We start from the raw sequence: 144179 nt of genomic DNA on the forward strand, positions 1-144179 counted from the left end.
CCGTGGACCTATCTGGACTTCGTACTAGCTATCAGGTCTCACGGACCTAGCTGAATTTTAGCCTGGTGTCAAATCCTTCAGACCAGTCAACTCCTGCACACTTGGTAGAAGAGTTAGACAAACAATATGTTGGAACCCCAAGGTTGTTTTGATGTGATTAACCAAGTTAGGTTAGGTCCTATGGTGTTTTAATCTTGTATCTAAGTGTGCAGGAGCTTAGAAACACAAGAAGTCGAGCAAAAGATGCAGCTAGCAAGAAGGACAGCATGAGAGAGAGCCGACGGGCTCGATGCGTCCGAAGGACGAGGTGCTGCGGAAAAGTACGTGGGCGGACGAGATCAGAAGGAAGCACGCGACATTTCCGAGAGACGAGAAGTCGGAGCGAAAGGTTGCTCGAGAATGTCAAAATTGGGTTCGGGTGAGCCTTATTTCGGTTGGCTGAAATCACCCAAGCGAGCGGAGCCGGAGCGGAAGACCCGGATCGAGGCGAGCGGCACCGAAGCAGAGGGTCTGGACCAAAAGTCAACTAAGTTGACTTTAGTGGTCCGGGCGCCCGGAGCGATTCCGGGCACTTGGAACCGAAGCAAAGGGCCCGAACCAAAAGTCAACTAAGTTGACTTTATCCCCTTCCCAGGTCCTTGGAACCCTCCAAGCACCCCGACTAAGGCTATAAATACAGCCTTGGTTCAGAAGTTTTTCAATTCAACAAGCAATTGCATATTCTACACTCACTAGGACTTTTCATCACCTAGCTTCATTACTAGGATTTCCATCTACCTAGCTTCACTCACTAGGGCTTTTCACCTGGCTTCACTCACGATGACTTTCATTTGCCTAGCTTCACTCACTAAAGATTTTCACCTGGCTTCACTCACCAAAAATTTTCAACTACCTAGCTTCACTCACTAGGGTTTTTTACCTGGCTTCGCTCACTAGGATTTTTCATCTGCCTAACTTTACTCACTGGGATTTTTCAACTGTCCAACTTCACTCAACAAAACTTTCACACCAAGTGTCCAGTCAACATTGATCCATTTGGATTTTCTTCTTCTGTCAACCTTCCCGTTGGTCTTGCCCTTGCCTAGCCTCTAATTAGGACTTCCCAGTCACGTATTCGGTCAATCTTGACCTAGTGACTCTTCTTTACATCAAACTAGTTAAACCTTGACTAGAGGGGAATTAAACCAATAATCTACCCAAATGGATAATTACACTACAATCTCTATATATTGTCAAATATCAAAACTTAAACATCAAGACTCAAACTTGAGCCGACTCAAACTTAGTTAAACTGGTCAATCTTGACCTAGGAAAATTGCACCAATAGGAAGACGATGTATCAAAATGAGCTTGAAAGCTTATGAAAAATTGGTGTCAAGAGCTGTGGTCGAATCCCCCCCCCCCCCTTATACTGCATTGAAGGCACCTCCAATGATCCAGGGTGCCTCCATCAACTCTAATCTGATCCCAAGTATTCAACATTTATCCATTTGGTAGTGACTCCAAAGCTTTGATGTTATCAGCTCCGAGCCACCTCCAATTGACCTAGAGCACCTCCAATGCTCTTCATCCTCGAAGTTTATCTCCTTTGGGGTGCTTTCATCCATCCAAGATGACTCCAATCAGCTGAGGCTCCTCGAGTATTGTTCATCCAAATTTTATTTTTTTGCTTAGGTTCCTATAAAACATGTTAGTCCACATAATAAAATTATAAATTAGATCATGTCTGACATAACCAGGATCTAGTCTTAATCTCAACTTAGATATCTAAAATAGATCTTAGTTTGACCTATAAGTACTCTGTGGTAGTTTTGATATGATCAACCAAGTCAAGTTAGGTCTTTTTATCTTTTGATACCTTATGTCAAAGTGTGTAGGAACTTAGGAGTACAGGAAGTTGAGCGAAAGACGTAGCTAGCGAGAAGGATGGCATGGGAGAGAGTCGACTGGCTTGGTGCATCCGAGGGACGAGACACTGCAAAAGAGTACGCTGGCAAATGAGAAGAGAGTGCGCGACATTTTTGAGGGACGTGAAGCTGGATCATAAAATTGCTTGAAAAAGTCAGAAGATGGGTTCAGGTGAACCCAATTTTGGATGTCGAAATCACCCAAGCGATCGAAGAAGGAGCCAAACCAGTCAGCTGAAGCTAACTAATCCGGGCGTCTGGACATTCCGGGCGCCCGAACCCCCAGGGCGGCCTAGAGGCACCTCGACTCGGCGATGTTGCGGATAAAAGTCAACAAGGGTCCAGGTGCCCAGAGTTGTTCCAGGTGCCTAGACCAGAGATGTTTTATCCAGGTTAAGCTGTTGTGATCCGTTGCAACGTAGATAAAGTTTTATCCATGCTCAAGTGCCCAGAAAGCTTCCAAGCACATGGACCAAGGCTATAAATACAACTCTGGTCTCAGTATTTCAACACAACACTTGTAAACAAATTCTCTTTCTATTCTATTACTTTGTTTGTGAGCTGTCAATGTTGTAAGAAGCTACTTCGCCTAAAGGAGATTTTAGTAAACTTCATTTACCTTGGATTAGCAATCCTCTGATTATAAATCAAATAAAAAGATTTGCCTCTTCCTTTCTTGTTAATTAGTTTATTATTAAATAAGTGTATCTTAATTTAGTTTGAAAAGTGGAGAAAGGTTTATTTTTAATTTTAGGCAATTCACCACCCCCCCCTCTTGTCAGTCGCAAGGGACCAACAAGTGGTATCATAGCCCAACCGCTTCAGAAGGACTAACCGTCGACCGAAACACAGAAGATGATAGCTAGACCAAACATCTATCTGCCTAAGTTCTAGGGGGAGTTCGCGATTTGAAAAAAGAAGATGAAGGTATTCTTCAAAACTGACTTTGAATTATTAATAATAATGAAGTATGGTTTTATAGCACCGAAGGATCAGCAAGGGAATGACAAAGAAGAACATCAATGGATGAAAAAGGAGCAAGCCGACTTCGCGGCAAACGATAAGGTAGAATTTCATCTGCTGAGTATTTTGCTGCCACAAGAATTCAACCGAATCGGAGCCTACAAGTCAGCCAAAGAGCTCTAGGATAAATACCTCAGAGGCAAAACTCATGAGACGACACCTGCTCTAGAACCAGATCAGTAACCTCCGGTTAGAAGAAGGCGAAACAGTCACACCTTCACTCGAGAATCAAAGAACTCATCACCGAACTCACAAATCTCAAAGAAAATGTAACCAATCGAGATTCACTAAGGTATGCTCTTAACGCTTTTCCTAGGACTCCTGAATGGGCAACCCTAGTAGATGCATATTTCATCTCTAGGGACTTAGAGGTAAGAAATTTAGAGGAATTGTTCTCTACTTTTGAAATTCATGAGTCAAGATATGTAGATCTAAAGGAGTCAAAGCACAACATTGCCTTAAAGGCAAAAATGGATAAACTAGATTCTGAGGCATCCCTTGACAATGACAAAACAACGTTTCTAGTAAGGAAGTTCAAAAAAAAAATTTAAAGCTAATAATTTCAATCAAGTGAAGGCCAAGAAAAGGAGAAGAAAAGTAAGATGTTATCAATGCAATGAAGAAGGGTATGTCAAAGACTATTATCCAAAATTAAAGGAGAAGGACAAGAAGCTGACCCAGATAAAGCACAGAAACCTAAAGGCGACGTGGGACAAAACGTCGTCAGAGTCGGAGATCGAAGCCCAGCCAGACTTGTGCTGATGGCAAGTCACCAAGAAGACGATGAAGCAAGTTCATTAAAGGTTACCATCGAGAGCATCAATGAAGGGGGAGTAACGTCAGAAGAAAATAGCTCTATAAGGAGAGCATCAGATAATGAGATCGACAAAGTAAATCAGGTACGATCTCTACCACCTGATAAGTTATTTAAATTTATAAAAATATTGTTGAAAAATTCTTGTAAATTATAAATTGGAACTATAAAATTTAAAAAGGATAATGATGAATTAAAAATAATCTTATCAACATCTTGTCGACTAGAAGATTTCGACAAGATTAAAATTAAAAATGAAAAATTGAAAGTAGAAATAGAACATTTTAAGAATTATGCATGCTCATATGTTCAACAAATTAAAAATTATTCAGGATTTAATTGGTAGTTTAGATATCATAAGGGTCAAATTAGAAAATTATCATCAAAATATATCTCTAGAAAGTTTTTTATTAATCCGGTTGGAAGGAACCTATATTGGATTCCAAAATCGTGCTTAAATTAAATTTTTATACATGCCATACATTTAAACTGATTTAATTTTTGTTGTTTGCTTAGAATTATCTAAGTAAATATTTTCATATAATTTCTTTTGGAAATTAATTAGATATTAATTTAAAATAATAATAATTCCATTTCTTAAATGTAGGAAAATTTTCAACATTTTTTATACTGTTGTTTTAATTTTTGTCAAAATTTATCATATTTTCTATCCAAGAAAATATTTTTAATCATTATTGAATTTCTATGAATTATTTATCTAAATACTAATTTTTAATATTAAAAATTTTTGAAATTGAATTTTAAAAAATTTATTTTTTCTGTAAAAATACTTTCTCTATTACATTCTCAAAAAAATTCATAATTTTTTGAGTTAAGAAACTATTTTTAAGCAATTTTTAAAGAAAATATATCTTTATGTAGAAAATAATTTATTATTTCTTAAATTAAATTCAATTTTTTATAAAAAATTTATCTCTAGTTTTGATATATCTATTAATCATCATAAAAAAATTTCAAAATTTTTCCATGATTAAAAATATTTTTGAAATTATTTTTTACAAAAATGGTTTATAAATAATAAAAATCTAGATTTTTGAAATTTAAAGTTCATGATTTTTTTGGATGATAGTCGTTATATTTTTATCCCTTAGACTCTATTTTGAATTTACTTCAAGTTATTTTTACAGCAACCCCTATTTTTAATATGATCAAAGGAAGAGAATTAGAGGTTAAGTCTAGAGGGAGGGTACATCTTGATTTTTGCATATTTTTTTTAATTACAAAATTTATACTTGTTACCTTACTGTTATTTGTTTTTATTTTACCCTAACTTAACTTAGATTGCTCCCATCAAAAAGGAAAAAATTATAAATACCTCGTGATAGTTTTGATATGATCAACCAAGTCAAGTTAGGTCCTGTTGTCTTTTGATACCTTATGTCTAAGCGTGCAGGAACTTAGTAGCATAGAAAGTCGAGCAAAAGACGTAGCTAGCGAGAAGGACAGCACGGGAGAGAGTCGACGAGTTCGGTGCGTCCGAGGGATGGGTGTTGCGGAAGAGTACACTAGCGGATAAAAAGGAAGCGCAGTGTTTCCAAGGGACGCAAAGCCAGAGCGAAAGATTGCTCGAAAAGGCCGAAAAATGGGTTCGGATGAGCCCAATTCTGGATGTCCGGAATCACCCAAGCGATCGAAAAAGGAGCCGGAATAGTCAGTTAAAGCTGACTGATCCGAGCACCCGGACCGTTCGAGCGCCCGAACATGGTCTAGGTACCCGGACATAGTCTAGGCGCCCAGACCCCCGGGACAACCCTAGGGTAGACCCGACCCCGGGCCGGGTCTGGCCCGGACCCGGCCCGGGCCCGTAACCGGGTCAACGGGCCAGTTGCCCATTGACCCGGTTCGCCGGGTCGAACCGGAACCGGCCCGGCAAGTTGCCGGGCCGGTTCCGGTTCATTGGATGTAAAACCGGCGGGTTGAACCGGCGGTTCAGCCGCAATTTTTTTTTTTTTTTTAAACGGCTTGAACCGTCAGTTAACCGTCGGTTCTTAGCCGTTGGGAGGATTTTTTAGGTATTTTTTTTCAACGGGTAGGATCATTTGACCTGTTTTTGATCAATGGCTATGATTCAGTGGCCGTTACTATCAAAACTCTATAAATAGAGAGCTTATTTCATCATTTTCACACACATCTTCTCTACTCTTAATCTCATTTTCGTATTCTCTAATCCCTACACGCTTTCGTTTTCAATTACAATGGAAGGAGGCCGCGGAGGTGCATCATCTCGAGCTCGGAAGGAAAGCAAATAATGAATCGCGGGAGGAGGACCCCAACATTCAATCCACCGATGATGAGATCGAGCATCTTCGAATCCGACACCCGACACACAAGGAAGTACCGATGTAATTACTTCTAAGGTTCGGGAACTTCCTCCTCTAAAATCTTCTATTTTTACTAAACATTTGAGAAGGTCACTCTTCCGTCGGGAGAAATGCGTGCAAAATGTAAGCACTGCAATGCTTCCTACAAATTCCAAGCCGGCGGCGGCTATGGGTCGTTGAAACGACATGTAGAAACGAAGCACCCGACGGAATATGGACTCGACCGTTCTCAAACACAATTACCAAGATTTTCTTCAACTAAGCGGTAGTACCGATTCCGGTTTATTTTATATTCGGATAATAAATTAAGAGAATCATTAGCTAAATTTGTTTCGTAGAACATCTTTCTTTTAGTTTTGGATCTAAATGCACATTTGAAGATTTTGTAAAGAATCTCTTAATCCATGTGCTAAACGTGTTCCTAGGACTACACTTACTCGTACAATTAAAAATTAGTAAAACAAGGAAAAAGAATTTAATTGATGAATTTAGTAAATTAGATAATAAAGTTTCTTTATGTTCCGATATTTGGAGTGATCATTGGCAAACACATTCGTATATGGGTGTGACTTGCCATTGGATCGATAACTCTTGGAATCTCCAAAAAGATTATTAGCTTATAGAGTTTTTGATGAATCACATAATGCTCATAATATCGCACAATTATTATGTTTAATTTTAGAAGAATATGGTTTAACTCATAAAATATTTTCAATATCATTAGATAATGCTAGTTCTAATACCGCTTGTATAGATGATCTAAAATTTGTTTGTCAACCTATTATTGGAGGTTTATTTTTCATATTCGTTGTGTATGCCATGTTTTAAATTTATGTGTTCAAGATGGTTTAAAATTTTAGAAAGTTATATTAAACCAATTAGAATTGCAATTTCTTATTTATGGTCTCATCCATCTATAATGAAACAATGGGGTAGGTTTTGTAAAATTAATGGAATGAGACCTAAAAATTTCCACGTGATGTACCAACACGTTGGAATTCAACATACCAATTATTACAAGATTCATTTCAATATAAAGAATTATTATGTTCATTTTTGCACAAAACACTAATGCTAATATATATTATTTTCACAACAATGGAATATTTGTAGTAGTATTTGTGAAATTTTAAAAGTATTTAATGATGCAACCGAACAACTTTCCGGTGTTTATTATCCTTTGCTCAATTAGTTTTAGAAAATTTTTCTAATATATTATTAGTTTTAAATGAACATATTAATAATGAATCTTTATCTCCTTGCATCTTAGCTATGAAAACTAAATGGGAAAAATATTTTTATTTAATTCCTGAAATTTATTTAATTGCATTTGCTTTAGATCCTAGATTTAAATTAGAAGTTTTACAAGAAATGTTAACTTTATATTATGATGCTTTAATTCCAATTAAAGATTCTTCTTCCCTGATCCATTAATATTATATATAATGTTAGAATTTATTTATATGATATTTATAATCAATATTATGCAAAATATGGAACACAAATTAATATTTCGAAATTCAACAAACTACTAGTAGTAATTTAAAACTTACAAAAGCACAACTCTTATTAAAAGAACGGACAAAAGCGTCACGGGGATCCTCAAGTTCCACACAGGAACTTGAGTATTTTACGACTTCTTTTGATTTTAATGAAGCGGATAGCGAAAACTTGATATCTTAAAGTGGTGGTCACGAAGGCTCAAAGCTTTCCGTTCTCTCGTGATCGCAAAAGAAATTTTAGCTTGTCCGGTGTCAATTGTTGCTATGGAGACGCAGTGCCTGTGGCAACATATTAGATGAGCGACGATCAACTTTGTCTCGACTCATTGGAAGCCCAAGCATTCTTGGACGATTGGACGGAGCGGAGAAAAGAATCCAAGGAATGCAACTTTCGGATAACGAAGTTGAAGATTTTGATCTTGAAGGAACAAATACGACAGGAAATGGAAGTGAATGAAAATGTAAAAGGATAAAAATGTAAAAGAACTACGTGGGCTTTGATTCCCCTAAAGGGATACGTAGGCAACTTAAATAAGTGCAAGCCCTTTTTTTAATAAATTTTAATTTCTAATTTTTAATGTTTAATGTTTAATTTTTAATTTTTAATTTTTATTAACATATTAATCTTGAACCGTGAACCGGCGGTTCTGAACCGTGAACCGTAACCGTCTTGGGCGGTTAAGGTTAAGGGTCGACCTGCCTGGAACCGTCGAACCGGCGGTTCCGAACCGTCGAACCGTCGGTTCCGAACCGTGGTCAGGTCTACCCTAGGGCACCTCGACTCAGCGATGCTGAGGATAAAAGTCAACAAGGATCCGGACGCCCAGAGCTGTTCCAGACGCCCAGTGTAACGACCCAATTTTCCCTATTTCGAGTTCTAAATGTCTTCAAAAACATTTAGAAATACTTTTAAAATATTCTAGAGATTTTTAGGAATTTTTAAAGTATTTTTACGTAATTTTTGGAGGTCGTTTAGTATGTTTACAAAAAGAAAGAAGTTTTGACCAAAATTGTGGAGGTTGAGACTCGAACCCAAGACCTCCGGCCGAACCCGACCTAACCAAACACAGTCAACCAACTGGGCTGCGCGTGATTTGTTAACCAAGTATGTAGCGAGATGTATTTAAGTTATAGTAAAGGGCAGAAATAAAACCTAGGTTATAAAGGGTTAATTTCTTTCCCGAACCCTAATTCCTTTCTCTTCTCCTCACGCGTGCGTCGGTGCTTCTGGACTCGCGTAGCAAAGCTAGGGCTTTGTTCTCTGGCGCCAGCGAAGCCCTTTTCCGGCCAGTCTTCACCCGTGGGTGGTCATCCCGACGAAGGGAGCTCGGAAGCACAAAGGAGCCGCCGAGTTTCAAGCTCCACCCGGAACCCTAGTCGCCTCTCCCTCTCAGTTGTAAGTCCAAGCAATCAAGGGGTAAGTACTACTCACCTGTGGTAGGAGTTGCTCCGATCTTTCGGTTTTGATTCCTTGTTTCCTGAGTTTCTTGAATCCGAAGCATGCCATAAGATTGGGGGTTTTGATGTTACTGCCATGAGTTGAGGATTTGGATTTAGATTTCTGATTTCTTCTTGGATAAGTGTAGATATTATTTATACTATCTTAGTTTAGATTATTCCATCCGAATCTTCCACTTTGAACCTTGGTTTAGATTTCTACAGAATTGGGATTTAAGCTGTAAGATTTGTTCTTGAAGCTTGCTGCCGTGAGGTTGTTCTGTTGCCATGCAGTGCTATTTAGTTAGATTCTTCCTTGCTGAAACAAATAAGAACAGCCTTTGAGGTTTGCTATGTATTAGAATTGGTACAGCTCCTGTTCACTCCTTTAGATAGGCAGTTTTAAATCCTTTGTGGTCGAGTAAACAAAAATGAACAGCTAGGAGTGCTTGTTGGATAAGTATAATTGCTTGGTTTCAGTTTGGTTTAAAGCATGCTAAAAGGTTTCCTTTACTCTATAATAACTTAAGCTATGAATAAGTTTGTATAGGCCTTTTTGTGCTTTGCATTGGGCAAGAACAGCCCTATAATCAGCATTCCTGTTAGACCCTTCTTTTGTGCTAAGTAGTGGGCACGAACAGCCTTAGATCTAGGAACATGGTGTTAGCTTTCTTGATATTTAATAAACATGATCAGTCTTGTTTAGTAGCATTGGAAATTTAGTTTTCTTGCTATTAGAATATCATGTGCAGAATTTTAGTGTAGTTGGATCTCTTTGTATGCAGAATTTTTCATTGTAGCTTAGTTCATCTTTGCTAATTCCATGCACATGATTAGTTTTAAGTTTAGTATCTTAGCCTTGGATTTCCATGTTTCTGAACATGAATAACCTTTGTTATTTAAGCATGCAGTTAGCATTTTCCTTGCTACTCAAAAAGGCAAGAACAACCTTTATTTAAGTATGTAGTGTTAGCTTCTTGGTTTTCTTGATCATGAGGTTTTAAGTGTTGTACCATGTTATTTTTAGGCACTTCAGTTTAGTATGGCATGCAGATTTCTTATAGCTTAAATGCAGATTTTTATTAGTTATGTGTGCAGATTTTTATTAGTCATATGTGCAGATTTGATAAGTATAGTATGCAGACTTTAATAAGCATATTTTTATAAGTATAGCATGCAGATTTTTATAAGTATAGTATGCAGATTTTTAATAAGCAGATTTTCATAAGTATTGCTTGCAGATTTTGATATGTATTGCATGCAGAACTCTAATCTTAGAACAGATTTTTATTAAGCTTAATATGCAGAATTTTGTTAGCATAGTAGGCAGAATTTTGGTTTAAGTATTTCAAAGTTAGAATTTGCTTAAATATTTCAGTTTCCTTTAAAAGAAGTATTCTTTTAGAAGTATTAACAAGTATAAGAAAGATAAAGGAAAAGCTAAAATATGAAAGGAAGGCGACAAGGTGGTGGTGATGAAGGTGTGTGATGACTGGACTATGGAGAGATCCAGAGTTTGCTGGCAAATTGTCAAGACTTTTCTGTTTAGAGTTCTTTTAGTTTTCTTTAAATGTTATTATGTGTTGAGATTGTAATTAAGTTTATTCCGCACTTGTAGTTGGGTCCTATTGATGGAGTGATATAGTCGTTTGCTATTGCTAGAGTAGTTTCCTTCTTTTTATTGTGTTATTATACTGCGTGGTTGTGAAAATATATGTTCCAGCCGCCTGTGGCTGAGTATAGATTGTTTGTATTGTTGATTTGGTCACCGGTACAGGGGAGATTTTGCTGAAATTTTTTGGTAGGAATTCCTCTAGGGCCGTGATAAATCTAAGTGTTGCTAATAATAGCATAAGTGACACTAGTAAGTAGAGTAGTAGTAAGGTAACGGTCGCCCTTAGAGAGTAGTAGTAAGAAGGGTGGTTGTTACACCCAGACCAGAGAGGTTTTATCCAGATCGAGCTGTTGCGATATGGATAAAGTTTTATTCACACTCAGGCTCCAAGAAAGCTTTCCAAGCACCCGGAGCAGAGATATAAACACAGTTCTGGTCTCAGTAGTTCAACACAACACTTGTAAACGAATTCTCTTTCTGTTCTACTACTTTGTTTGTAAGATGTCAATGTTGTAAGAGGCTAGTCCGGCCAAAGGAGATTTTAATGAGCTAGATTTGCCTTAGATTAACAATCCTCTGATTGCAAACCAAGTAAAAAAGATTTGCCTCTTCCTTTCTTGTTAATTAGTTTATTATTAAACAAGTGTGTCTTTTTGGTTTGAAAAGTGAAGAAAGGTTTTTTTTTTAATTTCAGGCAATTCACCCCCTCTTGCCGGAGCCGCAAGGGACTAACGGGACCAACTCCTACAGTCCCACTAAACTCGTTCCTCACTGGATGTCTCTTCTCTAGCTGCTTATCAACTTACCATTTGTAAAATCACTTGACTCAATGTCTGACCCACTAGATCTTCCTGCCAAATACCCCTTCAACCAGTTGTTAGGTCATGTTAACTCAACTACACTTTCTACTAGATATCATGTCCTCTCTAACCTATCTGAATTTCCTGTCAGTTATCTAGTCCTCCTGACCTAATTAGACTTCAATCTAGTATTTATGTAACGCCCGCCCCTCCTGCTAGTAGGGTGCGGGGTTACGTACTTAACCATTTCTATTTGCGGAAGCATATATGCATATTAAAATTTCTTTCGAAAATAAAACACTTAAGAATATCTTGAAGTCATACGGACAATAACATAACACACTAGTCCATGTTAACATAACCAAATAACTTAAGCAGGTCTTCATTTGCCTTAGCCGAGCCGCCACCACACACATCTCCTTGCCTCTCCTGCAGCTCCCTCAAGTCATCCATTCTTTGCCCTTATCTGTGGTACAAGGAAAGTAAGCTATAAGCACACAGGCTTAGTAAGATCCTTTCCTACTCACAAAATCCATATATCAATGTATAAACACATAAGCATACAACCATAAAAAAATATGATCATCTAACATCATAAGGGCATAGCATGTCATATCATAAATCATAAGGAACATCATGCTACATCATATCATAAATCAAAATATCATAAGAGCATAGCATGTCATCTTTTAAATCATATCATATCAACTCATAAATAACATCATGCTATATCATATCATAAATCCAAATATCATAAGAGCATAGCATGTCATCTTGTAAATCATATCATATTAGCTCATAAATAGCATCATGTTATATCATATCATAAATCCAAATATCATAAGAGCATAGCATGTCATATCGTAAATCATATCATATCAGCTCATAAATAACATCATGTTATATCATATCATAAATCCAAATATCATAAGAGCATAGCATGTCATATTGTAAATCATATCATATCAGCTCATAAATAACATCATGCTATATCATATCATAAATCATCATGTCCTATAAATCATAAATCGTATCATGCAAGATGTCTTTTAAAACATATGTCATGTCATATGCAAGATGTTTTAAAACATAGCATATAGTACTTGAACATAATATCATCATGAGGGCCCGGCTTGTACCACATACATACATGAATGCGCGCAATCCCTAGGACAGGGTAGCTAGCCCCGAACCTACTCGGGATCTAGGTCCGTTCATAGTCCGTCGACCTAGGGGCGTACTAAGGAGTCCATCCCTTTACTAGACCCGTTCATAGTCCGTCGGCCTAGGGGCGCTTATGGAGTCCACCCTTGGTACAAGTCATACAAAGTAAAATATCATATCATGGTTCATATCATAACATAACACATCTTATCTTATCATATCATGAGGAGTAAAGCATGCATATTTGGGCACACAGCACATGCATGGATCATAAACATACATAATGAGCATGTCATTTGCCATATCATAAATCATGCATATTTGGGCACACAGTGTTGGTTGCTACTCGGAAAACCTAGAGGTTTCACTGTACAAAAATTTTGTACAAAGGTCTGAACCTTTTCCTAGCTACCATGTGTTCTTTTAAATTAAATTTTAGATCGCCTGCGGAACTTAACACGTTTGATCCAAAACTTAATCTATTTGTTCTTTAAGGTTTAGACTTGGATCTCCTGCGGAACTTAACACGTTTGATCCAAATCACCTAAGTTATTAATTCCATTAAATATTAATTTCCATAATTGGTTCCCAGTACTGACGTGGCGAGGCACATGGCCTTCTTGGATATGGGAACAACCACCACCGACTAGACAAAACCTTTTATGGAAAGCTAATAATTAATTTCCTAAAATAACTTTAGGTCAACCAAAAAGAACAATCAAATCACAAGGAAAAGAAAAATAAAAGAACACAACTTCGAAAAACATATTCGAAATACTAGAATCGTAAGCCTCTTGTATTTGGTATTATTTCCATAAATAACTAGCATGATGCGGAAAGGAAAAATTACTAGTTATACCTTCTAAAAAGACCTCTTGATCTTCTACCGTATTCCTCTTCTAACCTCGGACGTTGTGTGGGCAACGATCTTCCGAGATGAGAACCACCAAGCACCTTCTTCTTCCTTGCAAGTTTCGGCCACCACAATTCTCCAAGAGAAGTAGAGGTCCGGCCACCACCACCAAGCTCCAAGGGATGCAAGAAACAAAACCACCTTTCTCTCCTTCTTCTCCTAGCTAGAACCGTCCTCCATCAAGAGCTCCAAGAGAGGTTGCCGCCGGCCATAAGAAGAAGAGAAGAGGAAGAAGCTAGGGTCGGCCACCAAGGAGGAAAAGAGAGGAGAAGAATAATAGAGTTGATCACCCGTGAAGGCACCTCTACCCCCTCTTTTATAATCCTTGGTCTTGACAAATAAGGAAATTTTAATAAAAAATTCCTTAATTCTTTTGTCATAAAAAAGAAAAATTATTTTAATTAAAAAATAATTTTCTTCTTTTAATAATAATGGCCGGCCACTTCTAATTCCACAAAACAAGGAAAATTTAATTCACACAAGAATTAAAACTTCGTAATTTGTTTCTAGAAATTTATAAAATTTCTCCAATAATTTTTATCCCTTCATGATTGGTTAATAAAAAGGAAATTTTATAAATTAAAATTCTTCTTCTAAACATGTGGATAATTTCCAAAAGGAAAGTTATCTCTAAAAATTAAAATCTCTTTTCAATCTACAAATAAGGAAAGATATCAAATCTTTTCTTAATCTTTTGTAGAAACTAATAAAAGAGAATATTTAATTTTTAAACTTCTCTTTTAAATTATTATCATGATCAAAAAGGAAAGTTTTTCTTAAAAATAAAATCTCCTTTCAATCTAAAAATAAGGAAAGATTTCAAATCTTTTCTTAATCTTTTGTAGAAAGCTTTAAAAGGAAAGATTTAATTTTTAAACTCTCTTTTAAAACTATGATATCCACATAAGAAATAATTTTAATAAAAAATCCATTTTAATATGATGTGGTCGGCCACCTAAACTTGGGCTCCAAGCTATTGGCCGGCCACCTTAAGGCCAACCTTTAGGCTTGGCCGGCCCTAAGCTTGAGCTTCAAGCTTAGCTTGGCCGGCCCCTATTGGTTGGGTAAGAAGGTGGGTATGTGGTGGGTATAAATCTCTATATACAAGAGGCTACGATAGGGACCGAGAGGAGGAATTGGTTTTGGTCTCCCGATGAAATTAAGCTTCCCGTGTTCGCCCCGAACACACAACTTAATTCCATCAATAATAATTCATTCCACTAAAGAACTATTATTGAACTACCGCACCAATCCCAAATTACATTTTGGGCTCCTTCTTATTATGAGTGTGTTAGTCTCCCTGTGTTTAAGATGTCAAATGTCCACTAATTAAGCGAGTTACTGACAATTCATTTAATTAATATCTTAGTCCAAGAGTAGTACCACTCAACCTTATCGTCATGTCGGACTAAGTCCACCTGCAGGGTTTAACATGACAATCCTTATGAGCTCCTTTTGAGGACATTCTCAACCTAGATCACTAGGACACAGTTTCCTTCTATAATCAACAATACACACTATAAGTGATATCATTTCCCAACTTATCGAGCTTATTGATTCATCGAACTAAATCTCACCCATTGATAAATTAAAGAAATAAATATCAAATATATGTGCTTGTTATTATATTAGGATTAAGAGCACACACTTCCATAATAACTGAGGTCTTTGTTTCTTTATAAAGTCAGTATAAAAGAAACGACCTCTAATGGTCCTACTCAATACACTCTAAGTGTACTAGTGTAATTATATAGTTAAGATAAACTAATACCTAATTACACTATGATCTTCCAATGGTTTGTTCCTTTCCATTATGGTCGTGAGTTACTGTTTATAATTTATAAGGTACTGATAACATGATCCTCTGTGTGTGACACCACACACCATGTTATCTACAATATAAATTAATTGAACAACTACATTTATCATAAATGTAGACATTTGACCAATGTGATTCTTATTTCTAGATAAATGTTTATACCAAAAGCTAGGCTTTTAGTATACACTCTAACACACAGCGCATGCATAGATCATAAGCATACATAATGAACATGTCATTTATCATATCATAAAACATGCATATTTGGGCACACAGCACATGCATGGATCATAAGCATACATAATGAACATGTCATCTATCATATCATAAAACATGCATATTTGGGCACACAGCACATGCATGAATCATAAGCATATATAATGAACATGTCATCTATCATATCATAAAACATGCATCCTTGGGCACATAGCACATCATAAAAAAAAAAGTACAATCATGCATAGCATCAGTAAATAACATTTCCTAATTCATAACGCATCATGTGAGGCATATCTAAGCTTTTAAACTCATAATGGCCGAACCACTCATAAAGAGAAAATCAAGCTATAGGCAACATGCAAGTGTGAACACCTAGCTAAATTCATATCATATTATCAAGAGGTACATGAGCATGCTAGGTTAACTTTTTAGCTTCTCTAAACCCTAATTTGGTTCTTGGCCGAAACATACATGAAGGGAAAACTAACTTTAAACCAACATATAAGCATGAGCACCTAACCACATTCATATCACATTATCAAAAGATACATGAGCATGCTAGGTTAACTTTTTAGCTTCTCTAGGCCTTAGTTTTGTTCTTGGCCGAAACATACATGAAGGGAAAGCTAACTTTAAACCAACATATAAGCATGAGCACCTAACCACATTCATATCACATTATCAAGAGATACATGAGCATGCTAGGTTAACTTTTTAGCTTCTTTAAGCCTTAGTTTTGTTCTTGGCCGAAACATACATGAAGGGAAAGCTAACTTTTAAACAACATATAAGCATGAACACCTAACTACATTCATATCACATTATCAAGAGATACATGAGCATGCTAGGTTAACTTTTTAGCTTCTTTAAGCCTTAGTTTTGTTCTTGGCCGAAACACACATGAAGGGAAAACTAGGTTTTAAATCAACATATAAGCATAATTACCTAGCTAATTTCATATCATATTATTAAGAGATACATGAGCATGTTAGGTTAACTTTTTAGCTTCTCTAAGCCCTAGTTTTGTTCTTGGCCGAAACATACATGAAGGAAAAAAGCTAACTTTAAGCAACATTCAAGCATAAGAAAAACCAACCCAATCCCTTAACATAGCATACATATCATAAGGATGTAGTAAACATGGTTAGTTTAGGTCTTAAGCTTTCATAGGTCCTTCATCTATACTTGGCCGAAAGTTCATGTTTAAAAATCTTGGTTTTAAGTCAACATACAACATGAGAACATTAACTAGCTTCTTATACTAGGGTACTTATCATAAGAACATAATGAACATGCTTTATTTAGATCTTGATCTACCCAAATCTTTCTTTTGTTTATTTTATACTTGGCCGAAAGTTCCCACTTGTGACCCAAGGCTTTAAGCATTCTACTCCTATGTAAAAACAAGAGCAACTTGTACCACAGGTGAGGGGATACTTACATCCTTTCGCTTGTGGTTTTCCTTAAAGAAAGGTACTCTAGGTGAAGAGGAAGAAGAGAGCTTCTTCTTCTAGCACTCCCTTTGATTTCTCTTGCTTGGAAGGGGTAGACCTTGAAGGCTCCTTCTTGTAAATTAGTTTTCTTGGAGAGGAACCTTAGCTTAGCTTTTGGAAATGAGGAGGGGGAGAGCTTTTGGTTTCGATGGAGAATGAAGAAGGAGAGGGAAAGGAGGAAGAAGAAGAAAGGATTAATCACTTGTCTTTTCTTCTTTCCATCCTATTTATTTCCTATGTAATGAACATACCTTCATTCATCCCCCTTATCCCTCCTATTTTATTTTCTCTTTTAATTCCACGAAAATAGAGAGAAGGAGGGAAGCAAGCAACTTGTCTTTTGCTTGCTTCTTCTCTTAACCAAGAGGAAGAGAAAGTAAGCTACTTGGTTTTCTCTTGTTCCTTTACTTAACCATCCTCTCACCTTTAACTAATATTTTTATTCTTTCCTATTTACATATCATTCATTACTCTAGTGGTTCTATGCACCAATTTAACTCTATCATTTGTGGGAGGTTCAAGGTTCAATCCTTGACCTCACCTCTTTTTATTTTGGTTTCTATTTTTCACTTTCTTTCTTTTATTCTTCCATTTTAAAGAAAAATACTCCTAGTTACAGCTTAGCATTTCATGGGTGTTACAGCACCCCATACCTCATAGAAAGTTCGTCCTCGAACTTAAAATAGCTCCGGATACTTCCATTTCATATCGTCTTCTCGTTCCCAAGTGGCTTCTTCGAACCGTTGATTTTGCCACAGGACCTTTACTAAGGGTTCTTCTTTGTTCCTCAGTCTTTTGACATCCCGATCTAATATTTGAACCGGTCGACTCTCATAGGTTAGATCCTCCTGCACTTGTACTGTTTGTGGTTCGATTACTTGGTCCGTGCTTGGAATACATTTCTTGAGCATTGAAACGTGGAACACGTTGTGGATGGCTGACATCTCCTGAGGTAACTCTATTTCATAAGCGACCTTGCCAATTCTTTTCAGAATTTGATATGGTCCCACATAGCGCGGGCTTAACTTTCTCTTTTTACCAAACCTCATTACTCCTTTCATATGCGCTACTTTGAGAAATACTGAGTCTCCGATACTGAATTCCAATGGTCTTCGTCGCTTATCCGCGTAATTTTTCTGTCGACTCTGCGCAGTTTCTATTCTTTGGCGGATATTCTGTATAGCACGGGTGGTGTTATCGATGAATTTTGTTTGGAATCCCATCTCTTTCTTTTCACCGCCTTCGTACCAACATATAGGAGATCTACATTTCCTCCCGTACAGAGCCTCGTAGGGCGCCATTCCAATAGTAGCTTGGTGACTATTATTGTAGGTGAATTCTGCTAAGCATAAATATCGGCACCAGCTCCCTTTGAAGTCTAAGGCGCAAGCCCGTAACATGTCTTCTAGTACTTGGTTCACCCTTTCTGTTTGTCCGTCGGTCTGAGGGTGGAAGGCAGTACTGAACAAAAACTTTGTACCTAAAGCCTTCTGAACACATTCCCAAAAATGTGAAATAAAGCGACCATCTCTGTCAGAAATTATGGTCTTAGGAATCTCATGTAATCTAACAATTTCCTTGACGTATAACTGAGCCAGTTGCTCAATTGAATAAGTCATCTTGATTGCTAAAAAGTGGGCGGATTTAGTTAATCTCTCCACGATTACCCATATAGTGTCATAGCCATTTGTTGTCTTAGGTAGTCCTGAAATAAAGTCCATAGAGATATCTTCCCATTTCCATTCTAGAATTTGGACAGACTGCAGTAATCCTCCAGGCCTCTGGTGTTCTGCTTTGACCCTCTGACAGGTCAGGCAGGTACTGACGTACTGAGACACATCTCTTTTCATACCGGACCACCAGAATTTCTTTCTCAAATCTTGGTACATTTTGGTAGATCTCGGATGCATTGCATAGGGTGTTGCGTGGGCTTCTTCTAGTATCTTCTTCTGCAACTCTGGGTCATTGGGAACACATAATCGATCCTTGAGGTATAATATCTCACTGTCAGCGATACGGAATTCGTCATTCTTTCCCTCTAACACTTCTTGCTTAATCCGCTGGATACTCAAGTCACGAGTCTGCTTTTCTAATACATCATCGAACAATGTCGGTGCTATAGTCAAGGTAGAGAGTTGTCCGGTCACATCTTCAGCCCCATAGCACTGATTTTCCCTAGGTTCCCCTATGAACTCGAATATCGGTTCCGCTTTAGGTCGGAAGATAACTTTTCTTTGACGACACTCGATGGAAGCGCCGTACTTGCTCAGAAAATCCTGCCAGGTTTACCAGGATTCATAAACTCTAATACTTAAGCCTGGAGGTTTATAGTTTGAATCCTGAGGGAGGCAAAAATCCCCTACCAGGGGTGGAAAGTCCTAGTGAGTAACGGCACGACCGACGGTCGACGACCCGAGGGTCGCCAAATGGGCCGCCAAATGGGTCGGGTTGTTACAATAAAAAGGCGCCTTTTTATTATAACGACCCGACCCTCGTGGCCCATTTGGCGTCCCTCGGGTTGTCGACCGTCGGTTGTGCCGTTACTCAGTAGGACTTTCCACCCCTGGCCAGTGGATTTTTGCCTCCCCCAAGATTTGAACTCTAGACCTCCATGCTTAAGTACTAGAGTTTATGAATCCTGGTAACCAAGTGAGATTTTTTTTATTGTAATGACCCGGCCCTCTTGGCCCATTTGGCGGCCCATTTAGCGACCCTCGGGTCGTCGACCGTCGGCCCTTATGTCGTCGGCCCATTTGGCGACCTCTCATGTCGTCGACCGACGACCCTTGGTCGTGTCGTTACTCACTAGGACTTTCCACCCCTAGCAGTGGATTTTTGCCTCCCCCAGGATTCGAACTCTAAACCTCCAGGTTTAAGTATTAGAGTTTATGAATCCTGGTAACCAAGTGTATTCGAACTCTAAACCTCTAGATCTCACTTGGTTACCAGGATTCATAAACTCTAATACTTAAGCCTGGAGGTTTAGAGTTCGAATCCTGGGGGAGGCCAAATTGTTAGCTAGAGCCCTAGAGGTCGTCAAATGGGCCAACGACATAAGGGCCGACGGTCGACGACCCGAGGGTCGCCAAATGGGCCAAGAGGGTCGGGTCATTACAATATGAGGGCTCCAAGTAAGACTTTCTGTACTTACTCTATGTATGATAGGAAATGTTTTAGTATCCATGAACCTAGGTATGACTGATATGGATTTTCTTCATGTATGATAAGCAATGTTTAATGTGTACGAATATAAGTAGGGATGACTCTAGACTTATGCTAGCCTCATTGTTATTTATGAAAATAGATATGGCTAGAAGACGCGGTAACCGGGCTGATGAGACAGTGACCCCAGCGGATCTGACCCAGGTAGTCACCGATCTTCAGCGTCAGATCACGAAACAACAACAAGTAATCACTGCTCTGATGAATCAGCAAGGAAACCCTGTCACCCCACCAGCAAATCAGAATGCAGCGCCTGTCATACCAATAGCTGCACCAGTACCGCCGGTAGCCCCTGCCCCAGTGGTCCGACAGGAGACTTCTCGGGTACTTGTGAGCCATGGGACGCTCAAGCCTGGTTCAAGACAGTAGAAAGCATTATGGAATTGCTGGACTGGCCTGTATCGGAAAAGATCAAATGTGTGTCATCCTGTTTTTCCGGAGACGCAAGAATGTGGTGGGAAAGAGTTAAGGCTAAGAGACAAATTAATCTGATGAACTGGACGGACTTCGAGACAGAGTTCTTCGAAGAATTCTTCCATATGCAAGTGACGAACCAACATTACGACGACTTCACCGAGTTCCGGCAAGGTGACTTATCAGTAAACGAAGCAGTAAAGCGCTTCAATCGTCTTGCACGCCTCTGCCCAGAGTTAGTCAGCACGGAAAGAGAAAGGGTTAGACTGATGCTGAAGATGCTCCGACCCGAGATAGCACTAAATGTGGCCGGTGGAATTAATAGACCGCAGACTACAGAAGAACTGGTCAGTAGTGCCCTGATCACCGAGCATTATCAGAGTGGTGCAACGGAAGTGTGGTGGGCCCATAACCCATAGGTCTGAGGATCGAAACCTCGCTCTGATACCAACTTGTAACGCCCGCCCCTCCTGCTAGTAGGGTGCGCCTTTTTATTGTAACGACCTGACCCATTTGGCGGCCCATTTGGCGATCCTCGGGTCGTCGACCGTCGACCGTCGGTCGTGCCATTACTCACTAGGACTTTCCACCCCTGGCCAGTGGATTTTTGCCTCCCCCAAGATTTGAACTCTAGACCTCCAGGCTAAAGTACTAGAGTTTATGAATCCTGGTAACCAAGTGAGATCTCACTTGGTTACTAGGATTCATAAACTCTATTACTTAAACCTGGAGGTCTAGAGTTCAAATCTTGGGGGAGGAAAAAATCCACTGGCAAGGGGTGGAAAGTCAAAGGTTACAATAAATATGTTGACCAAATGGGTTCATGAAAGTTAACCTAGCATGCTCATGTATCTCTTGATAATGTGATATGAATGTAGTTAGGTGTTTATGCTTATATGTTGTTTTAAAGTTAACTTTCCCTTCATGTATGTTTCGGCCAAGAACCAAATTAGGTTTTAGAGAAGCTAAAAAGTTAACCTAGCATGCTCATATACCTCTTGATAATATGATATGAATTTAGCTAGGTGTTCACACTTGCATGTTGCCTATAGCTTGATTTTCTCCTTATGAGTGGTTCGGCCATTATGAGTTTACTCATTATGTATGCTTATGATCCATGCATGTGCTGTGTGCCCAAATATGTATGTTTTATGATATGATAAACGACATGTTCATTATGTATGCTTATGATCCAAGCATGCGCTGTGTGCCCAAATATGCATGCTTTATGATATGGCAAATGACATGCTCATTATGTATGTTTATGATCCATGCATGTGCTGTGTGCCCAAATATGCATGATTTACTCCTCATGATATGATAAGATAAGATGTGTTATGTTATGATATGAACCATGATATGATATTTTACTTTGTATGGCTTGTACCAAGGGTGGGCTCCATAAGCGCCCCTAGGCCGACGGACTATGAACGGGTCTAGTAAAGGGATGGGCTCCTTAGTACGCCCCTAGGTCGATGAACTATGAACGGACCTAGATCCCTAGTAGGTTCGGGGCTAGCAACCCTGTCCTAGGGATTGCGCGCATTTATGTATGTATGTGGTACAAGTCGGTCCCTCATGATGATATTATGTTCAAGTACTATATGCTATGTTTTAAAACATCTTGCATATGACATGACATATGTTTTAAAAGACATCTTGCATGATACAATTTATGATTTATAGGACATGATGATTTATGATATGATATAGCATGATGTTATTTATGAGCTGATATGATATGATTTACGATACGACATGCTATGCTCTTATGATATTTGGATTTATGATATGATATAGCATGATGTTATTTATGAGCTGATATGATATGATTTACGATATGACATGCTATGCTCTTATGATATTTAGATTTATGATATGATATAGCATGATGTTATTTATGAGCTGATATGATATGATTTACAAGATGACATGCTATGCTCTTATGATATTTGGATTTATGATATGATATAGCATGATGTTATTTATGAGTTGATATGATATGATTTACAAGATGACATGCTATGCTCTTATGATATTTTGATTTATGATATGATGTAGCATGATGTTCCTTATGATTTATGATATGACATGTTATGCCCTTATGATGTTAGATGATCATATTTTTTTTATGGTTGTATGCTTATGTGTTTATACATTGATATATGGATTTTGTGAGTAGGAAAGGATCTTACTAAGCCTGTGTGCTTATAGCTTATTTCCTTATACCACAGATAAGGGCAAAGAATGGATGACCTGAGGGAGCTGCAAGAGAGGCAAGGAGATGTGTGTGGTGGTGGCTCGGCTAAGGCAAATGAAGACCTTCTTAAGTTATTTGGTTTTGTTAACATGGACTAGTGTGTTATGTTATTGTCCGTATGACTTCAAGATATTCTTAAGTGTTTTATTTTCGAAAGAAATTTTAATATGCATATATGCTTCCGCAAATACAAATGGTTAAGTACGTAACCCCGCACCCTACTAGCAGGAGGGGCGGGCGTTACAAGTTGCTATCAGAGCCAGGTTTAGCCTTTCCGCTACACACACATCAAGCCTCCATCCTACCGCTCCAAGTAAGACTTTCTGTACTTACTCTATGTATGATAGGAAATGTTTTAGTATCCATGAACCTAGGTATGACTGATATGGATTTTCTTCATGTATGATAAGCAATGTTTAATGTGTACAAATATAAGTAGGGATGACTCTAGACTTATGCTAGCCTTATTGTTATTTATGAAAATAGATATGGCTAGAAGACGCAGTAACCGGGCTGATGAGACAGTGACCCCACCAGATCTGACCCAGGTAATCACCGATCTCCTGCGTCAGATCCCGGAACAACAACAAGTAATCACTGCTCTGATGAATCAGCAAGGAAACCCTGTCACCCCACCAGCAAATCAGAATGCAGCGCCCGTCATACCACTAGTTGCACCAGTACCACCGGTAGCCCCTGCCCCAGTGGTCCGACAGGAGACTTACTTGATACAGTGGCTAAGGCTGAAGCCGGAGAACTTCTCGGGTACTTGTGAGCCATGGGACGCTCAAGACTGGGTTAAGACAGTAGAAAGCATTGTGGAATTGCTGGACTGGCCTGTATCAGAAAAGATCAAATGTGTGTCATTCTGTTTTTCTGGAGACGCAAGAATTTGGTGGGAAAGAGTTAAGGCTAAGAGACAAATTAATCTGATGAACTAGACGAACTTCGAGATAGAGTTCTTCGAAGAATTCTTCCATATGCAAGTGACGAACCGGAATTACGACGAGTTCACCGAGTTCCGGCAAGGTGACTTATCAGTAAACGAAGCAGTAAAGCGCTTCAATCGTCTTGCACGCCTCTGCCCAGAGTTAGTCAGCACGGAAAGAGAAAGGGTTAGACTGATGCTGAAGATGCTCCGACCCGAGATAGCACTAAATGTGGTCGGCGGAATTAATAGACCGCAGACTACAGAAGAACTGGTCAGCAGTGCCCTGATCACCGAGCATTATCAGAAGTCGATGAACGAGAATAAGAATCAGGCACAGACGCAAGGGCAGAAATCTCAGAGTACCAAACCCAGCTGGAAAGGAAACTCTAATGGAAAAAGGAAACAATGGGACAACACCAAAGGAGGACCAGCAAATAAGCAACCTAAGTACCCTCAGTATACCATTTGTGGACAGCAGCATTCCGGAGTATGTCGCAAGGGTACGAGAAAATGTTACAATTGCGGACGGGAGGGACACCTGGCCAGAGACTGCCCTACCCAGTCCCAGACACCGTTCCAGCAGAATGACCAGAATAAAAGTGCTCCCTCACAGCTACACTATATGCAAGCTGCCATTGAAGGGACTCCGATTAGCCAAGGGAGATTGGAAGTCCGCCGACTACGACGAACGCTAGGGTTTTCTCTCTCACCAAAGATGATGTGGTGAGTGTCTCTACAGTTGTCACAGGTCAGCTACCTATTTTCAGTCAATATACTAATGTGTTATTTGATACTGTGGCAACACATTCGTTTGTCTCTACACCCTTCATGGAGAAGTTAGAGATATCACCACAAGCTTTAAATGGCAAATTCTTGACAACCCTACCGTCGGGAGAAGTAATGTCATCTACTCATATGCTGCGAGTCGCACCCATCAGAATTGCAGAGAGAGAACTCTACTGTGATCTGATAGTGCTTGACATGCAAGATTATGACAGTATATTGGGCATGGATTTTCTGAGCAAGTACGGCGCTTCCATCGAGTGTCTTCAAAGAAAAGTGGTCTTCCGACCTAAAGCGGAACCGATATTCGAGTTCATAGGGGAACCCAGGGAAAATCAGTGCTATGGGGCTGAAGATGTGACCGGACAACTCTCTACCCTGACTATAGCACCGACATTGTTCGATGATGTATTAGAAAAGCAGACTCGTGACTTGAGTATCCAGCGGATTAAGCAAGAAGTGTTAGAGGGAAAGAATGACGAATTCCGTATCGCTGACAGTGAGATATTATACCTCAAGGATCGATTATGTGTTCCCGATGACCCAGAGTTGCGGAAGAAGATACTAGAAGAAGCCCACGCAACACCCTATGCAATGCATCTGGGATCTACCAAAATGTACCAAGATTTGAGAAAGAAATTCTGGTGGTCCGGTATGAAAAGAGATGTGGCTCAGTACGTCAGTACCTGCCTGACCTGTCAGAGAGTCAAAGCAGACCACTAGAGGCCTGGAGGATTACTGCAGTCTGTCCAAATTCCAGAATGGAAATGGGAAGATATCTCTATGGACTTTATTTCAGGACTACCTAAGACAACAAATGGCTATGACACTATATGGGTAATCGTGGATAGATTAACTAAATCCGCCCACTTTTTAGCAATCAAGATGACTTATTCAATTGAGCAACTGGCTCAGTTATACGTCAAGGAAATTGTTAGATTACATGGGATTCCTAAGACCATCATTTCTGACAGAGATGGTCGCTTTATTTCACATTTTTGGTAATGTGTTCAGAAGGCTTTAGGTACAAAGTTATTGTTCAGTACTGCCTTCCACCCTCAGACCGACGGACAAACAGAAAGGGTGAACCAAGTACTAGAAGACATGTTACGGGCTTGCGCCTTAGACTTCAAAGGGAGCTGGTGCCGATATTTATGCTTAGCGGAATTCGCCTACAATAATAGTCACCAAGCTACTATTGGAACGGCGCCCTACGAGGCTCTGTACGGGAGGAAATGTAGATCTCCTATATGTTGGTACGAAGGCGGTGAAAAGAAAGAGATGGGATTCCAAACAGAATTCATCGATAGCACCACCCGTGCTATACAGAACATCCGCCAAAGAATAGAAACTGCGCAGAGTCGACAGAAAAATTACGCGGATAAGTGACGAAGACCATTGGAATTCAGTATCGGAGACTCAGAATTCCTCAAAGTAGCACCTATGAAAGGAGTAATGAGGTTTGGTAAAAAGGGAAAGTTAAGCCCGCGCTATGTGGGACCATATCAAATTCTGAAAAGAATTGGCAAGGTCGCTTATGAAATAGAGTTACCTCAGGAGATGTCAGCCATCCACAACGTGTTCCACGTTTCAATGCTCAAGAAATGTATTCTGAGCACGGACCAAGTAATCGAACCACGAACAGTACAAGTGCAGGAGGATCTAACCTATGAGAGCCGACCAGTTCAAATATTAGATCGTGATGTCAAAAGACTGAGGAACAAAGAAGTACCCTTAGTAAAGGTCCTGCGGCAAAATCAACGGTTCAAAGAAACCACTTGGGAACGAGAAGACGATATGAAACGGAAGTATCCGGAGCTATTTTAAGTTCGAGGACGAACTTTCTATGAGGTATGGGGTACTGTAACACCCACGAAATGCTAAGCTATACCTAGGAGTATTTTTCTTTAAAATAGAAGAATAAAAGAAAGAAAGAGAAAAATAGAAACCAAAATAAAAAGAGGTGAGGTCAAGGATTGAACCTTGAACCTCCTACAAATGATAGAGTTAAATTGGTGCATAGAACAACTAAAGTAATGAATGATATGTAAATAGGAAAGAATAGAAATATTAGTTAAAGGTGAGAGGATGGTTATGTTAGAGTGTATACTGAAAGTCTAAGCTTTTGTAAACATTTATTATGAATAAAGAATCACATTTGGTCAAATTATCTACATTTGTTTGTAGTTGTTCAATTAATTTATATTGTAGATAACATAGTATGTGGTGTCACATACAGAAGATGATATTATCAGTACCTTATAAATTATAAACAGTAGCTCACGACCAAAATGGAAAGGAACAAACCATTGGAAGGTCGTAGTGTAATTAAGGATTAGTTTATCTTAACTATATAGTTACACTAGTACACTTAGAGTGTATTGAGTAGGACCATTAGAGGTCGTTTCTTTTATACTGACTTTATAAAGGAACAAAGACCTCAGTTATTATGGAAGTGTGTGCTCTTAATCCTAATATAATAACAAGCACATATATTTGATATTTATTTCTTTAATTTATCAATAAGTGAGATTTAGTTCGATAAATCAATAAGCCTGATATGTTGGGAAATGATATCATTTATAGTGTGTGTTGTTGATTATAGAAGGAAACTGTGTCCTAGTGATCTAGGATGATAATGTCCCCAAGAAGAGCTCATAAGGATTGTCATGTTAAACCCTGTAGGTGGACTCAGTCCGACATGACAATAAGGTTGAGTGGTACTATTCTTGGACTAAGATATTAATTAAATGAGTTGTCAGTAACTCACTTAATTAGTGGACATTTGACATCTTAAACACAGGGAGACTAACACACTCATAATAAGAAGGAGCCCAAAAATGTAATTTGGGATTGGTGCGATAGTTCAATAATTGTTCTCTAGTGGAATGAATTATTATTGATAAAATTAAGTTGTGTGTTCGGGGCGAACACGGGATGCTTAATTTTATCGGGAGACTAAAATCAATTCCTCCTCTCGGTCCCTATCGTAGCCTCTTATTTATAGAGTACTATACCCACCTATACCCACCTTCATACCCATGATATAGGGGTCGGCCAAGCTAGCTTGTGGATCAAGCTAGGGCCGGCCAAACCATTGGTTCATGGGTGGCCGGCCCTAGCTTGAACCCAAGCTAAGGTGGCCGGCCCTAGTAAATTTAAAAAGAATTTTAATTTTAAATTTTTCTTATGTGAAAGATATAATTTATTGGAGAGATTAAAAATTAAAATATCTCTTTTATAAGTTTCTACAAAAGATTAAAGAGAGAGATTAAATCTCTTTCCTTATTTGTAGATTGGAAAGATATTTTATTTTTCTTCTTTGTAAATTATTCACATGTTGAAAAATTAAAATTATAGAAATTTCTTTTTATCAACCATGAAGGGATTTTAAAGGGAAATTTTATTTTTTTAAATTTCGGAAGACAAATAAGGAATTTTTAATTGTTGATTGAAAATTACCTTGTTTGCTCTCCATGAGGTGGTCGGCCATGATATAATTAATTAGGAAATTTTATTAAATTTTTCTTAATTAATTCATGTCAAGGAAAGTTAAGGAAATTTTATTGTAATTAAATTTCTTTATTTGCCAAAGCTAAGGATTATAAAAGAGGGGATTTTGGGAGCCTTCAAGGTGAACAACCTCTATTATTTTCTCCCTCTTTTCTTCCTTGGTGTGGCCGGCCTCCTTCCTTTCTCTTCTTTCCATCTTGTGGCCGAACCTTTCTTCTTCCTTGGAGATCAAGTGGTGGCCGGATTCTAGCTTGGAGAAGGAGAGAAAGCTTTCATCCCTTGGAGCTTGGTTGGTGGTTTCTCTTCATCCTTGGAGGTGCACTGATTTGGCCGAACCTTACAAGGAGGAGAAGAAGGTGCTTTGGTGGTTTCTCATCTCAGAAAATCGTTGCCTACACAACGTCCGAGGTTAGAAGAGGAATACGGTAGAAGACCTAGAGGTTTTTGCTTACAAAAGAAAAGGTATACTAGTATTTAATTTCCGCATCATACTAGTTTTATCTTCATGTAAAAATACCAAATACAAGAGGCATTCGATTCTAGTATTTCGAATTTGTTTTCGATGTTGTGTTCTTTTGTTTTTATTTTCCTTGTGATTTGATTATTCTTTTCGGTTGACCTAAAGTTATTTAAGGAAATTAAATATTAGCTTTCCTTAAAAGGCTTTGTCTAGGCGGTGGTGGTTGTTCCCATATCCAAGAAGGCCATGTGCCTCGCCATGCAATCCTGGAAGCCAATTTTGAAAATTAATATTTAATGGAATTAATAACCTAGGTGATTTGGATCGAACGTGTTCAGTTCCACAGGAGATCCAAGTCTAAACCTAAAAGAACGAATAGATTAAACTTTGGATCAAACGTGTTAAGTTACGCAGGCGATCCAAGTTTAATTTAAAAGAACACATGGTAGCTAGAAAAAGGTTCAGACCTTTGTACAAAATTTTTGTACAGTGGAACCATTAGGCTTTCCGAGTAGCAACCAACAATTGGTATCAGAGCTAGGGTTTTGCCTCTGTGTATTTGGTATTAGTTTAATTATGCACATGTCGTACATAATTTAGGCAGGTTAATAGTAGGATGTGCTAACTTTGTGGATGCAGGATCTAACTATTATGGCTTATAGTTATTATGTGTGTGATTGGACCCTCGGACATGTCAAGGGCATTTATTGTGTGTGCAAGATTGTATTATAAAATACAGCAGGAGCTGTATTTAGTTTTATTAGGATTTTATTTTTGATCTAGATACATGTACATTCCTTTTATGGAATATAGGATCGATGGATGTAAATTTTATTTTATGTTCGATCTAGTTTACATGTACATTCCTTTGAGGAATATAGGATCGAAAATGTAAAATTCTATTTATGTCGCGGATCGAATCTTGCAAGGCGTGGAACCTTTTGAGGACCAGAGGCGCAGCGGAACTTGGAGCAAGATGGATGCGACAACTAGACCCGGTGGCAGTGGCCAAAGATGGCAGCAGCTAGGGATGACGACACACGGAGAACAACAATAGATAAAAGCCATAATAGTTGAAAATTAGTTTTTCTATTTATTGCTTTTATATTGTGCTGTGTGTGCATGTTAGTATACATGTTTAGTGGACTAGCATAGTGAAAATTCCTCATTTTAAATAACTAAGTGGGAGAGGGATTTTAAATAAATTCCACGGTCTCCATTACTGGTTTGTAAGTGATACAAACAAGCTTGCGCGTTGACTCTGAGTGCCTTCCTTCATATCGGATGAGCTTGTTTGTGGATCACTAGAACAAACTTCTATTTTGGATGACTATAGGAAATTAATTAAGAGCGTGTGATCTTCCCCATCGGAAGGGGCACAATCTTATTAATGGACTTAGTGTCAAGTAATGGTATACACTTAGGCATGTCTAATAGTATCCTCCCCATCGGAGTCACTGTTATTATTCGTGTGACCAAAGGAAACCAACTATTAATTTTATTTGTCAAAAAGTTAGGTTGACAAGATAATAAAATTAATGGGTTAAACCCTCCTTTTACAAATGTTGAATTTATATACGTCCACACTATCGTGGCATACAAAATTCACGGTGTTTTGAGGTGTTGGTTAATTTAAAATAGTATTGTTTGAGAAATCAATATTATTCTAAATTTAGAGTTCTGACCAAAAGTTATTTGTGATTCGTAGGATGACTTTCAACCCACTGGCCATCATACTAAAAGAGAACAGACTTACTGGTCCTAACTACATAGATTGGAAAAGGAACCTGGACATTGTTCTTACTGCTGAAAGCTATAAGTTTGTACTGACTGAACCTTGCCCTGATACACTCAATGGTGAATCTACCCAAGAGGAGATTGAGTATCATAGGAAATGGGTAAAAGCAGATGAGATGGCGCGGTGTTACATTTTGGCATCAATGTCAAATGTATTACAACATCAGCATCAAGATTTACCAACAGCCTATGATATTATGAATAATCTCAAGGAACTCTTTGGTCACCAGGATCGGGCCTCTAGGCAAGAAGTCATGAGAAAGATAATGACAGTCACTATGCAAGAGGGTACTCCCGTGAGGGATCATATCCTAAAGATGATGGCTTATCTAAATGAAATACAAATCCTTGGAGGAGAAATTGATGGGGAAACCCAGATCGATATGATCCTCTAAACACTACCTAGAAGTTTTGAGCAATTCCGCCTGAATTACAATATGAACAAAAGGGTATATTCATTGGCGGAACTACTGACAGAACTTCAGGCAACAGAAGGTTTGTTTCGTCACAATTCTCATATTCACTATGCTGAGAATGGTTCTACTTCTAAACCGAAAGGAAAGAAGAAGAAGAAACAAGTTGGTTCAGCAAAGAAAGTGAATAAATCTCAGAGTACAGGACCTAAAACTGGAATGAAGAAGCCGAAGGGCAAGTGCTTCATCTGCAAGCAATAAGGGCATTGGAAAGCGGACTGTCCTCATAGGAATCAAAACAACAAAGGTATATCTCATGCTCTAGTTGTTGAAACATGTTTAGCGGTGTTATCTACCAGCACCTGGTGTGTAGATACAGGAGCCACTGATCATGTCTGCAATTCCTTGCAGGGGTTCCAGGAAACCCGACGACTAACTGAAGGATAGATTACCGTCTACATGGGCAATGCTACTAAGGTGGCAGCTGTTGCAGTGGGAGACGTCTACTTATCTTTTAATAGAAATAGAAATTTGGTTTTAAGAAATTATCTTTATGTACCCAGTTTTAGAAAGAATTTAATTTCAGTTTCTAAACTATTTTTGGATGGATATTCAGTTTCCTTTAGTAACGATGTGGTTATTAAGAGAAATAAAGTGATTATCTGTTCTGATGCATTGGTTGGCAATTTATATACTTTAAATCCAATTTCTCCCACAAAGCAAAACATGAAAATTAATAACACATCTTCTAACTCAAATAAGAGAAAAGAACCTTCGAAAATGAACCAAGCATATCTTTGGCATCTAAGGCTTGGTCATATTAACTTAAGTAGGATTCAAAGGCTTATAGCCGATGGACTCTTGGGTTCATTAGAGTTGGAAAATTTTCCAACTTGTGAATCTTGCTTGGAAGGTAAAATGACCAAGAGGCCTTTTAAGGCCAAGGGTATAGAGCCAAAGAAGTGTTAGAATTGGTTCATTCTGATTTGTGTGGTCCTATGTCTATCCAGGCGAGAGGTGGTTTTGAATATTTTATCTCTTTTATAAACGATTATTCAAGATACGGATACATTTACCTAATGCGCTACAAGTCCGAGTGCTTTGATAAGTTCAAAGAGTACAAGGCTGATGTGGAGAAACGACTAGGTAAAAGTATCAGGATACTACGGTCTGATCATGGTGGCGAATACCTCTTAGGAGAGTTTAGGAATTACTTATCAGAGGTCGGGATACAATCCCAACTGTCCACACCTGGTACACCCCAACAGAATGGTGTGGCAGAACGAAGGAATAGGACTCTTATGGAGATGGTTAGATCGATGATGAGTTATTCAGAAATACCAAATTCATTTTGGGGATACGCTCTGGAAACGACAGTGTACATTCTGAACTTAGTACCTTCTAAATCAGTTTCTTCTACTCCCACAGAATTGTGGAATTGGCGAAAACCCAGTCTAAGACATATTCAGATTTGGGGTAGTCTAGCACATGTGCTGAAACCAGATGCTGATAAGTTAGAATCTCGTACAGAAGTTCGTGTGTTTGTAGGTTATCCCAGAGGAACGAAAGGTGGTTTATTTTATAGTCCTAAAGACCAGAAGGTCATTGTTAGCACCAATGCCCAGTTTTTAGAAGAAGACTATATAATGGATCACAATCCTAGTAGCAAAGTTGTTCTAGAAGAACTTAGACAGGATACGTCTACTTTAGTACCAACAGTACAAGATGAAGTACCACAAGAGACTGCAACACGTGTCACACACGATACACAACCACAGACGGTGCCTCATCGTAGTGGGAGAGTTGTGAGGGAACTTGAGAGATTCATGTTTTTGGGAGAGTCTTCGGACTTGATCCCGGGTAAACATGAACCTGATCCCCGAACATATGACGAAGCACTCTAAGATATAGATGCAGTATCTTCGCAAAAAGCAATGAATTCCGAAATAGAGTCTATGTACTCTAATAAGGTCTGGGAGCTTGTAGAACCACCTGATGGTGTAAAAGTCGTTGGATGCAAGTGGATCTACAAAAGGAAAAGAGGGGCAGACGGGAAGGTAGAAACCTTCAAAGCTAGGCTTGTTGTGAAAGGGTACACTCAGAAAGAGGGAATTGATTATGAGGGGACCTTTTCACCGGTAGTCATGCTTAAGTCTATCTGGATACTCTTATCCATTGCTGCTCATATGGATTATGAGATTTGACAAATGGATGTCAAGACAGCTTTCCTTAATGGAAGTCTTGAAGAGAACATCCATATGAAGCAACCAGAAGGGTTCATTGAAAAAGGCAAGGAGCATCTAGTGTGCAAGCTCAATCAGTCCATTTATGGACTGAAGCAAGCTTCAAGGTCTTGGAACATCTGGTTTAATGAAGTAATCCAGTCATATGGATTTATTCAGTGTCCGGATGAGTCTTGTGTATACAAGAAGTGTAACGAAAACGTGGTGATATTTCTTGTATTATACGTAGATGATATTTTATTAATTGGCAACAATGTCAAGGTATTATCGGACGTAAGGGTATGGTTGTCCAAATAATTTGATATGAAGGACTTAGGAGATTGTGCACACATTCTTGGGATCAAAGTTATAAGGGATCGTAAGAAAAGAATGTTGTGTCTGTCCCAAGCTTCATATATAGATACAATCCTTGCTCGTTTGAGCATGCAAGATTCCAAGAAAGGTTTCTTACCTTTTAGGAATGGAGTATCTCTATCTAAAGAGATGTCTCCGAAGATATCAAAAGAGATAGAGGACATGAAAGCAGTTCCTTATGCATCGGCTGTAGGAAGCCTTATGTATGCAATGCTGTGTACGAGACCTGATATCTGTTTTGCTGTGGGCATGGTTAGCAGATATCATAGTAACCCTGGATAAGGACATTGGACTGCAGTAAAGCATATATTAAAGTACCTGAGAAGGACTAGAGATTATATGCTAGTTTACCAAGCAGACGATTTGCTCCCTGTGGGTTACACGGATTCAGATTTCCAATCAGATAGGGACAACAGTAAGTCTACATCAGGCTATGTGTTTACTTTAGGAGGTGGAGTCATTGCATGGAGAAGTGTTAGGCAGAAATGCGCTTCAGACTCAACCATGGAAGCTGAGTATGTAGCAGCCTCTGAGACAGCTAAAGAAGCAGTATGGCTCGGGAACTTTCTAATGGACTTAAATGTGATTCCTGGTTTTCCCAAAATCATCACAATTTATTGTGATAATAGCGGTGCAGTTGCAAACTCGAAGGAACCACGAGCCCATAAGGCAAGTAAACATATAGAGCGCAAGTACCACCTGATACGAGATATCGTGAAGCGAGGAGAAGTTCTCATCGCCAAGATTGCATCAGCAGATAACCTGGCAGATCCTTTCATTAAGGCCCTTCCGGCAAAAGCTTTTGATCGGCATGTGGAGGGAATGGGAATCAGATGTATGGAAGAAGATATTGCAGCTTAGTCATTAGTATAAGTGGGAAATTGTTAGAGTGTATACTGAAAGCCTAAGCTTTTGTAAACATTTATTATGAATAAAGAATCACATTTGGTCAAATTATCTACATTTATTTATAGTTGTTCAATTAATTTATATTGTAGATAACATAGTATGTGGTGTCACATACAGAAGATGATGTTATCAGTACCTTATAAATTATAAACAGCAGCTCACGACCAAAATGGAAAGGAATAAACCATTGGAAGGTCGTAGTGTAATTAGGGATTAGTTTATCTTAACTATATAATTACACTAGTACAATTAGAGTGTATTGAGTAGGACCATTAGAGGTCGTTTCTTTTATACTGACTTTATAAAGGAACAAAGACCTCAATTATTATGGAAGTGTGTGCTCTTAATCCTAATATAATAACAAGCACATATATTTGATATTTATTTCTTTAATTTATCAATAGGTGAGATTTAGATCGATAAATCAATAAGCCTGATAAGTTGGGAAATGATATCACTTATAGTGTGTGTTGTTGATTATAGAAGGAAACTATGTCCTAGTGATCTAGGATGATAATGTCCCCAAGAAGAGCTCATAATGATTATCATGTTAAACCATGTAGGTGGACTCAGTCCGACATGACAATAAAGTTGAGTGGTACTATTCTTGGACTAAGATATTAATTAAATGAGTTGTCAGTAACTCACTTAATTAGTGGACATTCGACATCTTAAACACAGGGAGACTAACACACTCATAATAAGAAGGAGCCCAAAAATGTAATTTGGGATTGGTACGGTAGTTCAATAATAGTTCTCTAGTGGAATAAATTATTATTGATAAAATTAAGTTGTGTGTTCGGGGCGAACACGGGATACTTAATTTTATCGGGAGACCAAAACTAATTCCTCCTCTCGGTCCCTATCGTAGCCTCTTATTTATAGAGTACTATACCCACCTATACCCACCTTTATACCCATGATATAGGGGCCGGCCAAGCTAGCTTGTGGATCAAGCTAGGGCCGGCCAAACCATTGGTTCATGGGTGGCTGGCCCTAGCTTGAACCCAAGCTAAGGTGGTCGGCCCTAGTAAATTAAAAAAGAATTTTAATTTTAATTTTTTCTTATGTGAAAGATATAATTTATTGGAGAGATTAAAAATTAAAATATCTCTTTTATAAGTTTCTACAAAAGATTAAAGAGAGAGATTAAATCTCTTTCCTTATTTGTAGATTGGAAAGATATTTTATTTTTCTTCTTTGTAAATTATTCACATGTTGAAAAATTAAAATTATAGAAATTTATTTTTATCAACCATGAAGGGTTTTTAAAGGGAAATTTTAATTTTTAAAATTTCCGAAGACAAATGAGGTGGCCGGCCATGATATAATTAATTAGGAAATTTTATTTAATTTTTCTTAATTAATTCATGTCAAAGAAAGTTAAGGAAATTTTATTGTAATTAAATTTCCTTATTTGCCAAAGCTAAGGATTATAAAAGAGGGGGTTTTGGGAGCCTTCAAGGTGAACAACCTCTATTATTTTCTCCCTCTTTTCTTCCTTGGTGTGGCCGGCCTCCTTCCTTTCTCTTCTTTCCATCTTGTGGCCGAACCTTTCTTCTTCCTTGGAGATCAAGTGGTGGCCGGATTCTAGCTTGGAGAAGAAGGAGAGAAAGCTTTCATCCCTTGGAGCTTGGTTGGTGGTTTCTCTTCATCCTTGGAGGTGCACTGATTTGGCCGAACCTTACAAGGAGGAGAAGAAGGTGCTTTGGTGGTTTCTCATCTCAGAAGATCATTGCCCACACAACGTCCGAGGTTAGAAGAGGAATACGGTAGAAGACCTAGAGGTTTTTGCTTGCAAAAGAAAAGGTATACTAGTATTTAATTTCTGCATCATACTAGTTTTATCTTCATGTAAAAATACCAAATACAAGAGGCATTCGATTCTAGTATTTCGAATTTGTTTTTGATATTGTGTTCTTTTGTTTTTCTTTTCCTTGTGATTTGATTGTTTTTTTCGGTTGACCTAAAGTTATTTAAGGAAATTAAATATTAGCTTTCCTTAAAAGATTTTGTCTAGGCGGTGGTGGTTGTTCCCATATCCAAGAAGGTCATGTGCCTCACCTTGCAGTCCTAGAAGTCAATTTTGGAAATTAATATTTAATGGAATTAATAACCTAGGTGATTTGGATCGAACGTGTTAAGTTCCGCAGGAGATCCAAGTCTAAACCTAAAAGAACAAATAGATTAAACTTTGGATCAAACGTGTTAAGTTCCGCAGGCGATCCAAGTTTAATTTAAAAGAACACATGGTAGCTAGGAAAAGGTTCAGACCTTTGTACAAAATTTTTGTACAGTGGAACCATTAGGCTTTCCGAGTAGCAACCAACAGGTTAAATAAAGGAACAAGAGAAAACCAAGTAGCTAACTTTCTCTTGCTCTTGGTTAAGAGAAGAAGCAAGCAAAAGATAAGTTGCTTGCTTCCCTCCTTCTCTCTATTTTCGTGGAATTAAAAGAGTGAAGAAAATAGGAGGGCTAAGGGGGATGAATGAAGGTATGTTCATTACATAGGAAATAAATAGGATGGAAAGAAGAAAAGACAAGTGATTAATCCCTTCTTCTTCCTCCTTTCCCTCTCCTTCTTCATTTTCCACCGAAACCAAAAGCTCTCCCCCTCCTCATTTCCAAAAGCTAAGCTAAGGTTCCTCTCCAAGAAAACTAATTTACAAGAAGGAGCCTTCAAGGTCTACCCCTTCCAAGCAAGAGAAATCAAAGGGAGTGCTAGAAGAAGAAGCTCTCTTCTTCCTCTTCACCTAAAGTACCTTTCTTTAAGAAAAACCACAAGCGAAAGGATGTAATTATCCCCTCACCCGTGGTACAAGTTGCTCTTGTTTTTACATAGGAGTAGAATGCTTAAAACCTAGGGTCACAAGTGGGAACTTTTGGCCAAGTATAAAATAAAAAGAAAGATTTGGGTAGATCAAGATCTAAATAAAGCATGTTCATTATGTTCTTATGATATGTACCCTAGTATAAGAAGCTAGTTAATGTTCTCATGTTGTATGTTGACTTAAAACCTAGATTTTTAAACATGAACTTTCGGCCAAGTATAGATGAAGGACCTAGTAAAGCTTAAGACCTAAACTAACCGTGTTTACTACATCCTTATGATATGTATGCTATGTTAAGGGATTGGGTTGATTTTTCATATGCTTGAATGTTGCTTAAAGTTAGCTTTTTCCTTCATGTATGTTTCGGCCAAGAACAAAACTAGGGCTTAGAGAAGCTAAAAAGTTAACCTAACATGCTCATGTATCTCTTAATAATATGATATGAAATTAGCTAGGTGATTATGCTTATATGTTGATTTAAAACCTAGTTTTTCCTTCATGTATGTTTCAGCCAAGAACAAAACTAGGGCTTAGAGAAGCTAAAAAGTTAACCTAACATGCTCATGTATCTCTTAATAATATGATATGAAATTAGCTAGGTGATTATGCTTATATGTTGATTTAAAACCTAGTTTTCTCTTCATGTGTGTTTTGGCCAAGAACAAAACTAAGGCTTAAAGAAGCTAAAAAGTTAACCTAGCATGCTCATGTATCTCTTGATAATGTGCTATGAATGTAGTTAGGTGTTTATGCTTATATGTTGTTTTAAAGTTAGCTTTCCCTTCATGTATGTTTCGGCCAAGAACAAAACTAAGGCTTAGAGAAGCTAAAAAGTTAACCTAGCATGCTCATGTATCTCTTAATAATGTGATATGAATGTGGTTAGGTGCTCATGCTTATTTGTTGGTTTAAAGTTAGCTTTCCCTTCATGTATGTTTCGGCCAAAAACCAAATTAGGGTTTAGAGAAGCTAAAAAGTTAACCTAGCATGCTCATGTACCTCTTGATAATATGATATGAATTTAGCTAGGTATTCACACTTGCATGTTGCCTATAGCTTGATTTTCTCCTTATGAGTGGTTCGGCCATTATGAGTTTAAAAGCTTAGAAATGCCTCACATGATACGTTATGAATTAGGAAATGTTATTTACTGATGCTATGCATGGTTGTACTTTTTTTTTTATGATGTGTTATGTGCCCAAGGATGCATGTTTTATGATATGATAGATGACATGTTCATTATGTATGCTTATGATCCATGCATGTGCTGTGTGCCCAAATATGCCTGTTTTAAAGATATGATAGATGACATGCTCATTATGTATGCTTATGATCCATGCATGTGTTGTGTGCCCAAATATGCATGCTTTATGATATGGCAAATGGCATGCTCATTATGTATATTTATGATCCATGCATGTGCTGTGTGCCCAAATATGCATGCTTTACTCCTCATGATATGATAAGATAAGATGTGTTATGTTATGATATAAACCATGATATGATATTTTACTTTGTATGGCTTGTACCAAGAGAGGGCTCCATAAGCGCCCCTAGGCCGACGGACTATGAACGGGTCTAGTAAAGGGATGGGCTCCTTAGTACGCCCCTAGGTCGACGGACTATGAACGGACCTAGATCTCTAGTAGGTTCGGGGCTAGCTACCCTATCCTAGAGATTGCGCGCATTCATGTATGTATGTGGTACAAGCCGGGCCCTCATGATGATATTATGTTCAAGTACTATATGCTATGTTTTAAAACATCTTGCATATGACATGACATATGTTTTAAAAGACATCTTGCATGATACAATTTATGATTTATAGGACATGATGATTTATGATATGATATAGCATGATTTTGTTTATGAGCTGATATGATATGATTTACGATATTACATGTTATGCTCTTATGATATTTGGATTTATGATATGATATAGCATGATGTTATTTATGAGCTGATATGATATGATTTACGATATGACATGTTATGCTCTTATAATATTTGGATTTATGATATGATATAGCATGATATTATTTATGAGCTGATATGATATGATTTACAAGATGACATGCTATGCTCTTATGATATTTGGATTTATGATATGATATAGCATGATGTTATTTATGAGCTGATATGATATGATTTACAAGATGACATGCTATGCTCTTATGATATTTTGATTTATGATATGATGTAGCATGATGTTCTTTATGATTTATGATATGACATGCTATGCCCTTATGATGTTAGATGATCATATTTTTTTTATGGTTGTATGCTTATGTGTTTATACATTGATATATGGATTTTGTGAGTAGGAAAGAATCTTACTAAGCCTGTGTGCTTATAGCTTACTTTCCTTGTACCACAGATAAGGGCAAAGAATGGATGACCTGAGGGAGCTGCAGGAGAGGCAAGGAGATGTGTGTGGTGGTGGCTCGGCTAAGGCAAATGAAGACTTGCTTAAGTTATTTAGTTATGTTAACATGGACTAGTGTGTTATGTTATTGTCCGTATGACTTCAAGATATTCTTAAGTGTTTTATTTTCGAAAGAAATTTTAATATGCATATATGCTTCCGCAAATAGAAATGGTTAAGTACGTAACCCCGCACCCTACTAGCAGGAGGGGCGGGCGTTACAAGTTCCTAATTCATAACACATCATGTGAGGCATATCTAAGTTTATAAACTCATAATGGCCGAACCACTCATAAGGAGAAAATCAAGCTATAGGCAACATGCAAGTGTGAACACCTAGCTAAATTCATATCATATTATCAAGAGGTACATGAGCATGCTAGGTTAACTTTTTAGCTTCTCTAAACCCTAATTTGGTTCTTGGCCGAAACATACATGAAGGGAAAGCTAACTTTAAACCAACTTATAAGCATGAGCACCTAACCACTTTCATATCACATTATCAAGAGATACATGAGTATGCTAGATTAACTTTTTAGCTTCTCTAAGCCTTAGTTTTGTTCTTGGCCGAAACATACATGAAGGGAAAGCTAACTTTTAAACAACATATAAGCAAGAACACCTAACTACATTCATATCACATTATCAAGAGATACATGAGTATATGTCATTTGCCATATCATAAAGCATACATATTTGGGCACACAACGCATGCATATATCATAAGCATACATAATGAACATGTCATTTATCATATCATAAAACATGCATATTTGGGCACACAGCACATGCATGGATCATAAGCATACATAATGAACATGTCATCTATCATATCATAAAACATGCATATTTGGGCACACAGCACATGCATGGATCATAAGCATACATAATGAACATGTCATCTATCATATCATAAAACATGCATCCTTGGGCACATAGCACATCATAAAAAAAATACAATCATGCATGGCATCAGTAAATAACATTTCCTAATTCATAACGCATCATGTGAGACATATCTAAGCTTTTAAACTCATAATGGCCGAACCACTCATAAGGAGAAAATCAAGCTATAGGCAACATGCAAGTGTGAACACCTAGCTAAATTCATATCATATTATCAAGAGGCTCTAAACCCTAATTTGGTTCTTGGCCGAAACATACATGAAGAGAAAGCTAACTTTAAACCAACATATAAGCATGAGCATCTAACCACATTCATATCACATTATCAAGAGATACATGAGCATGCTAGGTTAATTTTTTAGCTTCTCTAAGCCTTAGTTTTGTTCTTGGCCGAAACATACATGAAGGGAAAGCTAACTTTTAAACAACATATAAGCATGAACACCTAACTACATTCATATCACATTATCAAAAGATACATGAGCATGGTAGGTTAACTTTTTAGCTTCTTTGAGCCTTAGTTTTGTTCTTGGCTGAAACACACATGAAGGGAAAACTAGGTTTTAAATCAACATATAAGTATAATCACCTAGCTAATTTTATATCATATTATTAAGAGATACATGAGCATGTTAGGTTAACTTTTTAGCTTCTCTAAGCCCTAGTTTTGTTCTTGGCTGAAACATACATGAAGGAAAAAATCTAACTTTAAGCAACATTCAAGCATAAGAAAAACCAACCCAATCCCTTAACATAGCATACATATCATAAGGATGTAGTAAACATGGTTAGTTTAGGTCTTAAGCTTTACTAGGTCCTTCATCTATACTTGGTCGAAAGTTCATGTTTAAAAATCTTGGTTTTAAGTCAACATACAACATGAGAACATTAACTAGCTTCTTATACTAGGGTACTTATCATAAGAACATAATGAACATGCTTTATTTAGATCTTGATCTACCCAAATCTTTCTTTTTATTTTATACTTGGCCGAAAGTTCCCACTTGTGACCCTAGGTTTTAAGCATTCTACTCCTATGTAAAAACAAGAGCAACTTGTACCATAGGTGAGGGGATACTTACATCCATTTGCTTGTGGTTTTCCTTAAAAAAAGGTACTCTAGGTGAAGAGGAAGAAGAGAGCTTCTTCTTCTAGCACTCCCTTTGATTTCTCTTGCTTGGAAGGGGTAGACCTTGAAGGCTCCTTCTTGTAAATTAGTTTTCTTGGAAAGGAAGCTTAGCTTAGCTTTTGGAAATGAGGAGGGAGAGAGCTTTTGGTTTCGGTGGAGAATGAAGAAGGAGAGGGAAAGGAGGAAGAAGAAGAAAGGATTAATCACTTGTCTTTTCTTCTTTCCATCCTATTTATTTCCTATGTAATGAACATACCTTCATTCATCCCCCTTAGCCCTCCTATTTTCTTCACTCTTTTAATTCCACGAAAATAGAGAGAAGGAGGGAAGCAAGCAACTTGTCTTTTGCTTGCTTCTTCTCTTAACCAAGAGGAAGAGAAAGTAAGCTACTTGGTTTTCTCTTGTTCCTTTACTTAACCATCCTCTCACCTTTAACTAATATTTCTATTCTTTCCTATTTACATATCATTCATTACTCTAGTGGTTCTATGCACCAATTTAACTCTATCAATTGTGGGAGGTTCAAGGTTCAATCCTTGACCTCACCTCTTTTTATTTTGGTTTCTATTTTTCTCTTTCTTTCTTTTATTCTTCCATTTTAAAGAAAAATACTCCTAGTTATAGCTTAGCATTTCGTGGGTGTTACAGTACCACATACCTCATAGAAAGTTCGTCCTCGAACTTAAAATAGCTCCGGATACTTTCGTTTCATATTGTCTTCTCGTTCCCAAGTGGCTTCTTCGAACCGTTGATTTTGCCACAGGACCTTTACTAAGGGTACTTCTTTGTTCCTCAGTCTTTTGACATCCCGATCTAATATTTGAATCGGTCGGCTCTCATAGATTAGATCCTCCTGCACTTGTACTGTTCGTGGTTCGATTACTTGGTCCGTGCTCGGAATACATTTCTTGAGCATTGAAACGTGGAACACGTTGTGGATGGCTGACATCTCCTGAGGTAACTCTATTTCATAAGCGACATTGCCAATTCTTTTCAGAATTTGATATGGTCCCACATAGCGCGGGCTTAACTTTCCCTTTTTACCAAACCTCATTACTCCTTTCATAGGCGCTACTTTGAGGAATACTGAGTCTCCGATACTGAATTCCAATGGTCTTCGTCGCTTATCCGCGTAATTTTTCTGTCGACTCTGCGTAGTTTCTATTCTTTGGTGGATGTTCTGTATAGCACGGGTGGTGTTATCGATGAATTCTGTTTGGAATCCCATCTCTTTCTTTTCACCGCCTTCGTACAAACATATAGGAGATCTACATTTTCTCCCGTACAGAGCCTCGTAGGGCGCCATTCCAATAGTAGCTTGGTGACTATTATTGTAGACGAATTTCGCTAAGCATAAATATCGGCACCAGCTCCCTTTGAAGTCTAAGGCGCAAGCTCGTAACATGTCTTCTAGTACTTGGTTCACCCTTTCTGTTTGTCCGTCGGTCTGAGGGTGGAAGGCAGTACTGAACAATAACTTTGTATCTAAAGCCTTCTGAACACATTCCCAAAAATGTGAAATAAATCGACCATCTCTGTCAGAAATGATGGTCTTAGGAATCCCATGTAATCTAACAATTTCCTTGACGTATAACTGAGCCAGTTGCTCAATTTAATAAGTCATCCTGATTGCTAAAAAGTGGGCGAATTTGGTTAATCTATCCACGATTACCCATATAACGTCATAGCCATTTGTTGTCTTAGGTAGTCCTGAAATAAAGTCCATAGAGATATCTTCCCATTTCCATTCTGGAATTTGGACATACTGCAGTAATCCTCCAGACCTCTGGTGTTCTGCTTTGACCCTCTGACAGGTCAGGCAGGTACTGATGTACTGAGCCACATCTCTTTTCATACCGGACCACCAGAATTTCTTTCTCAAATCTTGGTACATTTTGGTAGATCCCGGATGCATTGCATAGGGTGTTGCGTGGGCTTCTTCTAGTATCTTCTTCCGCAACTCTGGGTCATCGGAAACACATAATCGATCCTTGAGGTATAATATTTCACTGTCAGCGATACGGAATTCGTCATTCTTTCCCTCTAACACTTCTTGCTTAATCCGCTGGATACTCAAGTCACGAGTCTGCTTTTCTAATACATCATCGAACAATGTCGGTGCTATAGTCAGGGTAGAGAGTTGTCCGGTCACATCTTCAGCCCCATAGCACTGATTTTCCCTGGGTTCCCCTATGAACTCGAATATTGGCTCCGCTTCAGGTCAGAAGACCACTTTTCTTTGACGACACTCGATGGAAGCACCGTACTTGCTCAGAAAATTCATGCCCAATATATTGTCATAATCTTGCATGTCAAGCACTATCAGATCACAGTAGAGTTCTCTGTCTGCGATTCTGATGGGTGCGATTCGCAGCATATGAGTAGATGGCATTACTTCTCCCGACGGTAGGGTTGTCAAGAATTTGTCATTTAAAGCTTGTGGTGATATCTCTAACTTCTCCATGAAGGGTGTAGAGACAAACGAATGTGTTGCCCCAGTATCAAATAACACATTAGCATTTTGACTGAAAATAGGTAGCTGACCTGTGACAATTGTAGAGGCACTCGTCACATCATCTTTGGTGAGAGAGAAAACCCTAGCGTTCGTCGTAGTCGGCGGGGCTTCCAATCTCCCTTAGCTAATCGGAGTCCCTTCAATGGTAGCTTGCATATAGTCTAGCTGTGAGGGAGCACTTCTGTTCTGGTCATTCTGCTGGAACGGTGTCTGGGACTGGGTAGGGCAGTCTTTGGCCAGGTGTCCCTCCCGTCCACAACTGTAACATTTTCTCGTACCCTTGCGACATACTCCGGAATGCTGCTTTCCACAAATGGTACACTGAGGGTACTTAGGTTGCTTATTTGCTGGTCCTCCTTTGGTGTTGTCCCATTATTTCCTTTTTCTATTAGAGTTTTCTTTCCAGCTGGGTTTGGTACTCTGAGATTTCTGCCCTTGCGTCTGTGCCTGATTCTTATTCTCGTTCATCGCCTTCTGATAATGCTCGGTGATCAGGGCACTGCTGACCAGTTCTTCTGTAGTCTGCGGTCTATTAATTCCGCCGGCCACATTCAGTGCTATCTCGGGTCGGAGCATCTTCAGCATCAGTCTAACCCTTTCTCTTTCCGTGCTAACTAACTCTGGGCAGAGGCGTGCAAGACGATTGAAGCGCTTTACTGCTTCGTTTACTGATAAGTCACCTTGCCGGAACTCGGTGAAGTCGTCGTAATGTTGGTTCGTCACTTGCATATGGAAGAATTCTTCGAAGAACTCTGTCTCGAAGTCCGTCCAGTTCATCAGATTAATTTGTCTCTTAGCCTTAACTCTTTCCCACCACATTCTTGCGTCTCCGAAAAAATAGAATGACACACATTTGATCTTTCCCGATATAGGCCAATCCAGCAATTCCACAATGCTTTCTATTGTCTTGAACCAGGCTTGAGCGTGTCATGGCTCACAAGTACCCGAGAAGTTCTCCGGCTTCAGCCTTAGCCACTGTATCAAGTAAGTCTCCTGTCGGACCACTGGGGCTGGGGCTACCGGTGGTACTGGTGCAACTAGTGGTATGACGGGCGCTGCATTCTGATTTGCTGGTGGGGTGACAGGGTTTCCTTGCTGATTCATCAGAGCAGTGATTACTTGTTGTTGTTCCGTGATCTGACGCTGGAGATCGGTGACTACCTGGGTCAGATCTGGTGGAGTCACTGTCTCATCAGCCCGGTTACCTCATCTTCTAGCCATATCTATTTTCATAAATAACAATGAGGCTAGCATAAGTCTAGAGTCATCCCTACTTATATTCGTACACATTAAACATTGCTTATCATACATGAAGAAAATCCATATCAGTCATACCTAGGTTCATGGATACTAAAACATTTTCTATCATACATAGAGTAAGTACAGAAAGTCTTACTTGGAGCGGCAGGATGGAGGCTTGATGTGTGTGTAGCGGAAAGGCTAAACTTGGCTCTGATACCAACTTGTAAAATTGCAGAAGACACCAAATGGCTATGTTCCAGCTGGATCATAAATCTTACTATTTCTCTATCGGGGGCTAACCTTGGTATGTAACTATCCGAAAGTATTTCCAGATGAATTACCAGGGTTAGCCCCCGACAGAGAAATAGAATTCGAGATCGAATTGATTCCCGGTACTAAGCCGATCTCTAAAGCACCTTATCGGATGGCGCCTGCTGAGTTAAAGGAACTTCAGGGACAGCTACTAGAGTTGTTGGACAAGGGATTTATTCGCCCAAGTCACTCTCCATGGGGAGCTCCGGTACTGTTCGTGAAAAAGAAGGATGGGTCTATGCGAATGTGTATAGACTACCGAGCGTTGAATAATGTGACAATCAAGAACAGGTACCCCCTTCCGCGGATCGATGACATGTTCGACCAATTGAGGGGTGCAACCGTCTTTTCTAAGATTGACCTGAGGTCCGGCTATCATCAAGTGAAAGTGAAACAGGATGATATACCGAAGACGGCATTTTGAACAAGATACGGACACTACGAGTTCATAGTCATGCCCTTCGGAGTGACAAATGCTCCTGCTATATTTATGGATCTGATGAATCGGGTGTTTACGGCATACCTCGATAAATTTGTGATTGTTTTCATTGACGATATTCTCATCTATTCGAGGACCCAAGAAGAACATGTTGAACACCTGAATACGGTACTACAGATTCTTCAAGAGAAACAACTATATGCAAAGTTTTCTAAATACGAGTTTTGGCTTGATCGAGTATCATTCTTGGGTCATGTCATCTCCAAGGACGGAGTAATGGTAGATCCAAACAAGATCGAAGCTGTAAGTAACTGGAATAGGCTAAAGAATGTCAGTGAAATCAGAAGTTTTCTCGAGCTGGCAGGTTACTACAGAAAGTTTGTAGAGGACTTCTCTAAAATTGCAGCCCCTATGACAGCCCTCACCAAGAAGAACAAAAAGTATGAATGGACGGATGACTGCGAGAAAAGTTTCACGGAATTAAAAAGGAGACTGACCAGTGCTCTAATCCTTACTCTTCCGGAAGGTAACAAAAGTTTCGATATGTACAGCGACGCTTCTAAATTAGGATTGGGAGCGGTACTCATGCAAGATGGCAAGGTCATTGCCTACGCCTCTAGACAACTCAAAGAGCATGAAAAGAATTACCCCACTCATGATCTAGAACTAGCAGCCGTGGTGTTTGCTCTCAAAACCTGGAGACACTATTTGTATGGTGTTCAGTGTAAGATTTATACCGACCACCAGAGTCTGAAATATTTCTTCACTCAAAAGGATCTGAACATGAGACAATGTAGATGGCTCGAGCTAGTCAAGGACTATGACTGCGAGATCTTTTATCATCCAGGAAAGGCGAACAAAGTGGCCGATGCACTTAACAGAAAGTCCAGTGCCACCTGACGTAGCTATTTTAAGTTTAAGGATGAACTTTCTATGAGATATGGGGTACTGTAACACCCACGAAATTCTAAGCTATACCTAGGAGTATTTTTCTTTAAAATAGAAGAATAAAAGAAAGAAAGAGAAAAATAGAAACCAAAACAAAAAGATGTAAGGTTAAGGATTGAACCTTGAACCTCCCACAAATGATAGAGTTAAATTGGTGCATAGAACCACTAGAGTAATGAATGATATGTAAATAGGAAAGAATAGAAATATTAGTTAAAGGTGAGAGGATGGTTAAGTAAAGGAACAAGAGAAAACCAAGTAGCTTACTTTCTCTTCCTCTTGGTTAAGAGAAGAAGCAAGCAAAAGACAAGTTGCTTGCTTCCCTCCTTCTCTCTATTTTCGTGGAATTAAAAGAGTGAAGAAAATAGGAGGGCTAAGGGGGTTGAATGAAGGTATGTTCATTACATAGGAAATAAATAGGATGGAGAGAAGAAAAGATAAGTTATTAATCCTTTCTTCTTCTTCCTCCTTTCCCTCTCCTTCTTCATTCTCCACTGAAACCAAAAGCTCTCCCCCTCCTCATTTCCAAAAGCTAAGCTAAGGTTCCTCTCCAAGAAAACTAATTTACAAGAAGGAGCCTTCAAGGTCTACCCCTTCCAAGCAAGAGAAATCAAAGAGAGTGCTAGAAGAAGAAGCTCTCTTCTTCCTCTTCACCTAGAGTACCTTTCTTTAAGAAAAACCACAAGCGAAAGGATGTAAGTATCCCCTCACCTGTGGTACAAGTTGCTCTTGTTTTTACATAGGAGTAGAATGCTTAAAACCTAGGGTCACAAGTGGGAACTTTCGGCCAAGTATAAAATAAAAAGAAATATTTGGGTAGATCAAGATCTAAATAAAGCATGTTCATTATGTTCTTATGATAAGTACCCTAGTAGAAGAAGCTAGTTAATGTTCTCATGTTGTATGTTGACTTAAAACCTAGATTTTTAAACATGAACTTTCGGCCAAGTATAGATGAAGGACCTAGGAAAGCTTAAGACCTAAACTAACCATGTTTACTACATCCTTATGATATGTATGCTATGTTAAGGGATTGGGTTGGTTTTTCTTATGCTTGAATGTTGCTTAAAGTTAGCTTTTTCCTTCATGTATGTTTCGGCCAAGAACAAAACTAGGGCTTAGAGAAGCTAAAAAGTTAACCTAACATACTCATGTATCTCTTAATAATATGATATGAAATTAGCTAGGTGATTATGCTTATATGTTGATTTAAAACCTAGGTTTCCCTTCATGTGTGTTTCGGCCAAGAACAAAACTAAGGCTTAAAGAAGCTAAAAAGTTAACCTAGCATGCTCATGTATCTCTTGATAATGTGATATGAATGTAGTTAGGTGTTTATGCTTATATGTTGTTTAAAAGTTAGCTTTCCCTTCATGTATGTTTCGGCCAAGAACAAAACTAAGGCTTAGAGAAGCTAAAAAGTTAACCTAGCATGCTCATGTATCTCTTGATAATGTGATATGAATGTGGTTAGGTGCTCATGCTTATATGTTGGTTTAAAGTTAGCTTTCCCTTCATGTATGTTTCGGCCAAGAACAAAACTAAGGCTTAGAGAAGCTAAAAAAGTTAACCTAGCATGCTCATGTATCTCTTGATAATGTGATATGAATGTGGTTAGGTGCTCATGCTTATATGTTGGTTTAAAGTTAGCTTTCCCTTCATGTATGTTTCGGCCAAGAACCAAATTAGGGTTTAGAGAAGCTAAAAAGTTAACCTAGCATGCTCATGTACCTCTTGATAATATGATATGAATTTAGCTAGGTGTTCACACTTGCATGTTGCCTATAGCTTGATTTTCTCCTTATGAGTGGTTCGGCCATTATGAGTTTAAAAGCTTAGATATGCCTCACATGATGCGTTATGAATTAGGAAATGTTATTTACTGATGCCATGCATGATTGTACTTTTTTTATGACGTGTTATGTGCCCAAGGATGCATGTTTTATGATATGATAGATGACATGTTCATTATGTATGCTTATGATCCATGCATGTGTTGTGTGCCCAAATATGCATGTTTTATGATATGATAGATGACATATTCATTATGTATGCTTATGATCCATGCATGTGCTATGTGCCCAAATATGCATGTTTTATGATATGATAAATGACATGTTCATTATGTATGCTTATGATCCATGCATGCGTTGTGTGCCCAAATATGCATGCTTTATGATATGGCAAATGACATGCTCATTATGTATGTTTATGATCCATGCATGTGCTGTGTGCCCAAATATGCATGCTTTACTCCTCATGATATGATAAGATAAGATGTGTTATGTTATGATATGAACCATGATATGATATTTTACTTTGTATGGCTTGTACCAAGGGTGGGCTCCATAAGCACCCCTAGGCCGACGGACTATGAACGGGTCTAGTAAAGGGATGGGCTCCTTAGTACGCCCCTAGGTCGACGGACTATGAACGGACCTAGATCCCTAGTAGGTTCGGGGCTAGCTACCCTATCCTAGAGATTGCGCGCATTCATGTATGTATGTGGTACAAGCTGGACCCTCATGATGATATTATGTTCAAGTACTATATGCTATGTTTTAAAACATCTTGCATATGACATGACATATATTTTAAAAGACTTCTTGCATGATACGATTTATTATTTATAGGACATGATGATTTATGATATGATATAGCATGATGTTGTTTATGAGCTGATATGATATGATTTACGATATGACATGCTATGCTCTTATGATATTTGGATTTATGATATGATATAGCATGATGTTATTTATGAGCTGATATGATATGATTTACGATATGACATGCTATGTTCTTATGATATTTGGATTTATGATATGATGTAGCATGATGTTATTTATGAGCTGATATGATATGATTTACAAGATGACATGCTATGCTCTTATGATATTTGGATTTATGATATGATATAGCATGATGTTATTTATGAGCTGATATGATATGATTTACAAGATGACATGCTATGCACTTATGATATTTTAATTTATGATATGATGTAGCATGATGTTCTTTATTATTTATGATATGACATGCTATGCCCTTATGATGTTAGATGATCATATTTTTTTATGGTTGTATGCTTATGTGTTTATACATTGATATATGGATTTTGTGAATAGGAAAGGATCTTACTAAGCCTGTGTGCTTATAGCTTACTTTCCTTGTACCACAGATAAGGGCAAAGAATGGATGACCTGAGGGAGCTGCAGGAGAGGCAAGGAGATGTGTGTGGTGGTGGCTCGGCTAAGGCAAATGAAGACCTGCTTAAGTTATTTGGTTATGTTAACATGGACTAGTGTGTTATGTTATTGTCCGTATGACTTCAAGATATTCTTAAGTGTTTTATTTTCGAAAGAAATTTTAATATGCATATATGCTTCCGCAATAGAAATGGTTAAGTACGTAACCCCGCACCCTACTAGCAGGAGGGGCGGGCGTTACAAGTTGGTATCATCTCACTTGGTTACCAGGATTCATAAACTCTAGTACTTAAGTCTGGAGGTCTAGAGTTCAAATCTTGGGGGAGGCAAAAATCCACTGGCCAGGGGTGAAAAGTCCTAGTGAGTAACGGCACGACCGACGGTCGACGGTCGACGACCCAAGGATCACCAAATGGCCCGCCAAATGGGTCAGGTCGTTACAATTTTGTCCTCTAGACCTATCAAGTACTTCATTCTTCACACTTGGTCCAAGTATTACAAAACACATGATCTAACTTTAATCTTTTGTTATGTATCAAAACTTGAGCTTGATTATTAGTGTTAACTGCACTGTCTGCACCAACACTCCGAAGATAATTCATTGTCTTGCATTTCATTGTTAGATAATTTATTTAAATAAAGATCGCTTTTTGTTACCTTTGAAGCGTATAGATTTGCTTGTGAATTTTTATCAACTTATCCCAAAGTTTTTTATCATTGTTGAAGATTCTGACTCGGTTCAATTCTTCACCCGTCAATCCACACTAGAGGGAAGCGTATAGATTTGCTTGTGAATTTTTATCAACTTATCCCAAAGTTTTTTATCATTGTTGAAGATTCTGACTCGGTTCAATTCTTCACCCGTCAATCCACACTAGAGGATGTATGTAGCTCAAGCGTTGATTTGAGCCTTATTCTTGATGTCGATAGTCCACCTTTCCACTTCTAGCAGTTCTCTAACTTTGTTGACTAGCATGATGAATCCTTTCTTGATGATGATCCATATAGCAATGTCTATCTTCAACAATTGCTACATCTGTCCTTTCCAAAATTGAAAATTTTTGTCGTCGAAGAGCAATAGGTGAGAAGTGTTGTATCCTTCCATTTGATTCTTGTAAAGAAGAATTTAAAAAGAAATCCAAGACTTTTTACGGTCTTGGATAAGTAGTACAACAGGAAAAAAAAGAATATTCCAAAAAGAAAGAGAAAGACAATTTTAGAAATTTTTATAAAGAAAGAAAAGAGATTTTAAAAGTTTATTTTACAAAAAAAAAAAAAAGTTTTTCAAAAACTCATAAAAAGTTGTTAAACCTTGTACAAGAAAGAAATGAGGTGGATAGAACTCTACTATAATTTGTAATAAATGTAAGTAATAAAATTTATATAGACGATAAGTAGTAGAAAATTAAGCGTGAGTTGTCGGAGAGCTTCTCGGTGTCGTAGTATAAGTACTTGCATGATTCGAGCAACAAAAAAAGAATAAGTCATAGAAAGAGTTGATCTTCAGCCTCAAATCTCAAGGCTCTTTTTATAAGTTTTTTATCCGGTTGACTAAACCTTTTTCGGTCGACTAAACCTTTTTCAGTCGACTAAACCTTTTTCGATCGACCAATCTCTAGAATCTGGTTAGCTTCGCATCTCGGTTCAAGATTTGCCCATATCATATCTTCCACGAAATCAACCTTTATCGGTCGACTAACTCCCTATTCGACTAACTGAACTACTGAATTTCCTTTTGTCGCTCGATCCGATCGTATCTGATCTTCGCTTACTATATGTATTCGATCGACTAAGTCTTATCATTTCCTTTGTTATTTGATCTTATCTACTTTTTTGTTATCAAATAGGATCGGTCGATTGATCATGCTTTTGGTCGACCAAACCACTATTTCCTTCTTTGATTGGATGCAAATATGATCTTATCTCATGGGATTGGTCGACTGTACCACTTTGTTTGATCGACCGAACCTTTCGATTACCCCAAACTTTTTTTTTTTTGCAAAACAAAGTTAGCACATCAAGAGTAATAACAAAAGTCTTGCAAAGCAAAATTAGAACAATATAATTATGTATGAATATGTCTGACAATTATGACTATTTGATCTCAACTTATAAACTTCCATTGATTTCTTTAGTCAGATCAATGCCTATGGTTGTCCTAACTGGGACACATTTTTACTATCTCCCAGAATGGAAGACCTCTCCATAACTTACCTTATTTAACTGCCAAATATCTAGTCTGACTAACTTGTTTGGGCTTCTACTTTTGCTCAGTATCTGATTGACCCACCAAGAGTTGTCTTACTTGATATCTCCAACTGACCCATCAAGTGCACTGCCAGATCAGCTCATCTGGTATTATGCCTGATGTCTGGTCCTTCTGATCCACTAAGACTCATTGTCTAGTGTTTAATCGTCTTAACCCATCAAATATTTCCGATGCCTAATGTTCTTCCTGACCCATTAGGACTTTTCATGTTACGTGGCTTGCATACTTAACTCACATATTAAATACATAATATCTAATTTTAAATCTTTTGTTTTGGATTATCGATGCTAACTGTAATAACAACCAAGACCAAGTTTGGTCTGCTCTCAAATTAGGTCCAATGTGATCCTGATATCTAGGAGACCAAGCCCAAATGTTCTAGCTGAAGATTTTTTTTCTCCTTGACACTACTAAAAACGCCTAAGAATAATAAAGAAAGATACATTTGGACTCCTTAGCACTTTAAAAACTCACAAAACTTAGAATAGATGTAATCGAAACTTTCTATATCGATCAATGAATTTTAATCGAAATTTATTGATATACTTAGACTATTTAAATTTTTGTAAATTTGTAAATACATGACAGAGTATAGTTTATAGAAAATAGATTTAATGTCAAATAATTATTCTAATTTTAGTAGTTAAATTAAAAAAAATAGAATTGTATAAATGAGAAAAATGAAGAGATTTATTTTCCACGAGTAAAGAAAGAGTAAGAGATGTTAAACTTGTGGCATGCATTTGAATCATCGAAACTATTTTATAATTTAAACGTTTTAAATGTAGCTTGGATGCATTAAAAAATAATATGTGAAAAATTAATATTGATGGGAGGGACAAAACTAAAATACTCATCCAAATCAATATGTACTTTGACATGATAAAAAAAATTCTCTTATCCTTAATAAATTTAAGGATTTGTTATAAATTAATCTTATGATTTATGTATTTTCACATAATTTACGGAGATATGATAAGAGCCATCTGAATGACATAATCATTTATTACTTACAGTAATTTAAGAATTTTTCCAATCGACATGCACCATTCTTAATAAATTGGGCAATTTATCAAGGACGCATCTAAAAATTTAAATTTATCAAAAGATATACATTACTTTAATATTTACCAAAAAATGTACTTTTTTAAGTGCATTTCCTATTTTACCCTCCTGACAATTTGATTTTTTTATCGTTTTTTTTTCACTATATTTCTCTCTCTTCTCTCTCCTCTTTTTTGATCGGCAGAACATACTAACATTAGTTAATTTTTTCATAACATTTTAATACATTTGAAGAAGCAAAAATAAACAATAAATAACATATTTGAACTCCTTGCAATTTTAGAAATCCACTGGAACTAAAATGAGTGTAATCAGAGCTCTCTAGGTCGATCAATGGGTTTTGATCAAAACCCACTGATGGACCTAGAGAACTCTGATTATACCCATTTCAGTTTCTATGGATTTCTGAAATTGCAAGGAGCTCAAACATGGTGTCCATTATTTATTTCGACTTTTCATAGCTGTTAACATGCAAAATCAAAGAATCGATAAAAAAACTCCACGTTGGGCTTGATATGAATTCTCAGGCCCAACGTGGACCTGATATGATTCCATATCAGACCCACGTTGGGCTTGATATGGACTCATATCAGGCCCAACGTGAGATTTTTTTTGCCGATTCTTTGATTTTGCATGTTAACAGCTTGAAAAGTCAAAATAAATAATGGACACTATATTTGAACTCCTTCCAACATCAGAAATCCATAGGAACTGAAATGGGTGCAATCGGATCTCTCTAGGTCTATCAGTGGATTTTGACCGAAACTCACTGATGGACCTAGGGAGTTTCGATTGAACCCATTTCAGTTCCTATGGATTTCTGATGTTACAAGGAGTTCAAATATGGTGTCCATTATTTATTTTGGCTTTTCATAGTTGTAACATATAAAATCAAAGAATAGGTAAAAAAACTCCACGTTGGACCTGATATGACCTCATATCAGGCCCAACTTCCATATCTGAATGATCAGTAAACTATTTCTATTGCTATTACAGGAATTACCACAGTACTCAATTCCAGAACATCAGTGCTTGCTGCTGCTAATCCTCCATCTGGACGGTATGATGATCTCAAAGTAAGTTAGTTGAACTTTTAAAATTTGGCAAGGGCTTAGTTATTTTAGTTAATTACTCGGTATAAAAAAATTTCAGTTGCTCAGATGATTTCTTTTTTTTTTCAGAGTACACATGATAATATTGATTTGCAGACAACCATTCTCTCTAGATTTGATCTTATCTTCATCGTGAAAGATGTCAGATTGTATGAGCAAGATAAGGTGCATATTAATTTAAGATTTGTGCTAGAATTATTTGTTGTTTTTCAGATTGACTTAACTTTAGGTATCATACAAAAAATTGCAAGTCATATTATCAAAGTGCACGCAAGTGGTGCTATAACCACTAAAAGTACTGATGTTGTAGAAGAGGAAAATTGGCTCAAGCGGTATTTATTTTTCTCATAATCAATCTTTTTATTATTTTTCATATACACAAAGCATGTATAAACTCTAAACTCAATCTGTAAAAGGTATATTGACTATTGCCCGGTCACATGTGAATCACGACGACTGAATTTTTGCAACATGGAAGTTGGGCCTGATATGAGTCCATATTAGGCCCAACGTTGAGTTTTTTGTCGATTCTTTGATTTTACATGTTAACATCTATGAAAAGTCGAAATAAATAATGGACATCATATTTGAACTCCTTATAACATCAGAAATTCATAGGAACTGAAATGGGTTCAATCGTAACTCTCTAGGTCCATTAGTGGGTTTTGACCGAAATACACTAATCGACCTAGAGAGCTCCAATTACACTCATTTTAGTTCCAGTGGATTTCTAAAATTGCAAGGAGCTCAAATATGTTATTGTTTATTTTTACTTCTTCAAATATATTAAAATTTCATGAAAAAATTAACTAATATTAATATTTCTGTCGAAAGAAGAGAGAAAAAAATAATAAAAAAAGTCAAATTATATAGGGATAAAATAAGAAATATATTTAAAAAATATATTCTTTAATAAATATCAAAATAATTTACATTTTTTTGATTAATTTAAATATCTAGATAGTAAATTATCGTAATAAATTACCATTTTAACTTACCATGCAAATTGTACTGGCACGAGACAGGCTGTTTTCCACCGATCTATTAAATGTTCAATAAAAGCAAAAAAACAAGGGCCCCACATGGAAGACCAAAATCTAATGCCATCCCTCACCAAGGTCTAGATTTTGACTCGCTACACTACATGTGACATTTTATTCTCCTCCTATTCAAAACATTGAACATAAAATATTCACCGATCGGTGTCTTCTACTTGATAAAATCTCACCTAATTAATCAACCGCAGCATGAAACCGATGGGAGTCTTATCTCATCACCATTCGGTCCGTGCTGCGTGTTCATCGGATGCAGCGAAAGATCATCAAGCTGCAGAGCATGACAGTTCCTTGCTTTTAGACGCAGAGCAGGACAGAAGTCTTGGCTTCTTCCAGGAGCAATCAAGCTGGTGACTTTATTGCGCTTTTGTTTTGTTTTGTTTTTGTTTTTGTTTTTTTTTCCTGATCGGAATCGGAGGGATGGATTCACGGGTGCAGAATGCGAAATGGATGATTCAGTTTATGGTTGTGGTTGTTTGGTAGCTAATGGTGGCGTAATTTGCGTTGCTTTCAGGTTTTCGAGGAATAAAAAAGCAATCTTTTGGTCGCTTGTTGCGACGATGAGGAAGCGAATCGCCTCGGCGGCTTCCTCAATGCTGAGCGGAGGGAGTCCGGAGCCGGCGATCTAGGCGGCGTGGACTTGGATTTTGCGGATCTGTGTTGTTGCTTTACCCGGTGCCGGGATAGATGAGCTGTTTTCCCTGTCTCAGCCCTCGCCGGAGAGAAGCGAGGTGCAGAATCGAAGACAGCGGTCGTTCCCGCCCCCGTTCGCGTTTCGCCGCCGATCCTCCTGGTGGCCGCCATCTCTAAACCCTAAAATCTCTTCTTTTGGTCGGCTCAATTCGATCTCTCTTCAAAACACGATTTTTTTTCCCTTTTCGCCAGAGAATGAGAAGCCGGCTCCATCCGACGGCGGCGAGAGGAACAAATCCGCGAGAAAATTCACCTTCAGAGATCTCGCCGCGGCCACTCACAACTTTAGGGAGTCCAATCTGATCGGAGAAGGCGGCTTCGGGAGAGTCTACAAAGGGCGACTCGATTCAGACCAGGCAAGTTGCTCACTCCTCCTCCCCTCCTCCTTGCTTCTGCCATCTTGCGGCTTCGTCTGAACACCGGAACTCGGAAACCAGATTGTGGCCATCAAGCAGCTTAAGCAGGATGGTTATCAGGGGAGCAACGAGTTCCTGGTGGAAGTCCTAATGCTCACTGTGCTGCGGCATCCCAATCTTGTGAACCTGATCGGCTACTGCGCCGAGGGAGATGAGAGGCTGCTAGTTTACGAGTACATGTGCAAAGGAACCTTGGAAGACCACCTATTTGGTAACTTCTCTGCTACTTGTTTAACACTTGTGGTGGAGCTGGAGGAATCCAAGGCCAACAATATTCTTTTAGTCATTTGTTAAATCTTTGGGTTTATGCAGATCTGACTCCTGGCAAGGCGCCGATCGATTGGAACACACGAATGAAGATTGCTCTCGGTGCTGCAAAGGGGCTCACGTACTTGCACGACGTTGCAAACCCTCCTGTAATTTACAGGGATATGAAGGCGGCAAACGTGTTGTTGGATGAAAACTTCAACCCCAAGCTGTCTGATTTTGGACTTGCTAAACTTGGGCCTGTCGGCGACAAAACGCATGTTTCGACGAGGGTGATGGGAACCCATGGTTACTGTGCTCCTGATTATGCCATGACTGGTAAGCTCACTGTGAAGTCTGACATTTATAGCTTCGGTGTGCTGCTGCTGGAGATGATCACTGGACGGCGAGCTTTCGATTGCTCGAAAACTCGCGCGGAGCAGAACTTAATAGCTTGGGTAAGAAAGAGCATTGGCCTTGGACACTTTGGCACGAGATTAGTAGATGAGGTTCATGACTTGGCTTCTTGTTTTTGAATTTTTGTCTGTTGTATTGGTGATTCAGTCACGGCCGTTCTTGAACGATCGAAGGAAGTTCGGGCGGTTGGCTGATCCATCTCTCGAAGGTTGCTATCCTCCACGGGCCTTCCATCAGTTGGTCGTGATAACCTCAATGTGTCTCCAAGAGCAAGCTCATGTTCGACCAATTATAGCTGATGTCGTCGTTGCCCTTGACCATGTGGCATCCCAGCCGTACGTCGGAGAGCCGGACTCCAACAAGGTCATGAACTTCTCCGCTCAGTCCTCGCCTATTGGGAAGATGGCTACTTCAGCATCTAAAGGATGCAAACTTAGAAAAGGTATTGATATCCCATAAATCTCCTCCTAAATGGCCTAGAGAAGAATTTGATGCAGGTGTTGATCAGATTGTGGATCGGAGTTCTCATAACTATGCATCACTGCTGTTTAAAGATCACACCGAAGATCTTGTAGCATCAAATCAGTTGAGGATACAGAATGTATGAGTGTTGTGTGGTAACCTGTGTATATGCTTAATTGTGAGTTCATTTTGAGAGGGTAGTGTAGGAGGTGAGTCGACACTTGTGAACATCATGGTCCGTCCTGTCTCCAGCTGAGTCTTTATGTGAATTAGTAATGTTGTGTTTGGAAGTACTTATAAATTGCACAGTAAAGTAAATTCATTGTAAACTAGAGTGAACAAAGATCAAAAGAATCATGAAGTAGTCAATCTCAAGTTTGGTGAAGATACGTGAAATTGATGCATGTCAAAGACAATTCTCTATGCTGACATAGCATACTAATCCTTTTACAATGTTAATGAGTTTATACAACGGTTAATTATAATAAAAATTTTACAACAACACCACCTACTTGAATGATTGCTTTTACGATGGAATTTTCAATCGACTGTTCAAGACTTTCTTGCTGGCTCCAATTGGGGCACATGAAACATCAACATGTAGCAAGAGAGCAATTGGGTCAACATCCCCACTAAATGGTTAGTCCAATTGACTAACCCATTTACATCATGCACTAGCATAAATTGTATTTGCATCCACAAATTAGAGACCAAAATTGATATATATACAAATTGCTATTTTCGTATGAACAATAATCAGTAAAGGAAAATGAGGTGTCACTTTAGTGTCTCCTCAAGCCTCTGAAAAAGCTAATCGTCTTCTCCATAAAACTTGGATATACATCATGATAACGCAAAAGATAAGACCTTCCATGTAAAGCTTCCCAAACTTGATCAGATGTTAGTTATCTACTTTTCAAATTCACAGCCTAATTCTCATTCAAGTAAACTACAGACATCTTCTGTACTCTCAGATCAGACTGAGGACAAGTGAGCCAAACTCTGGTGAAATTAAATTAGCAGCTTCTACAACGCATTTGCGATATGAGAAATCTTCCAATGTACCATCCAACCTTAGAAGAATAAAACATCTGGTACCTGGATGCAAAGTACTATGCCCAACCTGAAAGAGAAGATTGTTTAGTTGCCCAAACAAAATGTCCACAATGGCACCCACAAGCCACAAGGAGAAGGTGATTTGACAAGGAATATAGAAGTACATCTAACAAACATTAGAAAAGAGTGTACCATTGACAAATTCCATGTAACAACCAATTAGAAAAAAGATCTCAAGAGGTGGATTCAATGTATGACAACATTGTGGGAACATAATAGAGTTGAGGTTTACATATTTACATGTACATGCATATTAAACTGAAGGGCATACATCCTACAAGGTTCATATAGATATGAGTCACTGTGAGGTAAAAGAAGCATGTTGTTTGCAATTTTAATTGGGATGTAATGAAATCACAACCATTAGATTGTTATATCCATAAACAATATTGCAATGTGCAAGCATCAATACAACAAGAGCATAGATAGACAAAGTAACATCAATACCAATTTGGAGATAGTTCTGGTGTGGAAACATTCACTATATAGACATGAAAAAGTTCACAAAAACAATTTATATAGATGAGAAATTCCACAGTTCAGGATGGCAGTCTAACCACTAGATCAACAATGTCTACATACTCAACAGAAATCAACAATAGTACTGAAGTTTACTTGAGAATTTATCCATTAGGCATATATTTATTAAAAAGCATAAACAACTATTCTTAAAAACTCTTTAGTTTCATGAGTAAACACCAATCAGTATTAAAGAGGGACCCATTAGCTAAGGATGTTTTATAATACCAACCATTTCTAGATGTTCACACTTGTATTATCAAAATATAACAATAAGCAACGTCCCCTTGTAGTAAACCAAAAAATACCTTGATTTCTCTTATTCCACTTCCTATTTTTTCAGCACTTTTGGGATGATATTGCAAAGCTTCCATTAATGATGATTTATCTTTCTCATCTAGATATCCATCAATTGGGTACCTTCAAGAACAAACACTTGTTTAAGATAATAAATAAATAAAATAGTTGATATAAATATAGATACACAGCAAACAAATGTGACAAAATAATTTGAATGAAACATCAGTGTTCCAGGCAAGAAATTAACTATTAGTCAACTTTTACCTGATAGAGACAGCTATATGAGAAGCTGTTTCTAACCACAGAAGTTATTGTTTTACCAGATAGAGCCACTCATATGATGATCTAACTTAATGGGAGCAATTCAATTTTATTGGCAATCTGAATTCATCAACTGAATTAAGAGAGTGATTCAAAAAATATAAAGACTATCAGTGTGGATAAAAACAACTATATAAAAAAAATCATCAATACATTACCCTGTCTAGTTTAAATTTGTTTACAATTTATGAAATCCTAGCAATTATCCAATGACAGCATTCTTGATTTTATACAGCAAGCATTGTTTGTTGAAATAATAGTTGGTCAAAGGAAAAAAATTCAACTTGAAGACATACATCACATAAGATCGCTGCTAAAATTAAAGTAGTTTGCAACAAAGGGAGAAAACTTAAATTCATTTTACTCGTACAATAATCCAACTTACTTGTGTAGTATCTCTCTTAATGAAGTTCCCATGTCCACAACATAGGTCCATGAAACAGAACAATCTGAAGGCTTATATAGAAACCCTAAATTTTGGGTGCCTTTCAGATAACCATTGGTTGACTTTTCTAGCCACCTATAGTGAACTTTCCAGTTATTACTTGCAGTTCTATCTAGAAACCTTTTCTCTATGTAGTCTTCATCTGAAGCTGATAGGTCAGTTGAATCTATGGTACCACGGAATGTGCTAGACTGCTTAAGCTGCAACTTCCACTGGGAAGGTGTGGATTCATTACACTCCATGTCAATTTTACAGCCACCCCACTGCAGTTCAGGTTTGAGGTTATGCAGCTTTTCATATATATTTTGTCTTCCATATATGTTAGGAACCTGGAAAAAAAATGTGATTAAAAAAAAAAACACTAAGAAAATGGGAACAGAAAGAAATATGCATCTCCCTCACTTTATGCATAGCTTGATGTGAAATCACAAGGCAATTAGATAAAATTTGTTAAATGTACATTGATGAGTAATCATAAACAAGGGCAATTGATGTGCTGAATTCTAATTCCATGCTCGCCTGGGTTTAGGCAACATGAACAAAATTCTTTTTAGACATCAGGAACGAAGTTATATTGATGGAATTAAACCATGATGAAAATTAGCTTGAGAATATGTTGAAATATTTTTGAAAAAGAACGTCTAAAACCAGTAGAACAATGAAATAAAGGCAAAATTCATTGTAGAAGTCGAAGCCATCTCCAGCAAGAATATCATCAATAATATTTTAGATAGGTCAGATATTTTAATATTTAACCTGAGAAAAAGGTGATATAAAGAGTTTGCTTGCTGCACATAAAAATTGTGTGGGACACCATATTTATGTTACTTTTATCCTTCAATATTCATTCATTCATTCTATTATAGTTGTAACATCAATATACCTGATTCAATCAGATGAGAGGAATCGTGCAAAATTAGATAAGAGTTAATTGGCATCAGTGAGAGGTGAGAAGGGATACACCTAAATGTTAAGAAAGCAATGCTCCCAAGTAGTCGGGTTCGAGAAGCTTGTTTTGATGTGTAGCTAAGGATTCAAGTTAGCTTTCTCTTTGTTTTTGACATATGCATCAAACATGAAACAATTTGGAATAGTGCAATAGGAGCTTGGTGACTCAACATAGTCGAGTTGGTACTTGGTACAATGGAAGACTTGACAGAGTCAAGTTAATGGTTCGATGGATGACTCAATATAGTTGAGCTGAGTGCGTTAAGTGAGGGGAGAAGGATGGCACATGAAGCAAGCTTGGAGAGTTTGGTGCATAGAAACTGAGGGTCTGACACCAGGTGGACACTAGAAGGTGATGAAAGAAGGATGACAAGCACTTGGGGAGCATAGTGCATCAAAGGTACCGAGAACCAAATGTGAGGTGTCCTCTACGGTGGTCCAAAATGAGGTGGATTAGTCAACGAAGGATGAATGATGGTGAATGATCAAGCTTGCAAAACTTGGTGCATCCAAGGGACCGAGGGTATGACATGAGATAAGCTTGAGGGAAAGAGAGTATCCACAAGATTGAAAGATGTGAGATACTACAAATGATGCATAATCTTGGACTTTGCTTTTGGCCAGCATTATTAAAGATGATGCTTGTAGCTAGATAGAGGTAGGCTACCTAACAACTTGGTTAAAACTGACAACTGAGAGGCAATAGATCCCGAGATGTACTCTGCGGACTGCGGGTTATCTCTATCTCAAGACTTTGCCTAGATTTACAAGAATGGAGGAATCATAGACCCGATGCAGTAGAAAAGAGATACATCTTGGTCGGATGAACAGTTCAGTCCTGGAGTCTACTGTAAAAGTTCAATGAATAAAATATTTGCATTTGAGCAACTATTGACTGGAAGTTCAATCCAATCGACTGGATGGAACTTTGAGTCAACTGGCAATTAACCTTTTAAGCTTGCACCTGTGTAAATTCATTCGTTTTATTATTTTTAGATTATGTTATTAAGTAATCCAATTAATTTTATTATGAAATCTGATTTAGAAAGTGATCTATTCTATATTATTGTTTTTCAAAAAGAATACAGAGATTGCAGATAAAAATTAGGATGTTATAATTTTGGCAACAAGTATGGATTCCTTTTGCTGGAAAATGGTTGGCAAATTTCAACAGATTACCTTTCCAGAGTATATGCAATCAAAAGGTCCACCAGTTCCAACAGGGACCTCCTTACCCCAAGCCATCGCATCCAGAGTACCATGTAAACCATCAGCAGAGCCTTGCTTAGCAGCATTCACAAAGAAACTTACAGGTTTCTGAAAATACACCCCCAACATTTTATCTTAAATGCTAGGAAAAAATGTAGGAACAAATTACAAATGCTAAGAATATTACTCACAGATAAGCATGCTTGACTAAAAGGAGATGAGATTAACATGTCATCCCTTTGCCGTTTGAGTCCTCTGGTATTTAGTCCATGGAACTCTCCAGTCACTGATAGACAATCAGCAGTAATAATTAAGTGTTCCTTGAGTATATTCCTTCCTATCTCAGTTGTTATTGACGTCAAGGACTGCAAGTATCATAATAATTCATAGCCTATCAATACTTAAAACTGAGTAAAAGAAACTATCAGTAAAGAAAAATTAGCATGAGGTTCGCACTTTTACAAAGTATTGCCATGCAGCGTCTATTCCATATGTGCTAAAAACGTTGAAAGTATCATCAGGATAACTGCGTTCCCAATCAATCAGGTCCATTATTGGTACACAGGCACTCTGAAGGGTACTCCAGAAAGTTCCAGGTGAAGATCTTTTTGACATTGTTACTTTCAGAAAGAGTTCAGCACCAAAACCAGGAAAAGAATCACACAAAATTTCAACCTTCTCAGAAGCAGAAAACCCTGTCAATATATTAAATGTATTAATTTTAATTTTATTGCAAAGGGGATATCAAAACCATATTATAAAATATGCAAGAGAAACAGATGTTTGGGACAAGAATATCATGATTTATGAGCTTTAAAGTAAAATCTGGATCTATTTATTACATGACAACAATTTCATTTCATTTACCATGATATATGAGCTTAATGTAGATAAAATAAAAGAAACACAGTCTGCTAAGCAGAACATTCAATAGCACACCGGCAAGAAAACAAAAGCAGTTAACTTGATGAAAACAATGAAGTATGTGCCCAGCACGCATATCTTACACAACTTGGACTGAAAAATACACAATCCTTTATTTTCATAAGTCAGGCAATGCAGAAATACTAGGGCAGTTGAGTTGGGCCAAACCAAACAGGCAAATCATAGAGTTTTGGATTAATACATTGTTAATCTGGCCAGGGACTAACTGTGTCCAAATCTTTATTGATTCCAAGTTTAGACCATTGATTAAAGTTTAAATCTTACATCCAAGTAAGAAACTGTTCTGCTATGATACCTGAGGCAAATTCTTTTCTAAGAATGTTATTGGACATGGTCATGGTTTTTCATACTTAAGAAAAATTAACCTCATAACGCTGATGCAAAATATAATCACCACCTTTAACGAGTGTTGCAAGAAGAAATGGAACCACTCCATCTCTTACTGTATCCACCTCTATTTGTGACCCTGAAGTTTCAACACCAACTGTAATACAAAAAGTTGCATCATGTTCCTTTTGCTTATTTACTGCTGTACAATTCCTGCATAGGTATGTACGTTTCAAATTTACAAAAAAAGGTTTAGTGCTTGCATTTGTCAATTGAAGTGCATAATGTTAGATAACAAACAAAATAAATGTTGAGAACAAAATGTATTCAAACCAAACCAAAGCACAATAAAAAAATGGTAATGACTTTCCGGAAATTATATCATAACATGTACATAAGCTCACATATGCTGACATGAGACTTTTACAGACACATGAGAAAACACAATCACAGCATTTATAGATAGACCACACAGAAATTAATTCATTTAGAGCTGCAAAAGAACCAAATAAATCACAAACCATTCAGTAATTGGCTCAATAAAAATTATGTTCAAGTGACTTGCTCAGATTCTCTTTTGAGTTGCTTCATCTATCCTTTACATACCCATGTTCAACAGATATAATCTAAGTGGACACTCAACATTCCCATTGATGCCACGTACACTTTGAATCTACACCCACTTTGTTTAGTAATTACAGCAAAGCCTCAATAACATAGCTAACCTCAATTGTCAAATGTACAAGGCATGGGCATACAGAGTTCAAGTTGTTTAAGCACATAGGGAATCTTGTTCAGGTCACTAATTAACATGCTTTTATGAAATCCAAGCTTAGGTACACTTTTTGGTTGCATAGGTCAGCCAAAAGGTTTAATTTGTAGATTTTTGTATTTAAGCTCAAACCCATTTAGCTATGTAAACCTCATTTAGAAAGATAACCAAGTTGAAATTCAAGTAAATCATGGACTTGTAAAACTTCAGAATGAAAATCAAGATCAGGATCAAATAGTTATTTTTCAAACCAAAAAAATTTAAGTTCAATGCAGCCCTGCATGTTTACACTTCACAATTCTATCCTCTGAATTTTTGATAATTTCCAAATTATTAGGTACAACTGATTAATAGTTACTCGTCCAAAAACAACCCTTACACAAAATTGCTTGATTATACTATGCTAAAAGTTTGACGTGCTAACTTGAGGTTGTAAAATATATATGTAATCTTAGTCTTGGTGCATCTTGATCATGATGTATACCTAGGGATGGCAATGGGAGGGGACGGGTTTGCCATCCTCATCTCCGCCCTGAATTACATCCCCGCTCCCATTCACGGTTCCATTTAATCGGGGAATCCCCGTCCCCATCCCACTTCCCAACTCCAAGAACACATCTAAAAGGATACTCATCCCCGCTTCCCATCTAACATTTACCGAACTAATTGGCGAATTCCCATCCCCATGCCCCATCGTGTCGTATCGAGATGGGTTCGGGGATGGGGATACCATCCCCATACCTACCCCCGTTCAAATGTGGGGATTTGAAAAATCTCCGAACCTGAACCCATACCCGAAAATACTCCCCGAACCCACCCCCATTTTGGGTTTTCCGCACGGGCACTACACCCGTGAGAAAAATTGTCATCCCTATGTATACCCTAAGATCTTATAATATTATGTGCAATTATCCAAACTTTAAATGGTTACATTTGAGCCACTATATTTCAACTATGATCTGGAAGCCATACTAGTATTACCTTAAATTCAATGAAATAAATCTAGAAGATTAAATAGCAACATGCAATTTGGCTATATGTCATTTGACTGTTTTTACTTCTAAAATCAATAGCAAAAGGTCATACAAAATATACCTTAATAAGTTTTTATGGTGCCAATATGAAAGGTGAACATTCCCACTAAATAATTAAACTACTCGACTATCACATAAATGATGTCATATATATATATATATATAAGCCAAATTTATGCTGAGTTATGGAAGTGATAAATCATTCTATTAGTAACTAGTATCTATAAGACTATTGTCTATGCATTGAAATAACCCTAGTAGCCCTCTATGTAAATCTTCCCAAAATGTGATTCACTTTGACCTGTGTGTCAAGCATGAAGCAAACCTAACATGAAGATTTGTTGTTTGCAGGAATTTCTACAAGCATCAAAATCATTTATGAATGCTAGCCATCAGCCACATGAAAATACAGGACATAAAAAAGAGAACTGACTTGCTTAGAAAATGTAATCTTGGAAGTGTAATGTCTATCCTTTTCTTTTCTGAGTCATAACACTTTCTAAGCTCCTTACTGACAGACTGCAAACTTATACTTTTCCTTGTCATCTTATCCTGTCAGGAAAAAGAAACTAATGGCTACCAATCTCATACAGCCATAAGCACATAGATGAAGAACACAGGTTCATGAAAGATTATAAAAATCAAGTACCTTGCTCAAATGAAAATGCACAATCCATGGACTGAGATTTGTTCCTTGAACATCATGGCCATTATAACTGAAAAAAAAACAATTAAAGATAAGGAAATCAAATAAGAAAAAACATATCAAAGGCATTAAATGGTACCAAACTAAATACTAACTATATCATGACAGTGTCAACCAAATCATAAAAGAAAACTCTCTCCAAATGATTCTTTACTTCTATGGCACCATATTCAAAACCATATCTCCAGTCTTGTAGTCGCTTTGAAAGAAAAAGTAAGGCAACTTGTTTGACAGATGAATTAGTCTTGTTGCATTCCAACACTCTCTGCAATATCAGACATTCATATTTTAGCAACATTATTCAAGTCCTTGGAAATAATGTTATCTAATTCTTAAAGATGACTGTAACCATAGAAGCCTAAAAGTTAAATTGTGCCTTTTAGGTCAACTAATGCAACTAGCAACTAGCAACTATATGGATTAGTTGTATCATGTAAAGTTAAGCTATAAACCCCACGAATGAATCACATTTTCATAATATAATCATATAAAAGTTCCAATATATTCTACTTGCCAAATATACTTGATTATGATTGTGATGGTGGTAAATCAAAGAAAATTTTAAGTAGGTTTTGCCACAGAACAGAATGTATAAAAGTGGTTCAGACAAATTATGAAATGAAATTGACCAAACACCATGAAGTCTTGCATGGAATAAATGACAACATAACATCCATTTAGATGATCCCAAAATGTTGGGATAAATACAACTTGACAACAATGATAGTGAAAACAAAACTAAAACATCTGTGAATTCAAAATTGTAATTACAGATTGACTACAAGATTTTGAGTTCCAAGAAATAATTAAAGAACACAACTCTTCTTTTGCCAGAAACTTCTACAACAAAATCATTAGATCTTCTGTCTACCTTTCTCAAAAACAAATGTTAGCATTTCCAAGCATGGAGAGAACAGATTTATCCACGTATACAACTCTTAACTATCTATAATAGCTTACTGATATTACAGTCCCAGATTCCTAGAACAAAGATCATGATCAAGAAAATAAATAGCACTCCATATGTTATAAAAACTTTAATAATTTGGTTAAGATTCAAGTTCAGCTGAGAACACAACCTTTCACAGTTAAAATAAACAAATAAATATTTCAAAAGGTGAAATGTTAGGCAAAAAAATGACACTCGAGTAGGCAAAGTTGATGTTGATTCACAACAAGAATTTATAGGTTCATATCTTATATTCTCATTCCATTGAAATTGAGTGTAACAATTATTATCTTCCAATCAGACAACAATATTCATGTGGTGAATGGAGATTAAAGAAAAGCATGGTTGGAAATATCAAGCTCTACTTATAGATCTCACTTAGACACTGAGGTAACCATATCATAGAAGCAGATGAATAGCAGTCCAATAAGATTTCATTGTTGGAAATGGCACTGGTAAATCAAATCATGACAGACAAATGATAAAAGGATTATGAAATTAATAAAAACTCATATCCACACTATTTCTATACATCTAAATGAATCAAAGTAGAAACACAATAGAATATATCTGAAAAAAGAACAAAAGTTGCACTAATAGAAAACACAGCAGTCAACAACATCCTTGAATAACTGGCATATATATAAAGAAAAATTAGATGCCAACATGACCTTAAATTTCAAAAGTGTAGAATTTTCAATGCTATTCGTTGGAACGTCAAGGGCTCCATATGCAGCCTCAGAAATAGTGCAAGCAACCCATGATCCAATAGGGTGACCGCCTAGTCCAGGACATTCAACATCTTTTTTCTCACATGTACCATTAAAAATATTGCCTTCAATTGAACCCTGTGATGTGTCGTATGAGAACTCAACAATTTGCTGACCATATGGATTTCTAACTGTTCCATCATAAGCAACATAAAGGTCGCGCATGTAAAACATAAGCTTTCTAGTCAAAGTTCCTGGAATTTCTGCATTCTCAGAAAAGAGATTAGCACGGCCAGATATCGCATGCATCAAAGATTCCAATGGGTTTAAACCATCAAGAAAAGAAGTACCAACAACAGCATAAAAACTTTGCTGGCACGAAATTTCGACTGCATTTGACACTGCAGAATCATCTGACTTTTGCATGTTCCACAAATCACAGTTAAGTTTACGAGGAACTCTAAAAGGCAGTGGGCACGGAGAAAGTTGAAGTCCCAGACATGCACCCTGTTGAATTAATTTTGGCAAGCTTCCCTTGCTTCCAGCATCTACCATTGCCAACATTGAGTTATCCTTGCTGATAAATTGACGGATTGCACTTAGAAGCTCTTGGTAGACATCCTTAAAAGCAGAAACAGAAGTCTGTCTAGCACATCTTTTGGAAGCAAGTTTGTATTGACTCATAGAACCTAATGAATCTTCATTGTTATTATGACACCGTAGTGCCTCATTCATCTTTGGTTCCATAATTAGCTGTTTAATCCAGCAAGCATCTTCAGCTTCTTCTAATCCAAATGACACCTCATCCATCATTTTCCTTCGTGAGGATAAATCTGAAGACAGGTAAATATCACTTAAGGAAACACTTAAGCCTCTTCTTGTCAAATATTCACAGAGAAGTTGATCAGCATCATAGAGGTAATCAAGGGCTTTTTTACCATAAAGTTTGAACAAGATTGTAATCAAACCAGATGTACTATTCTTCAGCCAAAAAGATAATCCACAACAGGACATGACCTCACCCTTACTTATCATAATATTTTTGTTACAAAAATCCATAGTTGGAGGAAGAAGCATGCCAAATAATTGTTCTCCAGTCCAGAGAGAAGTCAGAAATTCTGGAGCCTTGACAATTGCAGGAGGTGGCACTGGAAAAGAACAAAGCATTGCTAACTGCTGCATATCAAATTTGGTAAAAAATTCCTGTTTTGTTGTCAGCAAATATGCAGCAGTGAGGCTATCATGTGTCAAGGAAAGTAAGCTTCTTCCATCCTGTGCATTAAATAACTGGTGGTCTAAGCTAAGCAGTTCCTTAAGTTCTGTTCTGCAGCCAATGGATTGTGGTACATAACCATGTAAACAATCCCCATCAAAATCCCCTAATAGTGGAGAACAACACAGTGGGTTTATTGAAACAACAGATTCAATAGGAAGAATCCGCACTGACAAAGCAATAAGAGAATGTTGATGAACCGAAGGGGGTCTGTTGACAAGTACAATGTCCCCATTGTCCAAAGGTCTATATAGCATATCACCAACCTGAAGTTGGTTGGTTTTTTTTATAGAAGTTAATTTCCCTTTGCTTTTGACTAAAAATCCTTCCCCTGGAAGTGTGTAGCACATATATGCAAGTAGACGAAGATTGCAAACCATGTTCAGCTTTTCAATATTGTAAGCATTTACATGCTCAGGAACAGTTAACTTTCTGGACATACAATGTGGAATGCCAATTTCGTTTGTGCTTATCTTAGGATCACCAACCATAGTTAGACGGAATGCATTATCTGATCTTTTGCTTAGAACAACATCTTTCATCCATCTTAATCCAGATGTACTTTTAGAATCTTCATTTGAAGGATTAGGAGCACGGAACTATAAAAAAGCATGTTATGTGTGAGCATAAGGAATTTAGTGAAAGAACATATTGGCACATACAATTCATTTATAACAAACACATACCATTAGCAACTCAGAGAATTCTATGATACCTCAAAAATCCAAAAGTTATATTATCTTGTGATCTATGTCAACTGCAGATAATTGGCTATTTTGATACAGACTGTGTAGACTCCTACAGATAGACAATCTACATCCATTATCTAGTTATTGTATTATCTTAGAAGGTAATCTTATTTCCTAGAAAAGTAAGAAACAAATTGTGGCGGCAGCATATAAGAGCATGGCATTAGCAACATGTGAGCTTATTTAGGTTAGGGATTTGATGACCAAGCTAGGATACACCTCTACAGGGTCAATGAAGCTTTAATATGATAATCAAACTGCACTGCAATGTATATAGTATCAAATCATGTATTTTATGAAAAAAAAAATAGAAACCACTTATAGTCACTTCATCAAAAGAAAAGACAATTGAATAAGATCATCATTTTCTTTCTATAACAAATTGACTTTATAATATTTTGGAGCCAGCTTGAGAGGAGTGTTATGGATAAGTGTGTAACTATGACAGGTGTTTCTATAAAAATCCTTAGGGGCTGCTTGTTTGGGAGGTTTGGAACGAGAATGGAATGAAACTTGGTGTTTGGTTTGGGGAAATGATGGTGGGACCCACGGATTCATTCTTCTAAATATAGGAATGGACCATTACTGAGTAATATGGGGGGTATGGGAATCATTCCTATTCTCATCCCCATTCCCTTACCCGAACCAAGCGCCCCCTTAGTCAATTAATAACAATATATATAGGTAGAGGGGGCAATGTTGGATTAATATTCTCCCTAATGTGTGACAACAACAAATATATTTTCACCTATTTATTTAAATCAGCATAATTCTAATTCTATGACTTACCTATAGTTTCATTTAAGATATAAGCTAGCACAAGAATGAGATGTCCTGACAAAAAAACATAAATTCAAAATTTAAATAAAAAAAGATGGATAATGTACAACAATAGTAGAAGAATCTTGTTGCTTAGAGAACCAACAAAAAAACATAATATAGCCTTCATCAGCATCATCAAATCATGTTAGTCCCTCCACTTTCAACTACATGAATTTTATCCCTACATTTAATATTATGCACACTAGTGATATTGCAAGTAATATCTACTATCTAGATAGTTTAAATTAACTAGATTTTTGGAGGTTTTTCACATTATGTCTTCAACTCTAGATTCAACTTGTTTGATTATAAAGTTTATTGGTCATTGCTCAACAAATCCCTAACATTTTAACATATTTTTACTCATTTATCATTATTAAAGTTGAAGGGGAGCCTTGGCGCAACGGTAAAGTTGTTGCCATGTGACCAAAAAGGTCACGGGAAACAGCTTCTTGCAAAAAGCAGAGTAAGGCTGCTTACAATGAATCCTTCCCCAGGACCCCGCATGGCGGGAGCTTCGTGCACCAAGCTGCCCTTTATCATTATTAAAGCTGAATTGTGTCACTTGTGAAATTTATAAATATAATTAGTGATACACAAGGCTATATGACTAGTAATATTCAAATTAATTTGTAACCACAATGACTAAAAACCTGTTTGAAATCCCACTACCCTTTATTCCCTCCACTTTAACATAATCTATTCACAATCTACTACTTTCAACATATCTATACATCTCAACTTACCTTTTCTCAGAACTACACCTAACTGTTGCAAGATAAAATAATTTTTATATGAAATGTGAATTAGGTAGTTACGTTTTAAAGGTTTTAAGTTCGATAAAAGTTTATTTTGTCAGATCTTTTTATTTAGGAGAATTAATTATTTAACATGATTTTTAAATTGATAGTTGTGTGGAAAGTTTGGGTATAAGTTTAGTTTAATTAATTTTTTTTGCTGCTTTATAATTTGATTTATTTCTTACTTGGGTTGAATATTTTAGGTATAGAGTTATTTCATTAAATGTTTTTAGTTTACTCCTATATCTTTTTTAGTAACCCTTCCATGCATCAATTTAAGCATTTTTTTAGATTAGTTTTTTGAAATGATCTAAAAAATGTCCTTTCCCATCAACCAACTCATCTATACATATCCATAAAGTAAGACCCACCCTAAAGTAGTCTTCCAAAAGATAATTTTAGCCTAGACTTAGGAACACAAGAGGACCACATACAATAAGACTCAAGAAAATCCTCTCTATTTCTATTGTTCCCTATTTATCATACAAATGATATCTCCATCAATGTCTTCTTGTTGAAATTATAAAAGGACAACCCCGTGCATAAAGCACCTGCCAATACGAGTCCCAAAGGACCACATTGGATCTATTGTATATATCTTTACCTTGCATTTTAGGAGGTTATTTCCGCAACTCGAACCCATAACCTCAAGGTCACATGATAGTAAACTGTTATGCCAAGGCTCCCCTTCTTGTTGAAATTATAGAATAAGTAAAATCATTACTTATAAATCTCGTGTCCTAATTGTTCTTGCTATTTTTGTATTATGGAAACAAAGGTTTAAAATTTCAAACCATATTGGAGTTTTGATTTTTATCAGAACGATAAAGTTTCAATCTCATATTGTGTCATGCTGATATAGTTTTATAATAATTTAGACTTATAATATATTAAAATTTTTGCTTTCATTATTAAGGATGTATTTTTTTTTGGATAAATGAACGTATACTTATATCACATTATGTAATTATGTTTGAAAATTATTCATTAGCATTTACTAAAAAAATTGTGCATTAAATAACAATTTTATATTTTGTTTAATAAAACCCAAAAAAGGTAAAATAATTTTAAATCCTATCATTTGGTTTTATTTTTTCACATACTACAATTATTGAATGAAAAATAATTTAAGCTAATTTTTTTATATTTTGGATATAAAATTAAATGAACTAAAAATAGTCAAAGAAAATAAATAAATTACTTTTAATTTAAACCTAATTAAATAAAATATTATTAAATCATTAATGATTTAGCTCATCTTATTGAACCTTAATTTTTCCATCATATTTGTTTTATTGCTTGCTGGTACGATCTTTCAAATTTTATCTTATTCAATTTTTTATATTTTTATATTTTTATACTACTAATTAAGCTAAATTAATATTTTTAATTTTCCATAGAGTAGATATGGTGATTCGGATGGAGTAGGTTCAAATCAAGCTAAATTTGGATTTATAGTAACCAATTTAAAATTAAACCAAATATATATGATAGTTTGGTAGAGTCATATTCACTGGAATAATTGTATTTTTAAAAGTTATGGAATTATTCAATTACTCTTGTTTGCTCATTCCCACTGATTCCTCCCCATCGCACAAAGCTACCCAAGATTCTTCCCTAATCGCGCAGAGCGCCTCGGTCGCACGCTGTTGTGCATCACCACAATTGTTAACGCTCGCCCTTGCTTACCATCCGATATTTCTCTTCTCCTCCACTATTCTTTCTTCTCTTCCTTTTCTTTTCTTTGTTTCTTGTTATTGTTACACATCTTTTTTTCTTCCTCTTCTCCTTTCTCTCCTTCAATTTTTTCTCATTTTTGTTTCCACATTGTTGTGCCATTGTGACACCACGCCAAAGGGTTTTGCATGTCGATCGGCAAGTAGAACAATAAATTTTGCTCATGCCAACTGGCATGGCTCGAAACCATGATTGGAACTATATTTTGTACTTAATTAAAAATTTTCATCACAATTGAATTTAAAGTTTATGTTATCATAAATTAGTATAAAATCATCTGAAATAACATACACCAAGAAAGTTTAACATAAAAAAGGCCTAAAGCTTTATGTCATTTACTATGATGAACTACATATATATTTATTACTTGCCCCATTAAAACTTAGCTAACATATATAATAATATGGTGCAACAAAATGTGTTATGATTGTTTAAATGTGGCATCCTACGATTTAATGGCATGGTAAAACAAAGCATGACGTATTTACATCAAAAAACGCTTTGAGGAAATTTGTATCGTACCTTAGACACATTCCAGCAGTCAAGAACGCGGCTTGCCGTGTATGAAGCAGCAATATGTCCAAACTGCTCAAGTTTCCTGAAGTCAACAACTTTCTTGCTTAAATCAACCAATTTTTTATAAGCCTTGGTGCGTTCATCCTGCATTCATACAATATCACATAAAGGTAATTGAAACAATGTGGGAAATAAATATAACAAGGACGTCCATATTGTACTTAACCTACACAGATAAAAATATATTCAAATAGAAAAAGAAAACTTACAAAATATAATTTCGGATCATCAGCAGAGCTATGTGATGCTTCCACCACTCTATGACAATTAGGAGTAATCGGAATATAGGAGAGAAATAATAGCTCCCGCCTTGAAACAAACTGGTGAACAAATTCTGGATCAAGTGTCTTCAGCAAGCAAAATGTCTGAAAACTAAACAATTAGCAACGAAGATACACAAAATGATGACAGAATAAAGTAATCAAAAGATCAGTTGTGTGCACAGGAATTTCAACACTTGACAAACCACAGGAGTGTTATCAAGATACTAGCAACTTTCTATGGTTTAAAATGACTGGAGACTAGTTTGACTTCACAACGGACTTAGAACAGAAATTAGAGAATTTCAAGTTATTTTCCCCTCAATCACTAGAAGATGCAAACCGGAAGACCTTAGAACTTGGCCTTTTCAAGTTCTCTGTGTATCGACAAACTCCTTCAGCCAGAACCACCCCATGCTATAGTGCATCTTAAGTCAGAAACCCTATTTACTCATCATGTATTGAATCTGTCATCCGACATGTAGAAGCTAATCTGCAAAGCAGTAAAAGATAGAATGTCCTAGTCCTGATCCTAGCCCGAACCAAAATATGCAGTGTTATAACAGCCATGACAAAGGTCACGTGGCATCAAAATGCCAACATAAAGTACAATCCACAGAACCCAAACATAATCCTGAACATATAGAAACATTGTCTTCCAAATCTAGAAAGTAATGAAGAGGTTGAGCTGAGGGATGATACCCAAGAACCCAAATGACGTAAAGCAATTGTATATTTGTAGGGCTTTATGTAGTGCATCTCATCCAATACACACCCTCAACTGATTATTCATGGAAATGTATTAGCATTTTTTCATACTTATGTAAAGTGTAAAATTAAAACATGAAAGATTACTATAGATAAACGAAAGTTGAATAAATGTAGTTTCAACACAAACATTTTTTAGAATTCAACTCATCATAGCCTCACCAAAATCCATGCATGTCACTCGGTAGGGAGAGCAGTAAATGTTATCAGTGCCAATCGGTATGACTCAATACTTCAATCACTAGATGAGACTACAAAATTAGTTATGCCTAGGGTCCAAGCTTCAAAATTTCGTTCCGTGCCGGGTGGAACGGGCGAAACTTACCGTTCCGCCGGCGCACCAAAATCGGCACCAACCTAGGGAAGATTTCGTCGGCATCATGAGTCGCTCGTCGTCGCACGGCAGCATGGACAGTGTTGCCAGAATCTTCCCGTGCCTCCGGAAGCATCGCGGGGCGCTAAAAAGGTCGGGGGCTACGGAGGCATCGGGACGCGACGTTTTTGGCAGCGCCGAAAGTGTCACAGGACGCTTTCGGCGCCTCCGGCGCCGTCGGAGGCGTCCGTGGGGCGTCAGATGGGTCGCGGCGTCGCGGTTGAGTCGCGGCGTCACGGGTGAGTCGTGGCTTCGACGAAGCCACGGGTTATTGTGCAAAATTTAATTTTGCAACTTAAATAAATAAAACAATTCTCATTCCCACTTAATTGTGATATGTTAAAGAGGCTTTCACAAATCCTAATTAAATTATCCTAATAAAATATAAAAAAATATATTTAAAATTTTTTAAAAAATAATAAATTTCATTAAATAATATTCTAAAATTATTTTTATTATTTTAAAATTTCTAAAAAAATCTTTAAAATTCTAAAATAAATTTTACAAATTTTATAAAAATTCTAATAAATCAAATTTTTATTCTTATATATTTTTTAATTATTTTATATTTTTTACTGTTTTGATATTTAATTGATATTCTAATTTTTTTACTATTTTAAATATATATTATTTAAACTATTAATTAATTAAATAAACAAATAGTTAATTTATATGATTATTATATATAAAATAGAATTTTATATTAATTTATATAATTATGATTATTTAATCCGGACATTGGAGAACTATAAAAATTATCTAAGTAAAATATTACAAGAATCATTGCTTCCATTTAACATATTATATTATGATGCACCAATTTTAATTAGAGTTATTTATGCATCAATTGTTTTTTTAAAAAAAACTATATTTAATTATTTTTTATAACAATATTAAGTTGTTTAATAATGAAGAACTTATATAAAATCAATATATAACTTATTTTTAAATTATACACAATAAATATATTTATCTAATAATTACTATATATATATATATAAATAAAAAAATGCCAAAACTGTATCTGCACGGCACGATACGATACCGAAACCGTATCGTTCCTGTCTAGGACCAAAACCTCGGCACGGGTCGAAATTTTAAACCTTGCTAGGGTCAATACATGAGTTATAATCTCATTATTCTTAACTTAGTAGAATGAATTCATGCAACAACAAAAAATGAAGAAAGGAAATCTGTGTATTAACATTCTAGGAAGTGCTAAAATTCATGATAAGCTAGTTTCGAAAATGGCATATGGCATAACATAACCAATATGGAAAACTGTAAATTTAGTGAATAAAATAACCATGTTCTATTGTTACCTGATATGGTGTAAGATCAATCTTGCTTGGCTTCGACCCTTGCTGCAAAGAAATATTTGGAATGAAATTCCAAAAGTCTTCTGGAAGAATTTCATTGAGACTACGACCATGAAACTTATTTGGCAGCTTTTCATTAACTTCTGCTACTATTGAAAGACTTTTCCTACCTAGTATGTCCTTTGATGAGATCTTAAACTTCACAGACGGATACCATCCATCTTCATTCCGCTGTTAAAACGCATGAATAAAATCTCCAAGCAGTTAAGAAAATGCAGATTGTAAAACAGAATCTTTCAGTACTTACAGTACAGTATTTGCAAACCACTGGAGCATCTTTTGCTGACCAATTCTTCATTTGTACAGTACATGCATCATATAAGAAAATCCCTTCTAAGATTCAGGAAAATGCAAAGCAAGACAAAATAAATCACTAAACAAAGGAATGACAAAATCCAAGTAAAAATTTAATCATGCAAGGAAAATGTACTAAGTAAATAAAAATTCTCAGTTGCATCAAAAAATTTTGTCCTTTGACATTAACCACAAAGTTCAGGCTTCAACAGATAGAAAACACTTAAGGAAACATTGAAAGATCAAACATACAATTTTCTAACTAGAATCATATATCAAACTGCTAAATTAGAAGTTGTAAAATTTATTTTTCATTATGCAGATCAAGAAACTCAGAGTTCTATAGACGAACTAGTCATAAATCATAACAAATACAAAACCCGACATACATAAACAGAGTTAATCACAAACTTTCCTAAATACATCCTAGTTTCTATGCTGATAAGATACCTTGTTAAGCTTAGAACACTTCAATTTAATGAAACCAACTTTGGAATTATTTACAGTCTTCAGCAACTTCCTCTGAAGGGCAGTAAGATTCTTATTGAATGCCTCTAGGAAGTAAATGCCTGCTTTTATGTCTTCCTCAGTAGCTTCTAAGATAAAAGATCCCTGAAATAAACACTCACTAGATTAGATCACATACTCAGAGATCCTTAAAAGTTGAAATATTATAATCAAGGAAGACAGTCTGCAATTATGCAATTACAATACAAGAATCTAATTGTATTCACCAACATCATCATGCACAATACTGTTAAACAAAATGCAAACTATCACATAATACAACTTGCAATGAAGCGTGATAGAATTATCAGTTAGGAGTTATTAGAGTAAGTACTTATATGCATTACAAACTTAATCCTCCTCTGGGTATTGTGTTTGAATCCTAAAAATACGATAAAATATCTCTCTTTTAGAATAAGAACATAACAGATTATCCCTTTTAACTCATTTTCTTCATCATGCATATAGAAATGTACACTAACCAGCAGTTGCATTATAGCTATATTTGTAGCTTAATGTAACTTCTGAGTTCAAGCATACTATTGTATAATATAACATGAGCATATAATAGTTTATTGTTGTTGGATTAAATAGTTTGTCAGAAATTAGTCAATGAAAGAAAATGATTTTTTTTAATTAGAATGTTATTAGTGATGCCTTGGCTCAATCAAGGCATAAGTTTCATATAGCTAACCCCAAATAGCTGGAACAAACACTTTATGATCATGATGAGTCTCACATGGTTTTCTTATTTATTTAGTATTTATTGTGTTTAGGTTTTCTACATCTGTAATTTTGTTAATTCTAATTGATTCAATTACATCATTCCTCCCAACAAGGTGTTGGAGCAAGGCTAGAATTTTCCTCTCTTTCCATACTGTCAAGCATCTGTAAGATATTGTAAAGCAACAACATCTTTGGCGTACAGGGGTCGAGTCCTAGGAACTCGCGACCTACTATTCATCCCACCATGCGCCTCCCGCCAATGTACCTGCATTTACCTCCCTTTATATCCGTGGGGCCGGCTTTAGGGGGGGCGTTAAGGTAGTGGTTCTACCCTTTTTTTTTGTAAAGCAACAACAAGCATACTGGTGGCTGCTTCTTCCAAAGGCTTTTCATTTGTTTTCTCTCTCTGAGCCTCTGTTCATCATCTTCCTAAGGCTAATGAGGTAAATCTACATACCTTCAGCCTAGCTTACTCCTTTTCATCTTCTTCTTGGCAAACATCTCTTCAACTCCAATTTGTTTTCTGATAAGCATGAAAAGGGGATAATGATCAAAGCCTTCCCTCCAATTTATCCTTTAACTGAATCATCCAAGAGAATATCTACAATCTACAATAAATCCTTTAACAAATTTCATTATTCTGAGAGAACCCCAAACAGTTCGGGTCTCCAAATTCCAAAGAGTTTGGAGGAGCAAAAAAATAGCACATGAGAGAGAGAAAAATTTCCAAAAGCCAACATGAGATACAAGAAATTGTGATTTATCATGTAGTATTGACGATAGACAAGTATAAAAGTATAAAACAGTAGAATAACTTCTAGAGACAACCCAAATAGAAATTAACACTGTAACAAGAACAAAAATTCAGCTCACATAGATACCTGACCTTCATTTGTAGATCTTTTTTAACACACTTGCATCCAGGACAGATATGATTCAAAATATGAACAACTTCAGTCACGAAATAGGGATGATAAATCACTTTTGGTAATTTCAAAAAGCCAGAATGTCCTGTAAAAGAAATGAAACAATATGTCTAAACACAAATAGAAAAATTCAACCCAACATCAATAAACTGTATTGTCAGCTAGGTTAGCTCACCATCACAGTCCCTGATGTATCTGGAACCACATGTTTCACACTGAGAGGATGCATTTGGCAAGCCTAACTTTGAGCTAGTCACATCATTAACCTCCATAATGCCAACATTACATAGCTTCTCCTATTCAAGCAAGATCAAAAGGAAGTTAAGCGATGAAAAATGTGAAAGTAGACAATATGTAAGTCAGGAAAAACAAGAAGGAACTTCTTTGACACCAAAATTTTAACAAATTTAGTACCCATCTCACAGATTACCAGTATTAAAAGGAACACTACAATTCTGTACAATTAATATTGCACACCGTAAAGAAAAGGAGGGCTTCCACGTAGTAACATGAGTTTGGCTAACTATGTATAATGCACGTGTCATTTATATTTTATTTTCAAAGGTCATGTTTACTGGGGATCTCATTTCAAGACAGTTTTGGTAGTTGACTGGAACAAAACAGTTTGGGTACTATGTTGGAGTGTCAACGCATGATAAGACAGGTTTGGTAGTTGACTGGAACAAAGTGGTTTTGGTCCTGTGTTGGAGTGTCAACGCAAGATGTTAGTAACAAATTAGAAGTGCAAGAAGGAAGGAGGATCAAGAAGAAAAAGGAAAGCGAAGATAGTTACATAAGACAAACTATCATTCCATATCGAAATTTTAGTCCCGGGTTGTAATGGTTAGCTATGGCACCGTGTTTTACTAACATTTGACACACTTTATTCATCAAAACATACCATGATGAAATTAGAATAGTTTTATTCCTTCAATATCTTCCAGCAACATAATTATTTAGGTAAGATACATAATTTTATCCTTATGTTGCACGCTACAAAATGAAACTTCACTAGTAATAATTTAATCAGGTAAAATGTTTTTTAGAACATTAATTAATTTTTGTCTCTCTACCACTATCCCTTCAACTTTAATCAATTCAACTCTTCCAATTATAATATTTATTGGTTTCTTAGTTCATACCATCTCACCCTATTATCCATCATTTTATCATCTAGTGTAACTACATCTAACTTATTAGATATTAATTTTTTATCTTTTCCTTTCTAATAACTCAAGGCATCTATCATAGCCAGTGTTCTAAATAGTAGTTAAGGCAGCCGCCTAGGCGTGAGGTGGACCTCAACCGCACGACCTTGAACCGCACCGCCTTGTGTTTAGGCGGCGGCAAAGCATTTCCGATTCGAATTCGGGCGACAAGTCTGGATGCATCGCCAAGCTTGGGCTACGCATCCGGGCATGCACGACGGGTCCAGACTCATCGCCAGGCTTAGGCAACGCGTCTAACACCGAAACGCCGAAGCCGATCATAGAATAGAATAGCGTTTTTAAAAAAAAAATTTAGGATTTAATCGGAACTTTAGATTAAAATTTTAATCAAGATTGGGATAATTTAAATAGGCTTAAGTAAAGCCCAATAAAAGTATCCTATTAATTTTATATATATATATATATATAATTTTTTAAAAATATATTTAGATTAACTTTCTTATTTTTAGTTAATATATTTTATAGTAATTTTTTAATTTTTGATCATTTATTTAATTTTTTATCTTTTAGTTAATATATCAGTTAATTATGTATAAAAATAGTAAAAAAAAAAAATCAACTGCCTAGGGCCGAGGCACTGACTGCACCGCCACCACCATTTACAACACTAATCATAGTATTCCCAACCACCAATGCAGCTCCAAACCAATGTGGTCCTAAGTCCAAATGAAGAGAAAAAATTACGGGTTGGGTTTAGGGCTAAGCAGACAGCATTAAAATTGTCTAATCCAATGGAGACAGAAGAATATACATAAATTCGTGTTTGAGAATAATCAATTGCTCCACCATTATGCTTAAGAATAGATTCAAAAAGCTTTAACATTGAAATACTTACTATTTCACCATTTGTCATCAAGTCAAAGACAATGCGATTTAAATGACCTGAAGGAGTTGCCTGCTCTGCAATAAGATCTGCATCCATCTGGAAATTTTGTCAGCCATAAAAGGGATCATTAGTTGCCACATACAGGAGATTAGAGCATGCAACGTGGAGCATAATGAATCAACCTTGAGCAACGACGGCAGCGGACAGAGAGGATGTGACTCACGAACGAGCGCGAGACAAGACCAAGGTGAGAGGTCGGCACCGCTCGTCGCTATTGAAGCGCGGTGCGCGCGAGGCGAAGCGTGGGCAAGCCCAGGAAGCGGGCGAGAGGCGGGCGGGCGAGCGCGGTGCCGCGATCTCGTCGGGTCGGTGCGCAAGCGTCGGAGGCGAGCGGGGTAGAGGGTTCCCGGGAGGTTCCGGAGAGAAAAGAGAGGGAGAGTCGTTTTGGGGGGAGGCGAAACGGTTTATAATGCAACCCAACCCTAACTCAACCTGCCACGCCGATCCATATATAAATCGGGCTACCATAAGTCCGGTGGACCATGCCTTCTAATTTCTGCAATTTGATATTCTTTATTTTTTTATATATTATTTAATTTATTAATATTATTTTAAAATAATTTCTAACCTGAGTTTATGCCAACGAGGGGCACAGGTTAACCAAGCCCACCTCTTGACCGTCGCAAGCCAAAAATAGCGCTGAAATTGATTACAAATTGACACCGATCAAATCAAAAAAGGTCCATCTGAACAAATTGATAGGGTCCATATACAACAATTGGTATTACATTATTTTTTTTCAGAGGGCCTTACTATCTGCACTCTATGTGTGAAGAAAATATACATAACATGTGAAGGACCTATAACCAAAAAAAACAAAAAAGACATGAACATGAATCATGCAACTTCAACGAAGCTTATTCTGGGCCACTGCCTGACAGAGCTCATCCTCACAGAAGAGAACCCTTGTAGAAGATACAGGCTCGAGAACAGGCTTTGGCAAGCCTGGTGACGCTATGTTTGGTTGAGGTAATGTGGACTCTGGGAATAGAACAGCTGCAATCTGCTTTATGTCCAGCAGGTGAAGGCGAGATCGTGGGCCGCCATGTTTTGGAGCTTTTGGTGTATGTGGGATGGATCCCCAAATTCTTTTCCCTTCAGCCTTGCTGCAAATGCACAGGGTAGGGTTAAAATGACGAGCATGTTGAATGGTAGAACTGCGAGATGTGCGTTCAAAAAGAAGTACTTTGCGAAGGGCCAATGTTCAGTTGGCACTGGAGTCTTGGCGTTAAGCATTTCCTGCCGTGACCTGTCTGGAGTTGTGTAGTTGAAGTGATACTGTCTGGCTGCAATAACCTGGTGAACGGAGCACAAATAACGCGAAAGAGATGAATAAATGATGATTAGAAACTTTTGGTCAATGACCTTGGCTCCAGTTTTGAGAGTTAAGAACCAGTAGCATAGTGAAGTTAAATTTATGGACATTGATAAACAATTAAGGCATGTAATGTAACTCATTAATAGTTTCTTCTCTAGGACACATCTCAATATTTGGTCAATTTGATACGATATAGATATAAGTCTAACTACATATTTCAGAAGTTATAAAAATTAACACAAAAAACATAAAAACTTTAGGTAAAGAGCAAGACAGTCGGCCTACATGTATATTGAATGGGATCACTGAAGAAATGTGAATATGGCGATTAACTACTTCCGAAGTTAAAATCTTGCTCATTCATAAAAAATACGCAGGTATATTGTGGTGAAATCACATAGAAAAAGGCTCATGGTTAAGAATTAAGTTCTCAAAAAAAAAAACAAATGCTATTTATTACTTGCCACAAGAATCAAGCATAAGAAGCTTCATAACACGTGAATAAATCATTATTACCTAAAGACTAAAGTAATGTACAGCTCCTACATCAAATGGGACTACTCAACATGAATATTTAATATTTGTCTCTCAATTGTCACTCTGTGGCAGCCAATGAGAACAAAATTTAAAAAATAACAATAGCACACTTACCGCAGCTCGAATTCGACGGGAAACATGGAAAACAGCTCTTAGTTGATCATGATGCAAGTGGCAAAGGATTTTGATCTTCATCGGAAAAAAAAGGGAAAAGGGTGTTTAAAAAAATGTGGTTACTAATGAAATCAAAAACATAAACTTCTGCATCAAAGTATAACAAGTGATAGAAAAAAACACTCTCACTGGCCACATACCAGGATATCCATAGGAAGAGATTCAAGCCTTGATTTGCTTTCAAATTCAACACTTTGTGGTGTTTTAGGTGTTGCTGGAAGTTTTCGCAGTTTAACTTCAGTTACCATTGACTCAGATAGAACTCTGTTTGGAGAGGTCATTAGCGCATCACTTTGAATAACATCAACCCGAGTAAGTAGATTAATCTTCGCCATCTCTGTCTCCAGTACAATCCTCTTCTTTCCTATGTCAGTACACAACTTGTTTGACATCTTGTTGGAACGCATTTGTGCAAGTGCACCAGGTTTTAGGTACTTGTTTTTGTTTGTCTTCACTTTCACTTTCTGTTTTTGCTTGAACGCCATGGCTTACAAGTGATAGAATGCAAATCTAACTTAGAAATACAAGTATGCTTCACCACTGATTCCAGTGATTCCTATAGATTTGGAAGAGGATAGTATTAAAACGAGTACATAGAAGCAAATAGAATGATCACAAATGATAAGCAAGTAGCTCTATAACGAATTTATAATATAGAAGATTATAGTAAGAATTTGGAATAGGTACAAATATCAACAAAAGAATAAAGTCAACCATGATTTATGTCTATTCGTGGCAGCAACACAAACTTACAGTGGTTAAAACTAAAATCAAGCAGAATAACTGAACAAACTAAAATTACTACATTACCAAATGAAGACAAGGCAGTAGGTATAACCTTCCTATATAACCAATGCTTCAGCATCAGTTGCTTAATCAGGATCAACTGGTGAATATGTTCTAAAACATAATCTAATACCAGTCCATTTATCAAAAATGGATAATTATCAAAATCATTGCTCTTAAGAGAATTTGTGAGATTATCTTCACATACACAGCGTGGGATTTAGGAGGTTGGCGGGAGGGATAGGTAGGGATGTAAACGAATCGAATCGAGCCAAATATGTAGAAAAATTTAAGGCTCGAATTCAGCTCAAATTAGGTATATTCGAGTTCGAGTTCGATTCGAAGCTCGAAAAATTCAAAATGTTTGGTTCGAATTCGGTTCGAATTTAGGCTCAGGTTTGAGTTCGGCTCAAAATATTCGAACATGTTCACAAACTATTCGAATTATTGGTCGAAAATAGATTAGAAAGGCTCGAAATTTATTTATTTAATATATATTCAACTTATATTAATAAATATTAAGGCTCACGAGCAGCTCGAACAATATAATTTGAGCTCGAGTTCGGCTCGAAAAAAAGTTCGAACATGTTCGAATTCGGCTCGAATTCGATAAATTCGAATACGAATCGAATATTTTTCGAGCCGGCTCGAAAAGCACGCGAGCCGACTCGATTCGTTTGCAGCCCTAGGGATAGGAAGGAAATAGCACTGTTTTTTGTGCTCTTTTTGGTAGTTTTAAAACTAAGGTATTTCTTTTGATAAATAAGGAAACATGGCCGCTCCTTTTGGTAAAAAGTTGTAGTATGTTAGAAGGCATTTAATGTTTTTGATAATATATTGTAATATTAGCCTAAAGGTATATTATAATATGTTCTAATGTTTTATCTGAATATGTATATCTTATTTGCAATTTCTCTTCATTTGCAAGCTTCTTCTGTTATTATTTAATGGTTTGAACTTCTCTGAATGGAGTGAGCAGGTCAATTTTCATTTAGGTGTATTGGATCTTGACTTGGCACTACTAAAGGAAAAAAAACCCAAATGCTATTACTGATTCAAGCAGCGAAGAAGAAAAGTCCAAATATAAAGCACGGGAACGGTCTAACAGATTAAGCCTTATGTTTATATGAATGACTATCGCAAACAATATTAAATATTAAGACTACCATTCCACAAATAGAAGATGCAAAAGAATATTTGAAGTTTGTGGAAGAACCTTTTTGTTCGGCTAATAAGTCACTCGCTAATACATTAATGGCACAACTCACGACCATAAAGTTTCATGGGTCGTGTAATATGTAAGAGCATACCATTGAGATGACTAATATTGCAGCAAAATTAAAAACTTTAGGAATGGTTGTGGATGACTGCTTGGTTCAATTTATTCTGAACTCATTGCCTCCTGAATATGGTGCTTTTCAAATTAACTATGACACTATTAAGGAAAAGTGGAATGTTAATAAATTGATAAGCAAACTTATTCAAAGGAAAACAAACTTAAGAATTTAGGAAGTCATTCCATCAATTTCACTATTCAAGGAGCTAGTAAAGCATTAAAAATAAAAGCCAAAAGTTTTAAGAAAAAGAAAAGGCATATTAAAACTCCTCAGGCTAGTAAGAAGGAACATAATAATGATAAATGTCATTTCTATAAGAAAGAACACTATTAGAAAGATTGCCCTAAATGCAAGGCTTGGTTCAAAAAGAAAAGTATATTAAAAATTGATGTTTGTTTCGAATCTAACTTGATTGATGTTCCTCATAATACTTGGTGGCCTGATTTTGGTGCTACTACTCATGTCTCTAATATAATACAAGGATTCCTTACAATCCAAACTATAAACCAAACTGAGAATTTCCTATATATGAGAAATCGTATGAAGGCTCCAATTGAAGGCATAGGGATTTATTGTTTGGTCTTAGATACTGGCTATCATTTAGACCTATTACAAACTCTTTATGTGTCTTCAATTTCAAGGAACCTTATTTCTCTTTCAAAACTTGATGTTTGTGGTTTTGGTTTTAATTTTAGAAAAGCTTGTTTTAATTTATATAAGAATTCAAGACTTATTAGAAAGATTGGTAAAAAAATGATATTCTACAAAATTTAGATTTTATTGATCTTGGTTTGTGTAGATTGTATTAAGGGAAAACAAACCAGACATAATAAGAAATGAGCCACAAGAAGCACTCAGCTTCTTGAAATAATACACACTAATGTATGTGGACCTTTTGATACTTCATCTTTTGCTAGAGAAAAGTATTTTATCACCTTTATCAATGATTTTTCATGTTATGGATATATCTATTTGCTTAAATAAAAATCTCAACCAGTAGATGCTTTTGAAATCTACATTAATGAGGTTGAAAGGCAATTAGATAAGAAAGTAAAAATTATAAGATTGAATAAAGGGGGTGAACACTATGGGAAGTATGATGAAACAGGACAACATCCCAGTCCATTTGCAAAACTTCTTGAAAAACATGGCATATGTGCACAATACACAATATACTATGCCATACACACCTCAACAAAATAGTGTAGCAGAAAGACGTAACCGCACATTAATGGATATAATTAGAAGTAATGAGTAATTCATCATTACCCAAATCATTGTAGATGTATGCTTTAAAAACATCAATGTACTTGCATAATAGGGTTCCTAGTAAGGCAATTTTAAAGACTCCTTTTGAGTTATGGACAAATAGAAAACCTAGCTTAAGACACTTGCATGTTTGGGGTTGTCCGGCAGAAGCAAAAGTTTATAATCCACATGCAAGAAAGTTAGATTCTCGACAGTTAGTGGTTACTTTATTGGTTACCCATAGAAATCTAAAGGGTATATATTTTACTGTCCTAACCATAACCCAAGAATAATAGAAACTAATAATACAAAATTCCTTGAGAATGGTGAAGTTAGTAGGAGCGACGAACAACAAAATGTGAATATAAAGGAAGTTAAGATAAATAGTTCTTTATCTAAAAGTATTCCTTCATCCAGTATTGTTCCAAAAGTTGTCCCAATTATCAACATTAAACAACATAATGAAATATCCCTTGAAGAAACTAATTCACAAAGATCTTATGCAATGAGTCACAAGAAATAGCATTGAGAAAATCTCAAAGAATAAGAAAAAAAGCTATTTCAAATGATTATGAAACTTATTTACAAGAATTAGATTATGGAATTTATGAAGATCTAGTTTCATTTTCACAAGCCATAGAACGTACAAAGTCAGATAAATGGATCAATGCAATGAAAGAAGAATTGCAATCCATGTATGAAAATGATGTTTGGAATATCATTGAATTGCTAGAAGGTTCCAGACGAGTTGGATGCAAATGGGTCTTTAAGACCAAGCGCGACTCAAATGGTAATATTGAACAATATAAAACTAGACTTATTGCTAAAGGATACACTTAACAAGATGGCATTAATTATAAAGAGTCATTTTCACCTGTCTCAAAGAAAGACTCATTATGTATTATCATGGCACTGGTGGCTCATTATGATTTAAAGTTACACCAGATAGATGTGAAAATAGCCTTTCTAAATGGAAATCTTGAAGAAGTATATATGGACTAACCTGAAGATTTTATAATTGAAGGAAAAGGTCATCTAATGTGTAAACTTAAGAAATCAATATATGAACTTAAACAAGCTTCCAAACAATGGTATATTAAGTTTAATAATACCATTACATCTTTTGGTTTCGAAGAAAACGTTGTTGATCAATGCATATACCGAAAGATCAATGGGAGCAAAATTATATTTTTAATCCTATATGTTGATGATATTTTGCTTGCTACTAATGATTTGGACATGTTGCATAAGACAAGACTTTCTCTCTAAGAATTTTGAAATGAAAGATACGGGCAAAGCATCCTGTGTGATCGGAATTGAAATATTTCGTGATAGATCACAAGGACTGTTAGGATTATCTCAAAAGCTTATATTGAAAGAATTCTAGAGAGATTTAATATGGAAAAATATTCGGCTGGAATTTCTCCAATTTAGAAAGGGGACAAAGTTAGTTTTATGCAATGTCCAAAGAATGATATAGAATGAAACAATTAGATTCAATTACATATGCTTTTGTTGTAGGAAGTCTAATATATGTAGAAACCTGTACAAGACTAGATATTAGTTTTGCGGTCGGAATGCTCAGAAGATATCAAATTAATCCTAGAATTAATTATTGGAAAATTGTTAAGAGAGTTTTAAGGTATCTTCAAGGCACTAAGAATTACATGCTCGTGTACGAAAAAAACTAATCACTTGGAAGTGGTTGGTTACTCAAATTCAAATTTTGACATATGCTTCAACAGTAGAAAGTCCACTTTTGGTTATTTGTTTCTTCTTGGAGAAGGAGTGGTATCATGGAAAAGTGCTAAACAATTTGTCATTGCCTTATCCACAATAGAAGCAAAGTTTGTGGCATATTTTGAAGTCACAATCCATGCATTATGATTGCGGAATTTTATTTCAAGACTTGGAATTGTCGACAATATTGTCAAGCCACTGAAAATTTATTATGATAATTCTACAGCAATATTCTTCTCAAAAAATGATAGATACTCAAGAGGTGTCAATTAAATGGAATTAAAATATTTTGTCATTAAAGAAGAAGTTCAGAAACAAAAAGTGTCTATTGATTATACTAGGACGGATCTCATGATTGCAGATCTATTAACTAAAGGTTTACAACCAAAAATATTTAAGGAACATGTACATCGAATGGGTCTTAGTTGTTCTTTGAATGATTTATTAAGTTGACACTCTAAGCTCATTTATGTGTTTCTGATATATAGTTTCTAGTTATAATGTGCATAATACTATGTTATAACATGAATTGCCTAGAAACATTATTGTGGACCATTATGAAATTATATGTTCATTTACAAGCCTAATATGATAGAATGCTGATGTTTGTGGTATATAGAAGGAAGTATGTTGTATAATGTACAACCGTTATAAACCGCATTTAGTGTTCTATTATTCTAAGGTGATTATGATGTTTTAAAAGGATAAGTTTTTTTGGATACTTAAAGTTATAATGCATCATATTAATGCTTTAAGTTTTAATTTATCCTATTTTTAGGCCAAGTGGGAGAATATTAGATAATTATTGTTATCTAACAAATGATTTGCCTTAAAATCAAAAGAAAATAAATTACAACTAAAGTAACTTCATGCAATTGAAGTTACTAATCAAATATAACTCTTATATATAATTATTATTATTATTTGTAATAGATGTAAATAATAATAATTTATTATAACTGATGCATGATGGATGCATGGAAACAATAGATGTTATACATATATGGGTCCTCTCTTTGCCTATAAATAAGAAAACATAATAATGTTCCATCACATCATTGCTTTCATAAAGAAAGGAAAGAAAAGAGAAATCAATATAGGCAAAATAATTACATTACAATGGCTTCTTCATCAAGCTCAGGTATGTAAATATGTAGATTTCAAGATCCGTTTCATAAAGTAAATATAATGATCACGTAAATCAACACAACACTGCATCAAAGATGGCCATATTCGGGCAGAGAGAAACATATTGAATTAATCCTCAGTTAGCTTACAATTAAAGATAGTTATTTAACACAACAAACTTAGTAGATTGCACTAGAAAAACATTGCCAAATCTAAGTACTACATGCTTTGTTTATTGGTAAGTTTTAAAAACTTAAAAGAGGATATGAATTTTATATTCGTATGAATATTACTTTATACGAATTATTTTGTAAATAATAACACCATATGCATCCGCCTATATGTTCTACATACAATCAATACCAATCCGTCTATCTGTTCTATATGCAAATCATTTGCCAGTATATACAGATCAATACCAATCCGGCAATGCATGAAACTGCACCTAACTAACTAACATCAAACATAATATGCAGAAAATTCAATACAATTAAATAAGACTGAGAGCCATTTTCCTATTAGACAGCAAGTACTCCAATTTTATGGACCACCAAATACTTGAATCGAACAAACAGAGACAAATAATAACAGTAGTGCAACTGTTTAAGATGTGATCTTAAAGAGAGAAATCATTGAGAGGATTACAATAAGAAAGAGCGTTAGTGCAAACCCAGTCTGCCTCACCTGCGACCAAGGATCAAAAGCTCGAAACTACCTGTTAAAGCTGACATTTATCGACAAAGAAATCGAAAGGGGGGCATGGAATAAAGCGAAGAAACGTAGCGGAGATACCACTCACCAGTGCTATACGAGAAATCAAATCCTGAGATCCAAAAATCCGAACGCACGCCGCAAAGGAGGAGCGAGCCGAAGGTGTCAATTGGCTGCCACGGAGAAGGCAAAGAAAGATCGAGCGCGATAAGTTTTTATCCTTCCATTTTCGAATTCGTCGATGCGCGCCAATATTTTGGGTACAGCCGCGCGGGTTGCGAGCCAGAGCGAAAACAGAACCCTAACGGACCTGAGGTCCACGATTGTGGAACCGCACGTGGCAAACGCCCATTGACGAGATAGAGGTTAGTGGAAGTGGTGGGGTTATGCCGTTAACAATAGCCACCAGATCGGACGTCCGAACTCCGAACGGCCCAAAACCTTTAAAAAAATAAAAATAAAATACTCGTCCGTTTATTTTCTAAAAATAACTATAAGTACACATCCTCTAACTTTACGCTTTTTGCACCCTCAGGGCTCAGACACTCTCCTCTAGGGCTGCAAATGAGCCGAGCCGAGCTCGAGCCTGGGTCGGCTCGAGCTCGAGCTCGAGAAAATTGAAGAGGCTCGGCTCGAGCTCGAGCGAGTTTCAGAATTTAAGCTCGAGCTCGGCTCGACCATTTAATGATCGGCTCGAGCTCGGCTCGAAAATGGATTGTAATGTAAAAATAAGTTGCGGAAGTTGGGATTTGAACCTTCAACCTCTAACAACCCAATAAAACACTCTAACCACCAGCACCCCTTAACTTATTAGATTATTTGAAAGTAATAATTGTTTTAAACATTAGAATATTGAATTTTAGCCTGGCTCGAATAGGCTCGACGAGCCCTCGAGCCTATGTTAAATAAGCTCAAGCTCGGCTCGAACGTTAAACGAGCCGGCTCGAGCTCGGCTCGAGCTCAGTCAAATTCGAGCTCGAGTCGAGCTTTGACCGAGCCGCTCGCGAGCGGCTCACGAGCGGCTCGGCTCATTTGCACCCCTACTCTCCTCCCCTCCTTTACGTTTATACCTTTTATGTTTTTTTTAGTTTTATTTTTTTATTAATTTTATTTTTTTAACCTCTTTTTTATTTTTTTTATCAATTTTATTTTTTTTATCAATTTTATTCTTTTTTAATAATATTTTTTTTTATTATATGTGTGTAATTTTTTGTTTAAATCCTAGATTTTAGGAATTATTATTTATAAAAATTTAAAAAATATAAAAATATGGATCAAAATAAAATTATATATATATAAAATTGATAAAAATATTAATAATTAATAATAAACTCATTTATAACTTACGAACAAATACAAATATTTTTTTCATATAAAAAGTATATGTAATAATACAAAAAAAAATACATGAAAATATATAAAAAATAGAAGTTTTAATCAATATTACCTCCAAATTCTGCTCCCAACACATTTGATGGTGTACATATTACTTCATACTACAAATGAATACGTGTTCTATAACGAGTGACTCATTCTTTAACTTCGTACGATGAATGTTGTCACCACCACATTGGAATGGGTGGTACATGGTAATAAGGATGTAAGAAAACTTGCACGAAGTGATTATCAACATGGGCAATAGTTATTTCTCGACACTCTTGGTTTAGAAATGGAGGAGTTCTTAATGACAAATGAGTAAAATAACTCCCAACATTCTCACCAAATGTATGTAGTACAAGATTGTACCTTGATGCAATGACAATTCCCAAAGGCATAGAGTTCATCCAATCGCCTACGACTCAAACCAATTCAATGAGAATAATAGATTGGCTACCAAATTTTGATCTGGATAAAGTTGATCATATATATCCTTATTTTGTTGAATCTCTTCTATAAGCTCGAATCGTACTTGAAACTAACCTTTTTCACCATATCGAATTAGTGCAGCTATTGCTCTGAATCCACAATGATTGTCAGGTTGAACGTCAATAGTATGAGAAATATAACATTGCAAAGGCACAGGTAATTTCTCAATATAAGTATCATGGATGGGTGGAACCGGAGAGTGATCATGGGTCGTTTGAGTATTGCGAACCTTCGACCTCCTTCCATGTCTTCCTCTCCCTTAAGATGTTGTAGTCGGTTGAGAGACCCTAGATCTTGAAGTGGATGCATCTGCAAAAGAAGATATGAGAAGTCTACTTTGCTCATCTCTGCCTATAGGTCGACCTCTATGTTATGTGTTGTACGAAGGGACTCGAATTGTACTTTGAGATTGATCTATCATATAAAAAAACTTGTCTATCATAAGATCTCACATATGTGGATTCATTCCATCTAATATCTCAACAACGTGGGATGTCCTGTTGGGTCATGCTCCATCATCATTAAATCAATGTACTTGCATAGACAGTCTCCTCCAATGAGCATTGATATTTTGTAGTAGAATTGGAATGAAAAAGTAATGGTAGTGTGCAACATCGTGCTCGCATGACAATCCATATACAATTTTGATAGAACAGTTGCATCTGTCGGCTAACTGGTGAGATGCTTCCTTAATGTATTTTAGTCGATCAGAAATTAACTCCATTGCCTCTAATGAAATCCGACGCCTTATTTGACTAAAAATGTCATCATAATAATGTTGATAGCGTGGAATGTTGGGAGATCTCTCGAACGACTTGTTAATATCCCCGAACTGAATTCTCAACATTTTATGTATTTTTTTAAAAGATGTTTGTAGGGATGATATGGTATCTCTCAAATATAACTTTAATCTTGCATGTGCAGACTTTGCCCTGTAATAAAAAAATACATTGTGTTTTAATAATGAAAAAATTGAAATAGTATAATAATGAACAAAATTGAAATAATAAAGCTATAAAGTGGTTGATCATGTTCGCGCGCTGAGTCGATGGATGTTGGGGGCGTGGTGCTCTCCGCTGTCTTCGACTGGTGATGTGGACCTCCGGCGAACCTGCAAAGAAGCCGAGCCGGGAGGGGTTTCCCGGTGACGACCCTCCGACGCTCAAGTCAGGCAACGAAGAAGGACAACAAGGCAACGTTATTGTGGCTACAGTGATGAGGATTGCATGTCTTCGTCGAAGTCTGGGGGTCCTTATATAGGACCCCGAGAAGGCGCGGGCATGCTTCTCGATGTGTGTACGCTTCCCCAAACATACCTCAGTAGGTTGTGTCAGAAAAGCATGTCTGACATCATTCCGTAATCGTCCGAGCATATCCCGGATGTGACGGTGGAAGCTTCCACCGTGTTCCACCGTACGATACTCTGTCCGCTCCGGTCGCCGACCATGCTGTTTGTCTGCGGCAGGTGTCTCGAGGACGAAGTTACTGTAGGACCGTTAGATTCGATAGAGGGGGGTGAATATCGATTCGAAAAAGACGAGTATAAACGCAGCGGAAAAGATAAAGTAGACACAGATATTTTTACTTCGTTCGGAGCCTGTGACGACTCCTACTCGAAGGCCCGTGGTCCTTGACCACTTTCGTTGGGCAATCACTAGCAAGTCAAAATATGATTACAGAAAAAGTACAGGAGATGCTAGTAATAATAAAGCAATACCGACAAAGAGAAAATTAAGCAAAAACCGGAAGAGCACTTTTGTCGGAGCGTTGTTGACGTTGCACTTGAACGTCGAGCAGCAAGATCAGCAGAAGAGTTCTCAGTCAAAGTTAATTCTGAAGCTCCTGTCTGGGGCTTCTTTTATATGCTGTTCCGGGCGCCTGGATCCCTTCCGGGCGCCCGGACCACCTTGTTCCAGAAAGACTCCTTTTTCCTGCAAAACAAGGTTAGTCCGAGGCAAATATATATCCTGTTAAACAAATGGTTAGCACAGTTAAAGTTCAACAGATAGATAAAGAGAGTATGACTTAGATTCCGTCTTTCCGAGACCGGAATCTAGTCACGATCTCGACTTAGACATCCGAAATGGATCTAAGCCGAATCGACGCCTAATGTCCCCTTCCCGGGAACGCGTCCTCACAGTCACTCCCCTCCAGTGACTTACCTCACTTACCTGCCAGACGTCCGGTCAGTCCGTCGACCCGTCTGGACTTCTCGCCAAACGTCCGGTCAGCCCGTCGACCCGCTTGGACTTCTCGCCAGCTATCCGGTCAGCCCGTCGACCTAGCTGGACTTCTTGCCAAGCGTCCGGTCAGCCCGTCGACCCGCTTGGACTTCTCGCCAGCTACCCGGTCAGCCCGTCGACCTAGCTGGACTTTTCCTGCACACTTGATCAAAGTGTCAGACAACAACACAACTAACTTAACCTATTTGTCATTCATCAAAACCTGGGTTAGACCGTTAGTGCTACCCGCACCAACAATCTCTCCCTTTTTGATGGAATGACAACCTGGTTAAGTTAGTGAAAGCATATGTACGAAACAACATGCATTTGTGTGGTTTTAAAGTTAGTTTGTGTTTTCAAATTGGTTTATGTATGGTTTTAAAGTTAGTTTGTGTTTTCAAATTGGTTTAGCTAACTTAACCACCTAACCCTCCTCCCCCTTTGGCATTCATCAAAAAAAACAAGGGAAACAATCATAGTGTAGAGTTACTGAAAACAATAACACTTAATGTTAAAAAAAATAACTGAGTTTGGTTCAGAATTCAAGGAAAAAAGTACAATTTTTAAATCCAAGAAAAGATCAAGTTGACTTGGGGGAGTATAAAGTTTTGAAAACTTGTATAAAGCATTAGCTTTTAGAAAAATTGCTAAGTTTTAATTTTCAAACATAAGTGTATAAGGTCTAAATTTCAAGATTAAATATTCAAAACAAGTTTCAACTTTGAAACGCTTTTCAAACATAAGTTTTCAAAACCAAAATTCCAAGACTAAGTTTGAAAAAATCTATTTTTCAAAACTAATTGAAATTTATTTTACAACACTAAGTTTGTAAAAGATTCAATTTTCAAAATCAAGGAAAATGAGTTTGAGAAGCTTAGTTTGTAAACTAATTTTTTTTTTTTTTGTAAATTTAACCTTCAAATCAAAATGTCAAAATTAAGTAAAATTAAATTTTAAGAACTAGATTTAGGACAATTTTCAAAGTAAAGTTAAATTAAATTTAAATCTTTACTTTTAGTTTTCAAAAGAGTTTGGTAAAAGTAAGATTATATTTTTAGAATGTTTTTGTAAAATTTGTTTTTCAAAAATCAAATTTTCAAAGTTTAAAAGTATTAGATTCAAAACCTTTCAAACTTTCAAATTTTTGTAAAAAATTTCACAATTTTAAACAAGTTGTTTTTAAACTTTGATTTTCAAAATTAAGTTTAAAATTCAATTTGGACAACTAAAGTAGTTTTATTTCTCCCCCTGAATTTGATACTTAACTTTAACCAGTTGTCTAACCAATTAGGTACTAACTAACTATCAAAAGATAGTAGCTTTCACTTGGTTAGTCAGATTAAGTTAATTATAATCAGTCAGTGTTTGACTTGACTGATGAACTTTAATCTGATTAATATCTGAATTGTATTTAACGTCCAGACTTATGCTGATGCACTGAAATAAGCATCTTAAGTCCAGACAGTTGGCCTATGCATCTCACCCCTGTTGGTTGCTACTCGGAAAACCTATAGGTTCCACTGTACAAAAATTTTGTACAAAGGTCTGAACCTTTTCCTAGCTATCATGTGTTCTTTTAAATTAAATTTTGGATCGCCTGCGGAACTTAACTCGTTTGATCCAAAACTTAATCTATTTGTTCTTTTAGGTTTTGACTTGGATCTCCTGCGGAACTTAACACGTTCGACCCAAGTCTCCTTAAGTTATTAATTCCATTAAATATTAATTTCCATAAAAGGTTCCCAGTACTGACGTGGCGAGGCACATGACCTTCTTGGATATGGGAGCAACCACCACCGACTAGACAAAACCTTTAATAGAAAGCTAATATTTAATTTTCTAAAATAACTTTAGGTTAACCAAAGAGAACAATCAAATCACAAGGAAAAGAAAGAAACAAAAGAACACAACTTCGAAAAAACATATTCGAAATTCTAGAACGTAAGCCTCTTGTATTTGGTATTATTTCCATAAATAACTAGCATGATGCGGAAATAAAATTTACTAGTTATACCTTGTAGAAAAACCTCTTGATCTTCTACCGTATTCCTCTTCTAACCTCGGACGTTGTGTGGGCAACGATCTTCCGAGATGAGAAACCACCAAGCACCTTCTTCTTCTCCTAGCTAGGTTCGGCCAATCACAAAGAAGCTTCACCAAGGACGAAGAACAAAACATCAACCAAACTCCAAGGGATACAAGCTTTCTCTCCTTCTTCTTCTTCTTCTCCAAGTAGTATCCGGCCACCACAAGAACTCCAAGCAAGAGATAAGTTTCGGCCACCACAAAAGAGGAAGAAAGGTAGAGGATGGCCGGCACCACACCAAGGAAAAGAGGAGGAAAAATAATAGAGGTTGTTCCCATGAAGGCACCCTCACCTCTTCTTTTATATTCCTTGGCCTAGGCAAATTAGGAAATTTAATTACAAAATTTCCTTAATTCTTTTGCCATGTAAAGAAAAATTATTTTAATTAAAACAATTTTCTTCTTTTAAATACAATGGCCGCCACTTTAAAAAACAAAACAAGGAGAGTTTTAATTAATTAAAACTTCCTAATTTGTCTCCAGAAATTTTATAAAAAATTTCTTCAATAATTTTTATCCCTTTTATGATTGGTTTATAAAAAGAAATTTCTATAATTTTAATTTTTCAACATGTGAATAATTTATAAAGAAGAGAAATAAAATATCCTTTCTAATCTACAAATAAGGAAAGAGATTTAATCTCTTTCTTTAATCTTTTGTAGAGACTTATAAAAGAGATATTTTAATTTTTAATCTCTTCAATAAATTATATCTTTCACATAAGAAAATTTTAAAATTAAAATTCTTTTTAAATTAAATAGGGCCGGCCACCTAAGCTTGGGTTCAAGCTAGGGCCGGCCACCCATGAACCAATGGTTTGGCCGGCCCTAGCTTGATCCTCAAGCTAGCTTGGCCGACCCCTATAACATGGGTATGAAGGTGGGTATAGGTGGGTATAGTACTCTATAAATAAGAGGCTACGATAGGGACCGAGAGGAGGAATTGGTTTTGGTCTCCCGATAAAATTAAGCATCCCGTGTTCGCCCCGAACACACAACTTAATTTTATCAATAATAATTCATTCCACTAGAGAACTATTATTGAACTACCGCACCAATCCCAAATTATATTTTTGGGCTCCTTCTTATTATGAGCGTGTTAGTCTCCCTATGTTTAAGATATCGAATGTCCACTAATTAAGTGAGTTACTGACAACTCATTTAATTAATATCTAAGTCCAAGAGTAGTACCACTCATCCTTATTATCATGTCGGACTAAGTCCACCTGCAGGGTTTAACATGACAATCTTTATGAGCTCCTCTTGAGGACATTATCAACCTAGTATCTCTAGGACACAGTTTCCTTCTATAATCAACAACACACACTATAAGTGATATCATTTCCCAACTTATCGGGCTTATTGATTTATCGAACTAAATCTCACCCATTGATAAATTAAAGAAATAAATATCAAATATATGTGCTTGTTATTATATTAGGATTAAGAGTACACACTTCCATAATAACCGAGGTCTTTGTTTCTTTATAAAGCCAGTATAAAAGAAACGACCTCAAATGGTCATACTCAATACACTCTAAGTGTACTAGTGTAATTATATAGTTAAGATAAATTAATACCTAATTACACTACGACCTTCCAATGGTTTGTTCCTTTCCATTATGGTCGTGAGTTACTGTTTATAATTTATAAGGTACTGATAACATGATCCTCTGTGTGTGACACCACACACCATGTTATCTACAATATAAATTAATTGAACAACTACATTTATCATAAATGTAGATATTTGACCAATGTGATTCTTATTTCTAGATAAATGTTTATACCAAAAGCTAGGCTTTTAGTATACACTCTAACAACCCCTTTCTATGTTTATCAAACACAAGCAAGGTAAACCTAAGGTGTTGGTGAGATGCTCAAAAACTAGTCCTATGGGTACATGCTTTCTAAGGATGTAAAACTAGTCTAAGGCCAAAACTGTTTTCGAAAGTCTAAAAATGGAAAGTTTGAAAACAAACAAGTTTAACCTATAAGTTGGTGAAATCAATTTTGAAAGTATTTTTGAAAGATCCTAGTCTATTAAGATAGAACATATTCAGTGTAAGGTTGAAATGCTACTAGATAAATCCACAATATTTTACAAGTAGTGTAGCTACAGAAGTAGGTCATCACTAAAGCTACTGAGATGATGAAGGGGGTGGTCTAGATCCCAAGGATCGAAGAAGTGCCATCAGCTCCGTGTCGCTCGTAACTCGGCAACCTCTCGCCGTATGTCCCGATGAAAATCAGAGTTCTCCTGCTGGAGACTCGCCATAGCTCTCTCTAGTCCGGTCATACGGTCGGCTAGAGTGCGGGGACCGTGTCGTGGTGCTCGAGCTGGGGGTGGTGGTGGAGCCGGTGCGGCTTCCTCCGGAAATAGTGCGAGCATGAACTCGTCCACCTGTGCTGGTGCTGTGCCCCCCTCCGCCAAGACATAGTCCCGTCATTTCTATCTATCTGGATGCCGGCTAGGGAAAAGTTCCGAGAGGATATAACATCGAACTCGGTCATATGGGCAACGTCTCCTCTAGTGACATCAATGTGCAACGAGGACATATAGGCTGTCAGAATGTGACCAAATGGCATATGGACTCGACTGTCAGTCACGAATCCGGCTGAGTAGATGATGGTGGAGAAGATATGTAGGCTGATGTCAATTTCTAACCTATGAATCAGGGCATAAAGTAAGAACGAATGGAATGGGCGCATCACAGCGATGTCCCGAGTAGTCAGTGGTAAAATGCAAAGAACTACAACCCTATAAAGAGCGTAGTCCTGGACTCGAAGTTCTACTGACCTAAACTGTGTCACAGTGGGATCTCTCTCTCCCTCAAAAAAATACGAATGCATCGTATCGAGAGTAATATGTGAGTAGGGATCTTCGAACGGTAGATCCCTCGGAGGATAGCACAAAAAGGAGCAAGTAGATGGACGCAACTCTAAAAACTCTTGGATAGTCGTAGGGGAAAATACGATATCAGTGCCTGCTGCCCTAGTGGTATAGGTGAAATCGTTTACTTTTACTAGGTTATTGCAAAATTCGGCACACAGACTTATGTTTATTGGACTGGTACATTCGACAAGGTTCCTTAAATTATAGTGGCCTATAACCTCTAAAGCAGAGGGACATGACCTTAGGAAGAACGATCTATCTATGCAGGTAGTCCTAATGGCCTTATAAATGGTGGACTCAAATTTAACCCTAAGTTCGTCTGTGGGAAACCTAGGGTCTGTACTAGCATTGGAGGGCCCAGCACCAGTATTTGTTCGTTTCCTACTGTATATAAATAAAAGAATATTCAAAAAAATTGAGAAGACAAAAAATACAATTTTAGAGAGGGGAAGAATTTTTTTTTTTTAATGTTTAAAATTTTGAAAAAAAATTTAAGTTTAAAATTTTGAAATTAATTTAAGTTTTAAAATTAAAATTTTGAAATTAATTTAAGTTTTAAAATTAAAATTTTGAAGTTAACTTTTTTAAGTTTAAAATTGAATTTAAGTTTTAAAATTAAAATTTTGAAGTTAAAATTTTTTTTTTAAGTTTAAAATTAGATTTTGAAATTAATTTAAGTTTTAAAAATTAAAATGTTGAAATTAATTTAAGTTTTAACAATTAAAATTTTGAAGTTAAGTTTAAAGTTAAATTTTGAAATTAATTTAAGTTTTAAAATTAAAATGTTGAAATTAATTTAAGTTTTAACAATTAAAATTTTGAAGTTAAGTTTAAAATTAAATTTTTAAAATTAATTTTTTAAGTTTAAAATTAAATTTTGAAATTAATTTAAGTTTTAAAATTAAAATTTTGAAATTAAAAATTTGAAGTTAATTTTTTAAGTTTAAAATTAAATTTTGAAATTAATTTAAGTTTTAAAATTAAAATATTGAAATTAATTTAAGTTTTAAAAATTAAAATTTTGAAGTTAATTTTTTAAGTTTAAAATTAAATTTTGAAATTAATTTAAGTTTTAAAATTAAAATTTTGAAGTTAATTTTTTAAGTTTAAAATTAAATTTTAAAATTAATTTTTTAAGTTTAAAATTAAATTTTGAAATTAATTTAAGTTTTAAAATTAAAATTTTGAAGTTAAATTTTTTTAAGTTTAAAATTAAATTTTGAGATTAATTTAAGTTTTAAAATTAAAATTTTGAAATTAATTAAAAAAATTTGAAAATAATTTTTTAAGTTTAAAATTAAAATTTTAAAATTAATTTTTAAGTTTAAAATTAAATTTTGAAATTAATTTAAGTTTTAAAAATTAAAATTTTGAAGTTAATTTTTTAAGTTTAAAATTAAATTTTAAAATTAATTTTTTAAGTTTAAAATTAAATTTTGAGATTAATTTAAGTTTTAAAATTAAAATTTTGAAATTAATTAAAAAAATTGAAAATAATTTTTTAAGTTTAAAATTAAAATTTTAAAATTAATTTTTAAGCCTTATTCATCTCACCCGATCTATATTATCAATCAGGGAATCCTATGGTTTTGTGAGATGAAATTGGTTTGATTACATAGTTTTGGTTTAACTAGTGTTAGATTCAGACTTAGCTTTGGTTTCCACAAATAGGCATTCTTCGAATAAACTTCTAAGCTTGGTGAGTCACAAGGACATCATTAGAAGTAACCAACCTTTCGAGGTTTTCCGAACAGTCCTATCCACGGAACTTAGTACTAAATCTTGGTCTAACTGGTTAGGATTCGTTTAAGGGTAGCTTCGGTCAGTTCCACTTGGCCAAATGCACCAGATCGAAACCATATCTTTCTAGACATGCGATGCCCAAGTTTCCCTAACGTACTATCATCCAAAAATTTCACCAATACCATGATTCAAGTTAAACTTGGTCTCTTTTTAACTAATCCTAATTACCCTGCCGGGTTGGTAAATTTTGGGTTACCCTATCGGGTAAGTTAGTTTTGGAGGTGCCAGCTATTCTGGAGCCTCCCCCTGAATTATTGGCCATTAATTTAAGTTTTGATTTTAGGCTTGTGTCGATTCTTTTTATAGTTATAGTTAACTTGGTGATAATTTTGTTGTTTTTTAAACTGTTTAGATTTTGAATTTGATTTAGGTTTGTATTTTGTATTTTGGTTTGGTTTATTTGATTTTATATAATGTATTTTTTCTTTAGGTATATAATATTGATTAAGTCCTACTTGCGTGGTCAGACACGCTTTCGGAACCCAAGCTAGATTGGTTGACTTGTATTGGGTTATTAATGATTTGAAGGTTTTATTTGAATTCGACTTATATCCTAGTCCGGTTTTATTATAACATGCTTTTTGATTATTTAGGATTAAGTCTAAATTTTTTGATCTTGTTGTGAATTTTTCTAACATCTCTTTTAAATTGTTTATTTCATTTTTTAATGATAAATTCTCCTCCTCAAGTGTTAGATCTTGAGTTGGATTTGAATTCTTTAATTGTTCCTTGAGGTTTTGATTTTCCTCAAGAAGTGATTTGTTTTCATTTTCTAATTTAGTTAATTTACTATTTAGACAGGAAATAATTCTAAAAATTTTTTTGTTTAAATTAAAGTATACCTCATTCGGGCCTTCGGAAACGAGTACGGACTCGTGGCTTGTTTCGGGTTCAGACCCGTCGTCATCTTCCGACTCGTTATCTGTTTCGGCTTCGCAGTGCGAGGTGGCTTTGATGTTTCTGCTCTTCTTCCTCCGATTCGTCCGAGGAGTCGTCCCACGTTGCTTTGAGTGCCTTCTTTTTGGTTGGCTTTGGTTTGTCGAACTTTAGTTTTGGACATTCGTTCTTGTAATGTCCCTTTTTGTTGCAGCCGTAGCAAGTCACGTTCTTTTGTTCTGAGGGAGACCTGATCTTTTGAAGATCCTTTTTGCTGAAGCTCCTCTTTTTCCTGGTGAACATTTTTCTTACCAAGTTCACCAAGTGTTCTTCGTCTTCGGAGTCTTGGTCGGAGTCTTCTTCAAGTTCAAGCTTGCCTTTCTTTTCTTTGGAGGAACCTGCAAATAGTGCTATACCTTTCTCGGCTCCGGCATTAGTTTGTTCGTGTAATTCTAATTCACAAAACAACTCGTCTAATTTTAAGTTAGAAAGATTCTTAGAAATTTTGTAGGCATCCACTATTGATGCCCACAAACTATTACGTGGAAAAGCGTTTAAAGCGTACCTTATTAGGTCTCTGTTCTCCATTTGGTGGCCTATTGCATGAAGCCCGTTGAGGATGTCCTTGATCCTCGCGTGTAGTTGATTCGCTGTTTCTCCTTCCTGCATTTTTATATTAAAGATTTTGTTTAGAAGCAGGTCTCGTTTTGTTACCTTAGCGTCGCTCGTTCCCTCGTGCAGTTCGATCAGCTTGTCCCATAGCTCTTTAGCGTTTTTGTGTGGACCGACTCTGTTCAGTTCTTCTCTTGTCAATCCACACTGTAGAGTGTTGATCGCTTTATTTTCTGTTGATGCTTTTTTCTTGAGATCTGCTGTCCAGTCTTCAGGATCCACTAGATTCCCGGCGTTGTCCACTGGAATTTTGTAAGGTTTCGTAATACTCATCCACTGGTCGAAGTCTGTTTTGAGGTAGACCTCCATGCGCTTCTTCCAGTAAGGGAAGTCGTCCCCGTTGAAGAGTGGAGGTCGCACTGTGCTGAATCCTTCTTGTTGGGACATTCTGTGCACAGGTAAATAACCAAAAAATATCCCAAGACTTGGTCTTGGATTAGTAGTGCGGGAAGAAAAAGATAGAAAAAGAAATCTAAATTCGTGTTGAACTAATTTAAATTGATTAGTGAAATATTAAGTTAACGAAACACCAGTTTTTAAAATTAATTAAAAAAACAATTCACCCCCTGTCTGATTGGTGGTTGCACCAAATCAGAGCGGTACCTGCTCTGATACCACTTGTAGGACCGTTAGATTCGATAGAGGGGGGGATATCGATTCGAAAAAGACGAGTATAAACGCAGCCGAAAATGATAAAGTAGACACAAATATTTTTACTTCGTTCGGAGCCTGTGACGACTCCTACTCAAAGGCCCGTGGTCCTTGACCACTTTCGTTGGGCAATCACTAGCAAGTCGAAATATGATTACAGAAAAAGTACAGGAGATGCTAGTAATAATAAAGCAATACCGACAAAGAGAAAATTAAACAAAAACCGGAAGAGCACTTTTGTCGGAGCGTTGTTGACGTCGCACTTGAACGTCGAGCAGCAAGATCAGCAGAAGAGTTCTCAGTCAAAGTTGATTCTGAAGCTCCTGTCTGGGGCTTCTTTTATATGCTGTTCCGGGCGCCTGGATCCCTTCCGGGCGCCTGGAGTGTGACGTAACTGCTCAAATCAAGATGCTCCACGTAGCGACGAGTTGTCTGGATAAAATCCTTGTTCCAGAAAGACTCCTTTTTCCTGCAAAACAAGGTTAGTCCGAGGCAAATATATATCCTGTAAAACAAATGGTTAGCACAGTTAAAGTTCAACAGATAGATAAAGAGAGTATGACTTAGATTCCGTCTTTCCGAGACCGGAATCTAGTCACGATCTCGACTTAGACATCCGAAATGGATCTAAGCCGGATCGACGCCTAATGTCCCCTTCCCGGGAACGCGTCCTCACAGTCACTCCCCTCCAGTGACTTACCTCACTTACCTGCCAGACGTCCGGTCAGCCCGTCGACCCGTCTGGACTTCTCGCCAAGCGTCCGGTCAGCCCGTCGACCCGCTTGGACTTCTCGCCAGCTATCCGGTCAGCCCGTCGACCTAGCTGGACTTCTTGCCAAGCGTCCGGTCAGCCCGTCGACCCGCTTGGACTTCTCGCCAGCTATCCAGTCAGCCCGTCGACCTAGCTGGACTTTTCCTGCACACTTGATCAAAGTGTCAGACAACAACACAACTAACTTAACCTATTTGTCATTCATCAAAACCTGGGTTAGACCGTTAGTGCTACCCGCACCAACAGTTACCAGTTGTCCTTTTTGTCTCCTAGCGCTATTACTTGTTCCCAGGCCGAGCGGACCAGCCGCTCGGCGCTCATGGCCTCCGAAAAGCCCTGCTCATGTGCTAGGATGGAATTGCGCCTTACTATTCTGCGGCTCGGCCGAGCGGCCTGTCCGCCCGGCCCATAGACCCTTTTACCTTGAGCATCGGAAACCCGACCCATGGTCAGGCTGTCTTTCGTCCGGTCCGGGAGACCCTTGGCCAGATGTCCGGTCGGCCGGATGCTCGGTCGGCACGACCTTGGGATTGACCCTCTTGACCATTGACCTCCACATGTCGTTGACCTCTCGCCAACGAGTGATCCCCCGTCCTTATCACCGGATCACATGTCTCCCCCTCAAGTCTAGTCGAAGGAGGCGCTAAGTCCGACTAACTAGACTATGAGTTTGGCCAAGCGACAGCCGACCCGGCATTCCCGAAAGTGTACCTCCGCTCGGCCCGTATGGGGTCGAATAGAGCCGGTCGGCTAATTGCCTAAGGTTGTCCCAAGGGCCTGTGATGATGTCTTCGGGATCTTCTCGGAATGCGTACAAATATCCGCCATTATGGTTGAGCACGCGGGTTCTGCCTCGTGATGGGTCTCATTAAATGCCTTCCTGTGACCGAGTGCCAAGTGGCATTGTCGACGTTATCATACGGCCGCCGCCTTACGCCCGATGCGACGTCCGTCGGTTTGAAATGGACGGTTGGATGCGGGCCTCGAGTTATGTGACCTGCATCCGACGGCTTGGGCGGATCGAGTCCACCCTTATAAGGCTTTCGCCGCCTTCCACCACCGCATCTTTGCCTTCGTGTGCTCAGAAGCCTCTCCTTGCGCTCCTCACTCCGGTGATCGTGTTCCCCGGCATTCCGGTGACCCCTCGCCCTCTTCCTTAGATTATCTTTTTCTGTAAGGTTCTTCTGCCTTTCTCTCGTTGGTTCCCGTGTTTTCGTTCTTGGTCGCGTTCTTGTCTTTCGGGTACTGTCTCACTTATCTTCTCGCTCGCGCCTTTGCTTTTCCTTTCGACTTCTGCCTCCTCCGTTGTTCCGGCGATGGCAAGCTCTTCTCAGCCTGCGGACCCCGCTCTCGCCCCATGGTATACCACCATGGAGTCGCGGTTCGATCGGCGCGATGCCGAGAGCCTGCTAAACGCTTTTGATATCCCTTCATATTTCGAACTGATTTTACCTCCACCTTCCGCTCGCCCGCACAAACCTCCGCGCGGCGCCTTTTGCCTTTTCCGCGACCAATTCGTAGCCAGTCTGCGGTTTCCCCTCCACCCCTTCATCGTTGAAGGTTGCAACTTCTTTGGCATTCCACTCGCCCAATTAGTTCCCAACACTTTTCGCCTTCTGTGCGGAGTTGTGGTCTTATTTAAGATACACAACATTCCCCTCCGCTCGGAAGTTTTCTATTATTTCTATTATCCCAAGCAGTCCGAGCCGGGCACTTATCTGTTTCAGGCTCAGCCTGGTTTGGTCTTTTTTGATAAACTGCCCTCTTCCAACAAACATTGGAAAGAGAACTACTTTTTTCTTCGTATCCCCGGTTAGCTTCCTTTCCGAACCAAATGGCAGGTCGGACCGCCCACCTCCCCCCGAGCAAAAGAAGTTTAAGACCCGACCGGACTATCTTCAAGCAGCGAATCTGCTAGCCGGTATGAAGCTCGACATCAACAAGCTCCTACCTGAAGGAGTGATGTATATATTCGGTTTGAGTCCAAGCCGGACTCCGCTCCCGAGCAGCTTTGGTAAGAACTTCACTTGTACATTTGCCTTGAGTTCTAACTGATTTCCTTCTCCTTTCCTTGCAGCGAACATCGTAATGGAGTCTGTGCTGTTTGGGATTTTGAAGAAAAAAGCGGTCGCGCTCGAGGCGGCAGCGACCAAGGAAATGGAGCAGTTGGGCATTGCTCCGGTCGGCTCTCACGAGGGTGAGAGCGAAGCAAATGCAGGGGAGTCGGCCGCTCAGGCTTCACCCGCGAAGGCGACTGGTGGTGCAACTTCCAACAAATAACCGACCGTTCGGGAGGAAGACTCCGATCCGGAGGACGAGCTCCCGCTCGACAGGAAAAGACGCCGTGTTGAGGTGCCTCTCCGTTCGGCCACTTCCACAGTGCAAATGTCCGAGCGGACGGCCATCGCCTCTCAACGCGGCAAAGCACCATCGGTCGAGGCGCTCTCCTCCGACCGGACCCCCTCCCAACTGGATCCGCCTGTGAACCCCCTCGAAGCGGTGTTGGTTAGCTCTTTTCTCCTGTACCCTGCCGAGTTCACCGCTCGGGCATTCTATCCACAATGTCCAGCCCGGCCTCCGATCCCTCGGCGTCAGCTCACACGACTCCGGGCCGGCGTCTCACTATTAGGGCCACCCTGCACCTCCCCACTGAGGCGTTTATGGACGAGTCCGATCAGCCGACGGCTCCTGAACACATGATCACTATCAAGGGGCCCCTTGCTGAGATATGGGCGGACGCCCGGGCCCGTGTTGCCTTGATACCGCTCAACAAACTGGCTGACAGTCACATACAGCAGTCCACAGGGGTAAGCTTCACTCCTGTTCTTTTATGTAGTCTTCTTGGTCGGCATTTTAACACCCCTGCGTACATCAGAGATGGGTGGAAGAGATTGTTGTCGCCAACCGCTTGGCTTTGGTGGAGGAGGAGCTGAAGAGGCTGAAAAGTCCGGATGACCCGTCTTCTTCTCAAGGCCCTTCCTATGCCGAGCTGCAGAAGGAGCTCGCAATGACCAAAGACTTGCTGGAGGCCGAGCGGAAGAAGACGGCCGACCAGGCATACATGCTGGACCAGCTTGACAAGCAGGTCAAAACTTATGACCGCAAGATTGAGCTCGCCACCTCTCGGAAGAACACTGCTATCGCTGATCTGGATAAAAAGAATGTGGAAGCCCGAGTTCTGGAGCAGCGTGTGAAAGAGCTGGCCGAGCTGCTGGAAGGAGAGCAGAAAGGCCGCTCGGAGGAGGTGACTAAACTCAAGAACGATTTGAAGGCCTTGCAGGAGGCTCTTAATGCTTCCCGTGCCGCCTTCAAGGAGTACCAAGAGGCGAAGCCAGACCGCGTCGCCACCTTGAGGCAAAATTACATCCGCTCGACGAAATTTGTGGAGAAGGTTTGCGACCGGCTGGTCATCGCCTTCGAGTTGGCCATCACCGCCACGGCGGACTATCTGAAGTCCAAGGGTCAGCTTCCTGAGTCCGTGGTCATCCCTGCTACAGAGCATGTGGCGCTTCTCACCACCATTCCGAAGCATGTTTTCGATTACCTTGAATGATGTATTTTCTGTAATTCTCCCGATCAGCTAACCTTAATTTTAATGAATTACATCTGTAACTTTGCCCCCGATCGGCGAACTTTTAAATATAACTTTTAATTTAAGTGCCTTTCTTGACTGCGCCGCTCGGTCTAACGATCTTCATTCCGCATGGAACTTCCGTTAGTTTTTCGTTGATCAGCGCTGGTAAGCGCACGCCATTGTTTTCTCCATGTCCTTAGGATCAAGGCTTACTGATCATCGGCCCTAGATGCTGGGCCTTAGTCTATATGCGCAACGCTGTCCCGTTCGGGGGGTTTATAGTCGCCGGTCCGATTCAAGAGTTTAACGTCGCCGCTCGATTGTCTTCAAATCGGGGGGTTTATAGTCGCCGGTCTGACTCTAGAGTTTAACGTCGTCGCTCGACGGTCTTCCGACCGGGGGGTTTTATAGTCGCCGGTTTGACTCTAGAGTTTAACGTCGCCGCTCGACGGTCTTCAAGCCGGGGGGTTTATAGTCGCCGGTCCAACTCTAGAGTTTAACGTCGTAGCTCGACGGTCTTCCGACCGGGGGGTTTTATAGTCGCCGGTTTGACTCTAGAGTTTAACGTCGCCGCTCGACGGTCTTCAAGCCGGGGGGTTTATAGTCGCCGGTCCGACTCTAGAGTTTAACGTCGCCGCTCGACGGTCTTCAAGCCGGGGGGTTTATAGTCGCCGGTCCGACTCTAGAGTTTAACGTCGCCGCTCGACGATCTTCAAGTAGGTTTCCGTTCGGCAAATAACGCTTAAACTCTTTACAATTTTTCTTATCTTTAATCCTGCAGCCAAAGGATACAGACGAATGGAACATACATGAAATGAATTACACTGGTGCACCTTTTATCCAACACAGTACAGCTGGAGGTGGTTTGCGCTCCATGGTTGATCTAGTCGTCGTCCGTCCTCATCTTCCAGGTAGTATGCATTCGATCGGAGCTTCTCGACGACTCTGAAGGGGCCCACCTAGGGAGCTTCCATCTTACTCACATCGTCGACCGGCTTCACCTTCTTCCACACAAGATCGCCGACCTGGAAGGCTCTGGGAATTACACACCTGTTGTAATTCTGCTTCATTCTCTGCCTGTACGCCATCAGCCGGACGACTGCTTTAGCTCTTGCTTCGTCAACTAGGTCCAACTCCAGCTGCCTCCGCTCGGCGTTGACCCCATCGTAGTTTTGGATCCGATCGGACTCTACTCCGACCTCGACTGGGACGACCGCCTCGCCTCCGTACACCAAGTGGAACGGAGTTACCCCCGTTCCCTCCTTTCGGGTTGTGCGAATGCCCATAGTACGCCCGGCAACTCGTCTACCCAGCTTCCTCCCACGTGGTCGAGCCGAACCCGAAGTATCCGCAGGATCTCCCGATTGGCCACTTCGGCTTGACCATTGCTTTGAGGATACGTTACGGAGGTGAAGTGTTGTTCGATGTCATACCCCTTGCACCATTCTCCGAGCTGCTGATCGACGAACTGCCGGCCATTATCCGAAATGTGTCGACGAGGGATGCCGAACCGACAAATTATATGCTACCAAATGAACTTCTTAACCATCTGCGCGGTTATCTTGGCTAGTGGTTCGGCTTCGACCCATTTGGAGAAGTAGTCGACTGCCACCAGTAGAAACCTCCATTGACCGGTCGCCATGGGGAAAGGCCCTACGATATCCATGCCTCATTGGTCAAACGGGCAGGATACTGTGGATGCCTTCATTTCCTTCGTAGGCTTATGGGAGAAGTTGTGGTACCTCTGACAAGAAAGGCAGGTAGCGACGGTCCGAGCGGCATCTTCCTGTAGAGTTGGCCAGAAGTATCCGGCCAGCAGGATCTTCTTAGCCAAAGAACGGCCGCCCTGATGACCTCCGCAAGATCCTTGGTACACCTCTTGGAGAATGTACTCTGCATCCTCCGAGCTGACGCACTTTAGCAGCGGCCGGGAGAACGCCTTCTTGTAAAGTTGATCCCCGATGAGCGTGAACCGGCCGGCTCTCCTCCTCAACAGCTGGGCTTCCTCCCGATCGGACGGCGTGGCCTCCGATCGCAAAAATTCTATAATGGATGTCCTCCAATCACTCGGGAATGTGAGGCTTTCCATCCGATCGATGTGCGCCACCAGGGACACTTGCTCGATTGGTTGTTGGATGATGACCGACGATATCGAACTGGCGAGCTTGGCTAGCTCGTCCGCAGATTGGTTCTCGGCTCGGGGGATCTTCTGTATGACAACTTCGACGAAGTTGGTCTTCAGTTTTTCAAAGGCCTCCGCTAGAACCTGAGCCTCGCGTTGTTTATCTCGAAGGACCCTGAGAGCTGCTGAGCAGCCAACTGGGAGTCTAAAAATAGTATCACCCGACTGGCTCCCACGTGCCTTGCGGCCTATAGGCCGGCTACGAGAGCCTCATACTTCGCTTCATTATTGGTTGCTCGGTAGTCCAGCCGGACGGACAGGTGCATCCACTCCTCTTGAAGGGAAAGTAACAGGATACTAATTCCGCTTCCGAGCCGAGTGGACGATCCGTCCACAAATACTTTCCACATAGCTTCGGACTTAGGATTTTGCACCTCGGTCACAAAATCTGCCAAGGACTGCGCCTTAATCGCCGAGCAGGGTTGATACTGAATGTCGAATTCACTCAGCTCTGTTGTCCACTTGATGAGCCGCCCGGTCGCTTCTGGATTCAGGAGCACCCTTCCCAGCGGGCTCTTCGTCATCACGATAATTGTATGCGCCAAAAAATAAGGGCGCAATCTCCGCGCTGCGAGGATCAAGGCAAAAGCCAATTTCTCGAGACCAGTGTAGCGAGATTCAGCATCCTTTAGAATGTGACTTAAGAAGTACACGGGTTGCTCTTCGTTGTTTGGCCTCACTAATGTCGAGCCGACAGCATGCTCGGTCGAAGACAAGTAAATATAGAGCGGCTCTCTTACAGTCGGTTTAGCCAGCACGGGCAGAGAATTGAGATAAGTCTTCAGCTCCTTGAATGCCCGATCGCATTCCTTGTCCCATTGAAATTTGGTATCTTTGCACAGAATTTTGAAGAAAGGGAGGCTTCGGTCGGTCGTTAGGGAGATGAATCGTGATAGCGCCGTTATCCGACCGGTGAGGCGCTGTACTTCTCGAAGATTTCTGGGAGGCGGCATATCTTGCAATGCTTTCACCTTGCTGGGATTCGCCTCTATGCCTCACTCGGTCACAATATAGCCCAAGAAACGCCCGCCTTTTGCTCCGAACAAGCACTTCTGGGGGTCAGCTTAACCCCGTATCTCCTCAGTGTCGGGAAAGTTTCTTCCAAATCCGCATAAAGGTCCGCCGCTCGGAAGGATTTGATAAGTATATCATCTATATATACTTCCAATTTGCGCCCGATTTGCTTCCAGAATACCTTGTCCATCAGTCGCTGGTAGGTAGCTCTTGCGTTCTTCAGCCCGAACGGCATTACGTTGTAATAGTAAGTGTCGTCTACAGTGACAAAACTGACCTTTTCTTGGTCTCCTCGGGCGAGCGACACTTGATGGTAACCCTGATAAGCATCCGACATGCATATCAGCTCGCACCCGGTTGTGGAGTCTACTAGTTGATCGATCCGGGGCAGAGGGTAAAAATCCTTCTGGCAGACCTTGTTCAGATCCCAGAAGTCAATGCAAACTCTCCATTTGTTGTTTAGTTTGGAGACCAGCACCACGTTTGCGAGCCAGCTCGGGAACTGTACCTCCCTTATGTGGTCGACCTCCAAGAGCTTCTACACCTCCGCTCGGATGATGATATTCTGTTCAGCACTGAAGTCCCTCTTCCTTTGCTTTACCGGGCGAGCATCCGGTCGAACGTGAAGCTCGTGCTGCGCTATGCTCGGCGAGACTCCTGGCAACTCGTGGTTCGACCAAGCGAAAACGTCGCAATTTTCCTGGAGGCATCTGACCAGCTTCTCTTTCTGGCTTGCTTCCAGGTCGGGGTGTAATCGAGCCGAGCCGAGCCGAACTCTTGGATGTTTGAGTTTGGCTCGTTTATAATCGAGCCGAGCTCGAGCTTTATTTAACGAATATATTCATGGCTCACGAGCTTATTCGAACTTTTATCGAGCCTAAACGAGCTTAATAAATATAAATTTAAATATTCATTAAAAATTAAGTTATATATTTTTAAAAAATTATAATATTATTGTTAAAATTTATAATTTTATTCTAATAAATAAATTTAATATATTTGTCTATGTTTTTCATAAGTAGAGTATAAAATCTATAAATTCAATATCAAAACTATTATTTTTTTATTTAAAAGTTGATTTATGAGCTTAACGAACATGTTCACGAGCTAACGAGCCGAATATTGTGAAGTTTGAGCTTGGTTTGCTTATCTTAACGAGCCTCATTAAACGAGCTCAAACGAGCTTTTATCGAATCGAGCTTCGAATAACTCACGAGCGGCTTGACTCATTTACACCCCTACTTCCAGGTCGGATGCTATGAAAGTCGTGGCCTCCGGTCGGGCAGGGTGGATCTGTACCTCCTCCTTTTCTTCATAAACTAGAGAAGGTGGGCTTTCAGTTATAGTGTTTACCTCGACTCGTGGCACTTTCCGAGCGGATTTAGCCTTGGCTCGGACCATCTCTACATAGCATCGCCGAGCGGCAAGCTGATCTCCTCGGACCTCCCCAACTTAGTCTTCCACAGGGAATTTGATCTTCTGGGAGAAGGTGGAGACGACCGCTCGAAACTCGTTGAGAGCCGGTCGCCCCAGGATAACATTGTATGCGGAGGGAGCGTCGACCACGATGAAGTTGGCAACCCGCGTTCTTCTGAGTGGCTCCTCCCCCAGCGAGATAGCCAGTCTGACCTGCCCGACTGGCAGAACTTCGTTACCGGTGAACCCGTAGGGGGGTGGTCATCGGCAGCAACTTGGCTCGGTCAATTTGCAATTGGTCGAAGGCCTTCCGGAAGATTATGTTGACCGATCTGCCTGTATCAATAAAGATGCGATGAATAGTGTAGTTAGCTATTACCGCTCGGATGATAAGGGCGTCATCATGCGGGACTTCAACTCCTTCGAGGTCCCTAGGCCCAAAGCTGATCTTGGGCCCGTTCGCCTGCTCCTGGCTGCAGCCAACCGCATGGATTGTCAGCTGCATGGCGTGCGCCTTCCTTGCCCTGTTGGAGTCGCCTCCGGTCGGCCCTCCGGCGATGATGTTGATTTCACCCCTCGACGCATTGCCTCTATTCTCCTCCTCCCGAGCGGATGATCGGGGTCGTTCATGCGATGCCCGAGGAATGACCCAGTGTTGCTGGTTATGTTGCCGCTTGGGAGATCTCCTTTCTATATGCCGGGCGGGACTTTGGTGTTGATGTCGTCGATTTGGCGAAGGTGATCGACGGCGATAGCTTCTCAGCGTAGGATGAACGATCGGGGGGAGACTCCGACAGTCGCGGGTGTTGTGAGTTGCTGACTGATGGAGCGAACAAAACATGGGAGTCCATACCTTCTGCTTGGGCTTGGGCCGATCGGCTGCCACCTGCTGGACGACATGCGACCTTGTGTGCTGATGAGGATGGGCTGCTTCTGCCCGTGGTCCCCTCGGTGGTTAATGAGTAGTGGGTGGTTTTCGCTCGGCTGAGGATGGTGGCTCGGAGGGTATTTCTTTTTTCCTTGCCATCTGAGCTTCCTCCACATTGATGTACTCGTTGGCTTTGTTCAGCATGTGGTCGTAGCTGCGAGACGGCTTTCGGATAAGCGATCGGAAGAACTCACCATCCACAAGCCCCTGTGTGAACGCGTTCATCATAGTTTTTGAGGTGACCGTCAGGATGTCCATGGCCACCTGGTTGAAGCATTGGATGTAAGCTCGGAGCGACTCCCTCGATCCTTGCTTGATGGCGAATAGACTTACGCTGGTTTTCTGATAGCGTCTGCTGCTTGCGAAGTGGTGGAGAAAGGCCGTGCGGAACTCTTTGAAGCTTGTTTTGATCCGTTCGGCATCCTCCGGAACCATCGTTGCACCGACCCAAAAAGGGTGGTGAGGAACACTCGGCACTTCACCTCATCTGTATATTGATGTAAAGTGGCGGTGTTGTCGAATTTACCCAGATGGTCGTCCGGGTCAGTGGTCTCATTGTATTCCCCGATCGCCGGGGGCGCGTAATGCCTTGGTAGTGGATCGCGCAGAATGACCTCGGAGAACTGTCTATTGATCCACTCGGGGGACGAGTCTATTCGTGGAGCCTTACCTTTTCTATTGTCCCGCGCGAGGGCTTCGTCTGACGAAGATCCTCGGTCGAGGTTGGCCTGAGCGACTTCTAACGGCGTTTGGAATAAAGCCCGATGGAACAGTATCGGAGCGGGCGGAGCTTCCACCTGAGTGCCGGTCGGACCTTTGTTTTGACCCCATATTGAGAGCTGCTCCGGCCGGTCGTCTGGTGTCACCCGACCGCCTGATGCCGACGTTGCCTATTGCGCTAACCGATCGGCTTGAGCCTTTTGCTGCTGCTCGACTATTTTGGCTGCCCGCGCTTAGATGAGCGCGTCTAATTCTTCGGGAGAGAGCGTCACCATGAGTTGGCGTCCAGCTTCTTCCATCGTCTCTGCTCAGATTAAGGTGCGTTCCCACATACGGCGCCAATTTGATCCTGTCCGCGCGCTGAGTCGATGGACGTTGGAGACGTGGTGCTCTCTGCTGTCTTTGATTGGTGATGTGGACCTCCGGAAAACCTGCAAAGAAGCCGAGCCGGGAGGGGTTTCCCGGCGACGACCCTCCGACGCCCAAGTAAGGCAGCGAAGAAGAAGAACATGACAACGTTACTGTGGCTATAGTGATGAGGATCGCATACCTCTGTCGAAGTTTGGGGGTCCTTATATAGGACCCCGGGGAGGCGGGAGCACGCTTCTCGATGCGTGCACACTTCCCCAAACATACCTCAGTAGGTTGTGTCAGAAAAGCATGTCTGACGTCATTCCGTAATCGTCCGAGCATATCCAGGATGTGACGGTGGAAGATTCCACCGTACGTTACTCTGTCCGCTCCGGCCGCCGACCATGTTGTTTGTCGGCGGCGGGTGTCTCAAGGACGAAATTACCAGTTGACATTTTTGTCTCCTAGTGCTATTACCTGTTCCCGGGCCGAGCGGACCAGCCGCTCGGCGCTCATGGCCTTCGGGAAGCCTTGCTCATGTGCTCTGATGGAATTGCGCCTTACTATCCTGCGGCTCGGCCGAGCGGCCTGTTCGCCCGGCCCATAGACCCTTTTATCTTGAGCATCAGAAACCTGACCCCTGGTCGGACTATCTTTCGTCCGGTCCGGGAGACCCTTGGCCAGATGTCCAGTCGGCCGGATGCTCGGTCGACCCGCCACTCCGCTCGGCACGACCTCTGGCCGTTCGGGGATTGACCCTCTTGACCATTGACCTCCACGTGTCGTTGACCTCCCGCCAACAAGTGATCCCCCGTCCTTACCACCGGATCAGTGGCTATACATTTTAATTGAATTGTTTCGAGGTGCATACATGTATCAACTCATGATGAAACAAACCGCTCTTTGTAAGGGTGTAACTATGTCTCCCAAAGGTAATTTAGAACACCATCGAAACATTGATACTACTCACACATGGCATCCCACTTCTGCTGGTAAGACCATCGTGTCAATAAATTAATAAGTGTCATGATGCATAAAAATATTGTCACTCCAGACCAAGCATAAGGGTGCATTTCTGATCAATTTGCAATGGTTTATGTGTCAAATACGAAGGATGTGACGTGCAATGAGAAAACATATTTCAATGACATTAATAAGTGTCAAATCCCGATCTGAAACAAACATCAATGGCAACGATGTCTCATTTTCAACCATTCACTTGTTTAAGGTACGTAATGCCCATGTTAGTTGATCTGTCCTCTCATTACTAAGATATACAAATATAATTGAGTAAGTTCGTATTATGGATGTGATACCCACAACCTCCAATAGTGGTATCCAATACTCATTGGTATTGTATGTGATAACAATAATCAACACAGACAAAAAGTTAACAGACAATTCTAGACTTTTGGGATGAACCCAAAGAATATCTATGATTTCATTAGTGTCTGGGTTTGTATGGTAATTATGAAGGTATTTTTTCTTGATTAATTGCTCCAAGACATACTGAATAGAATTTAGGTCGCCCCGTTTAGCGGATTTATTTGTGAAAATGGTATTATAAATGTTTTTTATCCCCGTAGTGTTTGGCAGGTCTCTTTTCTTCAAAATACTAAGATTTTTATGAGGTGTGGTGCTATTAGCATGTCGAGCACAAATTTTTTTTTTATTGGTTTTAACCTATACAGGTACTCATGACGATCAATATATTCTGCTGATTGATGATTATAAAAACCACAGGCAACCCTTAAATCCTATATCACACCATTTGGAGGTATTGATATACCTTGCAGTTCAAATGCGCATTCACTTTTTTTAGTCCAATTTTTTTTTTAAGGATTGCCCATCAACTAGACATTGTGGTGGTTTGTACTTTTCACCTCTTTCACACATAAGATGACACTTTGACAACTTGTCGTCTTTTAAATTAGCAGAATTTTTAATAACCACTACAATATTATTCTTCAGACCAACTGTCTTCACCCAATTTATCATATTTTTTCTATTTTTAAATATTTATATAAAAAAATATAGCAAAGATGTATAAGTATGACATTATCCAATCTTAACATAATTTCTCTACTTATAAAATAAATAACGAATATATATAAAATAACGATAATAACTAACTTGATTTGTGGTAAATTTGGCTGCATAATCACGATTGTTGTTGAAAATACTCTCTCTACTAGGAACATCATTCTCAATTGACCAACTATATGAAAATAAACTCAAATAGTCATCTATAATTTTCTTCTTCTAGGAAGAGAAAAGGAGAGGCTGAGAGGGAGATAACAGTGGTGGGAGATGTGACTGAAGAGTGATTGAAAATGAAGTATGAGAGGAGGATTTAAAGGGGGAGGTTCTGACACGTGTCAAGAGTTGAAGGGTTGATAATTTAAGGGAAGGAGATGTTCTGACAAGAGTGAGAAGTTTTAACATGTGTCAAGGGTTAGAAGGGGTAATTTAAAAGGAAGAGAGATTTTGACAAGTGTCAATAGTTGAAAGGGGGGTAATTTAAAGGAATGAGAGGTTCTGACACGTGTCAAGGATTGAATGGTGGATAATTTAAAGAGAGTGAGAAGTTCTAACATGTGTCAAACGTTGAAAGGGGGTAATTTAAAGGGAAGAGAGATTTTGACATGTGTCAAGAGTTAGAAGGGGGTAATTTAAAAGGAGGAGAGGTTTTGACATGTGTCAAGGGTTAGAGGAGGTAGTTTTAAGGGAGAGGGGTGTTTTGACATGTGTCAAGTGTTGGAGGATGAGTAATTTAAAGGGAGGAGAGATTCTGACATATGTCAAGGGTTTGATGAGGGTAATTTAAAGGAATGGATATTTTAACATGTGTTGAGGGTTGGAAAGAGGGTAATTCAAAAGAAGTGAGAGATTCTGACATGCGTCATATATTAAAGGTTGGAGGGTGGGTAATTTAAAAAAAAGAGAGATTTTGACACGTGTAAAGGGTTATATAGGGTAATTTAAAGGGAGGGAAAGGTTAGGGGTAATTTAAAGAGAGAGAGAAAAGTTTAGATATATGTCAAGAGTTGTCAAGGGTTTGAGGAGAGATAATTTAAAATGAACGGGAGGTTTTGACATGTGCCAAAAATTAAATAAAATATAAAAAATAGATGGGAAAAATAACAAATAAAACTTATTAAAAAACTAATAAAAATAAAAGAAAATAAAAATTAAATAAAACTGAAAAAAATACACAAATATATATATAAAAAGTAAAGTGTCGAATTAGGAAGGTAATTTAAAGGAATGAGAGATTCTGATATATGTTAAAAATTATATAAAATAAAAAAATAATTGATGAAAAAATAATAAACAAAATTGATTAAAAAATTAAACTAAATAAAAATTAAATAAACTTAAAAATACAAGTAATTAAAATAAAGAGGGGTATAAAGGTCATTTAAAATGGAATGCAAGAGGGGTGATGTCGGGTGGGGGAATCAATTTGCCTAACTTAATAACGCTAATCTCTGGTAATGTTTTTCGACATGCCATGAAAAAATTGATATATGAATGAAAGAGAATATAAAGGGATTAACATTATCCAATATTCAATCTGAATATTCTATATATATATATCCATTGATTATTTTTTGGATATTGTAGTACGCTAGATATTTACTCTTTTTTAAATTATATTAGTTATCACGCACACACATTGCATATGTAATATAATGCATAAATACGCGTGACTTAATGTCTCAGACTCATAAATTGAATTTGATAAGGGTGTGTTAGACCCATATAGTAGTGCAACGTAAGGACGATGCTTAAGAACCCCCAGCAGCAAGTTGTTATAACGGACTCTCCCTATATATATATATATATATATATGAACGATAGTCGAATGGGAAAAAAAAATATTAGTATACAAGATATCTTATTTTTTAATGAATATAAAGATGATATCCAATCCTGAATGACTATAAGGATAGAGGACATATAATCTAATTCAAATTAAATCCATTGTCATCCCTAATCTCTAGCATATACTTTGCTTAATAGTGTTAATATCTATCATGTGACGAAGTGATCTACCAGGTGTGTGGATACATACATATAATACATTCTATTAACATATTTTTAAAACTAACTAGTGATCATACACACATGTTTCGTGTATAATATAATACATGAATACATGTAAATTTTATAAAATAAATATTTTTTTGTCAAGTAATTAAACAACATTATTCAATTATGATTTATTCTCAAGTGTCGCCTTTACGTTCAGGGGCGGATCCAGAGGGGGGGGGGGGGCGGCATCGGCGGTCGCCCCCCACCCCTCTCCTTTTCCGGGAGTGGAACCCTAGTATTATAGGATTCCACTAGTAGAGAAAGAGGATACCGTCCCTTATTCCGCGTAAATCGCCCCTCTATATTTGAATTTCTGGATCCGCCACTGTTTACGTTTATAAGGGATTCTAATTAATAAAAAAATAATTTAATTCTTTATATCATATATTAAACTACTAAGAACAAATACTATACTTAAGTTTAGTCTAAAGGCCGCCCATAAATTGGGTAACCCCTAGATCAATGCAATAGTGCAATGCTGCTATAATGGACTCCCTCTTATAAAAAAATAATTTAATATCATCTTAGCAAAAAAAACCTAGAAAAGTATGTTTTTTAACTTTGCCGACCCAAAGTATTTATAGAAATTTCTCCGCGCGCAGTGTTATCAATCTTAAGTTGTAGGACTAAAGAGAACGAGAACAAATTACTGATGAGAAAAATTCTCAATAATATACTGTAGTTAAGTTTTGAACTTTAGATTCCTGATTAATTAATGAAAAAAATTAATAATACATTATAGTTGAGTTTCAAACTCTAAACCCTGATTGATTAATGAGAAATTTTTTCAATACCACAACTCTATATGCCTCATTAATTAATAAGAAAATTTTCTAATAATATACCATAATTAAATCTTAGAATTCTAAATTCCTAATTGATGTGTCTATAAAAGTTATTAATAAATTTTAAAATTTTTTCACTCATCAATCCCTAATTGATGTATTTATAAAAATCATTAATAAATTTAGAAATTATTTTCAGAATGAAAAAAAAGGAAAAAATAAAAGATATTAATATAATTTAATTTTAAACCTCACTAAATTAATTGAGAGTATTCTTAATAAAATAATAAAATAATAATAAGGATAAATCTTCTGCCAAAATCAAAGTTACATGCAATAAACATCATCGCCAAACAACCACCTGATTCAAAAGATGTTCAAATCAAATGCACTGAACAGATAAACTAAAAGGGTAATCCGTCACATGCACAGCCATTTCAGTTAAATGAAACATCTCTGGATGGAACAAAACATGAATCGAGCATTTTGACAATTTGAGAAGAATAAATAAAGCACATTCTCATCCATTACTGCCATTTCAAGAACAGAAAAGTCTCGTATAGCATCTGAATTATTTTTGACTTGATTAGAAATCATCATCATCTTCCTCCGCTATGTGCTTAGCAAGCTCCTGCTCTTGCTGCTGTCTCTCCCGTCTCTTCTCTTCACTTTCCATCTCCTTGTTGGAGTTCAGCGGGAACCTAAGGGCTCTCACAGCTTCATTGTGCATGTTGAGGCAGAAGGCAATCCTGGAATTGAATGCAATCTGGGGTTCAATGGTGGAGTAGACATCTCCAGTTTCCTTGGATACCATCCATCCATCAGCATGATCTATGGTTGCATCTATTGCCCCATCTCTAATAGCTTTGGCAACAATGCTCTCGGCATCAGCCACAGGATTAGCAGAGTCCAATCTCAGCTTTCTAGCTACATCAGCAAGGGAGATCCTAGAGTATGAAATGCTAATATTGCGTAATCCAGTCCGTATAACATTGTGGCGTAATCTGACAATTAGATTGTGAGTCTTGTCTGAACTGAAAGTCCCAGAAAATTTCTCAGCGACTGTTCTAAATAACTCCAGATCTCCAATCCTGACAGCCTGAAACTCATAGTTGTTAATATATGATTGGAATATAGCTATGTTCTTCAGTGATCAAATAACTCACATTAGTAAGCTCAAAATATGGAGACAATGCCTTTCTCATGCCTTTCTGCATAAAAACAGTTCTATCAGGGATCTCACCAAGCAGTAATCGGACAATAATAGCCCACTTGCTGCACTGGATTCGAAAACCACGAGCAGAGACTGGAGCTTTCCGAGCAGCTTGCAGGAGGCTCTCTTTAGCATCTGTATACTCCAACTGAATTGTTCGTATTTTTCCAAGGTAGAACAGATAACGACAGAACTGCAGAATAGAGAAAAGAAAGTAGACAAATTACTCTTCTGCTCCTAGACCATTTATCTTGTGACACAACAAAACCAGCCATCTGGATGCCTTCTGATAATTAGAAAAGAAAAAAAAATACAAAGCCAAAAAATGTAATTTCACCACTTCCAATTACAGGATAAGTTTAATAGATTTAGAGTTTTGCCTGTTGATTTGAGTGTGCCTCAAAACGTGGTGCTTTTGACCTCAACTTCTCTGCCTGGTCGTACAAATTGTTATGGAGATAATTGCGAAGTAGAAGATTCAGAAGGGTTTCCTGCACCCGGCCATAATGATTACCTAGCTTTCATAAAGAGTTAATGAAAAAGCCTTTCTATTTGAGAACCAACAAACCTGACCCAGCTCATCTCGTCGCAAGGTTGTCATTCTATGCAAGGCAAGAAGGGTCCTGATGGGATGAACAATGTTATATTAACCATATGCTACAAGTTCCAACAATATTGTGAAGCAACGTGACATTGGTTCTGACAGGTTTGTATTAACCATCAGCAAGAGACATTAGTTCTGACAAGAAAGAAAACAACATGACATTGTTGCTCTGTAAGATCATATAAGTTGGTTCACACACCCACGAATTTCAGCAAGGCTATTGGTGAGCTCATAAGTGAATGAGTAATAGAGGTACAGGCGTGAAGCTAAAACATCCACAGTTCTTCGATTCATGTTCCTTAGTTGAGCAATGCTGGCAGAAGAACATGCTTTAGCCTAGTGTACAAGGGATGTTAAAAAATAAGACAATTTAAGATCAGGTTTAACAAGCAAATGAACAAGAACACGTATATGATAAACATGCCTCATCATATCTCTTTTGGTCAATAAGAAATAAGAGAACTAGCAAGTAACAGTAAATTTCTATCTCTGGTATAGAATGCTTGGCAGAAGTTTGGATTGATGAAGCTGTTGTGTCCACCTCCATGTCACTCTCATTTTCCTGTAAGCGAGAAAGAAAAACCTAAATTAGTCAACTAATATATTCAAAAATACATTAGCAACCACCTTCTGCACTTCAGGACTTGGAGGTAGATTTCATACAAAAGCACATTTATCTAAAAAAGAGCTTCTACAAGAGAGAGAGAGATCACTGACCCATAACCCAGTTTCGTCATATCAATGTTGTAAGCAAACACAAGTTTATCTAATGTAAACCTTCATTTCTTCAAAGTTGGAATAACTAAAGTAGTAAACTGCAACTTGGAGGTGGTTAATCCTAAACCTATTTATCTAATGCAAACCTTCATTTCTTCAAAGTTGAATCAATTAAAGTAGTTCACTGCAACTTGAAGGTGGTTAATACTAAGCCTATTTAGGTGACCATCAATAACATAAAAACACAGGAATTCAATGACGACATCCGTGTTGAGGAGGCAGCGTCTGATGTGCAAACAATGCCATTCTAGAGGAAGTGGAGTGACAATTCTGTAGAATGACGAAGGTAGGCATTGGGTCCTAGGATCGTGTCAAGGTAATCCAAATGAACAAAAGCAAATCAATTGTCAATGTCACAACATTGTGGAAAGTAGAAAATGCAACATTGATTGTGCATAGTCATAAGGAACACCGTTGTTATTGACATCGCTTGTGGATCTGTTGTTACTACTGAATCATTGACATACAATCAAGAAACTCAATGCTCAATTATGAGTGACAAAGGGTTGCAGCGGACTCAATGCTCAATTATGAGTGGCAAAGGGTTGCAGCAGACAATCTCCCTAACTTGCTAGGTAGTTATATCCAGCATAGTTGATCTTAGATCTGTGCTTCAATAAAGTGATAACTTTGTCTCATTAGTGAGGCAGCAGACCCAAGGATGTTTTTAGCATCACTAACATATGGAGAATACTAGCCTTATAATTGTACAACAATGATTTTTGGAAGATGTTAAACTTTTCTTCTCCCTGTTTCATTTCTAGTCTATAAATACAAGTTATAGATCAAGACCCATGATTCCTGTAACTAAACAATATTCAATACCAGCAACTAAAAATTCATACTGATATTACATGGGCTGAATTTGGCACATGCCGCACTATCAATAGTGATTAGAAATTTAAGCAACTTGTGCTAGACATGGGTTTGGCCCATATCACAGACTAACTATCCTCATATATAACATCCTGATTGCATCAGATCCTGGTTACGTTAGACTCTAATAACTAGCAAAACAGTCACAATTCCTTGCATAAATCTTAGAGATGGCTTTTCATAAACTCACCAAGGGGATGAATCCATGTGGACAACCCTCAAGTAGTTGGAATATATTGCCAGTTGTCATTTTTCATACAATGCATCATTATCACCTCTAGTAAGCCAAAGAGAAACACTTAATCTTTGAATAGCAAGACAACGATGGACGACTAATTATATAAACATTTTACATCAGTCTTTACATGAACATTCAAACACCATGGCAAGCTGGACCATCAATTGAGATTGAGAGGCAAGGTATAATTAGAAAATAGGGAGGGTGTGAAAGTTTGTTTCATAACCTATTTAACAAGTATCTAATGCCTATAAATATTAAACTCTTACAGCTGGAAAAGTGTTTAATGTATGTGAAACAAGATAAATGTGAAGTCAGTGACAGTTACGTAGAAATGGAAGCTGTTTAACTTTAGTATGTCAAATAGAACTTAAAAACTATTTTTATTCAATCAACAAATGCTGTATGCCAAAGGTGTTGTTGATAAACAAGGCGCATATGCTTGCCTGTGATGTCATGCAGCGGTTCTGAAAAGACAAAAGCGGCTACTCATCGTACTATAAAATAAGCAAGCTATCTAGTATATCACTATTATTAAATCTTTGGAGTTAAATAGAGAGTAAAAAAAAAGGAAGAAAAGAAAAGAAGTCAGTTCTACATCTAATTCGAAATTAGCATAAACAAAGCCGAAGAAAACAAAAAAAGATATTTGGTTTTTCAAAACAAATGCAAATCAATGGATAGTACAGATTTCCGCACCCAATGCATCTTTACAGCAGCAGTATTTAAACTAAACGAAATACATACATACTACACCTGAACTGACTTTTTTCAACTAATCAATAGCACAAGAATCATTAGTCATTGCAAAATCCTAACCTAACGACAGAAACAAAGGAAAGGACCATGCTACAATTCTTACCTTCAGGAGAAACGATGAGAGCTTAGCAAAAGCTTCTGACCCCGGGGTAAGGACATGACCAAGAAAAGCAGAAACAACCGGCGCCTTCAGCTTCCGGCGTAGCATCATCGTAAGCCGTACCGCCCGCACGACGCGCAGCGCCTCTTTGGCCTGCGCGCCTGTCTCAATTAGCGCAGCGATCTCCTTCAAATCTGAATCCATAGAGCACAAGCAAATCATACCACATTCCGACAAATCGAGAAAAGAATAATAAACTTCAGAGATCCAAATAAAAATTTCTGCTTTGCAGAGGTTAGCATTCGCACGTTGAAGAGTGGAGGGAACGGCGGCGGATGCAACAGAGTTAGACGGCGTCTGGACCTCCTTCATCTCGACATCCGCAGTCATCTTTCCTTCTACTTGCCCCCAAAAAAAACGAAATCAGGAAGGAAAAAAAGAACAGATCAGAGATTAGCGAGGGTAAAGAAAGGACAGTCGGAGAAAAGAGATGCAGAATAGATCAAAAACTCACCGAGAAAAGGAGGATGAGGCGGAGAAGACAACGTTTAGGTTAGCCTGAGCCTTTGCTTTCTTCCCAGGTGACTCTCCCCGCCGGCTGCAACCCCTCTCTGCCCATATTTACGATCTTCCAATGTGCGACGTCCTGAGGAAGAGTGAACCGGGAAGCGGTCGAGTGTGACTCCGTTCTGGTCTGATCGGATTTGACAATAACCCGCCAGCCGAGCGATCCCTAATCAATATAGTTTGGAAAGATCATAGATTTCATAGAAATTACATGGAATACCCAATTATAATCTAAATCATTTTATAATTAACATATTATTATATCAGCAAATTGCCTGAAATCACTGTTTGCAAATTCAACTCTCCTTATTCCCTAGTTAGGAAAAAAAAATTCCAAGACGCAGTAGACAAAAATGACAACACGGGAAGGGAAGGGAGTCAGTGGCTCGATATATCTGAGAGACGAAAAGTTACGGAAGAATATATCGATGGATAAGAAGGGTGCCACGATGTTCGAGATACGAGAAATCGGGGAAAAAGTCTACTTGAGAAGAAGGTTGGAGTTGAGTTCGGTTGAATTTAACTCCGGATGATTGAAACATCACCCAAGCAAACGTGATCGAAAAAGATCAACTCAACAGTTGATCTTGAAGACCCGAGGGACCTCCCTTGTGATTGAGGGTACCTCAGATGTAGCTGAGGGCACCTCTGGTGCTGTAGAAGGTGACTCAAATAAAAAGACACGAAGGTGTCTCGAGTAAGCTCGTAGGCGCCTCCGGCAGAGGTGTGAAGGCGCCTCAAGCAGAGGTGCGAAGGCGACTCCAATGGCACTTAAGGTGCCTCCAACTAGTCAATAACGATTAAATTACTGTTGGAGTTTGGATAAAGTTCTATCCTCATTGGAAGTGCTCTAGACCCTCTTGGAGGCGCCTCCAGCAAACAATAACATTTCTCCAGAGGCTATATAAAACCCATGGAATTAAGAATTCAACAACTTCTGTAATAGTTATAACCAAACAATCTCTTGTATATTTTTATTTATTTCTTTAAATTGTTATTTCTTTTAATGCTAATTGTTTATGCATAACTAATATCTTTGTTAAGTTCAAGCAAAAGGAAATTCTAATTTTGGTTTCAGGGCTATTCACCCTCCTCACCGGTCTAACATGCACCAACATATAATTACTCCTAAATTCAGTATCATTTAATTAGAATCTAATATATTTTCTATCAATTTGATAGCTTCGATCAATAGGAAATTGATCGGTAATCGATTGGTTTATCATGAGAGAACAAAGCCCTCATTATTATATTATAGGTACAAAAAATTCAAAATGAAGTATAATTCTTCATAAATTTAACACCATTTAACTAAATTGGGTATATTTTCTATCCATTTGAACACAACTCTTTTTCCACCAACCAATCAGTTGGGAGTTTTACTAATTGATTGACTTAGGTTGAATCGATTGGGAGCCTAAGTCAATGGATTGGTATGAGCTTCCAAGGAGTATGTATTAGGAAGTTAAAGAAAAGAAAAGTTTACATACACAAGAAAAGTTTACATACACGAGAATATATTTGTCCCCTTATGTTATATATATATAAGTGCATGTAAGCGACACTTGAGAATGTAACGAACTCATCATTATAAAAAATTAATTTAATTTTTATATCAGATATTAAACTAATAAGAACGGATATTATACTTGATCTTAGCCAAAAGGCCGAAAAAGATATACTTTCTAACGTCACCAACCCGAGGTATGTATACTTTGCTCTCGGTGTTGTTAATACTAAGATGTGGGACTAAAGAGAATTATGATAGTGTATATATTTTTTTTATATAAAAAAGATATCAACATAATTTCACTTTAGACTTCACTAAAATTAGTTAATAGATTCTTTTATATATGTGTGTGCGCGCGCGCGCGCGCGCCCAATAATCAAGAGATGTAAGTTTTGATGTCCAATTCAGATTCTTATCAGTTGTGGTGCACGAAGATTTCCCCTCTAGTAAAAAGTTGATATATCATAATGGTCGATGGAAAACTTTTATAAAGCCAGGTCGATCATCGAAAGATTAATTGGTTTGAAAGTTGAATATTTGATGTCAACTTAAAAAATAAAATATAATTAAAAATATATATTTTTCCAAACCTACTAACACAATTGGTATTTACATATGATGTTACTGAAATAAGTAATATGATTTTGATATATGCGAAATATATTATGGATCATCTGACCTTATACAAAAGACTATCGTGTTAGATGAAGGATGATTTACTTCCCTTTCAAATTGAATGTGATAATTTGGAAGGAGTCTCGAGGTGAGAATTATCACGTGTACGGTAATAAAAGGGTGTATTTTTTAAAAAATAAATGAATAGAGAACATATGGGATTTTATCATTTTTTTTTAAATATAATTTTTCCCTTTTCTTTGACCATAAATGGAGAGTGTTTTGTTAGAACATGGAAACTGAAAAGTTGATGAAATTGATCTTAACTTTTTGGTACATAGGAAATAAGTATTTCGAAAGAAGAAATTTACACGGTGAAGAATATTTTTTTACATCAAATATATCATTATTTGAATGTTATTGTAGTAATTATAATAGAGTCGCAAAAGACAATCGTCCTCAATGCCTTTATCTTGGGATGATCGGTCTAGTTTTACGGAAAATTTTCATTAGTCACCTTAGTAAATTGAGGAAGTGCACATGAAGATTTGACTCCTATATCATATGGTGGTAATACCATTATGCGCTAGCCAATTGTCCATCCCAAAGGGGCTATAGTAATTATAATATAAAAAAAAAATTAATCAATGTCAGGTAACGTCGTACTTAGGATGATCGACCCAGCCCCACAGAAGTTTTCCACCAACCACCTGGATAAATCAGGGAAGTGCATATGGAAGCCCATCCTAATAGCCAATATTCTCAAGTCCACTACCCATTAAGGAGAAAAAAATACAATAGAACTTTATATATCTGATTTATCATTGTAAGGTCTGACCATGACACTCTGCCTCTAGGGCTATAGTAATTATAATATATGGTAGTAAAAGGTGGAATCTGTTATCCTAGCGTCCCCATACGGTTGACCCCATGACCATCTGCGAGTAGGTAAATTAGAAAGTCGTAGTTCGCCAGTGTGGGGAAGAGCTTTTTTTTCCTCGACTTTTCCAAGATTCAAACCTGCACTAGCCAGTCCTATAGTAGTAACTCTACCCCACACTAACAAATTCAACCTTGCCCCTGGCGACTATAGTAATTATAATATAGTTGGCAAAAACGACTGTGCTCACCCAACACCTCATACACTGGCCACTAGATCATCCCGAGGGGAATGTAGTAATTATAATATATATATAAAATAATTAACTAGGTTGAGTAACGTTGAGCCTAGGGTGACTGGCTCAGCCCCATGGAAGTTTCTACCAGCCACTAAGGTAAATCAGAAAGCATTAGCGGCGGGTGGTCCAGAAGCCCAACATCCTTAGTTGCAAGTCTTATTTAGAAGAAAAGTCCTTGTAAATACGTCATAGCTAGAAATCGAACTGTAGATGACTGGAGACAATTGAGTACCCTTATTGCTGCATCATAGCCTCGAGGTCTATAGTAATTATAATATATGTGGCAAAAGACGATTCACTAGCCCTCAGCGGCCCTGTCAATCCGTCCCTAGGTCAACACGGAGGAGATAAATCACGGGTAGCTACTATCCATTAATGCAGGTGGCCAAGGCATGGGGAAGTCATGCTCGAATGTGTCAAGTTTCAACCCCAATACCTCATATGACAATACCCCATGACTCAAGCATCACCCCGCCCGAGGGGACTATAGTAATTATAATATAAAAAAAAATTGTAAACCCAATTAGCCTTATTGATTAGCCCTAGGGATGACCGACCTGGCCTCACAAAATTTTCCCACCAGCCACTAGGGTAAATTGGAAAACACTCACGACAAGCGGCCAAGAAGCCCAGCATCCTTTGGTTGCATGCCCTATTTGGAGGAAAAATTTCTACAAATTTGTCATAACTGGGGATCGAACCTCAGGTGTATGGGTGACAACCTAAATGTCCTACCACAAAATGATAAATCCAGTTAGTCTCATTGACTAGTATTGGGGGTGATTGGCCCGGTTCCACAAAAATTTCCTATACGCCATCATGGTAAATAGGGAAACGCGCGCGGTGGACAGTCAACCCAACATCCTTTAGTTACGCTCCCTATTTGGAGGAAAAATTCTTACAAATACACCATCGCTGGGGATCAAACCGCGGGTGACAACGTGGATGTCTTATTGCGACACCATAACCCCGGGGACAATAGTAATTATAATATAAAAAATAATAAACTCAGTTAGTCTCATTGACTATCTCTGGGGTGACTGGTCTGGTCCCACGGAGGTTTTCCACCAGCCACCAGGGTAAATCCGGAAGCGCGCAGCGGCAGCCAACCTAGAAGTCCAACATCCTTTGGTTGCACGCCCCATTTGGAGAAAAAATTTCTACAAATACGACATAACTGGGATCTAACTGCAGATACCTAGGTGACAACTTGGATGTCTTACCGCGACATCATAGCCCTGGGGACCAATAGTAATTATAATATATATAAAAAAAATGATAAACCTAGTTAGCCTCATTGACTAGCTTTAGGATGATAAGCTCAGCCCCATGAAATTTTCCACTGGCCATTAGAATATATGGCAAAAGGTGAATATGCTCACCCCCAGCGCACTCGTCAGTCTGCCCTAGGACCAACATGGAAGAGGTAAATTATGATGACTGAGCAGGTAAGTGGTAAGGGGGCAAAACATACACGGGGTGCAGGGATTTACGCTCAGCCAACCCCGAGAATCGACCCCAAGACCTCTTAAGGTAATTAACCTGCCACTTACCAACTCAACTATGCTTGCCAAAGTAAATAATAATTATAATATATATTAAAAATAATAATCTCAGTTAACCTTATTGACTATTACTAGGGGTGACCGACCGGGCCCCATAAAATTTTTTCACTGGCCATTAGGATAAATCAGGAAGTGCACGTGATGATCAACCTAGAAGGCCAACATCCTTTGGTTGCACCCCCCATTTAGAGCAAAAATTCTTACAAATACGACATAGTTGAGGATCAAACCGTGGGTGTTTAGGTGACAAGCTGGATGTCCTACCACGACACCATAGCCCCAGGGGCATGGATGTAGAGTTATAGTCTTTATAATATAAGAAAAATGACAATTCCAATTAGTCTCATTAACTATCCCTGGGTGACCAGCCCGGTCTCATGAAAATTTTCGACCGACCACCAGGGTAAATCTAATATTTATAATATAAATACTATAACATGTGGTTAATTATGTAGTATTTCAAATATATATAATTTGATTCCCAACTATAACTTATTATAGGATATTTTTTCATGTGTAATGATAAATTTGGGATGTGGAATTGTAGGGTCATCCATTATAAACACTTTTAAAGGTATTATGATGGCAGATGGAAAATTTTTATAGGATCAGATTGATCATCTCTAACCCTCTGTTTGAGAGCAGGTGAGGGAAGGGGAGGGAAGGGAAATAAGGTGAAGACATTTTTTTTTGACTTTATGGTTGGGAGGGGGTGAACCAAATAAAGGAAAGGTAAAGAAGGGTAAGCTTTAACCTTCCTTACCTATGAAATAGAAGATTTGCTTACACCCCAAATTAGGGTGTAAGGAAGGGTAAGAGAAATTAAGAAAACTTTTATTTCAATTTTATCCTTGTTCATAATATTAATTCCCAAGTGCTATTTTAGGTTTATTTAATTCCTCTTATTACACCATTGCTTCATCTTCCTCGTGCCACCGCCCAACTAGGCGACTACACAACTTCTCGCACTCCACAGCATCGGTGTCGCCGCCGGCCCTACGACATATCTATCCAAAGACAGGTAACCCTAATCTTTTCTTCTTCTTATACTTCTATTCTCTACTGTGTAGTACCTTTTTCTTTTATGATTCTTCTTCTTATATTTTCACTGATGGTCAATGTTTGATTATATAAGTTTACATTGTTATCATGTCATATAGTCATGTAATTTGCTTACAAATTATTCATACAGAAACTTCAACATGAAAAAGTTTATCAATTTTATTTTGATGTTAATGTATCAAATCTAATCCAAAAAGTCAAATTTTAAGAGATTTATATTTATGAAGGTATAATAGTCATGCTTAACTTCAGCAAAGAGCAAAGAGTAAAGAGGAACGTCAGAAATGTTGGTGCAATATCCCTTAGGTCAAGGTTGACTGAGTTGACCAGGCTTGAGTCTTAGTCATAGTTTCGATGTTTGACAATACATGTAGACACATGGACAATGCAGGTGCAGTTGTTCATATGGGGAGATTCTGATCAGGGACTGATCAGTATGAATGAAGAAGAGTCAAGTAGGTCAAAAGTGACCGGATACTTGACTGGAAAGTCCTAGTGAGTGAAGCTAGGCAGATGGAAAGTCCTAGTGAGTGAAGCTAGGCAGAAGGAAATCCTGGTGAGTGAAGACTGGTGAAAGTCCTAGTGAGTGAAGCTAGGCAGATGGAAAGTCCTAGTGAGTGAAGCTAGGCAGAAGGAAATCCTGGTGAGTGAAGCCAGGTGAAAGTCCTAGTGAGTAAAGCTAGGGAGATGGAAAGTCCTAGTGAGTGAAGCTATGCAGAAGGAAAACTTGGTGAGTGAAGCCAGGTGAAAGTCCTAGTGAGTGAAGCTAGGCAGAATGGAAGTCCTGGTGAGTGAAGCCAGGCAAGGGAAAATCCAGATGGATCAAGGATAATCGGACATTTGGTGTTGGGAAGTCCAAGTAGGTCAAGGGAGTGACCGGATACTTGGCACGAAGAGAAAAGTCCAAGTGGGTCAAAGGGATTGACCGGACACTTGGTGGGAAGTCCTAGCAGGTCAAAGGAGTGACCAGATGTTAGGTATGATGTACCAACAGGTCAAGGTTGACCGGATGGTGGTTTGAGAGGCTTGAGACTTAGTTTTGGGTAAAAACCAAGAGCTGGATCGATCAGTGGATCGATCCAGGCCTTTCCTAGCGAACAGAGAGCCTCTGAATCAATCAGTGGATCGATCCAGAGGTCCCAATCGATCAACCGATCGATTGGGACGCTGCTGCTTCGCGCGATAAGCGCTGGATCGATCCGTGGATCGATCCAGGCATTTTTCCAGAGCACAGAGGCGCTCTGGATCGATCCGTGAATCGATCCAAAGCCTCCCCGATCGATTGGGAGTTTTCGAATCGATCGGGATCCGACCGTTGCGTCGTATTTAAGCTGCAGGCGGGCGTCTCCTTCAGCAACTCTTCACCGATTCATTTCAGACTTTCACTAGCTTCTCCACAGCTCTTCTCAAGCTCGAGATCGCCAGTTCTTGAAGGCTCTTGGAGGTTCTTCCAAGTCAAGAGGCGGATCAAAGTAAGAAGAAGAAACTAGGGTTAGGGGTTTTGCTCTCATTGTAAGCTTGTAAGCTTGTATTTCATTACCTTTCCCTTTCTTCTTGTATTGAGTCTTGTAGGGCTTCTCCGCCCTTGGTAGTTACCATAAAGGAGAGTTTTATTAGTGGAGAGTATGTGTGTAGGTGTGGATCCTTGGACTAGTCATCTCTTGTGAGGTGGATACCAAGTAAACCAACCTTGTTAGCGTTGTGTGATTTGTTTCTGTATTTTCCGCTGCACATCTTGAAGAAACAAGCAACGACGAGCATCTAGCACGCGACGAGCTATTCACCCCCCCTCTAGCTACTTTTCGGTCCCAACAAGAAACACATTATAAATTTAGAAGTAATTTGAATCTTTTAGAGATAGTGGACCTACCTCTAAAATCTTAATCAAATAAGAAGAAGATGCATAGATTTGATATACAATATAGTTTAACGAGGGATCTTAACATACAAATATAACAAAGTAGTAGAGAGGGGGGGGGGGGGTAACAGGAGGTAGTAATAAAGATCAAAATAGGCAACAAAATATGAAATAAGGAATAGTGAGAACCCCACATTAATAGAACATAGTATGTTCAAAAAAATATCTGGTCTATCTAAAGCCTGATTCTAGTAACACAACCAATAATGAGTTCATCATGTGGACTCCCATGAAAATTACAGTAAAACTTGAGACACAGCCTTAAACCTGTTGGGTTTGCTCTTCCACAAACCTCAAGATGCCATCTTCCCTTCAAAATAGATCTTCAAATTTTTATCTTGGCTTAAGTATGAGTGATTATTGAATCTTTGCACACTAAACTTAATACCACATTAGTAAATACAAATTCTTTATCTTTAAATTTTAAATGTTAAACTGAGTTATGAAGCTCTTGATTCAAGAGTAAAATAAAGGTAGTATGTGTGCTTATTTTATCTATTTTATATGTGTGCTTATATTGATGTGTTTTTGAGGCAAGACTAGAGTTGTCATGGTTTAAAGCATAGATATTACCTGTTTATAATTTATTTATTTTTTTCATTTATTTGATTATAGATGGGTGATGAAAACAGTAAATGTAATGTGATCCGGTTGTAGGAACAGGGGCCCCCGTCCGGAGGAGTCAACGCCACGTGGAAGTCAAAGTAGCAGATGGCCGGATGGATAGGGGCAGGTTCGACCGACCGGGCGGCCCGGCGGTGTCTAGTTGAGGGTTGAAGGTGTCTCGTCGAAAGTCAGGGTTCCGGCGCTCAGCGGACAAGATCGCGGGGCCGATCGGATTGCACGCTCGGCCAAAGCCATCAGGTAGCACTGCTAACAGTCTCCACAAAGCATGTGAGTAAGAATCTCCCCAAGTAAACCACCGTATGCGTCTGATCGGATGTCGTGGAAGCCGGCCGGCCGGACTCTCTCCGGGGAGTAAGGGCAAAAGGACAAGTGACATCTTTTTCTGACAGCGGGTATGCTTCACGTGTAGACCATACTTCAAATCTTATGACAGGGGGTTCCGCTGTCCCATCGAGGACACGCTTGGACTGTAGCAGTATGAGTCAGGTAAGCTCACTGACAAGCCCTTACTGGGGTATGGGCCGTGGACACGTGTACACCTCGGTATGTGTACACTCGCTTCTCCGCTGCCCTATATAAAGGCCCTCATCCTTCGCCGGAGGTATGCGTTCAACACCTTTGGAGCCACTCTTTTTTGCTGCTTGCTTGCCTGACTTGAGCGTCGGAGGGTTGTCGCCGGGAACCCCTTCCCGGCCCGACTTCTGTGCAGGTTCGCCGGAGGTTCGTGCAACCAGTCGAAGATCCACGTCAGCAGCCGGGGAGAGCCACATGCCCAGCGTCCGTTGATTCAGCCTTCGGACAGGATCAATTTGGCGCCGTCTGTGGGAAAGCTCCTGTATCCGAGCGGAAGCAATGGACGAGACTGGACGACAACACACGGTGACGCTTTCCACGGAGGAACTCGACGCTCTGGTCGAGTTGAGGGCCGCCAAGCTTGTGGAGCAAAAATAGAAAGCAGCAGCCGAGCGGCCGGAGCAGCAAGCAACGTCTGCGTCTGGTGGCCGAGCGGAAGCACCGCAGGCCACCGTTGCATTTCATCGGGCCCTATTCTGCACCCCCGAAGTTGCAACAACCCATAGAGATCGGGGATTTTCTTCTGATGAACGGCCGAGACGAGAAGACAGAAAAGGGAAAGCCCCCCGAGCAGAGGCATCACCCGAGCGGATTAATCGCCAATTCTCAGAAGTCATCTTGAAGGATCCTCTGCCAAAGCACTACGTGCCCCCGACTATCGGCGAATATAATGGGACCACCGATCCGGATGATCATCTGGGTAAATTCGACAACACTGCTACCCTTCACCAATATACGGATGGGGTGAAGTGTCGAGTCTTTCTAACCACCCTCTCTGGATCGGCTCAACGATGGTTTCGGAGGTTGCCGGATGGGTCCATCACAAACTTCAAGGACTTCCGAACGACCTTCCTCCATCATTTTGCAAGTAGTCGGCGTTATCAGAAGACGAGTGTCAGCTTGTTCGCAATCAAGCAAGAGCCAAGAGAGCCGCTCAGAGCTTATATCCAACGGTTCAACCAAGTGGTCATGGATATTCCAACGGCCACCTCGGAAACCATGATGAATGCCTTCACACAAGGCCTAGTGGATGGGGATTTCTTCCGATCACTCATTCGGAAGCCGCCTCGAGACTACGACCAAATGCTATACCGGGCCAACGAATATATCAACGTGGAGGAAGCCCAAGCAGCCCGGAAAAAAGAAGCTCCAACCGAGCGGGTTCCTCCTGTTGAGCGGAAGCCGCACGCCGCTCATCCACCCAGAGGACCAAGGGCTGAAGCAATCCGCTCCCCCCATGCCAGGTCCCACGTGCAAGAGGTAGCTGCCGCCCGACCCAAGCCAAAGAAGAAATGGACCCCGATGTTCTGCTCCTTCCACCGAACGGATACACACAACACAAGGGATTGTCGAAGTCTTCCCTTGATTGCTCATCCCGTTCCCCGAAATGGTGGTCGACGATCTCCCTCATCCGATAGGCGACAGAGAACTCATGAAGTCGATCGGACTCAAAGTGACAGGCGAAAACAACCAACTCCCGATCGGCATCGCTCTCCCAGGCGTGAGAATCGCCGAATGTCTAGAAAACGGTCTCGACCGTCCGCTCGAGAAGAAGAAAATAGAAGTAATACTTCCCGAGGCGAGATCAACATCATAGCTGGTGGTCCGACCGGAGGAGATTCCAATCGAGCAAGGAAAGCAAGCGTCTGGCAGCTCCATATCCATGCGGTTGGCTGCAGCCAGGAACGGGCGAGCGGACCAGAAATTAGTTTCGGACCCCGGGACTTGGAAGGAGTGGAAGTCCCCCATGACAACGCCCTTCTCATCAAAGTGGTAATAGCCAACTACACTATTCACCGCGTTTTTATTGACACAGGGAGCTCGGTCAATATCATATTCAAAAAAGCATTCGATCAATTGCAAATTGATTGAGCCGAGCTGCTGCCCATGACAACCCCCCTTTACGGGTTTACGGGTAATGAAGTTCAGCCGGTCGGACAGATTCGTCTGGCCATATCGCTGGGAGAGGAGCCGCTCAGGAGGATGCGGACAGCAAACTTCGTGGTGGTCGACTCGCCATCGTCATATAACGTCATTTTGGGACGACCGGCGCTCAGCGAGTTCCGAGCGGCCGTTTCCACCTTCCACCAGAAGATCAAGTTCCCCGTCGAGGACAAAGTGGGAGAAGTACGAGGGGATCAACTGGCAGCTCGGCGATGCTACATCGAGATGATCCTAGTAGAAGCCAATTCCGCTCGGAAGACGCCCCAGATCGAGGTAAACGCCATCACTGAAAAGCCTCCCTCTTTAGTTTACGAAGAAAAAGAGGAAGTGCAGATACACCCGACCCGATCGGAGGCCATGACCTTCATCGCGTCCGATCTGAAGGCGAATCAGAAAGAGGAGGTGATCCAATGTCTCCGAGGAAACCATGATGTCTTCGTCTGGTCGACACATGAACTACCCGGAATTTCACCAAGTATAGCACAGCATGAGCTCCACGTCCGACCGGACGCTCGACCCGTGAAGCAAAGAAAAAGGGACTTCAGCGCCGAGCAGAATGTCATCATCCGGGCGGAAGTTGAGAAGCTTCTGGAGGCCGGCCATATACGCGAGGTGCAGTCCCCGAGCTGGTTGGCTAACGTAGTATTAGTCTCCAAGCCAGGCAACAAGTGGAGAGTGTGCATAGATTTTCGGGATCTCAACAAGCTTGCCCAAAAGATTTTTATCCGCTGCCCCGGATAGATCAGTTGGTGGACTCTACGGCCGGCTGCGAATTAATATGTATGCTTGACGCTTACCAAGGCTATCATCAAGTGCCGCTCGCTCAGGAAGATCAAGAAAATGTTAGCTTCGTTACAGCCGACGACACCTATTGCTATAAGGTGATGCCGTTCGGATTGAAGAATGCGGGAGCCACTTACCAACGCCTGATGAACAAAGTATTCAAGGAGCAGATCGGGCGAAATCTGGAAATATACGTGGACGGCATTCTCATCAAGTCCGTCCGAGCGGCCGATCTCTTGGAAGATATGCAGGAGACTTTCCGAACGCTAAGAAGGTATGACGTTAAACTAAATCCCCATAAGTGTCTATTCGGAGCAAAAGGAGGACGCTTCTTAGGTTACATAGTGATCGAGCGGGGTATTGAAGTAAATCCCAGCAAGGTGAAAGCTCTACAAGACATGCCGCCTCCAAAAAATCTGAGGGAAGTGCAGCGTTTGATCGGTCGAATAACTGCCCTGTCTAGGTTCATCTCCAAAACCGCCGACCGGAGCCTGCCTTTTTTCAAAATCTTGCGCAAAGCCACCAAGTTTCAATGGGACGAAGAATGTGATCGGGCGTTCGAAGATCTGAAGACATATTTGAATTCTCTTCTGGTACTAGCCAAGCCCTTACTGGGGTATGGGCCACGGACACGCTTGGCCCTTCCCATCGAGGACACGCTTGGACTGTAGCAGTATGAGTCAGGTAAGCTCACTGACAAGCCCTTACTGGGGTATGGGCCGCGGACACGTGTACACTTCGGTATGTGTACACTCGCTTCTCCGCTGCCCTATATAAAGGCCATCATCCTTCGCCGGAGGTATGCGTTCAACACCTTTGGAGTCACTCTTTTTTGCTGCTTGCTTGCCTGACTTGAGCGTCGCAGGGTCGCCGTCGGGAACCCCTTCCCGGCCCGACTTCTGTGCAGGTTCGCCGGAGGTTCGTGCAACCAGTCGAAGATCCACGTCAGCAGCCGGGGAGAGCCACGTGCCCAACGTCCGTTGATTCAGCCTTCGGACAGGATCATAATGATTTCATTAAGTTGCATTGTATGCATCAACTCGCATCAGCATAAGTTGTTTGTTTAGTTGCAGCTTGATATGTATAAAATAGGCACAAACAAAATAGTCAAATTCCTCGTGTTATACAGTTAGAAGGAGAACGTGTACGAAATGAATTAATGACAAAAGTGCTAATTAATGATCAATGTCATAATATAATTAGAATGCGTCCTTCTGCATTTATGGAATTATGTAATCTTTTAGTCAAAGAAGGTGTTTTACAACCTACAACAAGAATTACTGTGGAAGAACAAGTGGCAAAATCACTCTATTTGCCAAGTCATAATGTTATAAATCATGCACTTGACTTCTTTTTCTATTAATCGAGAGAAATAGTGAGTCGTCGTTTTCATAATATTTTAAGAGCTATAATGGAATTAGAAGATAAATTTCTCAATCAACCGGATGGGTCACAAGTTCCTTTAGAAATCTTCAATAACAGTAGTATTCATTTTTTAAGGTAAAAATATTTTTCTTATCTTTTGACTAGTATAACTACATATCTATATATTCAAAATTATTAATAATTTAGATATGGTATATTAGGATTATGTTAGAGCAATAGATGAAACACGTATTCGCGTTAAAGTTTCTCCCATTGATGCCCCAAAATTTAGTGGTCGGAAAGATTTTCCAACTCAAAATGTTTTAGCAGCATGCACATTTAATTTGAAATTAACTTATGTTTTAGATGGGTGGGAAGGGACAACATCTGATTCGAGAATGATAAAGAATGCATTAACCAGACAAGATTACCTTAAAATTTTAGAAGGTAAATTAAATGACATATATTGTCATTAGACTTTCCTTACTTTTACAATTTAATAACACATAATTTTTTTGTTAGGAAAATACAATCTTGTTGATGCTGGATTCATGTTAAAAAGCGGTCTTATTACACCATATCAAGGGGAATGTTATCATTTGAAAGAATATAGCCGTAATCCACTACAAAAATGCTTAGGAGTAGTTATTTAATCTTCGACATTTTTCTTTGCGCAATGTAATTGAAAGAGCTTTTGGAGTCGTTAAGAAAATATTTGCTATTATAAGAAGTTCAACAGAGCCACATTATGGAATTGAACACAAAAATAAATTATTCTCTATTGTTGTATTTTACACAATTACTTGATTAATGTTGATCCAAATGAGGGTTTGCTTGTCGAGGTTGATGTTGAACTTAATAATAATAGTGAACATCAAGAGGAAAATCATAGTAATAGAGATGACAGTGACGATGCAAGAAGGGGTGAATTGCTTAGGGATTTCATAGTTGTGACTATGTGATTAAATTATAATATGTGATATTTATGTTTACTTATTTATCTAGTGATTTTGGACAAATTCTCTTTTAATTGGATGACTATGAATGTTGACATTTTAACTTATTATGATAATTGAATTTTATATCATATGACTATTTGTGTGATTGTGTGTTTGATTATTAATATATTTTTATTTTTAAGGATGCGAAAAAAAGGACTTGCAAAATGCTAATGCAAGCAAGGCGAATAATTAGTGTGTCTGGACTAAAGTAATGGATGATGCTCTTGATGCATATTTGTATCAACATAATATAGGCAATAGGGTTGGTAGAACCTTTACCACACATGCATTTGAAAATATTGTGAGTGAATTGAAAGCAAAATTTTCTGACAAACTTATCAATAAGGACATGATTCAAAATCGCATGAAACATATTAAAAGATGTTGGTTTATATGTTATGATATATTCAAGAATGATATGAGTGGTTTTGGATGGGATCCCATCACAGAATTCTTCATTGTTGAACTTGAAGTTTGGTAACAACTAGTTAATGTGTGTTTCATAATATGCATTTGAAAACTATATTTAATTTTCTTCTGTGATACTATCTATAAATGAATATTTAATGTAATTATATTGTAACTTGTAGATAAAACCAGTAGCTGCCGAATGGAAAACCAAACCTATTCGAAATTATGAGAAGTTAGTTCAATTATATGGAAAAAATAGGGCTATAGGACAATATGCTGAAACTGCATTAGAAATGCAAAAAAGAAGAGCTAGCATAGAAGTAGAGAATAATGTCGGTGGACATAATTTTGAAACCATTGATAAAGTTGAATTTATGATTTCTCAATAGAAAATTCATTTGGATAATTCAGATGCAGTTAATAAGGATGCCCAAATTCTAACTCAACCATCTAAATCTTAAGCTGACTATTTTGTTGAATCATCATCAAAGAACAAAAGTGCAAAGAAAGGTAAAGTTGACGATGAGAATATAAGCAATGCAATTGATCATGTAACTCAAGCCATTATGAGTTCAACACATGAAATGGTTAAGTCAAATGAACTTTCTATTCCTGAGCATGAAGTGTAGATAGGGATGTAAACGAGTCGAACCGAGCCGAATAGTATTAGGCTCGAGCTCGGCTCATTTAAGTTATATTCGGGCTCGATCGAGCTTTTATCACAAGGCTCGAACTCGGCTCGTTTTAGAATTATCAAACTCGCGAACAGTTCGAGCTCGACTCGTTATTAGCTCGATTATCAAAGTTAACGAGCCTAACTCGTTAAGCAAGCTCGAGCTCGTTTTTGGCTCGTTTTAGAGCTAGTTTTTTTGCTCATTTTAAAGCTCATTTTAAGGCTCGTTTTAGAGCTCATTTTTTGGCTCGATTTAAGGCTCGTTTTTTTGGCTCGCGAGCCTATAAACGAACATGTTCGCGAGCTCACGAGTCGAATATCCTTAAGCTCGAGCTCGGCTCGATAAGATAAACGAACGAACTCGAACGAGTTTTTTACCGAATCGAGCTCCGAACAGCTCGCGAACCGTTTGGTTTATTTACATCCCTAAGTGTAGAGTTTGTTGAATCAATTAGGCATCGAGCAACATATAATTTCTACATGCTATTTTTTTCTTGTTCAACGCCAGAATATGTTAAGAGTTTTACTTGGATGTCCTTTTGAATATCGCAAAGACTTGTTACTTCAAATGTTGGATGGAGAAAATCTATGACATGATTAGTTTTTTTGCTTGTTATGTGAGATATAAATTTGGATGCTATGTATTATGCATTTGGATGCTATATACTTGGGAGATTTTGAATGTTTGTTGGATTATTATTATGTAATGTAAGACTTGTTATTTGATTTTGGATGATTTATTTATACTTTGTGCCTTTTGTGTTTTTTTGATGCTCTGTACTTTGTGTTTTTGGATGATTTATTTGTTGTCAATCAATTATAGATGATACAGATGCAAGCAATCTCAAATATAGGAAAATGAATATAATGTCAACATGTTCTTGAAATTTAAATTTGATTGCCCAAATATGTCACTTTTGCAGTCCAACAAAGTTACTACTAGTGCGTCAATACAACAAATTTTAAACTGTCACGGGTTTAATAATATTGGATGATTTAAAAAATTATAAAATGACTTTTATAGTTTAAATGATATTTTAAAAAGTGAGGGTAATTTAGTAATTTTATATATTTAACCTTCGTTACCCTCTCTTTCCTCCCAAACACGGTAACATATGTTATGTTAATGAACTTTCCATCCCTTTTAAACAAGGAGAATATAAATATTTTACTTCCCCTTTCTTTTTCTCCCTTTCCTTCCCCTTCCGTTAATGAATCTTCACTCACCCCATCTAAATAGAGGGTAAGATTAATGATTCGAAGAGTTAGATTTCGGACCATGTAATTGATATCAATTAAAAAAAATCTAAAATATGTAAAATAAATAAATAAATAAATTTAATTATGTTAAAAAAGAATTACATAAAAAACACTTATATTAAACCATCTTTATCAACTCATTAAATCATTTAAACTTATGAAAATCATTAACTATAATTAATTTTATCATAAAATAATACTTCAATTAATTGACTGTTTTAATACCGTAGCAATCACTAAGTTGATTGTTACAATAATATACCAATCAATACCATAGCTTCCGGAGCTAGGATTCAATTGTAGGTAAGAAGTATTCAAATGAGTATATTATATTTAGAGAGTTTAAAAAAAAAAAAAATTCCATTAAGATCTATATGTACTTTTCAATTTTATTCCGATAATGGATGAAATTTTTTTATCCGACTTGATTAATCACTTTCAGAATTAATTAGATTTTAAAATGAAATAATTCAATTATAGAAAAATATCTGTTATATATCGGATGAATTTGATCATATTAAAATTATTTTAATGAAGATTAAATAATTTTACTGAAATTAATTAAAAATATATATAAAAATGTTCTTATATAATTTTTTTATTAAATTAAACTAATTTTTTATTTGTAGTGTTGTTTTGATTTTTTATTTTTTTAAACAAAACACCTTAAACTATTCGTAATGTCCTTTTAATGTTTGGCCAATCATCAAATATCTGTACATTTATAAATGGGTCATAAAAAGATTGACCCATTTATAGTTCAATTCACTTATTTATTGGTTTTGAACCGATCAACTTATTTATGATCCAAATTTGTTTCATTCAAACTCAAATAATGAAATGGTGTTGCTAACGTTCCTAAAAAAGTCCTACGCTAGCCCCCCACTGGGTCAGTTTCGTAACCATCCATAGTATGGGAGTAAATGAATCAAAGGTTCGTGAGTTTTTTTTTTAGTCGGTTAAAAAAATATTCAATTTATATTGAAAATTATCGTATTGAACTCTAACCTATTTAATAATTTTTCTGAGTCAAATTCAAATCCATCATATTTTATTCAAATATTCATGAGCCACACGTAAATCAAACTCGAATTAAAATTTAATTATGTTTATATAATTTTAATTTAAATATATTTAAATTTAAATAATTTAGACCGAATTCAAATTTAAGACATTTCATTTGAATAATTCAAATTAAATTTATGCTCGAATTTTATTTGGAATGAAATATTTTGAAATTTTAAATATCTCTCTCTCACACACACACATATATATATATATATATATATATATATATATATATATATATATATATATATATATATATATATTCGAACAAAAATATTAATATTTTTATATTATTTAATTTGAATGCACCCTAATCGATTATATTATTCAATTTGAATGCACCCTAATCAAGGTACATTAAAAAATCGAATAAATCACATAAAATTAGGATTCGTTGGATCAACTCGGTAATACTTGGGGCGATGATGCTGCTAACAAACGTGGCAAAAGACGTGGTAGGTGACAGGGTTGTTATGTTACCAATTCAGTGCATAGGGCCTAATTGGCGATGACACTGCTTTTTAAAGCCATTTTCAATTAATAAAATTTAGTAAATAGACTTCCTAAGAAATGAAACGCGCATATTAATTAGTTGATTTCGAATCGATTCAAATTCAAAAACAGCTGTCAGCGACCCAATGGCTCGACGACAAACTGCCGCGTCACGGACTTCGAATGAACTTTCTTTCTCTGCGGCCTCGTTAATCGCGGTAGTCGCAGCCGTTGGAGAGGCCCAGCGGCTTCCCGAGCCGGTCCTCGCGGAACCGCAGCGTGCACCGGACGCGGCGGTAGAACTTGGACTTCACCAGATGGCCCAGCACGTACGCCCGCGCCCGCAGCGTGAACGACAGCTCGAATGTCACCGTCGCCGGTGGCCCTCCGTCCTCGGTGCGGCTCCTCAGACCCGCGCCGCCGCCGTAGAGCGGAACCTGCCGGCTCCCCAGCGCCACCGTCACCACCCGCCCGCTCTTCCGCGACTGGTAGAACTCCTTCATCTGTTCAAATTTCGGCAGTACCACCATTCTCGATTAAAAAGAAAACTCGAAATAAGAACGACAATTATTCTTCTTCTTCGTTTTGTTTTTTTTTTTACGACTATGTTTCTTTAAACTGGTTAGGTACCAAACACTGTCAGAACTTTAAAGACTTTGTCCTCCTTCCTTTCCCACTGTTCGACGTCGGAGAACCTGCTCACATCCAGCATTACGATGCTCGGACTACGTGGAAAATTGCTATTGGGGGAACTCCGAAATGGGGAATGGAAAAGGAAAGTCCAAGAGGAAGGAAGGGGGTGATGGTGCTTACTAATCCGGTGGCGATCTTCAGGTCGGAGAAGTAGAGTTGGAAGGGCGTGGAGGAGACATGGACGCCGAAGAAGGTGGCTGGGTTGCGGAACGCGATCCTCACCGTCGAGTTTATGGAGAGCATCTTGGTGGGCACGCCCGTCATGTCGGTTCCGGCGTGGATGTCGTAGCTCTGGAACGCCACGCTCTGCGAGAAACGAGTCGACTCGGGTTACCGAGCGGAGTTAGGGAAACGGGCTAAACGAGTTGACTCGGGTTACTGACCTTGACGAAGACGTCGGGCTTGTAGGACTTGCTGGCGCCCCAGAGGATGAGGGAGAAGAGGGTGAAGAGGAGGACGAAGCCGAGGACGAACCAGGCAACGTAGCATCGGACAGGGATGGGGGCTTCGTCTTCTTCGTCGTCGTCGGAGCAGGCAGAGGAGGTGGCGTTGCCTGGCCGGTGGTGAGGATGGGGCTGGAGCTTGCGCCAGGAGGCATAGGTGTTATACTTGAGGGAGGCGGAGAGGCGGGTGGCGGACGACTCGCGGGAGTGGTGAATGGGGGAACTGGAGTAGCGGTGGTGGTGGGGATGGAGCGGGGAGGCACCAGGGGTGGAACCGCCGAAGGAGGCGCGGTCAGGGTCGGGGTGGGAGTGGGCAGGGCTCATGACGTAG

General features: G+C 38.4%; 5 protein-coding genes and 1 pseudogene across 6 annotated transcripts in view; 1 reads left to right on the forward strand and 5 right to left on the reverse strand.

The window, feature by feature from the left end:
- The first annotated feature begins 55987 nt into the window (after positions 1–55987).
- LOC121992179 (probable serine/threonine-protein kinase PBL21) lies at positions 55988–58367 on the forward strand. Of its 2 annotated transcripts, none has more exons than XM_042546376.1 (7): positions 55988–56236; positions 56319–56597; positions 56690–56853; positions 56935–57124; positions 57226–57617; positions 57724–58018; positions 58085–58367. In XM_042546376.1, exons 2-7 carry the CDS (start codon positions 56492–56494, stop codon positions 58105–58107), a joined length of 1170 nt encoding a protein of 389 aa, XP_042402310.1. In that variant the 5' UTR covers positions 55988–56236; positions 56319–56491; the 3' UTR covers positions 58108–58367. The 2 variants fall into 2 exon arrangements, with proteins under 2 accessions (XP_042402310.1, XP_042402309.1); XM_042546375.1 differs by having other exon boundaries at positions 55988–56154.
- A 205-nt stretch (positions 58368–58572) lies between these two features.
- Positions 58573–82062, reverse strand: LOC121992178 (DNA-directed RNA polymerase IV subunit 1-like). Its single transcript, XM_042546374.1, has 20 exons — positions 81767–82062; positions 81594–81680; positions 79705–79825; positions 79490–79614; positions 77821–77982; positions 77324–77368; positions 77020–77247; positions 74506–74661; positions 74243–74380; positions 68301–70211; positions 66776–66945; positions 66624–66690; positions 66408–66526; positions 64239–64381; positions 63353–63591; positions 63088–63261; positions 62867–63004; positions 60680–61068; positions 59982–60093; positions 58573–59161 (listed from the first exon to the last, which is right to left on the reverse strand). The coding sequence occupies exons 2-20, from the start codon at positions 81678–81680 to the stop codon at positions 59009–59011; spliced, it is 4677 nt and encodes a 1558-aa protein (XP_042402308.1). The 5' UTR covers positions 81767–82062; the 3' UTR covers positions 58573–59008.
- A 346-nt stretch (positions 82063–82408) lies between these two features.
- LOC121989971 (F-box protein At4g35930-like) lies at positions 82409–90968 on the reverse strand. The gene is made up of 5 exons (XM_042544263.1): positions 90712–90968; positions 83814–84229; positions 83614–83688; positions 82831–82940; positions 82409–82750 (listed from the first exon to the last, which is right to left on the reverse strand). Exons 2-5 carry the CDS (start codon positions 84156–84158, stop codon positions 82492–82494), a joined length of 789 nt encoding a protein of 262 aa, XP_042400197.1. The 5' UTR covers positions 84159–84229; positions 90712–90968; the 3' UTR covers positions 82409–82491.
- A 28939-nt stretch (positions 90969–119907) lies between these two features.
- On the reverse strand, positions 119908–124794 carry LOC121992180 (probable 26S proteasome non-ATPase regulatory subunit 3). The gene is made up of 9 exons (XM_042546377.1): positions 124615–124794; positions 124409–124498; positions 124104–124294; positions 121775–121912; positions 121550–121686; positions 121315–121369; positions 121127–121237; positions 120700–120939; positions 119908–120632 (listed from the first exon to the last, which is right to left on the reverse strand). The coding sequence occupies exons 2-9, from the start codon at positions 124488–124490 to the stop codon at positions 120120–120122; spliced, it is 1467 nt and encodes a 488-aa protein (XP_042402311.1). The 5' UTR covers positions 124491–124498; positions 124615–124794; the 3' UTR covers positions 119908–120119.
- Positions 124795–126187: 1393 nt separating this feature from the next.
- Positions 126188–126347, reverse strand: LOC121993500 (annotated as a pseudogene).
- A 16437-nt stretch (positions 126348–142784) lies between these two features.
- LOC121992183 overlaps positions 142785–144179 on the reverse strand; it is a 1883-nt gene continuing 488 nt past the window's right edge. Inside the window, exons 2-4 of the mRNA XM_042546379.1 lie at positions 143789–144179; positions 143526–143711; positions 142785–143215 (exon numbers count right to left, since the gene is read on the reverse strand). The exon at positions 143789–144179 is cut by the window's right edge and continues 263 nt beyond it. Coding sequence (XP_042402313.1) covers positions 142922–143215; positions 143526–143711; positions 143789–144179 — 871 coding nt within the window. The 3' untranslated portion in view covers positions 142785–142921. The remainder of the gene's footprint in view (positions 143216–143525; positions 143712–143788) is intronic.

Source organism: Zingiber officinale, chromosome 6B (genome assembly GCF_018446385.1).
Source record: "Zingiber officinale cultivar Zhangliang chromosome 6B, Zo_v1.1, whole genome shotgun sequence".
Taxonomy (NCBI): Eukaryota; Viridiplantae; Streptophyta; class Magnoliopsida; order Zingiberales; family Zingiberaceae; genus Zingiber; species Zingiber officinale.

Coding starts and splice junctions, on each gene's coding strand:
- LOC121992178 (XM_042546374.1), bottom strand. CDS start 81,680: ATGGATGCAGATCTTATTGCAGAGCAGGCAACTCCTTCAGGTCATTTA. Junction 77,369..77,820: donor AGTGTTCTAAGCTTAACAAG/GTATCTTATCAG, acceptor GTACAAATGAAG/AATTGGTCAGCAAAAGATGC. Junction 59,162..59,981: donor GTGGAATAAGAGAAATCAAG/GTATTTTTTGGT, acceptor CTTCTCTTTCAG/GTTGGGCATAGTACTTTGCA.
- LOC121992180 (XM_042546377.1), bottom strand. CDS start 124,490: ATGACTGCGGATGTCGAGATGAAGGAGGTCCAGACGCCGTCTAACTCT. Junction 124,295..124,408: donor CGTTCCCTCCACTCTTCAAC/GTGCGAATGCTA, acceptor CTATGGATTCAG/ATTTGAAGGAGATCGCTGCG. Junction 121,370..121,549: donor AGCCTTGCTGAAATTCGTGG/GTGTGTGAACCA, acceptor TCATCCCATCAG/GACCCTTCTTGCCTTGCATA.
- LOC121989971 (XM_042544263.1), bottom strand. CDS start 84,158: ATGGCGTTCAAGCAAAAACAGAAAGTGAAAGTGAAGACAAACAAAAAC. Junction 83,689..83,813: donor CTCTTCCTATGGATATCCTG/GTATGTGGCCAG, acceptor TTTCCGATGAAG/ATCAAAATCCTTTGCCACTT. Junction 82,941..83,613: donor CCCGTCGAATTCGAGCTGCG/GTAAGTGTGCTA, acceptor TCCGTTCACCAG/GTTATTGCAGCCAGACAGTA.
- LOC121992179 (XM_042546376.1), top strand. CDS start 56,492: ATGAGCTGTTTTCCCTGTCTCAGCCCTCGCCGGAGAGAAGCGAGGTGC. Junction 56,598..56,689: donor TTTCGCCGCCGATCCTCCTG/GTGGCCGCCATC, acceptor CCTTTTCGCCAG/AGAATGAGAAGCCGGCTCCA. Junction 57,618..57,723: donor AGCAGAACTTAATAGCTTGG/GTAAGAAAGAGC, acceptor TTGGTGATTCAG/TCACGGCCGTTCTTGAACGA.